This window comes from Sus scrofa, chromosome 9, assembly GCF_054392235.1.
Source record: "Sus scrofa isolate SSC_HxYL_T2T_F1_AM1 chromosome 9, Sscrofa_HxYL_maternal_Yorkshire_Landrace_v2.0, whole genome shotgun sequence".
Classification (NCBI taxonomy): domain Eukaryota; kingdom Metazoa; phylum Chordata; class Mammalia; order Artiodactyla; family Suidae; genus Sus; species Sus scrofa.
This window is the reverse complement of record NC_139391.1, coordinates 69744338-69886190: the sequence shown is the minus strand read 5'-3', so window position 1 is coordinate 69886190 and position 141853 is coordinate 69744338. Positions and strand designations below refer to the sequence as shown.

The window sequence follows — 141853 nt, the reverse complement described above, 5'->3', positions numbered from 1 at the left end:
AGGGGTCGAATTGGAGCTGCAGCTGCCGGCCTACACCACAGCTCACGGCAACGCCGGATCCTCAACCCACTGAACGATGCCAGGGATCAAACCCGCAACTTCATGGTTCCTAGTCGGATTCGTTAACCACTGAGCCAGGACGGGAACTCCCAAGCACCATCTTTTAAATATTTAACAAATAATGAGAAGGAAGGAAGAACAGTTTAAAGATTTACTACAAGAGACTTAGATTCCAGTAATAGCTCTAACAGCTGTAACTCTTAGCAGTCACTTATCCTCCTGGCCATATGTGCCAAATAAAAAGGGCAGACTACATGAGTGCGTTCTAGTTTTAAAATGCTGTATCTTCACAAAACTAGCCCTCTAGAAATTAAAATATCATGCTAAATAAAAGGATCCATCTACTTCCTGTACCTGAAAATCCCTAGGCCAGACCCTCAGGGATCAAAGAGTCGGTGGGGGGTTGCGGCAGGGGCAGGGGGTTGAGTTGGGCTTTTAACAGGCAACTGGGATGAGTCTCAGTCCTTTTAAATTTGTAATTCTAGGATCTTGGTCTTTAAAATGACTATACTCCCAGCCCTGGGCATATACCAAGATCTTCTGCATCAGGAAAGCAGATAGGGATATCTATAAGGAAAAAAACTTGAAGACCTTCCATTTCTATACATACTATCCTAAGATCTGTGTGCTCTTCAAAGCTATCATTTCTCTCTTTCATTACTTTCCTTTCCACAAAAGCCATACTCCCTACTTTCAAAAGAAAGGCTGCCTGGAAGTTCCCTTGTGGCTCAGCGGGTTAAGGAAGGAGCCGGCACTGCCACTGCAGCTGCAGCCCAGGCTACAACTGTGTCCAAGGTTCAATTACTGGCCCAGGAACTCCCATGTGCTACAAGTGTGGATAAAAAAAATAAATAAATAAAAAAAGCTGCTGCTAACACATTTAGAATCTCACTATGAGCCATTGCCTCAGAATAAAAAAAAAAAAAAAAAAAAACTCTCTAGGCATCAAACTGAAGACAAAAAACCCCAGAAGACCTCCAAAACCATGAGCAGAGTCAAGCAAAGAGAGCTTTGGTTAACAACTCTGTATCTTGAGACGGGATTAAGACAGCAGAACAGGACTAGCGCTCACTTCCTCTCATAAAAACAATAGAATTACAACAAATGCTGAACAACCTTCAACCAAATGGACTGGAAACTTTCAAAAAGATATCCTACTGCAGAAGACAAAGAAAAGGCCACATCAAGACAATCTTCAGTCCATAATTTCTGTGTCAAGTTTTCTGCCTTCAACACTATTGCCTGTGGTAGGGTGGTCAAACTAAATAAAGCATCAGAAAATTCATAAAACAAACAAACAAACAAACAAACAAAAAACACTCTGCGCCTCATCTTTCTTAGAAGTGTCATTGAGAAGGTTGTACCAAAGATGTATGTAATACATTTAACTGAATAAAGTCAAATATTTTGACGGAAAACATGGTCTGATTCGGCTGATTAGTTTTATAATGAGAACAGGCTTGGCCAGTTTTTATGACAAGACTTTTCCTATAAATTCTATCAGCTAAAACTGCAGATCCAAAGTTTAAAGCACATCTACAATGTAGTGGATAGTAGAGCCTCTGTAAATACTTAAATTTACTTAAAAAGTTTAGCTGTCAAATAAAACATGTGCAAAAGGAAAACTAATCCAGGGTGAGCGTCATGAAATGGCAGTGCGAGAAAGGGACACAAGAGAACATTCTGAGGTGACAGAGAAGTTCTATTGCTTATTTTAGGTGGCTACTCAGATGTCGACAGTTCATCAGAAGGGAAGACTTTTATTGTCCGCTAATTGTATTTCAACTTTTAAAATGTGAAAAAGGCTATCTATACTTTTTCAAAATTATTTCTGGGGCATGTTAGCAAAAAGGTTTGATACCATTGTTCTAGGCACATAGAGAAGAAATCTCTTCCAGACTTTATAAAAATACTGGTTCCTCTGAACCATGTAGCCTAATTGTAACACAAAGTGATCTGCAATGCTATATAACCTGACTAATCAACTTATGTTGGATTTTGATGCCTTAGAACATTCCCTAACAGAAAAGAAGAGTAAGGAATAAAATGACCTAAAGAAATGATTAACTGTCTAGTAATTAGGAAAAGGAAAGAATGAATGTATTTGTACTGATTTGTACTTCCTCCTAGATCCTTATCTTTCAGAAGAGAATTGAGTGATTAACTTATCTTTTCATGTTAATGGAGTCTCCAAAATGATAACCTAATTTTAAGGAACTTACTCTCAAATTCCAAAAAAGTTTAGAAGGAAAAGTGTCCCAGAATACATGTATTTATATGAATAAATGAAAGTAGGCAATGGGTGACAATGAGCTACTCAATACTGGTACTTTGATGTATAACCTAATCCTGTTAAAATCACTCTGTAATTCACTGATTTAGCTATGCTATAAATACCTTAATAACCAACTGAATCTCTTTCTTGCAAATAGGACATGAAGCCCCAGCCTTCTTTAATCTTCTGGCACAATGAAAACAAGTGACAAGATGGCCTGTCCTCCCATGAATAATGTTCCCATCTCGTGGTCTTTTCTCACAGAGACTACATGGCTTCAAGAGATTCTGGCAATCTTCCATGTTTTCTGTATCTGTTCTCTGTTCAAAAAGGTTATCTGATTGTTCCCCCATGCTTGATATGGTCTCTTGGCTTTCAGAACTGTGAGCCAAATCCAAGAATTCCACTGAGTTGCAGGGACCAAAACACTTGGGCTTTTCTTCTTTTACATATGTATCCTTAGGCCTAACGACTGGAGCTGATATGGTTCTTCTGCAGTCAGGGACATCAATTCCTTCATTTTCTTGCTTTTCAGGTATGGCAGTGATATCAGATGTGGAGAGAGAATGGGTTAACTTAGAGCAATCTGAATACCAATCCTTCCTCAAGGCCCAGCAACGAAAACAGTACCTCTTGCTTGGAGAGTTATATTTCTTGCACTCAGTGCACTGCCACTCATCCTACAAAGACAAGTACAGACAATTAATACTGTGTGAACATAATGCTGAGAAAAAGGGAGCATAGGCCAAATTCTCATCATCTCACACTAAGCCAGTCAGAGTTCAGACATTTCACACCAGTGGTCTAGCCTAGAATTTGAACAAATTCTATAGCTACACATAGGAAAGTCTTGAGAAGCTTTACAATGATAGTGACACAACTGCCACTTCAAGCCAAAACTTGGTGTAGCTATCTCTAAGAAATTTAAATTATTTTAGCTTTCTATCTAGTCTGAGTAGAATTTACATTGTTTGCTTTTCCCCACTGCCTTCTTTTTAGGTCATTTCTCTTTGTACAACTTACTCTTTTACTGAGCAAGAGGCTAAAGAATGAAGAAGAGATACTGTCACTCTTTCCTACTAAGAAATGTTATAAAATTTGTCAAACGAGAATGCTAAAATTAAAATGAGATTTGAAAACTACTGCATTTACTTAATAGGATCAGGATCATAGGGAGCTAACTGTATGCCTAAATCACAGTCTCTGAAAAGTGAATGTTCTTGTCCTTGAATACCAAGTAATTTTTTTTTCCCTGCTTCTCCATATTCAAATCAGGAGATACCAGACCTCAATGAATTTTAAATGCCTTGCTTAATTCAAAGGTAGCTACCTGGAACAAGTCAAGAGTATTTAATGTGGATAATTGCCTGGTTTTGACAGGATCAATGATTTGACACACGCTGACTTGATTACTTTCAGAACGAAGGCCAAGCACTTCAAGTTGAGAAGTCATAATTCAACTGCCTATACCGAGGCAGGGACACAACCATTTGTTAAACTGGGATGTTCTCCAGAGAGCATCAGAACATTCTTGCCAGTTTAAGATCCTCAGATCTCATCTGAAATGCTACATAAATACTCAAAGGAACTCCATAAAGATTTGGAATTCATAATTAATGGTATGTCATAGTTTAATTGGCATCACTTTTCTTTTTTAGTAGTACATAAAAATAATAGGGTTTATTAAATTCCATGGCATCTCTGAATTGATGAAATATAACCTATTTGCTTAAATAGGTTTTCTTGGCCCAAGTAGCCTCAAAAGTCTGATTAAGATGGAAAACACTTATCTCTGTTATTTGTATTGTGGTCAGCAACACTTTATTAGTTACCTATGCACAGACAAATAATTTACAATGAATTACCATAACAGTCAGTAGTGGTGGGGTGGGAGTTGGGGGACAGGATCAACATCGGAGACAACCTAAAATGTTTATACCCCCAAGCAGCAAAATGTAAAATCCCCTCCTTATCCTTCCGCCACCACCCTTCCTCCCACAGGGAATTATCGGAGGGAAGTACTAAAAGGGAAATGGGGAACTAGTGTGAAAAGAAAGGCAAGGTATACATTTGAGCCTAGACTTGAATTGCCAATTGGCAACAAATCCATACCTAACAGCTTAATAAACAATCTTCATTTATTAGCACTCCATTCATATAAACCTATATAGAAATTAAGTCATTTTACATTTGTTTCTATTTAAGAATGCATCAAAAGTATTATTTTTATACTTGACAAAGAATTTTAAATAGCTTGTAGGTCTATCTTTGGGATTAGACAGGTGTTCAGCGGGAAAGTAGAACTGGACTATTTTGAATAACTGTGTATCCAGCATAATGGTGTAATGTCCAGAGATTTCAAAGCAAGGAGAAAGGCATTTAAGTCATCTCTTTTCAAGGTTGGGACAGGATTAGATCAACTCACCCCATTCTCTTCTCAAATCCCAGTAAAAATGTCTAACAAGATATAAAGAAACCAGTATCTCCTAACACCTAAGAAAAGTAGATAGAAATTGGGGGAAAACAGATTCTTCAACAAGTGAACCGCTAGAACATTAACATCTGAAGAGTTAGAGGGTATAAAACAGCTCTTTTACTAGAAATTCATACCTCAGACGTAACTTCTATATCAGTATCATCGTCTATGGACTTAGAGTCCTCAAGGTCATCATTTTTTCCCACTTCAATCACCTGAGAAGGCAAACACATTTCTTAGTAAGGTTTACCTATTTTAGATGAGGTTATTACCTGAGAGCAAAATGATAACAGAGCTTCAAGTTTAAAACTCACATTCTACTCCTATCACTAGCACTTTAAGAAGGAGACAGCTTAGATGTGAGACCAAAAACATGATTCTGTACAAACCTAGTTGGCATTTCAGCAAAATAAATGATTGAAAAGCACCTAGAAGGGTGACCAAATATCTTATGCATTCAGAAGGGAGAGGGTTCCCAAATTTATGACCTTAAATAAAGAATATCAGAGCACAAATCATTAACTGTGGAAATATTTTATCTTGAAAATCTAGGTAGGCATTCACAGGATTAATAAAACAGGATTCCATGAGAAAATGGAAATAAAAAGCACCATATAAAATAAAGAACTCAGATGTGAAGAACAAAATAAAGTACTGTAAAATTTTACTTTTCATACTCAAAAGTAAAGTTTGTTATGTGATCTTCTGGCTGTCCTGTAAAAACATGACATGCCATGGATTAGAAAACAAAAGTCAAGAAATGCAGAAAGTGTCTTCTAAATTTTAAATTTTAGGAGTTCAGGTCGTGGTGCAGTGGAAACGAATCTGAGTGGGAACCATGAGGTTGCAGGTTCGATCCCTGGCCTCGCTCAGTGGGTTAAGGATCCGGCGTTGCCATGAGCTGTGGTGTCCGTTTGCAGATGCAGCTCGGATCTGGCGTTGCTGTGATTCTGGTGTAGGCCGCCGGCAGCAACAGCTCCGATAAGACCCCTAGCCTGGGAACCTCCACATGCCGAGGGTGAGGCCCTAAAAAGATGAAAGGCGAAAAAATTTAAAAAATAAATAAATAAATAAATTTTAAAATTTAAAATTCTAAAAATTAAAACCCAAGTTTTGCAATCTAGTGATTGGAATAAAACCAATTATGATATGAGTTCCCGCTGTGGTGCAGTGGGTTAAGAATCTGAATGAAGCAGTTTGGGCTGCTGCTAATGCAGGTTCAATACCTGAAGGTGCAGTGGGCTAAAGGATTTGGCATTGCCACAGCTATGGCAGAGGTTGCAGCTGCAGCTCAGATTCAGTCCCTGGCCTGGGAACTTCCATATGCTGCAGGTGTAGCCATTTAAAAAAAAAAAAAAAAATTACGACAGAATTATGAACCACTATATAGCAACATTCTCAGAAAAGTTCAAGTATTTCAAGAAAAAAAAAAAGAGTTCCCACTGTGGCTCAGTGGGTTAAGAACATGCCATAGTGTCCGTGAGGATGAGGGTTCAATCCCTGGCCTTGCTCAGTGGGTTAAGGAGCTGGTGTTGCCATAAGCTGCAGCGTAGGTCACAGACGCAGCTCAGATTTGGTATTCATGTGGCTGTAGTTGTGGCATAGGCCAGCAGATGCAGCTCGAATTCGACCCCTAGCCTGGGAACTTTCACATGCTGCAGATGCGGCCGTAAAAAGGAAAAAAAAAAAAGTATTTTAAGCCCCATCTGTCTCTAGAGAAGTTTCCAAATGTCACCTTTGTCTTCATTCTTGCCACTTGCACTCCCTTCTAATGTTAACCCCAAATAACTAGCTCAACAAATCCAAGGTATCTATCTGCCCACCACAAACATACCAGTATCTAGAACAAATCCTTCAGGGACCTAAATTACTACGAAAATCCCTTAAATCAAAAGATGCAATTTATGTCTGGTTTTTGCTCTATGTATTCAATCGCTATTTACTGAGAAGCTTACCCATGTCAGTACTGGATCTATAGCCCAATATCTTTAGAGATTTGAGCATGTGTTTGTATGACTCTTGATGTGCTCACACCATGTGTATTCTAGCTCTGTTTTTCCCCTATGTAAACTCTAAAATATGTAACGGAGTTTTCTGGTGGCTCAGTGGGTTGGGGATCTGGTACTACCACTGCTGTGGCTCAGGTGGCTGATGTGGTGTAGGTTCAATCTCTGGTCCAGGAACTTCTGCATACCACAGGTGTGCCCAACCCCCCAATTTTTTTTTTGTTTTTTGCCTTTTTTTAAGGGGCTGTACCCGAAGCACATGGAGGTTCCCAGGTTAGGGGTCTAATCAGAGCTACAGCTGCCAGCCTACACCACAGCCACAGTAACGCCAGATCCGAGACAAGCCGCATCTGCAACCTACACCACAGCTCACGGCAACGCCCAAGCCTTAACCCACTGAGCAAGGCCAGGGATCAAACCCTCATCCTCATGGATACTAGTTGGATTCGTTAACCACTGAGCCACGATGGGAACTCCCCCCCACAATTTTTTAATAAAATAAAATACGTAGTAAGACCTCGGCGTTCTGGTTCCATTAGGTATAAAACAGGTATGAAAACTATTGAGAAATCTAAGAAATAAGGATTTTTTTTTTTCCTACAGGTTATTGTGGCCATGCAGAACTTTGCCTAAAAGAAAAAAACTCCACAATAAGAGATTGGACAAGCAGGAAAAGGGTACTTTATTGCTTCTAACACAGTAGGAGCTTTACCCATGAAGTCCTGTCCTATTTTTAAGACAGGCTTAGTTAACTTAATGTCAATCTTAAAACTGGATATAGGAAAATATTAAAAAAAATACAAGGGAGGATACATGAGTCATTCGTTGTACAAAGCAGCATAGTGTCAGGTCACCATATCTGAAAAGATTATACTACATGCAAGGAAATATAATCAAGGCCCGAAATTTTTCCACAACATACCTTTTTATCTCTCACCTTCCCTACTTCTTCACTTGTTTGTTCAGTATCAGCAGCTTCAACTTTTATTCCAATACCAAACTGCTCTGATACAGACTCATTCAAAAACCACAAGTCATCTGTGGTGTCTGAAACAATGGCAGTACCAATATCCTAAAAGAAAACACCAACATGAGCTTTTGTAGTCCGAGGCTTATCAGGGATGTTTTACCAACATAAATGAACCCCACACTCACTGTCCTCACACATCTCAAGAGAATGCCTAGTCTCTCTACAGCAGATATCTACTTGGCACCTACTATGTATAAACTAATGGGGGGATAAAAGAGCACCTGGCAAGGAATTTTCTATTTTAACAGTAAATTAGGCCTAACACCTGAGAAAGAGTATTAAAGCACTTAAAAGCACTTAAAGCCTAAAAACTTATAATTGCTCAACTAAAAAGAATCCATTCTCTACATTCCTTTCTACAGGTGGCTCTCTAAGGACCTAGAAACTTTCTATTATTTATGACATAACCTTTCCTTTAATAGCCAGTGATGTTTATTAAAGAAATATGAGAAATATTGATGGAACTCAAACCTTCTGTCTCCTTTCTGAACTCCTTTTTTAAAAAGATTTTATTGAGGTAAAGCTGGTATACAACACTTCTTCCTTTCTTTTTTTTTTTTTTAGGGCCATACTTACATTAAGTTAAGCATGTGTTAAGTTTCCAGGCTAGGAGTTGAATAAGAGCTGAAGCTGCAGGCCTACACCACAGGCACAGCAACGCAGGATCCGAGCTGCGTCTGCAACCTCTACCACAGCTCATGGCAATGCCAGATCCCCAATCCACTGAATGAGGTCAGGGATCAAACTTGTGTCCTCATGGATACTAGTCAGATTCATTTCTGCTAAGCCACTACAGGAACTCCCTAACACTTCTTTCTTAACAACTTTAAATATAACTTTCTGCTTTCACCTGTGGATACTTTAACATATTTTTCCTACAATATTCATGAGAACTTATTATTTTGCCACTATTATATGTCCATTTTTTACTGAACAAATAGCCACTGTCTATTATGTGTCAGATACTGCTCTAGATACTAGGCAATAGAATAGAGTGGGCAGTAATACAAAAGTCCTGGGCTTATATTTCAGTGGGGTCAAACAGGTAACAAGTAAATAAGACATAATAATAGGGGAGTTCCCATTGTGGCGCAGCAGAGACAAACCCGACTAGGAACCATGAGGTTGTGGGTTCGATCCCTGGCCTTGCTCAGTGGGTCAAGGATCCGGGATTGCCATGAGCTGTGGTGTAGGTCACAGACGAGGCTCGGATTCCGAGTTGCTGTGGCTGTGGCGTAGGCCAGTGGCTACAGCTCCGATTAGACCCCTAGCCTGGGAACCTCCATATGCCGCAGGAAGCAGTCCTAGAAAAAAGCAAAAAGACCAAAAAAAAAAAATTAATACTTGGAGTTCCCGTCGCGGCGCAATGGTTAACGAATCCGACTAGGAACCATGAGGTTTTGGGTTCGATCCCTGGCCTTGCTCAGTGGGCTAAGGATCCAGCGTTGCTGTGAGCTGCAGTGTAGGTCGCAGATGCGGCTCAGATCCCGAGTTGCTGTGGCTCTGGCGTAGGCCGGTGGCTACAGCTCCAATTCGACCCCTAGCCTGGGAACCTCCATATGCTGTGGGAGCAGCCCTAGAAAAGGCAAAAAGACAAAAAGACAAAAAAAAAAAAAAGATTTGGGCTGTATGCATAAAGATGGAACTTAAAAGTTGAAGCACTGGAAGTTCCTGTTGTGGCACAGCAGAAACAGATACAAATCCAACTAGTAACTGTGAGGTTTCAAGATTGATCCCTGGCCTTGCTCAGTGGGCTAAGGATCCAGCTGTTGCTGTGAGCTGTGGTGTCGGTCGCAGATGTGGCTCAGATCCTGTGTTGCTACGGCTGTGTCATAGGCCGGCAGCTGTAACTCCGATTCAACCCCTAGCCTGGGAACCTCCATACGCTACAGGTGCGGCCCTAAAAAGCAAAAAAAAAAAAAGTTGTAGCACCAAATGGGAATTCTTAGAGGATATAACATAGGGTCAGGAGTAACCAAGAATGTTACCCTTTCAAAAGAAAAAAAGGTTTCTCTTCAAATGTCAGATTTACCTGATTTGTCTGTAAATCAGTTGAGCCATTACTTCTAGGTGTATAGTTGTTTCTCAAGTTTCCCAAAAACCACCAAGGCAGGCCGGCTACATCCCACTCCTCAAACCCGAGGTCCAGTCTTGATGTCTCATCTTGGGTTAAATTTTCTACCACATCTTCATCTACAAAAGTCAAACAAAAAAGGACGATAAACTCTGCACACAACACTTAAGAATCAAGACTCTATAATATTTACAATCTATTTTTATAAGACAAGGAGTTCCCTGGTGACTCAGCAGGTAAAGATCCAGTGTTATCACTGCTATGGCATGGATTCAATCCCTAGCCCAGAAACTTCTGCATGCCACAGGTATGATCAAAAAAAAAAAAGGAAAAGAAATTTCTCTTCCCAGTAAAATGAATTAAAAATCAAATACCTGTTTCAGTTTTGAGCCCAAATCTCCTTCCTCCCCTGTTTGGCTTCATTAGCAAATAATGACACTAGATATCATTCATTAAGAAATCTAAATTCTGGGGGAGTTCCTGTCATGGCGCAGTGGTTAACGAATCTGACTAGGAACCATAAGGTTGCGGGTTCGATCCCTGGCCTTGCTCAGTGGGTTAAGGATCCAGCATTGCTGTGAGCTGTGGTGTGGGTCGCAGACGTGGCTCGGATCTTGCGTTGCTGTGGCTCTGGTGTAGGCCGGTGACTACAGCTCTGATTAGACCCCTAGCCTGGGAACCTCCATATGTCAGGGGAGTGGCTCAAGAAAAGACAAAAAAAAAAAAAACCAAAAAACTAAGAAATCTAAATTCTGAAAGCATCCAAATAATGGCATTGTTCTAAAAGGATTTCTAAAAAGTTCCAGCTGTGGCTCAGCGGTAACAAATCTGACTAGTATCCATGAGGATGTGGGTTTAATCCCTGGCCTTGCTCAGTGGGTTAAAGATCCAGTGTTGCCATGAACTGTGGTGTGGGTCACAGACATGGCTTAGATTCAGCATTGCTGTGGCTGTGGCGTAGGCCAGCAGCTATAGCTCTGATTTGACCCCTAGCCTGGGAACTTCCATATCCACAGGTTCGGCCCTAAAAAGCAAAAAGCAAAAAAAAAAAAAAAAAAGGATTTCTAAATAGTCATTCAGTGGTAATTTTAAAAATCTCTATTATTATAACGAAAGAATGACTTGCCCTAATAGATGATACCTGACAATGGCTTAATCCAGTGGACTGCACAGTGGAGTCCAACCCTTGACATGGAAGCAAAGTGGTACAGACCATAATGGGTAATCACAAGATTGTCCAGGGAGTCTCACTGGTACCACACACTTTCAGACGTTTCTCAAAGGATTCATGTTCTGATAGGTAACAACCACTATGAAACACTGAACTGTAGGGTATCCAAATAAATATAGACATATGTCCCTTCTGGCTCAATGGGCTCTTCAGAAAATCTAGAAATATTGCAAATCCAAGACATATTAAGGGTACACATGCTCCAAATAAAAGATCTCCTGTTGTACATCTAAAATGATGTTCAAGGGAGTTACTAACCTAAGTTTGTTGCTACCACATGAAATTCTTTTTCTCCTTTCCCATTGTCCAACTGATTTCATTGTGTTTTACTCTTTTTCTACTTGTGACTCTCTTCCACCTCTTCCCAATGCACTAAGCATGCCAATGGCAACCAAAGTTGTTTAAATGTGCTAAACACATGTGTACCTATGGTTGGAAAAAATTTCTGTGATAAACAGATCCCTGTCAAAACAAAATGTTACTCTACGTACTTATAAATTATGTTGTTCCTGTCTGTGAAATGGCACACCTGTGCTCAGGGAAACTTTAACTACCTTTTGCTTATTCATTGCTGAACCTATGATAAACCTAATTCCTGATCTGGTGCCACACTACAGTTATTTTCAACTATTCAAGCTCTATAAGTTCCTGTAAAGGGAATGAAAACAGGCCATTCTTTCCACATAAAAAAATTCTGCCCTTTCTACCTGTACACCTTCCTGAAAACACTAAGCTATTTATTCTCAAAATTTACAGCACAAGCTACATAGACTCTCCTTAACTGGCTGTTTTTATATTTTAAACAGCCTTCTGAGTAGAAAATAAACGAGGACCTGTATTTAAAGAAACAAAATGACACATTTAATACCATACAAGCTCCAAGGTAACTAGGAAGCCTAAAATTCAGTTTATATCCAAAACGCAATCTGAAGAAAACAATGCAGCATGATAAACAGATTAAATTTTAATTTAACATTTAGAACAATTTTAGGAGCATAATTTTCTGGAATGTTGCTAGAGGTCTAACCTGCCAATTTTGCAAGGGTGAGTCAGGTACCTACGCTAGAAACCATCCTGCTATAAAATATCTTCGAGGAATTTACGATTTTATATATCTTTGTAGAAAAAATTTTAAGAACTATTTTATAAAGTAGGGTTTTGGGGAAAACTTCCAAAATGTCAACCAACTTGCTTAACCTGACCATATCATATCTAGTATGAAATGGCAAAGATCTTATAACTACCATCCAAAGGCAAAGGAACTAATAGGCTTCTATTAAATATGAAGAATATTTTACATCTTTGCAAACTTTTAAAATCTACGAAAATTAGACTTTGCCTCAGGCAGACAAATACAAATAAAAATTCTAACCAGATCAACCCACACAAGGGTGCCAAGGTTTAAAAGGCGAAGGCAGGGAGTTCCTGTCGTGAGCTGTGGTGTAGGTCACAGACTCAGCTTGGATCCTGCGTTGCTGTGGCTGTGGCGTAGGCTGGCAGGTACAGCTCCGATTAGACCCCTAGCCTGGGAACCTCCATATGCCACAGGTGCAGTCCTAAAAGGACAAAAAAGACAAAATAAATAAATAAATAAATAAAAAGCCAAGGGCATCTGAGTTGCCAGGTGGCAAACTGATAACATGAGGCTATTTTCTAGTAGCTTGCTAGCTAAAGGAAAGCTCTTGCTCCAACCCAGTCATCGTGTGTTGCTAAAAGAGCACTACCATCTCCTTCAAAGTTAGCAGTGGTGACTAGGGTAAAAAGAAGATTTTCAGAAAAGAATGAAAAGTAAGTATGACATATGCCCCCACTACTTCACATGCAAAGAGACGGCATTATTATTTCTGAGTTTTCTACGTAACAGTTGTAATTACTGCTACTGCTTAATATGGACAGATGCCATTTCTAAAAGTCACCACCAAAAAAGAAAGAAGGAGTTCGCTGGTGGTTCAGCAGGTTTAAGGATCTAGCAGTGTCGCTGCTATAGTGTAGGTTCAATCCCTGGCCCAGGAACTTCTGCGCTGCAGACACAGCCAAGAAAATAAAAAATAAAAAGAGAGGAAGAGAGAGAAAAGTCTACATAGCCTTAATCCAAAACTTACCCTCTCTAGAATTTTTGCATTTATGCTGTGAGGTAGGCAGTGCAGGAATATTGTCTTCTTCGGTTCTTTTCCTGGAATTAGAACTTTCTTCTACGCTTTGCTGAAAAGAAGGGAAAGGCACCTATCAGTGTAATAGCAATGACTGAGACCAGGGGATGTAGCAGTTCCATTCTGGCTCACCAGTTAGTGTGCGACACAATGGGTTACGCACAAGAAAGGAAAACTCTGAAGTTTACAACAGTCATCAAATAAAGCAACACCTGTCCTCAACCTACTGTGGGGAAAAACATTTCCACAAAAGGCTAAAATCTACTGTTAAAAACAGGCTATCAATATAAATCCTCTAGCCTACACAATATTAGGCATAATTCAGAAAACATGAAACCCTCGCCATATACCAAGATGATCATAAAGTTGTCCCAGCTTTGGGAAGCTTTAAGAAATGGTCTGACATGAAGTTAACTACAACAAGCCTGTTAAAAATCTAATTAAGCAATTTCCTCAAACACCTATGTACATACACCATCACACAAACAGGTATATACAAACCCCAAAGAAAATGCAACTGGAAGAACTGAAGATCAGAAGTGCTACATCCCAAAGAAAGATTCAGAGACTGGAACTCTGTTATGGGCAGAACAGAGAAGGTTCACTCTGTCCCTAGTCTGTGAACTCCCAAGAACCTTTCGTATTAAATTCTTACCATATTCAGGGAAAGGTCTTGGGAATCCAAGATCATAGGTACAGAGAAGGGGCCACTCTGTACAACAAAAGAAGTCACCGTGTGGTGATTTTACCTTCAGTTGGTCTTGACTTGGAATATCCATACTGTGATCCTGTGCGAGAGCGAGAGTCTGAGCAGCATCTGGATAGCAAGTAAAACAAAAGGAAAACCTTCCCTGGTAATAACCATTCTTTCCACACCAAAAGGACCTCAGCAAACAACCCTGCAGCCAGGTTTGGTCCCTAAAGATGTACTTCTCCATTTTGACTGGACAAGCCTCTCATCCAAAAGGAAAAACCGAAACTAATAAAAAAGGCATAGACCAAGAGAGGTATGTTCAAAATATATTATCAAAACATCATCTGAAGAAAAGTGAAAAACGTCTAAAAAAAATGTTCTTCCATAGCATACTCTCAAATTTAATACAGAAAGTGATTCTAAGCATGGAAAAATGGAGAGTATTTTATCACTTATTCCTATAGGTGTACTTCCTACTTGGCCTAAATTGTAAACAATAAGAAAAAAAATTTGGCTTTTAATTTAATTTTATTTTCAAGTGTTAAAATTATACAGGATTATGAAATCTAAAAATATGCAATTTTTCCCACTTGCTTTATGACACAATAGCGGCATCCTCATGTAAACTTACACTCCAAGTGTCAATGATGATTTCACAGTTTAAATTTCCACCACCTGAATATAGATTAGTTTTTTTAATCAACAAGTCTTCTTTTTTTCCAGTTCCTATAAACATTGCCTAAGAAGGAAGAGGAAGCAGCTAAAGTTTTTCTCAAGGCCAAAAGGAAGCAAAGAAAAGAATCACCTAAGAGAAATTCTTAGAAAAATGTATTTCAAGGCCTTTAAAATTTTTCAAGCAGAACAGAGGATGAAAACTTATCTACAGGAAAAGAACAAGATGCAGAAAACGTAACAACTTGGACCACTCATTATGTAAGGCTATATGTAACTATATGCACCCACATAGGTCTATCATAGATTGGGTTCATCAGCTACTATCAGGTCCAGAACTAAGACACTATGGAAAACATCATCCTCATCCAATAAAGACTTTGCCAGGGAAAGAATAAAGATCCTACAACTAACTGGTCTGACAATTCAGTGGTTTTACACAAAGCAAACATTTTTAAAATTGTAATAATAGAGAGCATTATTTCTAGAAACATTTTTAAAGATAAATGGAGATACATTTTTTGACCACACTGGTCTTCAGAGATCAACTAACGTACAATGCAGTGAAGCATTTCTTTAATAAAGTAATTTGACTCCTGGCATTTTTAGTTCTAAAGACTTACTACCTTACTTAGGTTAAAACAATTAGAAGCAAAAATAAATTATTAGGGAAAGCTACAATGTATAAGGCATCTTAAAATATAAAATTTGTCATATATATTTCATTTTATTAGAATACATGTGGAAATTTGGAGAAATGATTTATAAAGAACCACCTTCACTTCATTTCTTCAACCATCAAAATAAAAGGTTTATCTCATTTGCCAAGGTATAAAACAGTTGATATGGAAAACATTTTTCTCATTTGTCCCTTCAAATAAAACACATGCAACCCAACTTATGAAGATCAACAGAGAAGGCCAACCATAACCACTAATAAGTTCAGGTCCAGAACGGACAATCAATCAAAATTGCTTTGGGGAAATTTCCTGGCCTGTTTTTGATCACTGCACTATGCTTATGTAAGATGTTACCATTTGCAGAAACTGGATAAAGAGTATATGAAACTCTTTTTAATACCTCTGTAACATTTTTTAACTGATATCATTTCAAAATGGTAAATTAAAGAAGAAAATGCTTTAAAGAGTTAATGTTCAGATTTTTGTTTAATGTGTTAAAAAATTAATTGGGGCAAACTCTGTTACAAGCAAAGGTTAAGGAAACAGCAGTGTGTGGCACAAAAGGAAAGGGCAAGGACTAGATAGTCAGAAACATCTGCTCTACCTCTTATCTCAGACAAATTACTTGTTCTACTAAAAAAAAACCCAAAACTTCAGTTTCTTCATCTCCAGACCTTCCTCATGGAGTTGTGAGGACAGATTGAAATGTTTGTTATAAAAGTGTTCATTTTAATATACGGCATGTTAAATTTTGCTAAGTGCAATAAAGAAAATGAGAGAAAGTGAGAATTTTACCTATTCTAGATATTCAGAGAACAGATCAATCAGAAAGCAAATTATACTGAAAGAAGAGATCACCAAATATAAAATCCTCTGTGTATTTTAAGTCTGTAGTGACTATCCCAGGAAAACCGCACTATTTCACAAGTGACTGAATTTCAATAATGCACCCTCTCATTTGCAAGGCCTTTCCTCTCAAACAGAAATTTATAGTTGGGTGAAGTGGGCAACTGGCTCAATCAAACCAACAGGCTTCAAAATTCAGTAAGTTCAAAATCACATTCCTTTTTTTGTTTTTGGCCAGACCCATGACACACAAGTTCCCAGGCCAGGGACTGAACCCTCTCTATAACAGCAACCCAAGCCACTGCAATGACAATGCCAGATCTTTAACCCACTGTGCCAGAAGGGAACTCCCCAAAAATCACATTTCAATATGAGAGCAAAGTCCCTCTGATGTCATTTTTAAGTGTAAATCTTTATTAGGAATGGATTTGTTTTCAATCTGTTTCAGTAAACTATTGGAAAATAGCCGATCTAAAAGGATTACAAACTTGGGCTTTCTTCAAAGGACAATGTTATCTAAAATCTGATTTGAAACTCACAAAAGCGCTTCATGAAGGAATGGAAAAAGGAAAGGTTCATTATCTGAGTGAGAGGGTTACATTTCAGTTGCATCCAGTTTATTCACATATTTCTAATACGCTATACTTAAGACAGCAGTTTGCTGCACATACCTAATAAATTAAACTCAAAGGGGAGTATTTAAAAGGTATAGAATAAAGCAAAGAATTAGACAAATTGGCATTCAAGTAACACAAAGTTAAAACCTTTAGGTGAAAGGTTCTTGGGGGACCTTTATAACAGATGGATCAGGGACGCCACATAACCCACAGAATCTAAACATCACTGAAAGAGGAACAAGCAGATCTTACATGGCTTTGATGTGATGCAACAGATGTATAAAGCACCACCTATAAACCTTGTCCTCAAAAAATTTAAACTTGAATCTATCCAAGCACTATTTGTTACCCAAAACAGAAGAGATAAAGAAACATGTTAAACAACATCACAAGGATACAATCTGCAAACAAGAATGTGGGAAATTCTACAGGACAAATGATCCATTTCTTCAACAAATAAATGACATAACAAAAGGAAGGTTAAATTTTATAGATTAAAGATACTTCAGACACATCGACCAAATGTACAAGTCAAATGTAAAAGACATCTCTGAAATAACTGGGGTTAACCATATATGAACTAGCTATTGGGCAGTATTATGAAATTACGATTTGTTTTATTATTATTAATTTTGTTGGGTGTAATAATTGGCACTGCAGTTATGTCTGAAGGAAAAAGAGCCCTTATCTAACTGTTAGAGATTTTAAAAGCCTGTGTAGGGCGTTTCCGTTGTAGTTCTAGGAGTTCCTGTTGTGGCTCAGCAGGTTAAGAACCCAACTAATATCCATGAGGAGGTGGGTTCAATCCCAGGCCTCACTTAGTGGGTTAAGGATCCGGCGTTGCCTCAAGCTGCAGTGTAGGCCAAGGATGCAGCTCGGATCCCGAGTTGCTATGGCTGTGGTGTGAGCTGGCAGCTGCAGTTCCAATTCAACCCCTAGCCTGGGAACTTCCAAATGCCACCAGTGCAGCCCTAAAAAGAAAAAATAAAAGCCTGTATAGGTGAAGTAAATATGGTAAAACATTAACAATCACTAAGTCTAAAAGGCGGGCATTACTTATACTAATCTCTATTTTAAGTATATTTGAAAATTCTCACAACAAAAAGTCAAATAACATAGGAACATTCTGTGTGACAGATATCCCTCCTAGTCAGGCAAAATAGCATTCAATTTCCATCTTGATATTCCTTGTTTTCCCATGATTTGCCCTCTTAAACTCAAAACTGTGATAGAGACTGAAGAAATATAATGCGACATACCTGTAGTAGCAGTAGCTAAAGTGACAAGATTCTTTCTTAGCATATCATAGAGAGGGCTGTCAAAGAGATAAAAAAAATTAATAAGCCCACGGTTTTCCATTAAAATGTTAAGTATATTTCTAATATGCTATCTCCAGACTTTGTCTATGATAATAAATATGAGGCAGAATTTCTTCCCCAGAATAGAATTTTTTTTTTTTTTTGGCCACACCTGTGGCACGCAGAAGTTCCTGGACCTGGGATCAAACCCACACCACAGCAGTGACCTGAGCCACAGCAGTAGCAATGTCAGGTCTTTAACTGCTGGGCCACCAAGGAACTCCAGAATAGATTTTTTTTAATATTAAATAATTACCAATATGTTACTACCCAAGCCCTTGTGTTACTGGCTCCCATTAAAAAAAAAAATTTACATTTTCTGATTTCCTTTCCTTCCTTCCTTAAGCTTTACATTTTACTGGGGAGTGGGGGTGGAAGGGAGTCTTAGAAGAAACAGTTCTCAAGAAGCTATAGAGAGAAAGAGAACACTGACTTCTCAATCACTAGCTTTTGACTGTGTAAGTTAATAACCATTTATCCCATGAAGCAGGAGAATGGCATGCAACAGGTCAGAAGAGCTCTACTGTGATTCTTACGAAGCCCATTATCAACCTTGAACTGCCCTGCAGTCCAGATTTCTCTACCACAACTCTTTCACAATATTTTAACTTGGCCACATCAAGCTCCCTCCTACCTAGGCCTTTACACATGATGCTCAATCTGCCAGAAGCTCTCCTTCAATTAGCTCCCTCTAACTGACTCTTTAATTTTATCCTTCAGCTCTCAGCTCTAATATCAATTCCTTGAAAAATCTTTTCTTTATTTCTGAGACCCTAAATCCCACCCCCCAACACAGCTTTATGTACCTCTTCTACGTAACACTTATCACAGTATAATTTTACCCTGTATAATGTGATCTTTTTTTTTTTTTTTTTTTTTTTTGGCTTTTTAGGGCTGCATCCGAGGTATATGGATGTTCCCACGCTAGGGGTTGAAACAGAGCTGTAGCCGCCAGCCTACACCACAGGCATAGCAATGCGGGATCCGAGCCACATCTTCAACCTACACCACAGCTCACGGCCACGCCAGATCCTTAACCCATGGAGCGAGGCCAGGGATCAAACCCACAACCTCATGGTTCCTAGTCAGATTCGTTAACCACTGCGCCACAATGGGAACTCCTGATATATCTACTGTCTCACTACTCTTTAAGCTCCATAAAATCAGAGACTGTGTTGCTCACTACTACGGCCTCATGCCTCACAGTCACCTGACATACGTAGGCCCTTAAATATTTGGTGACTAAAGTATTAAACAACCATAAATAGCCTATGGAAATTAGGTGGTTAGGTATAAGCACCCCAAAAGATAAGCAAACCCCCACTCGTTTTACCTTGGATCTTTCACGGAGAAGCTCTGACGACCCAGTAGTTCTCCCAAAAGATCTCCACCACAATATACCATATGTTGTTCCTGCTGATCGTAAAGCTGCTTCACCATTATATACTGGCCTAGATAGTGCATGACCTTCATAGGAATAAAACATCATGAAGAGATCTACCCAGATGCTGCCCAGATTAATTAAAAAATTAAGGAGATAAGGTAAGTTAGTTAGCTAGAGAAAGAGATAACATATTATAAACATGACTGACAGTGTGTTAGGGGTTCTACAACAGGAAACTTACCCCCAACTGCTAGTTTTATCTACTTATTATCATTCTAAACACTAACAGACCTGTACCTAACAGAATAGAAAGGTACTGGTCTGATAATGAGAAAAAGAGGTGAATTAACCTAGTATCCCCTTAAAAATGTTCTCGCCAATCCAAATAATGGGGTCTGTGCTAATATTAGAAGTAATGAACTTTTTTTTTTTTTTTTTGGCTATGCCCATAGCGTACATTAGTTCCTGGGCCAGGGATCAAACTTGCACCACATCAGTGACCTGAGCCTGAGCCACAGTAATAACACCAGATCCTTAACCACTAGGCCATCAGGGAACTCAAGTAATAAATTTCAAACTCACCTGGATCATAAAAATATTTTCCAAGTCCAGGAGCACATAACTACTATAGGCTCTGGTTGTGTGTTTACTTTAGTCTTTTTGGCAAATGTATTACTATGGTTAATAAGCCATCAGCACTATAAGTGAATAAAACAGAATTTAAGAGTTTCTCAAACAAAATTTAGTCCATCTGACCCTTTCCATAAAGTTCACAAAATGGAAGGGAATGGCAGACAAGTTCATGATTCAAAATTTTTAAATTATCTAATTTGCCTAATGTTTCTTCCAGGTGATAATTTTTTTTAATTGCTCAATTCTTAAGTTCACTTAATGATAGTAAAAATTTTTGTCACAGATCACAAGCAGACCACGGCAGCTATCTAAAGATATCTTTAGGTCCTAACTTCTTAAGACTTATTAGATATTTGCACAAAAATTTTCTGAATACTGTTCCCAGTATATTGGAGCAATGATGCTCTTAGGCTCCTTTCATCCCAAACAACATGTCCCAATAATAAGGGAGCTCTCCTATCCTATAAAATGTCTAGAGAAAAAGAAGATGGGGAAGAACATCTACTATAAGAAAAAGAAGTCTTACGTCTGTCCAGCTTTCAGAAAAAAACAAATCTACTACTTTTAAACACTACTCTAAACCTGTATATACTATTCTCATTATACCACACTGCCTCAATGCACACACTGAGAGCCAATATTTAAAAATAAAAAAATAGGAGTTCTCTCATATCAAAGCAGGTTAAGGATCTGCCATTGTCACTGCAGTGGCACAGACTGCTGCTGTGGTGCAGGTTCCCTGGCCTGGGAACTTCCACATACCACAGGTGTGGACAAAAATAAAAAATAAACGTAAAAAACTAGGAAATTCCTCTTTATGCATCAGGTAGCATCAAGATTCATAATAGAGGGCTTATTGTATAAACCTACTCTGCCCAACTTTTTCTCCATAAAACAATCTCCCTAAAAAATACATAATTAATTTCATCTTAACCCAGGCAAACTCTGCCATGGTATTATTGAAGGAGATAGCATAATATATTATAACAACTTAATTGACATAAAAATCCATTCTCTTTTTTTTGTCTTTTTGTCTTTTCTAGGGCCGCACCAGCAACATATGGAGATTCCCAGCCTAGGGGTGGACTTGGAGCTGTAGCTGCCGGCCTGCGCCAGAGCCACAGCATCGCCAGATCTGAGCTGCATCTGTGACCCACACCACAGCTCATGGCAACGCCAGATCCTTAACCCACTAAGTGAGGCCAGGGATTGAACCCACAACCTCATGGCTCCTATTCAGATTCGTTTCCGCTTTGCCACAACAGGAACTCCATAAAAATCCATACTTTAATTACTGAACAGAAATTTAGATATAAAGTACAAAATGCACATAATTTAAAACAATAAGGAAAAATGAATATTCTAGAAAGTCTAAAATGCCTCCAGATTCATTTCCTTGAGAGGGAGGATGACTTAGAAGCACAACATTGCTAGTAAGTGTTAAGCTTTTAAGAAAAGTAAAAAAAAAAAAAAAAAAAAAAAAAAAGGCTTGATGATTTTGTTTCCTTTTGTTAGATCTATATCCTACTAAATCTGATCAGTTAGAAGAGATTAACATTTTAATACTGAGTCTTTTCCACTTAAAGAATTCAATGTGTTTTTGTGTTTTAAAAAAACTCAAAAATGAAGTTATTTCAATGCACAAGTGTTTAAGTTCACAGTGCTCAGAAGAGTATCTGACACATTTATAATGAAAACTACTGCATTCAATTCTAGCCTGAGAGCATATCCTGTAAATCTTAGACAGTGTCATTTTTTTGATCGTGTACACATTTTGCATTTTAACCCTGAGATCAGAGAACTCATGGTTAATCTTACGTTTAGCTAATATGCTTCGTTCAAAATGAAATTTAAAGGAAATAGAAATTCAGCTTAGCTCAATGGTGTTTAAAACAGAACAAAAGTTGCCTCTCTAGTACCTCAAAAGTAGAAATTCCTTTCTTAGGCCTGATTTCAGAACTATACAATCACAGACTTCTAATTCACAGTTTTTATTAAGACTGAGAATTTTCTTTGATGGCTTACCTCTTTAACAGTGAACATTTCACCTTGTGCACCTGCTGCCTGCAAAATCTTCAAAAGTGGCAGTTTTGGTCGTACCTGATATAAACATAAAATAAACCTGCTATTTACATTTCAATTAGTTGGTTTCTGAAACCTAAGGGAAAGACAAACCTCCCTAAGCTCTTTTTTTAACAAATCTTGGTAGGTACTTGTCATCTAATAATCATAGATGATCAGACTGTTAACTTGTTGACGTCCTAAAAAAATCACATTTTCAAAAGATTGCACATTCATACCCACTAGGATGACTATAATAAAAGGAAAAAAGAAAAGAAAAAAATAACAAATGTTGGTGAGGACATGAAGAAACTGGAACCCTTACGTACTGTTGATGGGAATGTAAAATGCTGCAGCTGCTTTGGAAAACAGTTTGGCAGTTACTCAAAAAGTTAAACATAGAATTACCATACAACCCAGCAGCTCCATTCCTAGGTATACATGCAAAAGCAGGGACTCAAACAAATATGTGCTTTGCTATGAATACCAGTGTTCACAGCAGCATTATTCATAATAGCCACAAGATGGAAACAGCTAAATATCACTGATAGATGAATGGATCAACAAGATGAGGTATGTATACACAAGGAATACTGACTTTGCCATTGCTTGACTCACTGCAGTCTATAGTCATTTTTTTCATTGTATATGATCAAATTTGTCTCTTTCTTCCTCCTAACAGTCTCCTTGATTTTGTCTTTTTTTTTTTTTTTGTCTTTTTGCCATTTCTTGCACAGCTCCCTCAGCATATGGAGGTTCCCAGGCTAGGGGTTGAATCAGAGCTGTAGCCGCCGGCCTACACCAGAGCCACAGCAAAGCTGGATCTGAGCCGTGTCTGCAACCTACCCCACAGCTCACGGCAACGCTGGATCCTTAACCCATTGAGCAAGGCCAGGGATCAAACCTGCAACCTCATGGTTCCTAGTCAGATTTGTTAACCACTGAGCCAACGACGGGAACTCCAATTTTATCTTCTTTAAGGTCTCTCTTATTCTCAAGCCTCCCAAATATTTTCTAAATTTCCTTCACATATTTTTATTTCACCTTTTACATTTAAATCTTTCTCTCTCTGTAATTTGTTTTTGTACAAGGTTTGAGGTCTTCATTTGTTTCCTTCCAGAGATGGTCAATTGAGTCAAATCTCTTTATTATATAAGCCACATTCTTTCCCCTTCAAATCCAAATTCCACCTTTATCATAAATTAAGGTACATAATATTACAATTTGGCATAATGTTGATGATACCACAAAATTATGTTTTTATGTTAGAGTTAAAGATCTGGAATAAGGCATACCAAATTGATAATAGTGTTATCATGGGGGAAGGGACCTTGGGGGAAGAAAGGAGGAAATGGTCAAAGGAATCTCTGCAGATAAATACTTTACAAATACATGATAAAGTCTGATTTTTTTATAAGAAAACACTTGCTATATTTACAATTTAAAATTGATTTTTTAAAGAAAACAAACTAGTTAAATAAAGTGAGAAAGACAGAAGACAAACATATAAGTTGGCCCCAAATTCTCCACTAGTCATGCATACCCTAAAATAGGCTAGTGTTCAAAATGTGCAATTTTGAGCAATCTGTAACCTCCAAATATTTATTCAATCAATGATCATTTTGAATTTACAAGCACTGATACTGTTTACTAGTTTCCCTAATATGACATTTTAAAAAATAATTTTTTCTGCTCTGCATAAAATCCTACAGTCAGTGAAGTCAGCTACATGCTCCAATTTAATTTTTAAGAACTTAAAGTAGGAATGCCTAAAAATAATTTACCTGATTGGTTTGTTCTGGAGAGATCCTGCAAGCACTGTCAGATGTTGAACACTGGGCAGAGGTGGAAAATGATGTCATTTTGTCCATGAATAAATTGTAGTCTGTTGACAACTCTAAAAGGAAAAAAAAAATATATAAATTTCTTCTAAAGTAGAAAATTCTCTCTTTAGAACATATAAAAAAGCAGCCAGCAGAATTAAAAAAAAAAAAAAAACCATATATCAGAGCACCCTACATAAGCACAATATACCAATGCAGAGGTGGCTATTACTCTTCTGATCACTCTCTGGTTCAGATCTGATAAAAACGTGAATAGCTTAATCAAGAGTAAAAATCATCTATACTTCCCTCAAGTGAGGTCTGCAAGAGAAACAGGTTCAGGCATGCTCCCACCTCTACACTGATGATAATGAGTAAACTGTTTCATCTGAAAGTGAAATTTACAATCATTACCTCCCAGGGAGAACAGACAGTTCTCTGGTAATCTCCTCCTCTTGGACAGTGCTCAAGAGCACCCCCTAGGAGACAGACGCAGGGCTGGGGGAATTACCAAGATTAAGTAACATTTAAGATTCCAAGAGCACACCAAGGAAAACCTCTGCAGCATGTTGGAACATGCCTTGGCAAGAGACCACAGGAAAGTGCGAGTCAAAATATTCAGTATCACTTAAAGCAGCTTTTAAAATGTGCCAAACCCCAAAAGAGTATATCAACTAAATACTTATAAAATGGATTTAACCAAGGTGGAAATAACACCATCAAAGGAAAGATATATAGGATGAACTGAAATAAAGAGTAAGGTTTAATTAGTTTTTCACCTTTTACCTTTTGTCCTTTAAAAAAAAAAAAGCTACAGGGACGGAAAATAATAAGTTTTAAATAAACTTGAGTTTACCTTGAGGATTTTTTCTAGTAAAAAGATGATGAAAGTCAGTGAAATTTACGAATAAAAAAATCAACGGTCTAGTTGAGAGCTAGTAAGATTTCTCACTCTTCTGAGAATGCTTATTCACTACAACAAAGCATAAATTCCGCCTTCCTTCTATGAGCTTCCTTTGCTACAAAATGAGAAGTCAAACAGGACACAAGCATAATTTATAATTTGAAAGCAATTAGATTTTAATTGGCCTTTCAAACCTTATTTAAAAAAAAAAAAATCCTCATCTCTCCAAAACTTTGCTAGTCCTATAGTCTTCCCCATCTCTGTAAACAGCAGCTCCATCCTTCCAGCTGCTCAGGTCAATCAATTAAGGCAGGAGATGAATGAGGCTCCAGGATAAACATTTACAACCAGCCACCTATCTGTACTTCAAAAAAGACATAACAGGGAAAAGGCAAATAACTGGTGCTTATCTTCCGTGAACTTGTTAAACAATGGTAATGACAGTATCGGAAGAGGGGCAAAGCCTTGCTTGGGCAAAAGACCAAAGGTCACATACTTCCCATCCTCAGAATCAGGGAGACTCCAACTACACATGTGCAGAGAGACCCCTCTGGGTGGGAAAGGGAGGGGATGCCAGGCCATAGTAAGTCTAGATAACCTTCTTACCATGCCTTGCTCTAGACTCCATCTTAGCCAAAGATGTACACACAGATTGGGGAGGGCCCTGGGTCTGGCCAGGTGTAAAAGATAAAACAACCGACCAGAGGAAAACAAAGACCTGGAAGAACTGCCCCATAGCAGTGGCTTAAACCACCTGTCTGGCACACTCCTCATGCAGGGGGATGCCCACACCCACTCTACTTTGGATGTGTACTACTGCTTTGCTTCTGCCTTAGATTTAAAAAAAAGACCAATTCTCTGTGTTTTTCCACATGTTGTATTGTCTTTCTAACAATAAACTGTGTTCCTGTTTTTAATCTTTGCCTCCTTGAGACATTCTTGCTTTCAACAGGGGGCAAAAAAACAAGACAATTCTGCTTTTACTCTCTAGCTAGTCTAGTGCCTAGGATTTCTGGTTTTCACTTAGTCTGCCCAAGTTCAATTCCTGAGCAAGGAATTAAGCCCTCACTCGAAGCCATCACTCACTGCTGTCTCCCCCAAAATCACAATGACCCTGAAGCTATCCTTGATTCTTTTTTCCTCACACTTCACACTCAGTCTATGAATAAATTATGAAGCTCTATCTTCAAAATAGATCCCAAATCAAACTTCTACTTCAATTATTACTACACTAGCCGAGCTGCCCATCTCAGAACTGCCTTAGCTCTGAAAGGTTTTCCTGCTTCTACCCTCCCGTCTCTGGCTCCTAACCTCCTGTCTTTGTTCAAAATGTCAGTTTATCAGTGAAGTCTTCCAATGACCACATATTTTAAAAACTGCAACTGCCAACCCCCAGTATTTCCTATATTCTTCCCTGCTTTTTTCTTCACTGTCCTTGTTAACCAACATATTTGATACATTTTAATTTTTATCATGTAAAGTCAAATTTAGTTATCAATCTTTTTTTTAGTCAATGATTTTTTCACGGTTTAAGCAATCTTTTATTCTCCAAGGTCTCATTTTCACCTATACTTTCTACTAAGATTTGTGTGTTCGCAGAGTAGGGGTCCTACTAAATTTTTTAAATTTGTCCATGACATTTAAACTCTTAATCCATCTAGAGTTGACTTTTCTTCTTCTTAGGAGATATTATTCTTTTTCCATTTGGATGGTCATTTTTTTCTAGCTTAATTTATTGAACATGCTTTTCTTAATTGAAAGCCACCTTTGCTGTCTATCAACATGCATGGGTATTCTCTATTCTAGTTCATCAGTCAATCTTTCTGCCTATTACAATTTAACACTATCTTAATTCTTATATCTTAAGTCTTGCTACTCAGTAGGGCAAGTCTTCCCTGTTCCTATTTAAAAGCAACCAGCTATTTGTGGCCCCTTAACTCTTCCATATAAAATTTAGCATCATCAGCTTCCATGAAAACCCCAGCTGGGGAGTTCCTGTTGCAGCTCAGCAGTAATGAACCCAACCAATATCCATGAGGATGCGGGTTTGACCCCTGGCCTTCCAGAATGGGTTAAGGATCCAGCATTGCCATGAGCTGTGGTGTAGGTTGCAGACTCAGCTTGGACCTGGCATTGCTGTGGCTGTGGCACAGGTGCTGGCAGCTGTAGCTCTGATTCGACCCCTAGCCTGGGAACTTCCATATGCTGTGGGTGCAGCCCTAAAGAAAAAGAATATATCATGGAAAGAAGAAAAAAAAAAAAAAAATATATATATATATATATTTTAGTCAATGATTTCTTCACAGTTTAAGCATGAAGAAATATATCATGGACGAGTGCTTTTTTTTTTGGTTGGGTTTTTTTGTTTTTTAGGGCTGCACTCAAGGCATATGAAGTTCCCAGGCTAGGGGTGAATGGGAGCTACAGCTGCCAGCCTGCACCACAGCCACAGCAACACCAGATCCAAGCTCTGTCTTCAACCTACACCACAGCTCACGGAAACACCAGATTAACCCACTGAGTGAGGCCAGGTATTGAACTCGCATCCTCATGGATCCTAGTCAGGTTCGTTAACTGCTGAGCCACAAAGGGAACTCCCATGGAAGAGTGATTTAAAAAATGCTTTTGCTGTGCTTATTGAGATGGTCATGACTTTTTTGTCTTTTAATCTACTAATGTGGTGAATTTTGAATTTCATTTATTAATTTTCTAATATTAAATCCTTGCACACCTGAGACAAACCCAACTTGGTTTTGGATGTTAGCCTTTTTTGCACACTGTTGGTTTTTATTTGCTAATATTCTGTTTAGGTTGTACAGTCTCTATTAGTGAATGAAAGAGGTCTGTAATTTTCCATTATCAAGTTTTTTTTGTTTAGTCACTATTTTCCTATTGCCTGAAAAAAAAATTCTATAAAATTAAGATGTTCTGGTCCTTGAAAGATTGGCAGACCTCACCTATAAAAGTTACAAAACCCAGCATTTTCTTTGTGGAAAGATTTTTTAATCGCTGCTTTAGCTTAATAAATACTGGATTATTCAGCTTTTTTCTTCCAACATTTTGTCTAAGTCTTCAAAATTGCTGGCACATAGCTCATAGTGTTCTTTTGATCTCTACTTTGTGTACAGATACATCCTTCTTCCCATTCATATGCTTTTTCTTTTTATTACCTTTCACTTCAAAAAAAAGTATTCTATTGATCCATTTCCTGATTACATAAATCACACAGTTAGCTTATTCCTTTTACAATCTGAATATTTAAGGCTACGAATTCCTTCCCCCTGCCATTCCAGCACTACTTTTTAATTCAGTTCATAGGTTTTGATAGTCTTCATTCTCATTCAGCTGTAGGTATTTTTAACTTTCCATGTTAATTTTAATCTATGAATTATACAGCTATTCCTATGCATATGGAATTTTTCAAATGTACATTTTTCTGATTAACCTTGAATTTTGCAGCACTGTAGGAAGAGATCATCCTCTGTTAAGTCTTTCACCATGGTCTAGCTGATGACAATTCTGTGTTACATGCTTGCAAAACTCTATGTTCATTAGAACATAGGTTAAGCTTGCTGATTTTTCACATTCTTATATTTCTGCTACTTTGTCACTTTGTCCTACAATTAGAGATGTAGTGAAATCTCCCACCATGATGGTGGATTTGTCCATTTATCCCAGTGTAGTTCTACCACTTTCACTTCATCTATTTTAAGGATTTTTAATTCAGAGGCATTTCTGCTTTAAACTGCTACATTTTCTTGGTGAGATCTTAATATATAGTGATTATCACTATGTATTGATTCTTTCCATCCCAATTAAGACATTGTCTTATTTATTTATTTATTTATTTTTTAAGGCTGCACCCACAGGCATCTGGAGGTTTCCAGGCTAGGGATCCAATTGGAGCTACAGCTGCTGGCCTGCACCACAGCCACAGCAATGCCAGATCTGAGCCACATCTGTGACCTACACCACAGCACATGGCAACACCGGATCTTTAACCTACTGAGCGAGGCCAGGGATTGAACCCGCAACCTCTTGGTTCCTAGTCGGATTCATTTTTGCTGAGCCATGACAGGAACTCCAGACATTCTGTCTCAAAGTACATTTCATCTTATATTAGTATGGTCAAGTCCATTTTCTTTTAGTTAGTACTTCCACATATGTATTTTCCCAATCTTTTACTTTCAATTTTTGCATGCCCTTAAACTTTCGGTATGCCCTTGTAAAAAGCATATATCTGGATTGAGTTTTTTAATCCAATTTGTCAATTTTTATCTTTAACTGGTGAATTTAGTCTGCTTATTGTAATTTATATATATATATATATATAAAACACACAATATATATATTTCTACCATCTTAATTTCGCATTCCAGTTTGTCCGACTCGTCCATTTTTTTTTTTTTTTTTTTTAGGGCCACACCCACAGCATATGGAAGTTACCAGGCTAGGGGTCAAATCAGAGCTGCAGCTGCTGGCCTACACCACAGCACAGCAACACCAGATTCAAGCCTCATCCATGACCTACACCACAGCTCACGGCAATGCCAGATCCTTAACCTACTGAGCAGTGGCAGGGATTGAACCTGTGTCCTCAAGGATACTAGTCAGGTTCGTTACCGTGCTGACCCACAACAAGAATTGACACTTTTTTCTAATATGTTATTACCTTTCTTAAAAATTGTATGCGGAGTTCCTGTCGTGGTGCAGTGGTTAATGAATCTGACTAGGAACTGTGGGGTTGTGGGTTCCATCCCTGGCCTTGCTCGGTGGGTTAAGGATCCGGCATTGCCGTGAGCTGTGGTGTAGGTTGCAGACGCGGCTCGGATCCCACATTGCTGTGGCTCTGGTGTAGGCCGGCGGCTACAGCTCAGATTAGACCCCTAGCCTGGGAACCTCCATATGCCGTGGAAGCAGCCCTAGAAAAGGCAAAAAAAAAAAAAAACCAAAAAACGAAACAAAACAAAACAAAAAGAACTTTAACACACAGAGTCCGGCTGTGGTGCTTTGGGTTAAGATCTGGCATTGTCTCTGTGGCAGCACAGGTTTGATTCCCAGCCCAGTGCAGTGGGTTAAGGATGATCCAGCATTGCTGCAGCATATTTGATACCTGGCCCAGAAATTTCCATATGTTACAAGCACAGCCAAAAAAGAAAAAGAAAAAAAAGAACTTTAGCATGGTATCATTTGGATTTTAAATTCTGGAAGAGATATATTCTTCTCTCTCTTGATTTTTCCTTCTCTCTTTTTTTCCCTTAGGCTTTACAACAATAAATGATACCAAGATATCTGATTACCTTTACTTCATTTATCTCTTGTAACATTTTCTGGATTTGAATCTCTCAATACTTCATCTAGAATTGTCTTCAATGTGGGTCTTTAGATGGCAAGGCTTCCAAGACTGCATATGCCTAAAAATATGCATATCATTCCTTTTTTTTTTTTTTGGCTGCGCCCTCCAAAAAAAGTGACAAGGTCAGGTCCTTAACCCACTGCACTACAAGGGAACTCAATCTTGTTCTCCTATGTAAATGAATATGGTTAGGTATAAAATTCTAAGTTTCTCTACACAACACTGAAAATGCTTTGTCTTCCAGCATTTAGTGATGCTGTTCAAAACCGATGTCAATTCAATTTTTGCTCCTGATCTATTCTTTCTGAGGCTCCTATAATTTTCTTTTGCTGTATAATACTCTAAAATTTCACTATAATGTGCCTAGAAATCAGTTTTGCCTGACCTCTCACCTTTAGCATTTTAAGAAACCTTCCAATCTGGGGACTTTCTTTTGCCTCTTTAATTCTAAAAGAGAACTATTTTTCCATTATTTAATACTTTCTCCTCTTCCTTTTTGTTTCTCTAAGATTCCTAATATTCAGATGTGAGTACCTTTAAATTTATTCTCCTTATCTCTTAGCTTTTCATTTATGTATTTTTTTCTTTGTCCTATTCTCCTTTGTTCTGGGGGGGGGACTTCCTCAATCTAGAATTCTCATTCTTCAATTGTATCCATTCTGTTATTTCGCCTGCCTGTGACGTTCTTTATTTCAACCACTGTATTTTTCAAGCATTTTATTTGTGCTTGATTCTCTCAGCCTCTGCTTAGTCTTGTTTCAAGTTGCCAATATGGTTCCTATTCCTTTTAGGATGATTATCAGGCTAACTTTAAACCCTTGATCCACCTATGGTTATTATTTCACTTCCAACGAAGCCTATACATTGTTCTCTTCTTGAACATACCTGTGTTCTTCAATACTATTTTCCCCTAGAGGATAGCAGCTACTCTTAGAGACAAAGTAAAAGAGAGAAGACCAGATTCCAGTCCATATCAGCCACTGTAAGCTGGGGTGAAGTAGGAAATGAGCACTAAAGTGCTCACTTAAGCACCAGAAAAGCACAATCATTATCCACCACATACAATCGCTGCACAGTTCAAGGAGTCACCCTTTGTTCCCCTGGGAGATATAGCATTATAATAGAAATCTTAATAAAAATTAAGAAGGTGGACGTTGAGCCTTCAGGAGCGACATGGCGACTCTCCAGAGGCTGAGTGTCCCCTCTGGTGCCCAAAGAGAAGCTCTATTCCTCCGAACCCCAGTGGTCAGACCTATTCATGTTTCAGCATTTCTCCAGGCCCAACCTATCCCAGGATGGTGTGGAATACAGCACATTCACCTGTCACCCAGCCACCATTCTGGTTCCAAGGCTCCATCTCTCCATTGGACTGGTGAGAGGGTTGTCAGTGTTTTGCTCCTGGGTCTACTTCCAGCTGCTTATCTGAATCCTTGCTCCACATTGAACTACTCCCTGGCTGAAGCCCTGGCTCTCCAGTCACTGGGGCATGGGACAAGTTATTACTACGTTTGAGGGGATGCACTGCAGGAAGCTGCTGAGGCAGCCCTTTCAGCACTATTAGCTTTCACGTTGGCTGTGCTGTTATTTCAACTATCATGATGTGGGCATCTGCTGTGGATGCTCTGAGGTTTTAAACTTAATACCTTGAGGTCTGTACACCTCCTTGCCTTTGCTCTGCAATGCCATTCAACTCACAATAAGAATGAAGTAACAGATTAGGTCTACTAGTGAGACAAATCTCTTCTCCTACTAATCACTTGGTTATTTTTAGAATTTAATCTTTGAGGAAAGATTTGAGAGGAACTGTATCCAAGAAATTCTGGAATTGCATGCTGAAATTGAGTTCTGTATTCTGGGGAGTAAATGGGGTGTCTCTCAGGTTCTCACAGGATTCAGTATAACTAAGTACCATGTAGGCCTTTTGTCTTTTAATGTATCAAACCCTTAAAGGGAATTCAGTTTTATTACTCTCAGTATCCAACCAAACTTCTATATTTGTCCTAGGGTGATGGAGAAAGAGAAAGACTGTTGGTTCATAACTAAAGACTTTGCAGAAAATTAAGCAGTGTTTAGTTTTTGCAAACTTTCCCTCTCTGTTCAGTTGATACCAGTTACTGATGGTTATGTGTCTGTCCTAGGGAAATAAGAAAATTAGAAATGCTGATATTTCACATTACTGATTTCTAAATCCTAGGATGAAGAACCTGGAGAGTTTCTGAATATAGAGAAGTTCCATGTAGGGGAGAGATCCCTTTATAGAAGTTTCAAACTGTTACAGATCTAAAACTGAGACTTAATCCTCACATTTATTTTACTTGTTCCAAAATAAGCCATCCACAGATATAAAATTATAAGTAATAAGTTGTTATTATCCCACTGTGGAGATTTCTACCATTGAAATGTGTTCCTTGAAGATAAAGTTTTTTAAAAACAAAATGCTGTATAATAAAAATGCATTCTACTCTTTAAAAAAAAAAAAAAAGAATTAAGGTAAGGAACAGAGAAGTGAGTGCCTAAAGTCACTCATCACTTGTTTTCTCTCAACTCCTCCTCACAAAAATAGGCGGCTTCTATATAGCTGCCTGATTTATTCTTGGGGAGAAGGAGACTATAGCTGGGTCAGAGCAAATACAGGAAAAGGTAATTCCAGGGTAACGGAGGCAGAGGAGACACTAGAGCAGTACTCCAATAGTTCTTTTCCCCCATGCCTTTATTCTCCTACAACCATGCCTGGCTGACTCCTGAACTAGGCCAACCATTCCCACCCCATCCCACCCTACAGCAAGTCAAAACAGCCCACATAACCTATTTCTTTCTCACAGTATTGTCCTTCCATAGTCCCTCTAGGGAAGATTTGGGAGAAGAGTCAGCAGTCATGTTTCTTCAGCATCTGAGTAGGAACAGGACTGGACCACTTACTTGGAAGCTCTGAAGAATTTAAACCTCAATAAGGGTTTCTTACTTTGCTTTAACACCCAGTAGAAAGTGTTGTGCCATTAAAAAGATACTGATTTAAGGGACATGGAAGTTCAGAGCAGAACAAATTACTTTTGACTGCAAGGCAGAGGAGGAATGAGAGGGACTGGAGATAAGAGTGGGAAGATTTTTAAACGGTAGAATACTGGAAAGAATAGGAGGGAAAACATGATGAGCAAAGGCACTGTTCAAGAATGTATGTGATGGAGTTCCCGTCATGGTGCAGTGGTTAACAATCCAACTAGGAACCATGAGGTTTCGGGTTCGATCCCTGGCCTCGCTCAGTAGGTTAAGGATCTGGCATTGCCATGAGCTGTGGTGTGGGTCACAGACGCAGCTCAGATCCCAAGTTGCTGTGGCCCTGGTGTGGGCTGGTGGCTACAGCTCCAATTCAACCCCTTCGCCTGGGAACCTCCATATGCCGCGGGAACGGCCCTAGAAAAGGCAAAAAGACAAAAAAAAAAAAAAGACATAATCTTAAATATAGAAATCCCTAAAGAATCTACACAGGGGAAAAAAAAAAAAAAGAATGTACGTGAGAAATGAAGTCGGTTGACAGGCTTTGAACCCAAAGCAAGATCTTGTCCCTTTTCAGTCTGGAAGCTCTTTTGAGTGATATTACTCGATCCTTAAAAGAGAAAACTGAGTTTTAAAGAAGTCAAATAACTTGCCCAAGACTAAAGCATATCCTTTTGCAACCAACTGCTCAAACCAGAAACTTACAAGAGTCATCTTGATCTCTCTCTTTCCCCATTATCACATCATCAAATCTTAAGGATTTTGACTCCTAAATCTTTCAAAACCACCCCTTCTCTTCATGACCAATTCCTAAACCCAAAAAATGCTATTTCTTGCCTGTGTCACTGCAGTAGACTCTTAACTATCTCTCTAAAGCCACTTCAATCCAAACTCCACACTACGGCCAGAATGATTAAAAAATAATAAATAATCCTACAGTCCCAGGCCCTGGTCCACTGCTTATTTCTGCTCTAAAGATAAATAGAATCTAGACCCTCAGCACCTTGGCAATCTTTCCAACTTGCACTGGTCTTCCCACTGCACTTCATCCACACTCATCCTTTACTAGTTTCTCAAACACAGTCTTTGCACACATTGTGCCTTCATTTTGAATACTGAGTCCTATATAAGACTGACGCATCCTAAACCTTCCAGTCTCAGGTTAAACATCATCTCAACAATCACTAATAGATGCTAAAACCATTTAAGTGAAAGGTTGGGGGAAGGGAAGACTTTAAAGCACATTGAACAGGCATTTAACACACAAACCAATTTTACCTCTAAAAAGAGGGTCATTCATACATCATGTTGGAATTCCCGTCATGGCTCAGTGGTTAATGAATCTGACTAGGAACCATGAGGTTGCGAGTTTGATCCCCGGCCTTGCTCAGTGGGTTAAGGATCCGGCGTTTCCATGAGCTGTGGTTGTAGACATGGCTCGGATCCCAAGTTGCTGTGGCTGTGGTGTAGGTCAGTGGCTACAGCTTGGATTAGACCCCTAGCCTGGGAACCTCCACATGCCTGCCGCAGGAGTAGCCCCAAGCAAAAAAATACATCATGTATCTCCTGTATGAAGCAAGAGGAAGCACCCAATACCTATGAAGTATTCTTAAAATCCCCCAAAATCCAAATCAAGCTTCTAAATCTAACAACTAGCTGACCGTAGGGGAAAAATGGAGGGTGGAAGAATTAAGTAAACAATCCTAAAGGCAGACAATTAGCTAAACCCAGAATGTAGGAAATTCTTTTTTTTTTTTTTTAATAATTTTTTTTTCCATTATAGCTAATTTACAGTGTTCTGTCAATTTTCTGCTGCACAGCAAGGTGACCCAGTTTGGAATGTAGGAAATTCTACAAGACCTTGGGCGTGCTATTACAGTTGAGGTGGGCAGACTGTTACTAAGACTGAAGAAACATTACCCTAATACAATGCGTGGATTTTGTTCAAGTCCTGATCCAAACAAGCCATCTGTAAAAATGTAATTTTTTTCCTAAACAATCAGGAAATTTTGAATTATATACTAGGTATTGGATACCACTAAGAAGCTGTTGGAGTTCCCACTGTGGCTCAGAGGTAATGAACACAACTAGTACCCAGGAGAATGTGGGTTTGATCCTTGGACTTAACTCAGTGGGTTAAGGATCCAGCGTTGCCGTGAGCTGTGGTGTAGGTCACAGACGAGGCTTGGATCCCACATTGCTGTGGCTGCGGTTGTAGGCCAGCAGCTGTAGCTCTGATTCAACCCCTAACCTGGGAACTCCATTTGCCCCAGGTGTGGCCCTAAAAAGTAAAAAAACAAACAAAAAGAACTGTTGATCAAATGAACCTATCTACAAAACAGAAACAGACTCAAAGACACAGAGAACAGACTGTGGTTGCCGAGGGGAGAGGGAAAGGGGTGGACTGGGAATTTGCGGTTAGCAGATGCAAACCATTACATTTAGAATGGAGGATAAACAAGGTCCTACTACTGTACAGCGGAGGGAACTATATCCAATCTCCCAAGATGGACCATGATGAAAAAAAATATGTGTGTGTGTGTGTGTGTGTGTGTGTGTGTATGGAGTTCCCACTCGTGGCTCAGTGGTTAACGAATCCGACGAGGAACCACAAGGAGGTTGCGGGTTTGATCCCTAGCTTCGCTCAGTGGGTTAAGGATCTGGTGTTGCCGTGAGCCGTGGTGTAGGTCGCAGACACAGCCCGGATCCCGTGTTGCAGTGGCTGTGGCTACAGCTCCAATTAGACCGCTAGCCTGGGAACTTCCATATGCCACGGGTGTGACCCTAGAAAAGACAAAAAGATTAAAAAAATATGTATGTGTGTGTGTGTGTGTGTGTGTATAAAACTGAGTCACTTTGCTGTACAGCAGAAATTGGCACAACATTGTAAATCAACTATAATAAAAAAATTAAAAAACAAAATTAATAAAGCCACACCAAAGGGGGAAAAAAAAAACAGCTGTTAATAATAAAAGGCACCATGGTAACTTTTTATAAGGATCCGGCATTGCTGCAGCTGTGGCACAGATTCCATCCCTGGCCCAGGAACTTCCATATGCCACAGGTGGGGCTTAAAAAATAAAAATAAATAAATACATAAATAAATAAATGTAAAATGACATATCTGTGAAGTGCTTTAAAATAGTTCATTAAAGGAGCTTCCTGCTAGCTCAGCAGGTTTAGGCTCTGACATCGTCACTGCTGTGACTTGGGCCACTGCTGTGGCAGGTTTGATCCCAAAGGCTTTCTTGCAGGTTTTTTCACTTGCTTTTAAAAGGACTCTCCTTTCAGAGTGATGTGCTTATTGAAAGAGAAGTCAATCCCACCACTTCCGTCCAGGGTTTGATCCCTGGCCAAGGAACTTCTACAGGCCACAGGCATGGCCACAAAAATAAATAAAAATAAAGTATTCCATTAAAAAGGTGGGAAAGGGAGTTCCCTGATGGCCTAATGGTTAAAGACCCAAGTTTTGTCACTGCTGTGGCTGGAGTTCTATCCCTGGCCTGGGAAACTCCACATGCCAAGGGCACAGCCAAAAAAAAAAAAAAAAAAAAAAAGTTGGAAAATTTAAAAATAAATAGTAGTGAATTAAAACAATAGGTTTTAATTAACTTTTTGAATGGTACAGGGCAAATACGTAAGAAATCACAAAAATTCCTTGTGTTTATCTACTGTATGTTGAAAAAATTAGAAATCTTAGAAATACTATTCCAGTTACATTAAAAGAATCATTATCACTAGCCTGTACTGCTTTGGTTCTCTGGAGATGGGATTCTTTGAGGCTAATAATAAACCCTAGGGATGAGTACAGCGAGCTGAAAAGAATTTGCCTTTTAAATGAGCAAGAGAAGAAAGGCCTTTTTGCAGCTTTTTTCTGCTTGCTCTTAAAAGGACTCTCCTTCAAGAGGGATGTGCTTATCGAAAGAGAAGTCAATTCCACCACTTCAGTCCACAATTCAGCAGAACAAGGAATATCCCCAAGGCAGGCCAAGATACCCTGGTTTTTCAGGGCATTTGAAGAATGAAGGACTATGGAACTACAGAGCTGACTCAATAGGCACTCCCACTCCTAGAAACTCATTCCCCTCACTGAATATGTGCACATAAGCTTTCCTGATCGTTTCCAACGTACCCTCCATTCCATCTTGGTACTCTTCTCAAGTCTCCATTTCTACCATTCAATACCCACCATGATGAATGATGAACTCAGTGTCTTGAATTTGTCTAGCCCTTTACCACTTATCTCTCAGAGTTTTTCAAACTACAAATTGTATCCCAGTTGGTCTTAACCTCTCCTCTCTTAATGAAACAGAACAGATAAAAAATACAAGTGAATAACAAAGGTTTAAGTTTTGTTAGGTAGAACTGTTTCTGTATTGAAAATAGCCAACATTTAACACACTAAAGCGTCTTTGTGTCAGGCGCCCTTTAAAGCACTTTATATTCAATAACTCAGTTAACCCTAGCAGAGATCCTATAACGTAAGAATATTATTGTCCTCATTTTCAGAAGAGTGAATTGAAGCAGGGAAGATAATTTATCCAAAATCCCAGTCTTAAGAGTCCAAGCACTCTGTCCGCAGAGCCAGAGCTCTTAAGTATTACCCCTCCTATGTGTTCTGGGTCACAATATAAAATTTATTTTTTTGCTAGGAGTCATGGTTAAAAAGTTTGAAAGCCACTGCCTTAGCACCTTCTCCTCTTCTGTGCTCTATTTTCCATTCCTGAAAATTCTTACTCATTCTTCTACTTAGGTCAAAAGTTACTTCCTTGGTCAAGGCTTTTCTGACTCCCAGAGCATCTCTATTAAAACATTCACCACACTATATTTATGTTTTTATGTGTGTTCCCTACTGCACTGAAATCATTAGAGAGTACACTCTTACTGATGACAGAAGAGTGGTTTTTACCCTAAGAATCCAAGACTCTTACACCTCATCTTCAAATCTCTACCTTTGAATTCAACTGTGATTTGAAGACTCATTAAAATAAAAACCTGTCAGAAATCAGCAGGCATAATCATTCTTTTCTAGTCTTTAAAGCCTTAAATACTGCTGTCTGATTCCCTTTCAACTAATTACATAAAAGTAATAAAACTAACTTTCTAAAAAAGAAATTATTCAGATGTTGTTTTAGCTCTTACCAGGTCTGTTACACACCTAAAAAGGCGAAGCGTGTGTGTAGCAAGAGTCTGCAAAACAAAAACTATGCTGGGAGACACCCTAAAAATCCATCAATGGGGAACTGGTTAATGAAATTTTTGTACAACCCTATTAGGCGGGACTATACCAAAAGAAGCATTACATGTATACTTTAGGGACAGCTGTCCCAGATGTTGTTATTTGAAAAACTATAAGATGCAGAGCAATACATACAAAATGAGTCTACTATGGTTTAAAAATGTGAATAAGTGCGGAAAAAGCGAGGATGGACATGATAGCAAGTAGTTAAGGGTAGCTGGCTTGAGGAGGGGACAGGTTAGGGACAAGTTTACTTCAGTACTGTGTGTTTCTTGTTTTTAACAACCGGCAAGTATATTATAGGTTTTTTTTTTTTAATTATACAATAAAACGTTGTGATCCTGACTGTACTGTTACTTCTAAAGTAAATTAACTTTTCATAGCAGGAATGTAGGAGAAGGGAGGGGTCTAAACCTACACTGAGATGTAGTAATACCTGATACCAAAGAGTACCAAGTATCTTTGATACTTTCTCCAGGTGCCAATATCCCCAGGCATGAAGGAGCTTCCCAACTAAAAGATCTTTCCAGTTAAAGAAAAAGAGCAGCAGCACTTTCCCCGGGTGTGGTTTTAAAACGGCGGTTTTCAAACTTGAGGGTGTACAAGAATAAACTGGGAAACGTGCTGAGGAAATACATATTCCCGACCCCATCTCCTGGTCATTCTGCTTGGGGAAGCCTGAGTGCGGGCCTCAAACGAGCATTCTTCAAGCAAGCACTCAGCACAACTGAGACAGATAGTCGGCAGCCTTGAAAACCACTACCTTAAAATCTTGAAGACACCTCAATGTCATTCTCTCCTCCTCCCTCCCACCTTTCCTCCTAGGTGCCTCGGTTGTTTTCAAATTTTGCGTCAATGTATTTCGATTTTAGGTTTGTAACCTGTCGGCCGATCTGCTTCACGTCACTCCACCTCCATTTTTATCCTCCGCGAATCCTCATCATATAACCCTTCCCTATCAGCCCAGCCCTTCTTCCGCCCAGTGGGACCGTCCCCACGCCGCCACCCACGCTCCTAGCTCCTCCCGCCCGTAACCCCCCCACCCCACCCCGGGGCCTGCAGAACTGGCCGCGCCGCGCCCGCTCCCCACTCTCCAGTCCCCTACCTCCCGCCTCCCGGCACCCCGCGGACGAAACCCTAGAGCCACACCTTACGGCTGCTCCATGAGTTGCTCCCCCGCCGAGTCCGAGGTGGGGGAGGGGGCGCCAGTCACAGGCCCTAAGGCCTCGGCAGCATTTTGAAAAGGCAAGTAATGAGGCCGCAACTTCCGGCCTCCCAACCCATCTCGCGTAAGAGCTTCCGGTGAGGCCTCCGGAAACCATAGATGGACCAACTGGAGGGCTAGAGAGCTAGAAGGCTGGGCCACCTCTACCATAGAGTAGATCCCCAGGCGGAGGAAAGAGAGCCTCAGGACCTGGACAGTTAAAGAGTTGTGAGGTTTCAAGAGAGAGCAATTGAGGAAGTTGCAAGCGCTTTTCCTGTTTCCAAACACATAGTGGGAGTTTAAGAGAAATTTTAAAAATTAAAAAAAACTGGGAGCGGAGAAAGCCGGAAGCATAATCAGAGGCCACCTTTTCAGCTCTTCAGAAAAATGCCAGACTTTGTATTCTTCAGTGTTAAGTTATTCACCTTCCCAGAGGTGGCTGCAGGGAGGAAACAGCTCCCCAGTGTTGTCGCTAATCGGGGAAAGATAGGACTAGTATATAAACGAATCACTAGAAGGTACGTGATAAATGTTAAAAGAGAGGTGCAAAGCACAATGAGGTCATCTAACCTAACCTCTCCCAATACGTTCAATAAACCTCTCAGGCAGGCTGTCTCCAACCTCTGCCAGTGCCAAATGGCACCGCCTTCCCCAACCCCCCATATGTCATTTTGTTTATTTTAGGATGATTTCAGATGTTAGAGGAATTTCCGAGCTGAAATATTTTGCCATTTCTGCTGGTTTCAGTTCTGCACTTTGGGGAAGAGTAAGCCTTCACTCTTTCCAATATAAGTACTATTGCGGTTTTCTGCAGACAGCTACCATGTCTCGTCTCAAACCCTCTCTTTGGTTTTTCTGCAGGCTAAAAGTCGCATCATAACTTTGATCTATTCCCTTGCAGTGGCTTCAAGCCCCCTTGCCACCCTTCTGAACAAGCACCTGCTTGTCCTATTTCAAATGTGGCTCCCAGAACCAGATACACAACCAATGCAAAGTAAAGTGGGGCAATTACCTCCCTTAATTTGCACATTGCACCTTACTCTATCTCTGACTTAGGTGGGAGATCCAGAGTTCTGTAAATGAGCTGAAGCATTAATTCCTTTTTTCACAGTTGCTCCCAGAGAGCTTGAAGTCAGCAACCACCCCCCCAAAAATAGTGCTTTTTTAAGTGAACCACTGTCAACTATTTCTCCTCTCTTTTTCTGTAATTAATTTTAATTTTTAAGACGTTCCCAAATAGGAGTTTGTTTTGTATCTTTTGAATGGTATCTGGTTGGTTTAGGTCCCTTCCTACCGCTCTCCAGGACCCGTGGAATTATGATCCTGCCATGCAATTCAGTTTAAGATCAACAAACATTTGTTGAACAGCTACTGTGTGCCAAGCACCCTAGAGGATTCTAATACAAGTGGAATCTGGAATCTGTCTAGAGGAGGAGTCGGACCATGCTGGTAAAGAGAACGTGGCCAGTGAAATAATGCACTGCAGTTAGCCTTGCCTGGTGAGTCAAGAGAGATTACCGTCGTGGCGCAGTGGTTAACGAATCCGACTAGGAACCATGAGGTTGTGGGTTCGATCCCTGCCCTTGCTCAGTGGGTTAAGGATCCAGGCATTGCCATGAGCTGTGGTGTAAGTCGCAGACGCGGCTCGGATCCCGCGTTGCTGTGGCTCTGGCGTAGGCTGGCAGCTACCTCTCCGATTCGACCCCTAGCCTGGGAACCTCCATATGCCATGGGAGCAGCCCAAGAAATGGCAAAAAAGACAAAAAAAAAAAAAAAAAAAAAAGAGAGATTAGCTCTTTCACTTTTGCATTTTGCAAATTATTGATTAACACATCTATCTTATCATTTAAAGCCTTGATAAATATATGTAATAGGGCATGATTTGGAATAGAGCTTTTCCCCTCATGGTTGATTGGGATTCATGATAAATGATTCTTCTTCTAGTGCTGTTCTTAAATCAATGATCCCAACTAATAGAGGTCAATATCTGGCAACAGTTCTCTGGCCTTTCCCAAGGAATTCATAAAACGTCAAGAAATGACATGGTATAGTGAAAATAAACCATAACTATGGTATTTCTTCTACCCGTCAAGTAATTTTGCCAAAAAAGAAAATGAAATGGGCTTAACAAGCTCATAACTCAAGCTCAGTGATCACGACTTCCTTCTCTAAGAACTCTGCTCGCAAACCACTTATTTAATAAAGAAACAGGAAATCTGGGTGTAGTCTAGCTATTCTAGAAACCAGAAAGTTCCACAGGTCTTCAGTTTCCCAATCTATAAAACGTAAAATGGCTGAATCAGATGACTTAAGGCCCATTGCAGCTCTCAAGCAATTAGAAGCCAATGTTACTGGTCTATAGCTTTTCATAAAACTTACATAGAACTACTTCAGACATTCAAAAAAGTGTAATGAAAAATACCCCCTTTTCCCTGGCACTTTTCCTACACTACTTCAGACATTCAAAAAAGTGTAATGAAAAATACCCCCTTTTCCCTGGCACTTTTCCTACACAAAAAGTTTCCTATGGTCCCTTCTCCTATGGCATCTCCCTCCTTTAACTGCAGAGGGAACCATTGTCCTGAGTTTGCTATTTACCCCTGCCATGCATTTCTTTAGACTTTTAGAATTTATGTATGAATGTATTCTTTTTTTTTTTTTTTTTTGTATCTTTGCCTTTTCTAGGGCCACTCCTGCGGCATATGGAGGTTCCCAGGCTAGGGGTATAATCAGAGCTGCAGCCGCCAGCCTATGCCCAAGCCACAGCAACTTGGGATCTGAGCTGCCTCTGCGACCTACACCACAGTTCACGGCAACGCCGGATCCTTAACCCACTGAGCGAGGCCAGGGATTGAACCGACAACCTCATCGTTCCTAGTTGGATTCATTAACCACTGCGCCACGACAGGAACTCCTATGTGTTCTTTTCAAATACTTCACACTTAAAAATTTTTTTTTTTTTTTTTTTTTTTGTCTTTTTGCTATTTCTTTGGGCCGCTCCCGCGGCATATGGAGGTTCCCAGGCTAGGGGTCGAATCGGAGCTGTTGCCACCGGCCTACGCCAGAGCCACAGCAACGCGGGATCCGAGCCATGTCTGCAACCTACACCACAGCTCACGGCAACGCCGGATCGTTAACCCACTGAGCAGGGGCAGGGACCGAACCCGCAACCTCACGGTTCCTAGTCGGATTCGTTAACCACTGCGCCACGACGGGAACTCCCCAAAAAAATTTTTTTTTCTTTGGGAGTTCCCATCATAGTTAAGGATGCTTAAGAATCCAGCGTTGCCATGGTGTAGGTCGCAGATGTGACTCGGATCCCGCAGCATTGTTTTTTTATGGCTGCATCTGCGGCATATGGAAGTTCCCAGACTAGGAGTTGGATAGGAGCTGCAGCTGCCAGCCTGTGCTACAGCCACAGCAACGCGGGATCCCTGAGCTTTGTCTGAGACCTATAACACAGCTCACAGCAATGGGAACGCCCTAAAAAATTTTTTTAATTGTCTGAGACCTATAACACAGCTCACAGCAATGGGAACGCCCTAAAAAATTTTTTTAATTGTCTTCAAGTTTGCTGCTCTGTCTATGTACATAGTTTATGTCCCAATCTCCTTTTCTTATAAGGACATCAGCTATATTGGTTTAAGGCCCACCTATATGACCTCATTTTCCCTTAATAATCACCTCTTTAAAGGCCTCTTAGCAAATAGAGTCACATTCTGAGGTCCTGGGGCTTAGAACTTCAACATATGAATTTTGAGGGAGATACAATTCAGCTCACTACAGTAATGAATGCACCACAATTGCTTGCTCTACAAACAATGCTGCTATTAGCAGCAGCCTTTTTTTGTTTTGGTTTGGTTTTTGGTTTTTGGTTTTTTTGGGCTGTGCCTTCAGCTTGCAGAAGTTCCTAGGCCAGGGATCGAACCTACACCACAGCAGTAACCAGGGCCACAGCAGTGACAATGCCATATCTTTAACCTGCTGACCACAAGGTAACTCCTTAACAGCCTTGTACTTGTCTCCTTGTATACTTTAGGGAGAATTATTGCATCACATGCACACTGTCAACTCTATTATATGATAAAGTGCTTTCCAAAGTGATTGTAGATGTATACACTCACGATAGGAGTGCATAAGAATTGTTGCTTCACAGTTTTGCCAATTTTTTTTTTTTGGTGAGGGGAGGGCGCACCCATGGAATATGGAAGTTCCCAGGCTAGGGGTCATATTGGAGCTGCAGCTGCCAGCCTGCATCACAGCCACAGGAACAGCAACTCGGGATGTAAGCCGTGCCTGTAACCTACACCACAGCTCACAGCAATGCCGGATCCTTAACCCACTGAGCAAGGCCAAGGACCGAACCTGCATCCTTATGGATACTAGATGGGTTCAAAACCTGCTGAACTACAATGGGAACTCCCCAGATTACTTTTTAAAAAAATAGATGTGAGGAGTTCCCGTCGTGGCACAGTGGTTGACGAATCCAACTAGGAACCATGAGGTTGCGGGTTCGATCCCTGGCCTTGCTCAGTGGGTCGAGGATCCAGCGTTGCCCTGAGCTGTGGTGTAGGTTGCAGACAAGGCTCGGATCCCGTGTTGCTGTGTCTCTGGTGTAGGCTGGTGGCTATGGCTCCGATTAGACCCCTAGCCTGGGAATCTCCATGTGCCGTGGGAGCGGCCCTAGAAAAAAAAAAAAAAAGATGAGAAATGGTTTCTTGGGGTGGTTTGATTTATATGTCCATGATTAAGCAAGACTGAGCATTTTTTCATATTTATGGATTATTGTTCATCTATGATTTTCCCATATATTTTGCCCATTTTTCTATTAGTTTGTCATTTTCTTATCGATTTATAGGAGTTCTCTATATAATCTGGGTAGTAATCTTTATTGATTATTAATATTACAAATAATATCTTCAAATCTATAGCTTGTTTTTACTTTTTGAATGTTGTCCTTTGATAAACAGGGTTTTTTTAATGAAGTCAACTTATTAATTATTTCCTTTATGATTTACTTTTGTATTGTTACTATTTAAGGGGTTTCCTTCTTGTCTATGAGTCATAAAGACACTCTTGCATATTTTCTTCTGAAGGTTCTAAAGACTTGTTTTTGGCATTTAAAACTTGTTTAGAATTAATTTCTGTACATAGAGTTCCAATTTTATTTTTTCAATTTGAATAACAAATGTATGGCTCTATTATTGAATCTATAAACTGAGTTTATAGGCTCTTGAATTAATCTTTCCTTCCTATTTAACATAATTGTTGAGGGTTTGGGACGGGGGGCTCTAAGAATGAGTAGGATTTCAAGAGGCAGAGATGGGAGAAGTCCTGTGAAGAAACATAGCATTAATAATGAGGAGAGGGGGAGTTCCTGTCGTGGTTCAGTGGTTAACGAATCCGACTAGGAACCATGAGGTTGCAGGTTCGGTCCCTACCCTTACTCAGTGGGTTAACGATCCAGCGTTGCCGTGAGCTGTGGTGTAGGTTGCAGACGTGGTCGGATCCCGAGTTGCTGTGGCTCTGGTGTAGACCAGTAGCTACAGCTCCGATTAGACCCCTAGCCTGGGAACTCCATATGCCGAGGGAGCAGCCCTAGAAAAGGTAAAAAGATCAAAAAAAAAAAAAAAAAAAAAAAAAAAAAAAAAAGGAGAGGGATGAGGAATTAGAAGACTGTCTGAAAACCAAGAAAAGTCCACTTTGATTGAAGTGTTGATTACTGTGTAGAAGATTGGCGTTGTATTAAATTACACCATTCAGTATAATAGCCACCAGCCTCGTGTGGTTTGAAATGTGGCAAGTCCAAATGGAGATGTGCTGTAAGTGTAAAATGCACACCAAATTTCAAAGACGTAGTAAGAAAAAAAAACATAAAATATATCATTAATAATGTTTTGGGGAGTTCCCGTGTGGCACAGCAGAAACGAATCTGACTAGGAACCATGAGGTTGTGGTTCGATCCCTGGCCTCGCTCAGAGGGTCAAGACCCGGCATTGCCGTGAGCTGCGGTGTAGATTGCAGAGGCAGCTCGGGTCCTGCATTGCTGTGGCTCTGGTGTAGGCCAGCAGCTGTAGCTCCAGTTAGATCCGTAGCCTGGGAACCTCCATAGGCTGCTGGTGTGGCCCTAAAAAAAAGACAAAAAAATTAATGTTTTGTATTGATTACATGTCAAAATAATAGTATTTTGGATATATTGCGTTGAATAAAATATGTTATTACAATTAATTTCACCTGCTCCTTTTTATTTTTTTAATTTAAATCTGTTCTTTTTTTTTTTTTTTTTTTTTTTTTTAAGTTTTAGGAATGCTAGCAAAGTAGGCTAGGGCCAAACTGTGGAGTATTTTGAACGCTACTATAAAAACTTCTATGTGTTATTCTGTAAGTAGCAGGGAAGAATCACAGAGTTTCGAACAAAGAAAAGACAGTCTAGGCATTCCCGTTGTGGTTTAGTGGAATCAAATCCTACTAGTGTCCATGGGGATGTGGGTTTGATCCCTGGCCTCTCTCAGTGGGTTAAAGATCCAGCCTTGCCGTGAGCTGTGGTGTAGGTTGCAGGTGTGGCTTGGATCTGGTGTTGCTGTGGCTGTGGTGTAGGCCAGCAGCTGTATCTCTGATTCGACCCCTAGCCTAGGAACTTCCATGTGCCACAGGGGTGGCCCCTATAAAAGCAAAAAGCAAAAAAAAAAAAAGACAGTCTAATATTCCTCTTATGATGACTCAGCATCCTGCCTGCACACAGCCAGTTTTAGAAACCATTCTACCATTAGCTTTGTGTGATTGATCAGCTCCGGTGATGCGATTCTCAGAAAGAATACTTAATATAGTAGTCCTTGCTATTGTTTTAATGTAACATGAATAGAACCCGTCTAATGTTTGTTCCTTTGAGTGAGAAATTGGAACACTAATGACCAAAATTTTAATAGTTCCCCATTGCTTAGGGGATAAAGTTCTTTTTTGGCCAAATTAACTCAATATTGTCAGCTTTCCAAATCCTCTACTTCTCCCTCCACTCCAGTCAAATATATGCAAAGCCATAAATCGGAGCAGCATTTTTCTTAGGTCTGTCTCCCAAGGCAATAGAAATAAAGGCAAAAATAAACAAATGGGACTTAAGAAAACTTATGTTTTGCACAGCAAAGGAAACCATAAACAAAAAGACAACCTATGGAATGGGAGAAAATCTTTGCAAATGATGCAAGCAACAGGGGCTTAATTTCCAAAGTATACAAACACCTTATACAACTCAATAACCAAACAAAAAACAAACAAACAAAAAACAATCCAAAAATGGTCAGAAGACCTAAATAGACATTTCTTCAAAGAAGACAGACAGATGGCCAATAGGAAGATGAAAAAAATGCTTGACTTCGCTAATAGAGAAGTACAAATCAAACCTATAATGAGATACCACCTCGCACTGGTCAGAATGGCCATCAGTAAAAAGTCTACAAATAATAAATGGAGAGGGTGTGGAAAATAGAGAACTATCCTACCCTGATGGTGGGATGTAAGTTGGTGCAGCCACTATGGAAAACAGTATAGAGATTCCTTAAAAAAAAAAAAAAACCAAACTAAAAATTGAGTTACCTTATGATCCAGCAATCCCACTCCAGGGCATCTATCCAGACAAAACTCTAATTTGAAAAGATGCATCCCAGAGTTCCCTGGTGGCCTAATCGTTAAGGATCTGGCATTGTCACTGGTGTGGTTCAGGTCACTGCTGTGGCACAGGTTTTCCTCCCTAGCCCTCGAACTTCCCCATGCCACAGGCATGGCCAAAAAAAGGGAAAAAACAAACCAACAACAACAAAAAACAAATAAAGGGGGAGAGGAGAGATACATGCATCCCAGTTTTCATAACAGTTTACAATAACCAAGACATGGAAGCAACCTCTATGTCCATAGACCAAGGAACAGATGAAGAAGATGTGGCATAGATATGCACAATGGAATGTTACTCAGCCATAAAAAAGAATGAAATAATGTCATTTGCAGTGATATGTATGGACCTAGGGATTGTCACACTGAGTGAAGTGTGAGTGAAAGAGAAAGACAAATATCATATGATATCATTTATGTATGAAGTCTAACATATGACACAAATGAACTTACAAAACAGAAACAGACTCCCAGACATAAAAAACAACCTTATGGTTACCAAAGAGGAAGGCAGGAAGGAAGGGATAAATTAGGAGTTTGAGATTAGCAGATACAAACTACTACATGTAAAAAAGATAAACAACAAGGTCCTACTGCACAACACAGGACACTATATTCAATATCCTGTAATAAACCTTATGAAAAAGAATATGAAGAAGAATATATATACATATATATGCATAACTAAATCACTTGCTATACATCAGAAACTACCACAAATATTGCAAATCTGCTATACTTCAATTTTAAAAAAATATGGTAAGCCTTATATACAGCATGACTATATGTGCTTAATAATACTGTACTATGTATTTGTATTACTGAGAGAGTAGACATTGAATGTTCTATTGCAGGAAAAAAAATTTTGTAACAATGTGTGGTGGCAGCTGTTAACTAGACTCACTGTGTGAACATTTTGCAATATATTGAGTCATGTTGTGCACCTGAAACTAATGTTATATATCAGTTGTATCTCAATAAAAATTAATTTTTCTTGTTGTTTTTTGTCTTTGTGTCTTCTCTAGGCCCACTCTCGCGGCATATGGAGGGTCCCAAGCTAGGGGTCTAATCAGAGCTGTAGCTGCTAGCCTACACCAGAGCCACAGCAACGTGGGATCCAAGCTGCGTCTGCGACCTACACCACAGCTCAAGGCAACACCGGATCCTTAATCCACTGAGCAAGGCCAGGGATTGAACCCGCAACCTCGTGGTTCCTAGTCAGATGTGTTAACCACTGAGCCACGACAGGAACTCCCAATAAAAATTAATTTTTAAATATATGTTAAGCATTTGTCAAAGGGTGGATAGTGTCAGAGAGTGACAGAGCAGAACCCATAGAGTCTGATCTTGTTACAAATTTGCTGTAAAGTCTTTATGTGACTTCATGAATGCTTATGACATATCAGACACTATTCTAAATGATATACTTAATGTATCTTATTTAATTCTTCCAAACATTTTATTGTCCTGAGACAGAGAAGTAGCTTATTCAAGATCATGCCATATGAGTAAGGTATAAAAAACGGGTACCTAGCTTCAGAACTCAGGCTTTATTTACGTAGAGCATTTATCCTTTCAGGTTTTCAAGGTACATATATGCATTCTTTAAATTTTTTCTTTTTCTTTTTCTTTTTTTTTTTTTTTTTGTCTTTTTGCCATTTATTGGGGTGCTCCTACAGCATATAGATGTTCCCAGGCTAGGGGTTGAATCAGAGCTCTAGCAGCCAGCCTACACCACAGCCACAGCAATCAGGGATCAGAACCGCGTCTGCAACCTACACCACAGCTCACGGCAACGCCAGATCCTTAACCCACTGAGCAAGGCCAGGGGTCAAACCCGCAACCTCATGGTTCCTAGTTGGATTCGTTAACCACTGCGCCATGACGGGAACTCCTAAAATTTTTTATTGAAATATAGTTGATATACAATATCATATTAATTTCAGATGCTCAGTATAACGATTCAGTTTTTTACAGATTATATTCTGTTTAAAGTTATTACAATGTAATTGCTCTAATTTCCTGAGCTATACAATATCCTTGTTGGTTAAGTTTGATTTGAAATGTTTCCAAACTTAACAAATATTACAATTTTTCCCAAATTGTGTTTTATAACATAATCGTTAATGGCTGCACAACATTCCTTATTAGGGCTGTACTATAATATTTATAGCCATTTATGTCATTACAATTTTTTCCCCACAGGGAACTCTACCCAATATTCTGTGATAATCTAGATGGTAAAAGAATCTGAAAATGAATGGATGTGTGTATATGTATAACTGAGTTACTTTGTTGTACAGCAGAAATTATCCCAGCCTTCTAAATCAACTATACTTCAATAAAACTATAAAAAATGAAAAAAATTGCAAATAAAATGCCATGATTTTCTCTCCTGTAATAAGGTCTTTTTTACATGCCTAATTATTTCTTTAGGACAAATTCCTGAAAGTGGAATTGCTGGATCAGAGCAATCACTCCTAAAGCAGTTGAAATTAAATAGATGAAATTAAGGGAAAGCTCTGTCAGCTAAGGAAAACCCTTTAAGGTCCCACTCTAAACCCACCGTGGGTGTTTCTCCCCGCCACCAGGGGGCAGTGCTCAGATTATCGATCGCCGCGGAGTAGACGCACCTCCGATGCCAAGATCAATAAAATGTCTCTCTGCGGGCTTGTTCAGCTTTCTTCTCTGTCTTAATAGGATTTCTGCCTCCAAGATCGTTGCTGGTGACCTACTCCAGGGTTTGCCTCACGTAAAATTACTTGGACTCCTTTAAGAGACCTACCGGAAAATTTCACTATCCCTCTGCAGGGTCCTTTCTCCAACTTTCTCCAACACACAGTCAAACCCAAAAGCTTCAGAACGGCATATCTGCATTCTCTCTTAGAGACTCACTTTTTGCTGTTATTGTCGGATTGGTTTTAGAACTGATACCCACTCTATTATCTATAGTATAATAGGTCTATTATTATACTTCAAAAGGGGAAAACCTCGCTGTTCTCTTAATCCTGGACCGGTTAGAGAGATTACAAATCAAAGAAGTCTACCTGCTAATGACATTGGTATATGTCTCACAATTTGAATTAGCTGGAAAGGCTGGTCAAAGGTGCATGATTTAGGTCTTCTGTTTTTCTTGGTGCATGAATTGAGAGCTTTCTTGGATTTAAAAGAGTTTCACAAAATGCTGGCGGAAGGAATCGATTACACAAAGTTCCTCATTCTTATGTAAGGTACTGTAGCAAAGGCGTTTTTTCGTGGGAGCCCGGATAGCTCAGTCGGTAGAGCATCAGACTTTTAATCTGAGGGTCCAGGGTTCAAGTCCCTGTTCGGGCGCTGTAATTTACGGATCATTTTCGCTTTTCTTTCCCAATTACTAGAAATCTGAAGAAAAAAAAAATCTTTCCCATTGGGAAACCACCATGCAATACCTCCGTACTCGCCAAGAAATTGAGTGATTAATCGAGTGATTTTGCAAGCCACATTTTTTCTCCCCAGCGAATATGTTTATCTCACATATTCTGAAATCAGTGAAAAATGAAAGGATTTGGATTCAAGGTAGAAGAGCCGGGTAGCAATGGCATTTCCTATACTCCGTGTAGCAACGTAAGGAAGGGATGGAAAACAACCAACCGCCCGAACAGGGACTTGAACCCTGGACCCTCAGATTAAAAGTCTGATGCTCTACCGACTGAGCTATCCGGGCACTCTTACAAAATCCTGTCTCTTCTCTTTCTTTAATAATATTTTAATAAATTGTTTCTCAGGCAATTTAAATCTAGATTTTAACTTAAGTATTAAAGGTTTGTTTGTTTTTTTTTCCAACAACGTAGAGAAAACAAACATTCATTTTTCTATATTTCTCTCCACTTAATATATGTGCTCTTCAAATTCTTCTATATTTCGTTTGATAAATTTCCAATATCTATTAAGCTCTCTAAAACTAAGCAGCAGTAAATTACAGAAAAATGGGCAACAAAGATGAACATTAAAAATTCAGGACTCTTCTTACTGCAATTCTTCTGTCTTCCATCTATCACTTCCCTAATAGGGGCTCTTAGTTTTCATTATTCTGCTGAACTAGATTACAGTATTTTTCCCATATTTGTAATGAATAATTATATTTCCATTCACCACATGATGTAGCTGTTAAATAAGCATTTCTTAGCACAAAGGAATTTGATTCCTTGTGATTTATGAATAGAGGAGCTAATTTTAGGAAAACAGAAGTGACTGTGGAAAAGTAGTTCTGAACTTAGATTGAAAAAATGGGAATTTAGACCTTTTAGATTTTGAATTTTTGCCTTTCCCACTCTTCCAGACGAGCTGCAGTTTTCAAATCAAACTCACTCGGTGACTCCTCCTAAAGCAGCACTACTGTATACCACTAGAAGCGACATATAGTATTAAGAATAAAAATCTCTAGAGCAGCCTATTTTTTTCCTAGATTCAATTTCATCGACCCTGACGCATAGGGTGTGGAACACAGAATTATGAAATTTCGAAGCTGATAAGGGAATTCATTTTTGGTTTCTGGGAATTTGAGACGTCTGAACACAATGAACAAAATGGAACAGCCTCGGTTGGAGGAGTTTGTTTCCTACAATTGTCTGATTCTTTTAGAACAAAGACCAACGAACTGTGTGATCCTAAACAAGCCTGGGTTTCCACATCTATAAAATGAGGGAAATTGATTAGGTGACCTGCAAAAGACTGTCTCAATGTAAATTTTTATCACTCTGCTACTTTTCCCACTGTGAATAAGATTAGAAGGAACAGATTCAAAGTACAACAGGGAGAAATAATTTATTTGAACAAACATTTATTGATCATCTATTATGGCTTAGCTTCTGCATTAGCTCTAGGGTTGGTGAAATGTAGGACACGGATCATGCTCACCATCTAGGACAGAAGGCAGACATTAAGCAGTCAATTGCAACAAAGTAATGCATACAGTAATAAGAATTCAAGTACAAGAATTTGCAGGAGATGAGAATGCACAAAAAGGCCAGGGGGTATAAAATGGGGGCAGCAGTCCTTGAGTTTTCAGCAAAGAAAACAGCAGCATCAGAGCCGAGTTTCAACAAGTAACTGTCAGAGGCGTGCAGAGGAAATTGTAATGAGCCAGACAGACATTGATCTATTGAGACATTTTCTTGAGCACTCATGTTAGTTAAATAAGGAAAAAGTTTTTGCTCTGTATGAATAAGATGTGGAAATATATTATACCTAATTTTTTTTTCCAAGGACGGGAAATAGTGTCTGTCCAGCATCTCTAAAAGGGCAGAAATAAAGGGGAAGTTCAGTTTTTTCCTGTCCAGTGGCTGTTATATCATATTCCCTTTCTTCAGGATAAACCAGCCCTTTAAATAGACTGGCATTAACTCATAAATTGCTTATTGACTACGAACTATTTCCGCAGCAGTGAGTTAGGCATAGTGGGAAGAAAAACAGTCTGGAAGGAAGGTGGGGAATGAACATTGTGTTTAGGGGGTGGTGAATAAATTAATCTGGCTGGAATGGAGGGAGGTAGAGAGAGGAAGTGTGGAGATTGAGACAGCTGTAGAGGTTTTATCAGGCTAAGGAGAAGAATTTCACTATACAGGCAATGGCAAAGTTTGAAGGTTGAACTGAAAGTTCAGCTTGTTAAATTGTTAAACACTGTAAAGTCCCACCTAAGATAGCATGAACTGAATCTGCTTTTATCTATGTTACAATGCAAACATGACCAAGCGTGTTATCTTGTACCTTAATGAGCTTCCAGGTCACATTGACTGTAGAACTTACTTCTCCCAGCAGAGGGCGGTCTAAACTCACAGATTCTATATTTGAGGTCCCATCCCCAACCTCTGTAGCTGAATTTCCCCTACTAATTTTTAAAGGAAGGCTTTTTGCCCTCCTACTCATCAGACTCATCTGTCCTTGAAAATCGCTATCAACTCTGTATCAGAGCTGGGAAAGTTGGGTTTATCTTTGCAGTTCTCACATCATGCCCTCTCTGGCCCCACTTGTTACCCAGACCCTGGCATTGGACTCTTCTTCCAGCGAGCACTCTGGGGTAGTAACTATTTTCACAGGGACTAGAGGGCACCAGCTTGCAAGGTGAGATTTTGTCTGCCTCATCCTGAGAGTCCCATTGTGGCACATGGCTGAGTCTCTTAGTACAGGGACAGTTGTGAGTTGAATATAATTGTGCCGAAGAGCCAGAAAGCCTACAATTTCAGGCCGGTAGGAAAAGTTTAATTTGGAGAGGTTCTCCCAGGGGTCCCCAAACCAATGCCAAATGTAGCTGTGTATTCAGAGACCCAGTAGTTCACCATCGCTGTATAGAGTGTTTGGAGCTGAGACCATTACAAGGTATTAGGAAGATGCATAGTACAGAGAAGTTCTGAAAAGTCTGCTTTTGTGGTTTTAGCCTAATAAGTGCAAACTGAGAGCAGCTTGGGTTTCTGGTGGGCTCTCCACCCTCTCTTCCATCACCCTTCTCTCTGAGGATACAGCCAAGCTAGCAGCCCTAGAGTCTTGCAGAGCATCTAGAGCTCAGACAATGGATAGAGACTCCCTGAACAAAGCTACCCTCAAATGTCCTGGGTCATTGCAAAGGTGAAGGGGAGAAGCAGGACTGATTTCAAAGCCAGTAAAATCAGTGGGATTGAGGATGTTGATCTAACCACCCAACAGTCCTAGAGGGCCCTTACCTCATCTCCAACACCCATCTTTCACAGACACGTGAATCTTTGGGAAGAAAGTCCACTGAAAGACTTGAAAATGAAAGTGGCACAAACATTGCCTTTTTCCATTTTAGCTCAAATTTGTTTTACAGATTAGCCCTAGCCCAGGGCAGAGGCCCAGAGAACAGAGCACAGGTGAAAACCCCTCCTCACATTCACTTCTTGCTCTCTGACTCCACCCAGTACTTGTTATTCCCACCAGTACCTTAAACTCTCAAGCTCCATCGTCTAACCCAGTCACTGTCTTCCTGTAAACTAAACCCAGGTCTCCACTCATTCACTCATTTGCCAAGTATTTATTGAGAATTAGCTTTGGATCAGGCAAGGAAGTAGGCCCAGAAAGTCAAAGATAAACCCAACCCTGTCTTTTTTTTTTTTTTTTTTTTTCTTCTGTCTTTTCAGGGCCGCACCGGCAGCATATGGAGGTTCCCAGGCTAGGGGTTGAATCGGAGCTGCAGCTGCCGGCCTACACCACAGCCACAGCAACGCTAGATCTGAGCCATGTCTGCGACCTAAACCACAGCTCATGGCAATGCTAGATCCCCAACCCACTGAGCGAGGCCAGGGATGGAACCTGCGTTCTCATGGATACTAGTCAGATTCATGTCCACTGAGCCACGACAGGAACTCTGAGTTCCTTGTCCTTAAGGAGCTTATAATCTACTTACCCTCCTCCTCTGATGCCTCCCTAATTCAGAAAAACTGTGAACTCTCACCACACTCTGGGATCAGTGCTACCAGCCAGGTAGCTAGCAGGTGTTCCTAGACATCCTTGGGAGGCCCTCAAGGGAAGCTTCCTCAAAAAGTAGTTGCCCAGTGTGTTAGATGGCTTTTGCTGCTGTAACAGATTACCACAGTGGGTTAAATACCCAGTGCTGTCACAGCAGCGGCTCCAGTTCCTGCTGTGGCATGGGTTCAATCCCTGGCCTGGGAACTTCTGAATGCCACCAGCAAGGCCAAAAATAAATAAATAAATAAATAAAATAAATAACACGTTTATTATCTTACAGTTCTGTAGCTCATAAACCCAACATGGTGTCAGCAGGGCTGTATTCCTTTTTGGAGGCTTTAGGGAAGAAACTGTCTCCTTGCCTTTTCCAGGGTCTGGAAGTCACTCACATTCCTTGGCTCAGGACCTCCACCCTCCACCTCTAGAGCCAGGAGTGTTGTGGCCCTCTTATCCCGTCTTCCATCAGCAGCTTTCCCTCTGACTTCTGCTGGGAAGGTTGGTACCCTTTTCAGGACCCATGTGATTAGATTGGGTTCACCTGCATAATCCAGGCTCCTCCCTCTACCGGGAGGTCTCTAACTAAAGCACATCTACACAGTGCTTTTGTTCCTCTAAGATAATGTAATCACCGGCTCCAGGGATGAGGCATGTCCTCTTTGGGAGGCCATTATTCCGTTCACTGTGTTGAAATGCAGAAAAAGGGAAGGGAGCTAGAGGTGGGGCTGGGGAGGGGAGGCCCCTTCCAGGCGGTGAGAAAAGCTTGTAGAAAGGCCCCTATGTGAGAATAGCATGTATTCAAGGAATTGCAGGGAGTTCAGTTAGACCAATGCACACAGTTTGCAATGGAGTGAATGCAGGCGGCAGTTATTGAATGCCTACTACCTGGCAGGAGCTGTTCTGAAGAAACGAAAGTAGGAGTTCCCGTGGTGGCTCAGTGGTTAACGAATCTGACTAGGAACCATGAGGTTGTGGGTTCGGTCCCTGCCCTTGCTCAGTGGGTTAAGGATCCGGAGTTGCTGTGAGCTGTGGTGTAGGTCGCAGACACAGCTCGGATCCCGAGTTGCTGTGGCTCTGGCGCAGGCCGGCGGCTACAGCTCCCATTGGACCCCTAGCCTGGGAACTTCCATATGCCGCAGGAGCAGCCCTAGAAAAAAAAAAAGCAAAGAAAAGAAAAGAATGAACAAGACAAAGTTCCCATCCTCGGAGGCTAGAGTGAAAAGCAAGCTTCCAGACTGTGAGAGAGCTCGTGGACTTTTTAAAAAAGGAGTTTAAACTTTAAGAGCTATTTGGAACCATCCATTCAATCATTTGACAGTTTTTGAATTTTTTTTTTTTTTTTTTTGCTTTTTCTAGGGCCGATCCCACGGCATATAGAGGTTCCCAGGCTAGGGGTTGAATTGGAGCTGTAGCCACTGGCCTACGCCAGAGCCACAGCCAACTCGGGATCCGAGCCGCGTCTGCGACCTACACCACAGCTCATGGCAACGCCGGATCCTTAACCCACTGAGCAAGGCCAGGGATCGAACCCGCAACCTCATGGTTCCTAGTCGGATTCGTTAACCGCTTAGCCATGACGGGAACTCCATGAATTTTACTTTTTTTTAATTTCATTGGAATATAGTTGACTTACAATGTTGTGTTAGTTTCAGGGGTATAGCAAAGTTCATCAGTGATACATATACGTATATCCATTCCTTTTCAGATTCTTTTCCCATATAGTTTATTACAGAATACTGGGTAGATTGCCCTATGCTGTTCAGTAGATCCTGTCATTTGACAATTTTACTGAGCACATGCTATGTGCCAGACATTAATTATTCTGGGCTCTGGAATACAAATGATTAAAAACCAAAGCAAAGAAATCCCTGCCCTCACGGGTGGGAGGTGAGGGGTGGGAGGGTAGGGAAGGGATGGACTGGGAGTTGGGATTAGAGGATGCAAACTATTATAGATACAGGATGGATAAACGACAAGGTCCATCTTGCTTGAGGTCCACCCTCGCATCTTGTAGAGCCCAGGGAGCTATATTCTGTATCCTGTGATAAACTGCAATGGAGAAGAATATGGAAAAAATCATAGATGACTGAATCACTTTGCTGAATACCAGAAACTAACACAACATTGTAAATCAACTATACTTCAGTTTTTAAAAAAGAAAAAATAAACACAAGAGTTCCCATTGCGGTGCAGCAGAAACAAACCTGACTAGTATCCATGAGGATATGGGTTCGATCCCTGGCCTTGCTCAGTGGGTTAAGGATCTGGTGTTGCTGTGAGCTGTGGTGTAGGTTGCAGACGTAGCTCAGATCCTTGCTGTGGCTGTAGCATAGGCTGGCAGCTGCAGCTCCGATTGGACCCCTAGCCTGAGAGCTTCCATATGCTGCAGGTGCGGGCCCTAAAAAGAAAAGGAAAGAAAAAAAAAATCCCTACCCTCTCAGAGATGACACGCTAGTCAATTTTAAGCAAAGGAAGCAGATGTTTTAGAAGGACCACTCTGGCCAGAGAAAAGATTAGCAAGAGCTCAGTCTCTTAGCTCCCACTTCTTCAAGATTCACAGCTTCAAGATTCTTCAGCTCCCGGCTCCTCCTTGGGCTTTTCCTCTTTTGTCAGAAACCCTCTTTCCCTTTTTTCCTTCAACCGTACTTATCCTGCAATCACTCAACCCTGATTTAACATTCTATACCTGGGCTTCCTCAGCTGCAGGATAAAATGATGAAAATATTCATAGCATAGCCACTACATAGCAGAATATCCCATCCCAGCCATATCTACGACTCTGCTGACAGTTCCATTTCCCTACCTTAGAAGCTACCACTCTCATTCCTGTCAGTGCTTCTTTTATTTTTATTATTTATTTATTTATTATTTGTCTTTTTAGGCCTGCACCTGCGTATGTGGAGGGTCCCAGGCTAGAGGTCAAATCAGAGTTGTAGCTGCCAGCCTACGCCACAGCCACAGCAATGCCAGATCCAAGCCACATCTGTGACCTACACCACAGCTCATGGCAACACCGGATGCTTAACCCACTGAGCAAGGCCAGGGATCGAACCCACATCTTCATGGATCCTAGTCCGGGTTTTTTTTTTTTTTTTTTTTTTTTACCACTGAGCAACTCCAACATGCCCTGGTTTCTCTCATAATGAAAATTTTTCTCCCTATAGAAACGCATTAGGAATTCTCTTGTGGTGCAGCAGGTTGTCACTGCTGTGGCTTGGATCGCTGCTGTGGTGTGTGTTCAATCCCTGGCCTGGGAACTTTCCCATATTGAGCGTGCCAAAAAAAAAAAGAAGAAGTATTATAATGCCTTTAATATGACAAGATCCTCAGCCCAGAGACCCAGGCAGTCCTATTTCCTATTGTCTCTCCACTGAAGACTTTTCAGTCCAGCAGCATTGGACCACGGATGGCCCCTGTGCTACTACTCTGTTCTCTCTGGTGTCCAAGCTTAGGTCTGATGACAGGCACACGGTATGCTGCCACAAATATTTGTGTTGTGAACAAGCAACGAATGCATGTTTTTATCCCTTGTGACACTTGAGGATCAGGAATAGCATCATGTATCTGTCATATGTGCAGAGCGTGCTGCCTGCAGCCATCAAAATGGTCCATTATAGTCTTTCCTTTGATCTTCCCAACAGCCCTGAGTGCTAAGTGAAGCTGATAGGACTATGGATGCTCAGAGGGTGAGATGGACAACCCAAGGTCACAGTGCAGTGGGTAGAGAAGAAATACAAACCTCTGCCACATCTCCTTTCATGAGCTTCTCCTCTCATTATCTTACTCAAGGTTGCCTGCTATTAAGGGTCCTTTGCATTTGCCCAAATTTCATCTTATGTGAGAAAAACAAAAGATCCTGAAAGACCCTTCTGAATCATGAATTCGCCTTTTTTTTGGGGGGGGGGCGTCTGTGTCATGCAGGAGTTCCTGGGCCAGGGATTGAACCTGAGCCACAGTAGTGACTCCAGCCACAGCAGTGACAATGCCAGATCCTTAACCACTAGGCTACCAGGGAACTCCAGAACCTACTTTTTATATGACTTTCTCCCCCTACATAGGACTCCCTCCAGTTATTCAAATTCCCTTCCCAGCATACAGTTATCCTTCCTTGAGCTCTGGAGTGTCTTTCAATTCTATTAAGTCCATGAATCTAAAACTCATCTTGGGTTTGTTTAAGCTTCATATTAATTAGAAATTTTAAAAGATTTCTTTTAAAAAGGCCTTTCTGGGAGTTCCCTTTGTGGCACAGCGGAAACAAATCCAACCAGGAACCATGAGGTTTCGGGTTCGATCCCTGGCTCGCTCAGTGGGTTAAGGATCCGGCGGTGTGGTGAGCTGTGGTGTAGTTCCACGACGAGGCTTGGATCTGGTGTTGCTGAGGCTGTGGTGTAGGCTAGAGGCTGTAGCTCTGATACAACCCCTAGCCTGGGGGTCCTTACTATGCAAACCTCCATATGCCACGGGTGCAGCCCTCAAAAGACACACACAAAAAAAGGCCTTTCTGACACCCTTTAAAAAAAAAAACCTCCACTGAAATCCAAACAGACTGGAATAGTAGGATTTCCACAAATAATTCCTTGGGACTAGAGAAGGAGCTGGTTGACAGATCTTCTTCTGGGAATACTGGCTGGAGAATCCTGGGCATCTAAGGGAGGCCAGGAATATTGAGCCCTAGATACCTAAGGGGGATTGCAGAGGAGTGAGAGTGAGAAGCAGGTGCTGATCATAGTCTGGCCAAAAAGAACAAAAAAGACAGAAAGAAAGAAAAGAAAAGAAAGAAAGAAAGGAAGAAAAGAAAGAAGGGGAGGGAGGGATAGAGAGAGAAAGAAGGAAAGAAATGGAGGAAAGAGAGAAGAGAGAAGGAAGGGAGGAAGGAAGAAAGAAAAAGGAGGACCACATGGGGGAGAACAAGATTCAAGGTTTGAGGAAAATGTATTTTGACATCAGAGATCATAGTTACTATGCAAACCAAATGCAAATGAGGAGCTGGCCAACTACTTGTTTCTTTGGGTGGAGCCCTTAGAAAAATTCTTCTAGAGACCACTGCTCAAAAAAAGGTACTTAGAGTCAAAATTGTAAATATAACATACTGTATGAAAGATTTTTGCATGCCATAGTTGGGTTGGAGGACCTGTTACCGTCCCATCCCCCTCAGGTTGTTGATTGCTATTTTCTGGGGCTCAGGTCAGACGACCCACTAGGGCGAATAGAAAAACGAACGAGGCTGAGTGTGCAGTGTGCAAAGCGCTGAGACAGCTTCCCCCTCATTGCCACCTCCATCCTTAAGGTGGGGGCTCTTTGGGGGGCGTCGCTATCTTAATGATGGGGGCAAAGTCTTCGGGCTGATAACTGGACTCAAAACTCCGTCATTTCTAGAATGACTTGGCATTCATTTGACCCAGAGCAAAAGGGTCCCAGCAGGGAAGAATAACGACCATCTGCAAAAACCCTCACGCAAGTGGGAAGTGGAAATCTTGGCTCTAGGGTTGCCGAAGCACAACTTGACGCCACCGCGTTTCTCTTCCCCCGCGCACTGGCAGGGGAGGGAGGGAGGGAGAAAGGGAGGGGAAGGGAGGGGAAGGGAGGGAGGGCGGTCAGGGTTCCAGGACCCGCCCCGCCCTCCCGCTCGCCGCGTTGTGGGCGCTGCGGGCTGGAGCCGCGGCCGGCGGCTGCCTCTCCGGGCCGGGTCTGGCCGAGCCTCGCGTCGCGGTGCAGTGCGCCGGGTCTCCGGGAGATGGCTTCTCCCCTCTCGCCCGCTGCTCCCGCTATTGTCTCACCCGGGGTGGCCTGACTCTGCGGGCTTGCGCACGCTCTCGGCCGGGAGGACTTTTACCCCTGCAAGCGGGTCCTCGCGCCCTCTCCTGCCTCACCGCCGCCCCGAGACCCCGAGGCCGGCGCCCGCCGCGTGCAGCCCGGAGAGGGGAGCGGCCCGGGAGGAGGCGGTGCGGGGCCGGCTCGCGCGGGTGTAGGTGCCGCCCGCAGCCAGCAGCCCACGTCGCCGAGCACACGAGCCGTCGGGTCTTGCAGGAAACCCGCAGTGAGCACAGGTAGGACGCGCACCCAGCCGGGAGCCTCGGCCCAGGGTCTGCAGATTGCCCGCGGAATGGAGCGAGTAGAGGTCAGGGGCTCTCCCTCCAACATGGCAACAGCCGAGGTGCAACAATGGAAGGAGCCGAGGGTTCCCGGCCGCGGGCCGATCCGCGGAAGCGGTGGGAACGGGAGCTCCAGCCCTAGCGCCGAGCAGGTTGCCGACCCCCAACGCCTCCCCGTTCCAGCGGTTTCGGGGTGTCTCGGACCCCGGGCACCCTCCTCCCACCCCTTTCCCTCGAAACACTTCCTGGCTCCCGGCTACAAGGCGCTCTGAGCCAGCCAATGGTTTTAATGTTTGTTTGTTTGTTTAAGATGAGAATTAAAAAGCAAAACCTGCCATGGAGCGAGGGTGGTGGGGGTGGTGCTTTCTCTTGCAGGAGATGAAAAGTCAGCATCTAGCCTGGGGAATATGTATATATTTTAAGCCAGAGGGATGGGAGAATTGGCTTCTCCCTTATAAGGATACTGCAGCAAAAGGCGAAAGCTTGGGAGAAGGAGAGGAGCCCTCAGGCCTGAGTTCCCCGAGGACCTTCAGGAGAGGCGCTGCTCTCCTGGTCTCTACTTGTCTCTCATTTTCAGCTCCCGGGCAGCGGTGGCTTTGATGTTGGGGAGCAATCGAAGGAGCAGGAAGCCCAAGGGAGGCTGCCAAGCCAAGCTGGGCTGGGGTAGGGTGGGAAACCCAGGGCTTGGCAGGCTCCGGGGTTGTGGGAAGAGGTTCCTAAATGTATGAGGTTAGTTAGTACACACACCCTAGCTGGCTGAGGGGTGTGTGCGTGTGTGTTTGTGTGTGTGTGTGTGTGTAAAGAATCTACCATTGCTTGTGCTTCTTCAGACCAACCTTCTTTTCTTCTGTCTCCACCCCCTCGTGGGGTCTTTGTGGTTTCCCTGCCCCAGTCCCACCAGCAAGGCCTGGGATGGAATCTCTATTGTCTCGGCTGCCCTGATGGGTTTTCTCAATTCGGTCAGGGAATTTTGTACCCTGGGCAGGCTGGTCCCAGCATGGCACCAGATTCCTTAGCACACAACTACTCAGGCTCCCAGAAGTGGGCCAACACGCCCCTCCTTCTCTCTCTAAACTACCTGATTGTCTGGGCTGTGGCCAAGCAGATGTAAGTAATTTGCACTGAATTCCAACCCTGTATCAGTCGCTGAATGAAAACTTACTCTATTGCCGCACTAGGCCTTGGAAAGATAGTAGAAGAGAAATGGTCCAGGGGGTAGCAAACCTGATCCCTAGATACTCCTGCCTCCCCAACTCCAGCTGTGGATCTCAGAGCGAAGAGGTTGGAGGCTTCGGAATAGCAGCTCCTGCGGAGCCTGGCGGTCCCATCTGGGGTTGTGTCCATGGAAAAATTAAGTCGAGGCACATTTTATAGCTCCGCCTGGCAGCCAGCGTCTGAGGAGACGGTGGCTCTGAGCCCGAGCCCTGGACTGAAGCTGTGGCTGCTTCTCCTTTGGCCTTTGGGTGAGCCCAAGGCTTGATTTCCATGGCTCGGAATTTACTGCTGAGTGTGCACGGCTGTGTGTGTCTGAGTCTGATCAAACTCTCCACGCTGGCCAGAAGCAAGCCTGTCGATTTCCTTTTCCCTTGTTACATCCATGAGGGAGCCCCAGCGGCTGTACTGGATGAGGAAGGCTCATTTATCTGGGTCCTCAGGCTTTTCCCTGGGGGGGGGGTGCTCCTTTGGGGTTGTCCTTGGGCCTGGAAGGACAGTGGGCTTGGCCATGATGTACTGGTGCTCTAGCAGACACCCCACACCTCGTGGGCCTTTGGTCTCCTCTCTGTGGTTTCCCCACCCCACCTAGGCCTGGCACTTGCAGGTATCTCGTGTATGGACACACCTGCTGGCCAGCGGGAGTAAAGGGGATATCTGTTCCCTTTGGTGGTTTGTAACGCTATAAACTTCATCATGCTACCAGGATGTGAACTTGGACATGATCATGTGAAACAGGAGAGAAAACGGTGGGTGGGTTCAGTGTCCCGAGGCCTGGTTTCCTAGGTGTGTGAGCACGGGCAACTGTGCTGCGTGGGTTATGCAAACTGAGTATGTCAAGACTCAGTTTGCATATCTGTAAAATGGGGAAAAACTACTACCCTTGGCTCATAGGATTGTTTAAGGGTGAAATACAGCGACTACCATGAACTGAGGAAAATCACATTTGCAGAAGCACTCTGAAAACTGCAGAGTAGTATACAAATATAGGTTCTTCACCCTGAGTGTAGTTTCGGTGATAAGGGAGGGAAAGCTGGTGGGGGTTGGGGAGGGGTGGGAGGAAAAGGTTATGAAACAGTGTTCTGGAACCTTTCATTTCTGGCTAAGGCGGGGAGAGTGATGTGACAATGCCAAGGTAACTATTCTTTGGACATTTCTCTTTAAATAGGGTTGGTAGAATGGGAACTGGGAGAGAAGGAAAGTCTGCTTAATGATATTTGTAGGGAGGGGGTTCCCGTTATGGCACAGCCGAAACGAATCTGCCTAGGATCCATGAGGACACAGGTTCGATCCCTGGCCTCGCTCAGTGGGTTAAGGATCTGGCATTGCCGTGAGCTGTGGCGTCGGTCAAAGATGCAGCTCGGATCTGGTGTGGCTGTGGCTGTGGTGTAGGCTGGGGGCTGTAGCACTGATTGGACCTCTAGCCTGCGAACCTCCACATGCCGCAGGTATGGCTCTAAAAAGACCAAAAAAAAAAAAAAAAAAAAGATATCTGAAGGGAACTGGGGGGAGACATACACCCCCAAAGGCTGGCTGCTCTCTATAGACAGGATAGTACTGAGTTGGCGAATAATACAATAGCAGGCACTGATGTCAGCTAGTCAGTGACGGAGGGGAGATTGGAAGCAGCAGTCCCACTCCAGACCCTGGGCTCATTACCCGGGTGCGGCTCTTAGGGAGATCTTGGGTCTTGGGAAAACAGAAAGGGGCAGCAGCTACAGAATTCATTCATACTGGATTCCTTGATTTGAATGCCTGTGAGCTATCACCAGACTGGGACATACCTTAGAAAACAAACTTCTCAAGGACAGGGGGCTCTGGGGGACACATTTCCTCCATGCAGCCCCAGTCCAGCATAGCGCCTCCTTAATTCCCATTTGTTTGGGGGGGGTGTCACAGTACATGTGTGAATTTCTTGGGCTCCTTTTTTACTAGTATAATGCTGCTTTCTCATTCATATCCCTACCTTCAGTGTAAGAAGAAGTCTGATCATCCAATCAAGTAATTTTGCTACCTTCTGGGCAACTGGGTAAGAAATTTGGAACTTGGGGGCCCTGGGAAAATTGAGGGGGGGGAAACCTTTTCATTTGGCCTTTCTTTCTTTCCTTTTTTTTTTTTTTTTTTTTTTTTTGTGTGTGTGTGTGTGTTTTACTTTTTAGGGCCGCACCCATGGCATATGGAAGTTCCCAGGCTAGGGGTCGAATGGGAGCTACAGCTGCCAGCCTACACCACAGCCCCAGCAACACCAGATCCGAGCCACTTCTGCTGCCCACACCACAGCTCGTGGCAACGCTAGATCCTTAACCCACACTGAGCAAGGCCAGGGATTGAACCTGCATCCTCATGGATCCTAGTCGGGTTTGTTAACCACTGAGCCACAAAGAGAACTCCCTTCATTTGGTACTTATCTATCTGCTTTATTTTGTGTTTATTTTATGAAATGAAATTTAGGAGACAATTCCGGCATTTCCTATGATCACAAACAGCGTTAGAATTGGAAAGGACTTTGGACATTATTTCTCTACAAAGAAATGACTCTCCCAAAGTCACATGATCATGAACAATCCTGGAACTTGCCCCACAGATCACCCATGAAAGGATCTGTCCTTTGGCACTTTAGAATGTTCCTATCAGTGGTTTTTCAGGGTCTTCATTGTTGGGAAATTCTCTTCTCTCAGGACTTTGGTGGAATTCACTCCTCAAAACTCTACACTGTTAAGGAGATTAAAGACACCTTTTGAGCTTTGGGGCAGAGGCCTTCAGGGTATGGAGAAGGAAGTCATAAGAAATTCCCAGCAGTCCTGAGGTGGAATAACAGAGTGACAAGGAATCTTAAGCATTTCACTTTTTCATCCTCATGGATACTAGTGTGATTGGTTTCCGCTGTGCCACAATGAGAACTCCTTTCTTTTTTTTTTTTTTTTTTTTTTTTTTGTCTTTTCTGTCTTTTTAGGGCCACACTTGTGGCATATGGAGGTTCCCAGGCTGGAGGTCTAATTGGAGCCTACACCACAGCCACAGCAATGCCAGATCCGAGCCGTCTCTGCGACCTACACCACAGCTCATGGCAACGCCGGATCCTTGACCCACTGAGCAAGGCTAGGGGATTGAACTTGCAACCTCATGGTTCCTAGTCGGATTTGTTAACCACTGAGCCATGATGGGAACTCCCTCTTTCTTCTTTCTTGAACACATTGTTCCACTCCCTTCTGCCTGGACCTTTCTCCTTAGTCACTGTGAGACTACTCTCCTGGGCAGTGGTTTCTTTTCTTCTTGGCTGTCCTTCCTGCCAAGGTTTGTGCCTCCTTCTAAGTCACTGCCCCATGGATCCTGTCTCAGAGGTTGGATGCTATTTTTGTATCCTCCCCACGGTGGAGGTGGGTGCGGCTGTGAGAGCTGTTCCACACTGGTCTGGTTCCCCAGGCCCAGCAGGAATAAGCTTGCATGGAGGCATCCTCTCCAGCCAAGCTTTTCTCCTTCTATCATAGTCTGCTTGGTACCTCTGACAGCAAACCAGAAGGCACAGAATGAGGGAAAAGAGTAGAGAACCAACGAGATTCCATTTTGAGGCAATAGTACAGTTTGCCTTTGTAGGTCGAAGAAATAGATATGAGCCCTTCTCCTCTCAGGTCCAAATTCACCTAGAACCCAGATAAGAATGGAGCCCTGCCAGTCTCACAGGCATCTCTGAGGGCCCCACTTTCCTGAAAGCAGAGTGTCTGTCACATTCCTGACTTGCTATGCAATTAGATCTTCCGAAGGGTCAAAGAAGTTCAAGTCCTAGGAGCACTATTAAAGCCCATTTAATTCTGACCCAAAATGGGGAGATCGCACATTGGATATTATGGAAACCTGGGAGAAGGTAACTATATTTCCCCCCCAAATTTTATAGCCAGGATGTCGGATTTCTCCTCTAGACTGTAAGAAGGCAGAACACTTCTTTGTTTGTTTTGTTTTTTCTTTTTTGTTTTTTGTCTTTTTAGGGCCACACCCGCAGCATATGGAGGTTCCCAGGCTAGGGGTCTAATTGGAGATGTTGTTGCCGGCCTACACCACAGCCACAGCAATGTCAGATCCAAGCCACATCTGCAACCTACACCAGAGCTCACAGGAATGCTGGATCCTTAACCCCCTGAGCAAGGCCAGCGATCGATCCTGAAACCTCATGGTTCCTAGTCAGATTCGTTTCCGCTGCACCACAATGGGAGCTCCGTTGTGTTCTGTTTTTAGTTAAGAGAAAAGATAAATTAGGAATTTGGGATTAATAGATACATCTGCAATATATAAAACAGATAAAGGCAAGGACCTACTATATAACTCAGGGAACTGTATTGTCTCCTATAATAACCTATAATGGAAAAGAATCTGAAAAAGAATATATATATTATTATAGATGTATGTATATATGTACATATGTATTTATAACTGAATCACTTTGCTGTACATTTGAAACATTGTAAATCAACAATGCTTCAGTGAAAAATAAATCAAAATTTAAAAAATGAAAATAGTTTTTAAAAATTTCAAAAAGAGAAAAGATGGATACAGTTTGCTGATGAGAAACTTAGAAAGATAGAGTGATTCCAGAGGGCAGGCACATGCTCTAAAGTGCAGTTTTTGTTTTTTTGTCTTTTTGGGTGTGCACCCTTGGCATATGGAGTTTCCCAGGCTAGGGGTCGAATCGGAGCTGTAGCTACCGGCCTACATTATAGCCACAGCAACACCAGATCCAAACTGCATCTGCAACCTACACCACAGGCTCACGGCAATGCTGGATCCTTAACCCACTGAGCGAGGCCAGGGATTGAACCCATGTCCTCATGGATACTAGCCGGATTTGTTACTGCTGAGCCACGACGGGAACTTCTGAAGTGCAGTTTTTTTTTATTTTATTTTTTTGTCTTTTTGCCATTTCTTGGGCTGTTCCTGCAGCATATGGAGGTTCCCAGGCTAGGGGTCGAATCGCAGCCGTAGCCACCAGCCTATGCCAGAGCCACAGCAACCTGAAGTGCACTTTGACTCTGCTGTTGCAGATGATCTGAACGAGGAGAGCAAAAAGGAGCCACTTGAAAAAGTTCAGGTGCCGAGAAAGGCAAAAGCATGTGATGAAGAAGAGCCACCAGTACTGAGTGTCTGTCTACCCCTAGCTTTGCAAACCTTGTCTTGGTCCCCCCCCGCCGCCCCCGCCGCCCCCACCAGCCTTGGAGGAAGTGGATGATGATGAAATTGTCTCATCCCCTTTTGCAGATGGGAGGACTGAGGTTTAGCTTAGGTTCAGATGCAAACGAAGATTAAGAAACATGCCTGAGATTGCACAGCTGATTAGAAAGAGCCAAAGTTTGAATGCAGGTCAGGCCACCTCCAAAGCCTGTGTTCCTTCTGTGCTGCATCGAAGGGACCCGTGAGGAAAAAAATGCCAATGAGGCCTAAGTTCTGAATGAGATGGGGCTTCCCCAAGAGCCAGGTGGCAGCAGAAAGCATCATTACTAAAACCTTCTGTGGAATAAGATGTGATCACAGAGGGATGTAAGTCTGCCAGGTAATGTTTAAGAAGAGCTCATTAGGGACTTCCCGTCATGCCTCAGCAAAAACTGAATCTGACTAGTTTCGATTCCTGGTCTGATCCCTGGCCTCACTCAGTAGGTTAAGGATCTGGTGTTGCCGTGAGCTGTGGTGTAGGTCGCAGACGCAGCTCAGATCCTGCATTGCTGTGGCTGTGGTATAGGCCGGCAGCTGTAGCTCCAATTTGACCCCTAGCCTGGGAACCTCCATGTGCAGTGGGTTCGGGCCTAAAAAGACAAAAAAAAAAAAAAGCTCATTCGTTCATTCAACAGATGTTTTTTGAGTGGTTGCTAATGACTATGTGCTTTCAGTGTCTCAGACCTATGACTGAGTGTAGAGTACCAACAAGTGCGTAGGCTGTGATGGGAAAATTATGGGATGCTTTGAGAAGGCATAAGTGGGGCATTTAGGGTGGTCAGACTTCCTGGAATAAATGAAATGTTAGCTGAGATCTGAACAATGCATAGGGATTGGGGTGGGATAGGGAATGAAGTGAGTGGCGAAAGAGGTGAAGTGAAAGGAGTTTAATTTGGCCCGAGCCGTTGAAGGAGTTTGCATTTTATCTTTTATCCATCTGTCCATTCACCTGTTATGCGCTGAGTGTACGTTGTGTGTCTGACCTCAGTGCCCGGCAGTGAATTGGACAGACAAAACGAACCACCTAGAACAGCGTCTGGTGCATGGCAAGGGTTCAGGAAATGGTGGTGGTCACAGTGATTTTGTCATCCTTCAATGGCAGGTTTGTGCTAAACCCTGGGGCTACAGACTCGAGTTCATTCGGTGTGCTCTCTGACCTTGTGGTAACCACATTGTACTTCAAAAAATGCAAGTGAATGGATTTCTTTATGGAGTATGGTCATTCTGTAAGCTCCAGAGGAGTCACTTGTCCTATGACTGCCCCAAGAGTTGGTGTAACCTTGGACAGCATTTCATAAAATATAGAGGCTGGAGCCAGAGTTCTTAATATTTGGGGGGCCTCTAAATTCTGAAAATCTAATAAATGCTATGCAGTATCAGTCTGGGAGAACAAATTACTTTTTTGCCTTCCTCATCCAGCTTCAGAATCTCTGATGCTGGAGTTCCCGTCATGGCTCATTGATGAACAAACCTGACTAGCATCCATGAGGATGCGGGTTCCCTCCCTGGCCTCACTCATTGGGTTAAGGATCCAGCGTTGTCATGAGCTGTGGTGTGGATCGCAGATGCGGCTCGTTTCTGGCGTGGCTGTGGCCATGGCTGTGGTGTAGGCAGGCAGCTGCAGCTCCAATTTAATCCCTAGGCTGGGAACCTCCATGTGTCGCCGGTGCGGCCCTAAAAAAAAAGAAGAAAGGAGTTCCCATCGTGGCGCAGTGGTTAATGAATCCGACTAGGAACCATGAGGTTGCGGGTTCGGTCCCTGCCCTTGAGTCAGTGGGTTAACGATCCGGCGTTGCCGTGAGCTGTGGTGTAGGTTGCAGATGCGGCTCGGATCCCGCGTTGCTGTGGCTCTGGCATAGGCCAGTGGCTACAGCTCCGATTCGACCCCTAGCTTGGGAACCTGGGAACCTCCATATGCCGAGGGACGGCCCAAAGAAATAGCAAAAAGACAAAAAAAAAAAAAAAAAAGAAGAAGAAGAAGAAAGAAAAGACTCTTTGATGCTACCACAGGGAAGTGATCACTCTTCTCTGGGTTGGTCAGACCACCCCTGGAACAGTATTTAGCAGCTCTGTCCTGTGTGTAAAACATTGTACTGAGCATCGAGGGGAAGACAAAGATAAATAGAAGGTAATTTTTATTCTTAAGGTTAATGGGCTTATGTCTGTACAAGTGCTTTGTAACTAGAAAGCACCTACATGAATAGGTTATTTTTATTCTAATCACTAGTGGTATAATACAAAACAATATAACCACAGTAGGATGCATTAGAAGTTTTAGAGATGTCTGGAATTCTTTTGTGGTGCAGCTGGTTGAGGACCCAATGTTGTCACTGCAGCAGTTTAGGTCACTGCTGTGGCTCTGGTTTGATCCCAGGTCTGGGAACTTCTGCATGCTTCCAGCATAGCTATAAAAAAATTTGTTTTTTGGAGTTTCCGTCGTGGCGCAGTGGTTAATGAATCCAACTAGGAACCATGAGGTTGCAGGTTCGGTCCCTACCCTTGCTCAGTGGGTTAACGATCCAGCATTGCCGTGAGCTGTGGTGTAGGTTGCAGACGCGGCTCGGATCCTGAGTTGGCTGTGGCTCTGGCGTAGGCCAGTGGCTACAGCTCCGATTCGACCCCTAGCCTGGGAACCTCCATATGCCGCGGGAGCAGCCCAGAGAAATAGCAAAAAGACAAAAAAAAAAAAAAAAAAAATTGTTTTTGGAGATGTCCAAAAGAGAGCAAAGTCACTTTCAGTTATAGGAAGTGAGGCTTTAATATAAGAGCAGGCATTCGGAGAGGGCAAATCAGAGAGTATTCCAGAAGGCCCTAGCATGAGTGAAGGTGTATGGGAAAACCGGGGACCCTGGAGAAGGGTTAATAGCCTTCTGCATTGGGGGGGCGGGGTTGCAGGGGACTGGGCTAGGACTCAGTGTGGGAGGTCTTGAGTATGTGATGAGGAAGGAGAGAGATGGGAAGTTTTTCATGGGAAGAATGTCATGATTGGCACTGAGCTGCAGGATTCCCAGGCAGCGGAGTGCAGATACTTCCAGGGGTGGGTAGGGGAGACAGGGGAGCTCGTTGGGATGCTGTTTTAATAATCAGGTAAGGGAAAGAAATAATTTTTTGGTGCCTAATAATTTCTCTAGGTTATTTCATTTAATCAAAGTAATCAAAAGCTTGGAAAGGAATAGATCAATTTAAGACCAGTTAGAACAGAAAGGCTGGGGGATTTCCTTCCCCAGAAGACTTTGAGAACAGACAAGATGGACTGCTTGTGGTTCAGTCTGGAAGGAGCATTTGAGTGGGATCCCGAGACCTGCTTCTCCCACCCACTACCCTTATGACTTCAGACCAGTCATTTCTCCCCTCAGGTCTTTGAGTCTCTTATCTGCAAAACTCTGGGTCTGGTTTTTAAGATTGGTTTGTTTGTTTGGAAGGTTTGTTTTTATTTTTTTGCTAGTTTATTTAGTTGCTTGTTTTTTTTTTTTCAGTAGCTTGAGACAGTGAAAAAGTGTGTTGGGGTATGTGGGGAGAGCTTGGGGGTATACCAGAATAATCACTAATATAAGTTGGAAAATTTGGTAAGGAGTTCCTGTCGTGGCTCTGTGGAAATGAATCTGACTTGTATCCATGAGGATGCAGGTTTGATCCCTGGCCTTGTTTAGTGGGTGAAGGATCTGGTGTTGCCATGAGCTGTGGTATAGGTTGCAGATGCAGCTTGGATCCTGCATTGCTGTGGCTGTGGTATAGGCCGGCAGCTAACAGCTCCGATTTAACCCCTAGCCTGGGAACTTCCATATGGCTCAGGTGCAGCCCTAAAAAGACCAAAAAAAAAAAAAAAAAAAAAAAAAATTTGTAAAATGTGATGTGCCTGGGTCTCCATAGCAGAATGGGGGAAAAGGCCTCAAACAAGATTCAGTTTGTTTGTTTCTTTCTTTCTTTATTTATTTGGTCTTTTTGTCTTTTTAGGGCTGCATCTGTGACATATGGGAGTTCCCAAATAGGGGTCTAATTGGAGCTGTAGCCGCCGGCCTCCGCCAGAGCCACAGCCACTCGGGATCCGAGCCGCGTCTGTGATCTATACCACAGTTCACGGCAACGCCAGATCCTTAACCCGCTGAGCAAGGCCAGGGATCGAACCCTTGTCCTCATGGATGCTAGTCAGGTTTGCTAACCGCTGAACCATGACGGGAACGCCAAGATTCAGTTTCGCTCTTGTTTATTTTCATTGTATTTTGCTTTTATTATGTGCTTGTTGAAGTATTGATTTATAGTAGTGTAACTCTTGATGATATCTTTTTACTAGTTGTATGACCTTGGGCAAATACTCAATTCCTTTCCTGTTTTCACAAAACAAGAGTAATAATATGCACATTTAAGGACTGTTGCAAGGATTAAATAAGACAATACCTGGCACAAAATGCCAAAGGAGGGGAAAAAGGTCTATTTCCTTCCTTCTATTTCTCTGATGCTCATATTCACATGGCCTCCCTCTGTGGGCGCCACCACGCCCCCCTTTCTTTTAACTGAAAAAATGAGTGACACCCTTCACTTCGGTCATCACAGTGGACAGATCCCTGGAGGTACTTATTCGACAGACTTGGTCATGGTACTTGCATACATTGCACTGGTATTTCAGCAAGGCAGCTCTGGCTTGCCGGCTCCAGTCTACCTGCGCATGGGCTCACATTCTGGCTATACTCAAGTCAGCTGCAAGCATGTCAGCTGATCCCTGCTGAGAATTATGAGAATGGCCTCTGACTGTTGCTACCCCCGTAGACCCTGAATGAGGGTCACGTGGGCAAGGGCCCCATGGAGGTGTGGCTGCTGGGATGTGCGTATGCTGCTCTGAGCCAGGTGGGCAGCTGGTCTACCCCTCTGCTCAGTGTCCCCAGGCTCTGTTATAGGGAGACCTCTGTCTCCCTTGAGCCCTTTTGTGCAAAGTACCTAGAGAAATGGGAGAATTAGCATTAGGGCTTGTACAGAGAAACACCGAAACAGATACCACTCCTTGTCCACTCCCCTACTCCCTAGGTCACTTCCTACTTAGGAAATAAGTCTAGGGAGTTCCCATTGCGGCTCAGTGGGTTAAGAACCCAGCTAGTATCCAAGAGGAGGCAGGTTCAATCCCTGCCCTCGCTCAGTGGGTTAAAGGACCTGGTGTTGCCATGAGCTGTGGTATAGGTCACAGACGAGGCTCGGATCCTGCATTGCTGTGGCTGTGGTGTAGGCTGGCAGCTGCAGCTCCAATTGGACCCCTAGCCTGGGAACTTACATATGCCACAGGTGTGGCCCTAAAAAGAAAAAAAGAAAGAAAGAATATAAATCTTCTAGGACTTCCCCTGTGTCTCACATCGAACCTCTCTCAGTGGTTCTGGTTTGATCCCTGGCCTGGGAACTTCCATACGCTGCAGGGTCAGCCACATGTTTTTTTTTTTTTTTTTTTTTTTTAAATCTTCTTGACCCCCCCATACTCAGGGATGCAAAATAGTTGTTTTAACGTGATCCAAGGCAGATGTGCTGTTCTTGTGGCCCGGGCCCCAGGGCCACCATTTTAATCAGTTGTGTCACAGAGTATCAGAGTGTTGAAGAGACTGAGAATAAAAGAAATAAGAAGAGTTTGAAAGGATTGACCAGTTAAGCTTTCTGAGGATCTTGAATTGGGGTGGGGAGAGGAGAGAACAAACAGGAGAAAAAGTGCCTCCAGTCATACTCGTTGGCTTTTGAGGCCCTAAAAGCCAGGTGGGACAGGAAATGGGAAGGGTTTAAAAAAAATTTTTTTTTTTTTCTTTTTATGGCTGCACCTGTAGCATATGGAATTTCCTGGGCCAGGGGTCGAAGCGGAGCTGCAGCTGAGGTCTTTGCCGTACCTTGTGGCAACACCAGATCCTTTAATCCACTGAGCGAGGCCAGGGATCAAACCTGCATCCTCACAGAGACCCACTGATCCAAAACAGGAACTCTCAGGAAATGGGGAGTTTAGACCAGGCTAGTTGTGCAGATGATCTGAGGGCACTGGAACCTCCCCCTGTGACCAGTATAAGGGACGACTCGGCTGATAAGGGGCTCCTGGCTGGGTTTCCTGTGATCTGGTACTATCAGGACTGCTGCCCCCTGCCCAGGCCCCTAGCCAGGTATCCCATTCCCTGTGGTTGATCATTCTGAACCCCAAGAGGCCGTCTCCTGGAGGATCTCATTTCTCTGTTTCCTTCTAGGCCCTGCATCCTGAGTGGGGTAGCTTCTTTGACCTGGCTAGAATAGAATGCTTGGTCTCCGCCTGGGTTCAGTGTCCTTGGCTGACCCGGAGCAGGATATCCTTCCGGCCTGCCACCGGGAAGAGTGGAGTGGAACCGAGTGGCTGCTGCAAGGCCCTGTAAACAGCAGCCAAGAGGGGTCAGTGACTGACAGGACAAGCTGCCTGGTGGGCAGCCCTTGGGGGGACTTGTTTGCTGGAGAGGGGCAGGAGATTGCTGGGGCTCGGGCACTGGGATCAGGGAGGCCATGGACCAGCAAGGCCTATGCCAGAGATCCACCTCCTTTTTTTTTTTTTTTTTTTTTTTTTTTTGTCTTTTTGTCTATTTGGGCCACACCCATGGCTTATGGAGGTTCCCAGGCTAGGGGTCGAATCAGAGCTGTAGCGGCCCGCCTATGCCACAACTACAGCAACGCCAGATTCGAACCACACAGCTCATGGCAACGCCCGATCCTTAACCCACTGAGCAAGGCCAGGGATCGAACCCACAACCTCAGGGTTCCTAGTCAGATTCGTTTCCACTGTGCCACGAGGGGAACTCCTCCCCTACCTTTTAATGGATCGTGTTCTCCCAGTGCCTCTAGACAGGTCCTTTACCACTTCCTGATTCCCTCAGGTTCTGCACCTTTCTCCTCAGACTCTGCTTTTTAAATGCAAAGGTCGCTGAGCGGGACTAACACTTTGGCCTCTAATGCCCCTGTATAAATTAGTGTTAGATGTTTGGTGGTGTTTTGTTTTTGTGGGTTTTTTTTTTTTTTTTTTCTCCTGGTCTGAAAGAAGGGGGCTACTTGAAAGCTGATGCCCCCTTTCTTTCCCACACTGGTCCATGGGGACGCCAGGGCTTCTCCACTCTGCTCTGACCTAGGAAATAGCTGACAGTGCCTGAGGCCGGCCAGAAGCCAGACGGCCTTTGGGCAACGGTGGTCCCTGGGCCCTTGTGTCTGGAGCCACCTTCCCTGGCATTTCACCCCCTGGTGCTCTCCTGGCTGGCCCGGCCTGTCCCTGCACTGGAATGTGGACAGGGAAGGGCCTGCTTGCGGAGGCCCAGAGCTGCCCCTGGAGCCAAAGGTCTGTTTTCCTTTTTCTTCCGGGTTCAGCTTTCCTCCTGCTTTTCTCAGGCTTCTTTGCCAGTGACACTAAGACTGTCATCTCATCGGGTCTAGGCCAACTTTCTCTCCTGCCCTCAGGGAGCTGATGAGGGTGATTCGGAGGTGTGTGGGGTGAGGGCGAGCCAGTGTGAGAAAAGATGTGGGGGCTCATGTGGGGTGTGGGGTTGTAGGACCCATGTGTGGGGTATGGGGTGCGCATGGAATGTGTGGCGTTCATGGAGGTGTGTGGGGGGATTGGGGTTCTGGGGATTCTGTGGGCCAAGCGTGGAGAGCATGTGTGTGTGTGTGTGTGTGTGTGTGTGTGTGTGTGTGTGTAGGTGGCAGATGTGCAGTTTGTGTGATTACCATGGCTTTGGTTCCTGGGAATGACTCAGTCTATCAGGGACTTTTCTTTTGGTGGAGGTTCCCGGGCCAGGGATTGAATGCGTGCCACAGTTGGGGCCTGTGCCACAGCTGCAGCAACACCAGATCTTTAACCTGCTGCTCCACAAGGGAACTTCTGATCAGGGATTTTCTTGATTTGGGGAGTTAGCAGTAACTGAAGATATTCTTCCTTATCAGGCAACATATCAGGATTGCTCTTTCAGGGACTGTGGTGGCAGAGGGACAGTGGGCAGGGCTGTGGACAGTGATACAGAGCTTCCCTCCCAGGACGGAGGGAAGGAGCTTGCCCTGGGCATGGTGAGGGGGCTGGTTATCTACTCCCCCGAGGTTCCCATGGATGACTGGCTCAGTCTTTTCCTTTGTTTTGTTTTGTTTCGTTTCGTTTCATTTCATTTCATTTCATTTTATTTTATTTGCTTTCTAGGGCCACACTCGTGGCACATGGAGGCTCCCAGGCTAGGGGCTGAATCAGAGCTGCGGCCACCAGCCTACACCACAGCCATGGCAATGTCGGATCCTTAACCCACTGAGCAAAGCCAGGGGTGGAACCCAGATCCTCATGGATCCTAGTCGGGTTCATTACCATTGAGCCTCAAAGGGAACTTTTTCCTTTGTTTATTTGTTTGTTTGTTTTGCCTGTGCCTAAGGCACGTGGAAGCCCCCAGGCCAGTGACTGAAGCCACGCCACAGCAGCGACCCAAGCCACTGCAGTGACAATGCCAGATCCTTAACCCACTGCGTCACAAGAGAAGTCCTGGCTCAGGCTTCCTGCTTAACTTCCTTTTACCCTCCTCCCAGCCAAGCAGGTGGCTGGCAGCTGCTGGCAGCCCACTATCCACACAACCTTTCCTTGCCCACTGGCTCCTCAGCCCAGGCTTACAGGCAGTCGCCTACCCTTCCCACAGGCAGCGTGGAGCCCACCCTCTGTACTTGTAGCATCATTCTGGGGACAAGTTCCCTGGGTCCTCTAGTGTGTCCTTGTGGGGAGGAGTCCAGGGCTAGGGCCACGATTGTTTCTGAGGACCAACACCATGTAGCCTCCCCACGTTGAGCCTGTGGGCCCTTCCCAGTGTTATAATTGAGTATATTAGAGACACTCCCTCAAAATCAGAGCGTTGATCCCCAGCAAAGATGTCTTTCTTGTAGTTCCCGTCATGGCTCAGCACAAACCAATCTGAACCTGTCCATGAAGACACAGGTTCGATCCCTGGCCTCGCTCAGTGGGTTAAGGATCTGGCGGTGCCATGCGCTGTGGTGTAGGTCACAGGCACAGCTTGGATCTGGCGTTGCTGTGGCTCCGGTGTTGCTGTGGCTCTGGTGTAGGTTGGTGGCTACAGCTCTGTTACAACGCCTAGCCTGGGAACCTCCATATGCCGCAGGTTGCGGCCCTAAAAAAAAAGACCAAAAAAAAAAAAGATGTCATTCTTTTGGAGGATAATCTCACTGGCATTGTTCGATGGACCCTGCTTAGTCTGCTGCCTCTGGTGTGACCCTGAGATACATTCCCCATCTCCGTGCCCTGGGGTTGGGCCTTAATTTGAAGCAATGCTCCACGCTGCCTCCTTCCTCCTCGCAGACTCTGATGGAGCAAACTGCCTCTCATCTCTTCCCTCCGGTGAGTCCTCCAGGCAGAGCAGAGCCTTGTTGGTATATCGTGTCTTCCCTTTGGTGCCTCTGCTGGATGGGAACAGCTGTGACCTGCTTTCTGGATTCTGCTTAATGGGCTGGCCTCCTCCAGGGAGGTTTCCCAGCCCACGCAGGAATCCTGGAGAACCGGATTCCAAAGGCCATGAGCTGGGAAGCTGGACTGGAGGTTCAGCCGGAGGTGACAGGCATTGCAGGCGTCCTTGGTCTGCAGCGAGCAAATGGCTCCAGGAAGCGAAGCTGAGGCCTGGGGTGGGGGCGTGTGGTGTGGGAGGTGAGGCCTAGGGAGGGCTACTGTCCCCCCATCCCCCCCTGCCATGTTCTTACATCCTCCTTCCAGAGGGGCTTCTTTTTTTTTTTTTTTTTTTTTTTTGTCTTTTGTCTTTTGTTGTTGTTGTTGTTGTTGTTGCTATTTCTTGGGCCGCTCCCTCAGCATATGGAGGTTCCCAGGCTAGGGGTTGAATCGGAGCTGTAGCCACCGGCCTACACCGGAGCCACAGCAACGCGGGATCCGAGCCGCGTCTGCAACCTACACCACAGCTCACGGCAACACCGGATCGTTAACCCACTGAGTAAGGGCAGGGACCGAACCCGCAACCTCATGGTTCCTAGTCAGATTCGTTAACCACTGTGCCACGACGGGAACTCCCAGAGGGGCTTCTTTTATACTCTACCCGGCCTATAGTCCCTTTAGAGAGGCTGAGGTTTCCTAGATGTTGCTGTTTGGAAGTGCTGGGTGGTTTTTCCCATGTGGGTGGGCTGGTATGACATTTGTTAAGAAGTTTCCTCAGGAGTCCTCCCAACTAGAAGCTAAAATGATTAAGGGAAGGTCATCCTGGGAACTCCTCTCTTCCTCTGCCATCCTATCTTTGGAGGGCTGAGGAAACGAAAGTGTAATTTTTTTGGGGGGGGGCGTCTTTTTAGGCCTACACCCACAGCATGTGAAAGCTCCCAGGCTAGGGGTCGAATCGGAGCTACAGCTGCCAGCCTATGCCACAGCCACAGCAATGCCAGATCTGAGCCACATCTGCAACCTACAGCACAGGTCACAGCAACGCCAGATGCTTAACCCACTGAGCAGGGCCAGGGATCACATCCTCATGGATACTAGTCAGGCTTGTTATTGCTGAGCCTCAATGGGAACTCCCTGAAGCATAATTCCTAATCGTATGCTCCTTGGAGGAATCGGCTGATCTGGACCAAAGGGGCTCGTTCTGGGGGCTGCAGTGGCTGAGGGCATGGGGTGGAGAAAGCAGGAAGTATGGACCAGACAGAGAGGAGGTGTGGTTGCTCTGGCTCCTGGGTTAGAAATCCACACCCTGCCACGACCTTTCTTTCCTTTTTGCCAAACGTTCCATTCAGCTGATTGCCAGCCCTGGTCCCGGGCCCTGCCATCTATCTAAATTGCCAGCTCTAGGAAGGAAAGTTTTGAGAGGAGCCACGAGCTGCCTCACCTCTTCCGTGCCTGACTCTCTTTGTACTCAGATCCTGAATCTACAGGGTGTGTGCTAGGAGGTGTGATCTTGAGGGAGAGAGAGAGAGAGAGAGAGAGAGTGTGTGTGCGTGTGCGTGCATGCATGCAGAACCAGCTGCACAATTGGTTTCTGAGCTAGGACTCTGAATGCAAACCCGTCTGGTGTAACCGTGTCACACAGCCTCCTGGCACCTGCCCCTCTGGTCTCTTAGGACCCCAAGAGCCTTCCATTAACTCTTGATTCCACGTTGGTGGAGAGTTCAGGGGAGATGGAGAGGCTTCACATTGGTGGAGAGTCCAGGGGAGGCCCAGGAAAGAGAGTGATGGAACTTAAGACTGAACCCCACGGGGCTGCTTTCATTTGGCTGAGAGGATGCTAGAGAGCGGCTGTATGAGGGGGAAGAAAATGCAAGCAGTTATTTTCAGTCTCCCCACATTTGGAACTAAGTGAGAGCCACACAGAGGGAACATAAGTTAAATAAGAGAAAAGACTTTGCTGGTGTGTGTGTGTGACTCAGTGACGGGCCTGACATCAAAGAAGCTTGCAGAGCTGTCTAAAACCTATAGGTTTTCAATACGGAAGCAGGATCAGGGGCACCTCTGTGTGAGGCACGGGGCTGACCTACTTGACTTCTAGTTATGCGGGAGGTGTCGGATTCCTGGCACAGGGCATGCTGACTTTCCTGTTGGAACTGGGGCTGTGGGGTAGAAGGGGGGTGGTGGAGCAGGGCAACAGGTGTGGAGTGAGGGGTGGGATGAGGGTCCCTGGCTGCAAAACCAGTGGGATTTGGGGTCTGGGGAGGTGTGGGTGTTGGGAGTGGATAGAGGCAGGGTCCCCTCTGAAGAGGAAACTCTGGAGGCCAAAGTGTACGCCCTAAGGCCTCCAGCCCCTTGACCCATTCTGTCCTGAGAGGAGGTACCGAAGGTCCCTTCCTAGGGCAGTCCTGGAACTAAGTCATCCTCCCTTTGTAAAAACTGCTAAAAGGCTGGGAGCTTAAGAACCTCCATATTTTTCACCACGTTTCTTGATGGTTCTCCTTTTTCCCTGCCCAATGAAGATAGGCCAAGACGTGCAGGGCTCCCCGCTCTGTGCCCTGATGGGGGGATTGAATTACTTGTGACAAATCTATCATCTTTACTAGACCCTAAGCTTCCTGGAATTGTGCCCGCGTCATCTGAATAGATGTGGGTCTAGCATGGTGCCTGGCACCTACCTGGTACTTCATGCCTGAGAGAGTCCATCTCTGTAGCTCAAGATGTGGGGCAATGGCCCAGACCCATGAGTGCCCTCTGCAGAGCAGTTCTGATACAGTGCCCTCCAGGAAGACAACAGGAAGCCCTCTCCACCCACGGCCGGTGTCAGGGCTGGGCCCTGGGGCCCCTCCCTCTCCGGCACAGGGACCGAGCAGAGCCAGCTCCTTGGAGGGAGTGCCCTCTCCTTTCTCTTCACCCTTTGACTCTGAACCATTGTGCGGCTCTGCCCTGACCCCCTTCCCTCCCCCGCCGACATCCAGCCATCTCTCAGCAGCTGTGTGGCCTGGGTTTGGTGCCTGGTGCTGCTTAGACCCTGGCACCGACCTGCTTGGCCATCAGCATACCCTCTTCCTTCACCAGCTGACTGCCTCGTGCTTGCTAGGGTCCTTTCCCTCGCTGCCTCTTGTCTTCCTGGTGGGTCTGAAACCCTGCCCGAGGGGCTTTGAAAATGGTCCGTGTCCGGGGACTCTTCCTACGGAATCAGATCTCCCGAGAGGGGCCAGAATTTGCATGTTGGAAAAGCTTCCCAGATGACCACTGCCAATATTCACATGCGGACCATGTATTAGATGCTGTTATGGCGTCAACGTTAAATTTTGTGGGGGTGCCGATGGCATTGTGGTTTAGGGAGGAGAACGTCCTCCTCATTCTTGAGAGATTCAGCCTGAGATATGTCGAAGTGTTTACATCTCACTTTCAGATGTGAGGAGGAGAAAGGGAAAGCGTGCTCGCGTGTGGGGAAATGTTAACGATTAGCGTGTGCAGGTGGTGAAAGGAAACTGGCTGAAAATGGCCTTTCAGACGGTTTCCATATGTTCTCTGTGAGATGGATCCTAAGAGAGAACACAGCTAAGGCCACCCAGGTGCACACCTCCAGGGGGCACCATTCTCTTAGGTGCAGTAAAGGGTGGCATTCACGTAGAGTATAGTGTGTGGTCCTCCGTGGAGTTGTGTGACACAGCGGTACCCGCCCCAGCCTTCTCTTCATGAATGTGCCATTCACTAGCAAAGACCCAGGCCCTGCTGTTCCCAGCGCCCCCAACTCTTTCCTGGGATCGTATGTGGATATTTGCTTGTTCATAGACTCATTAGTAGGCCCTGAGGACTCAGGGAATAGAGCGGTTTCTAATTTGTCAACCCAGCAGAGGCTGGCGGGGAGGGGACTGAATTGGGGAAGAGGAGGCAAGAGACTTGAGACTCAAAGTAGTCGTAAAATTTTATTATGATTATTATTTTTTGCTTGTTTAGGACTGTAGTTGCAGCATATGGAGGTTCCCAGGCTAGGGGGTCTAATTGGAGCTACAGCTGCTGGCTACAGCCAGAGCCACATGGGATCTGAGCTGCGTCTTCAACCTGCACCACAGCTCATGACAACACTGGATCCTTAACACACTGAGAGAGGGCAGGGATCAAACTCACAACCTCATGGTTCCTAGTCGTATTTTTTTCCGCTGCGCCACAAAGGAAACTCCAGGACCTGCCTTCTTTTTTTTTTTTTTTTTTTTGTCTTTTTTTTAGCTCTTTCTTGGGCCGCTCCCGCGGCATATGGAGGTTCCCAGGCTAGGGGTCCAATCGGAGCTGTAGCCACCGGCCTACACCAGAGCCACAGCAACGCGGGATCCGAGCTGCGTCTGCAACCTACACCACAGCTCACGGCAAAGCCGGATCGTTAACCCACTGAGCAAGGTCAGGGACCGAACCCGCAACCTCATGTTTCCTAGTCGGATTCGTTAACCACTGCGCCACGACAGGAACTCCAGGACCTGCCTTCTTAAAGGAAGCAGCTCCCTCTAGCTCCGGGTGGTTGGGATAGATTGCTCCTGCCTTCCCTCTTGCCCCCTCTGGATCTCCCCTGTTGGCCTGAACCTTCATTCCACCTTAAGGGGTGGCTACCTGGTCCTGGTGGCCTGGTCCTGCAGGGGAGGCTGCTTGTCCTGGCTCCTTAGCATTGATCCCTCAGCATCAGAGTGAGCAGAGCACCAAACCTTTTGGAAGGCACAGCTGCCAGTGTGGCCCTGGGCTTGAGATCTGTCGGTGGGCTGGGCTTCCTTCTCTGCATGGCTGACAGTCTAATGGCATCCTAGCCGGGAGCCATGGGGACAGGGGCGAGAGAGGTAGGTAGTTAGAGAGGGGGCAGCTCAACCTTCCAAGTTTGAATTCTAGTCTGGAAAGAGCCTCAGGAGGTGGGCTGGCTGGATCATCCCCAGGCCTTTCTTCTCTTACCTCTCAGGACTAATATGGAAGTCCTCTGAGAAATTTGACTGAAAGGAATCAATCGATCAGAATCAAAGAATCCCAGGGCTGAAAGTCACGTGGCATGGTGGTCTTGTCTGTCTACCCGTCTGTGTTTATAGATGCCAAACAGTTAGTTGAAACCCAGTCCAACATTTGCAAGATCCCCAAGGAAGGACACCACCTCTATCCTAATCCCCCATCTCCATGTCTAGAAATTCTCACCACCAGGAAGCTTTACCTTTATATCCCAGTTCAAGTACATTTTTCTCAGTGGAAGGAAGTGAGGTGACTTTGAAACTCGAGGAGCTTAGTGGGGAGCTTAATTAAACCCATACATATTTAATTTTGTATAAAATATTTCAAGACAAGGGAGTTCCTGTTGTGGCTCACTGGGTTAGGAGCCTGACGTAGTCTCCTTGAGGATGCAGGTTCGATCCCTGCCTTGCTCTGTGGGTTAAGGATCAGGCGTTGCCGCAAGCTGTGCTGTAGATTACAGATGAGGCTCAGATCCTGTGTTGCTGTGGCTGTGGTGGAGGCCAGCAGCTGCAGCTCCGGTTTGACCCCTAGCCTGGGAACTTCCATATGCTACAGGTATGGCCATAAAAAGAAAAAAATTCAATATGATATTTGAGCTATATGCAGGTTGCTATTGGGACCATGAAGATGGGGCCACTTCAATCTGGGGGTTCAGAGAAGCCTTCCTGAAGAGCTTGAAGCAAAGTCTGAGAAGTTAGAGGCACGCAGGCAAAGAGCATTGGCAGTTGGGAAGGGTGTACGCAGGAGCTGGAAGATACTGCACAAAATCAGAGGTATCAAATACATGGTAATGAATGGTGGGAGATGAGAAGGAGATGGGGCTCAATGATACAGGCCTTGCAAAGGAATCAAGTAGAGAGCCTTTGAAGGAGTTTAAGCAGAGAGTGAGATGATCAGATTTACACTTTAGAAAGAGCCCTCTGGCTGCTCTGGGGAGCAAGCTTTAAAGAGGGAAAGATTAGTAGGAGGAACAACTGTTAGAAGGCTGTTGTGGAGTTCCCGTCGTGGCACAGTGGTTAATGAATCCAACTAGGAACCATGAGGTTGTGGGTTCAGTCCCTGCCCTTGCTCAGTGGGTTAACGATCCGGCATTGCCGTGAGCTGTGGTGTAGGTTGCAGACGCAGCTCGGATCCCGCGTTGCTGTGGCTCTGGCGTAGGCCAGTGGCTACAGCTCCGATTGGACCCCTAGCCTGGGAACCTCCATATGCCACGGGAGCGGCCCAAGAAATAGCAACAACAACAAAAGACAAAAAGACAAAAAGACAAAAAAAAAAAAAAGAAAAGAAAAGAAGGCTGTTGTAATAGCCCAAGTGGGAGAGGATATGGGTTTAATTAGGGCAGCAGGAGTTCCTGTCATGGCACAGTGGAAACAAATCTGACTAGGAACCATGAGGTTGCGGGTTTGATCCCCCACCTTGCTCGGTGGGTTAAGAATCCGGCATTGCCATGAGCTGAGGTATAGGTTGCAGGCGCAGCTTGGATCCTGTGTTGCTGTGGCTGTGGTGTAGGCTGGCAGCTTAGCTCCGATTGGACCCCTAGCCTGGGAACCTCCATATGCCACGAGTACGGCCCTAAAAAGCAATAATAATAATAATATTATTGCAGCAGTTAGGACTCGATTTGGGGAGTATTAAAAGGAAAAGCAGTGTCGTGGGAGCCAGGGGGTATAGGACGTAAGGAAGAGGGGAATGGCTAAGAGCCAAATGCACCAGAAACATCTGGGCAGATAAAAGTGCCTATGGAATTGGGGTGTTGGGGCATTTTAGTGGTGTGTCGGGGGCAGCAGCCAGGTTACAGTGAATTGAAGAGTAAATAAGGGAGGATTGAGAAATGCCTTGTGTCTTCTGCTCTTGTGAAACTTGCCTGGGAAGGGAAGGAGGAATAGGGAGGGCTTGAGCAAGAGGACAAAAAGTCAAGAGGTTGGGGCAGAGGTTTTGTTTTCTCCTTCCTTCCTTCCTTTTTTTTTTTTTTTTTTTTTTTTTTGCTTTTTTTGGGCTGCACCTGCAGCACATGGAGGTTCCCAGGCTAGGGGTCTAATCAGAGCTGTAACCGCCGGCCTACACCACAGCCACAGCAACTCAGGATCCCAGCCGTGTCTGCAACCTACACCACAGCTCACGGCAACGCTGGATCCTTAACCCACTGAGCGAGGCCAGGGATTGAACCTGCAACCTCATGGTTCCTAGTCGGATTTGTTTCTGCTGTCCAGTGACGGGAACTCCTCTTTTTCTTTTTAAGGCTGGAAGAAGATTGAATGTTTATGTGCTGAAGAGAGAGAGCCTGTTAAGGAGAAGAGGTGAAGGTGCAAGCGGGGGAAGGGATGTTGGAGGCGTCCTGGAGGAGAGCCAGCCAGCGGGAGGGCAGGACCTCAGCAGGAGGCAGGGACCTGCTTCCCCTGAGACCAGAAGGAAGAAAGGGAGCCTGCATGCAAGTGTGGATAAGCTCTTGGGGAAGAGAGGCAGGAAGTTGAGAGAGATTATTTCCAGTGGCTTCGATTTTTCTCTTCACAATGGTGCCTTACTACGCTGCTTGTCCACCTCAGGGCTGAAAATACAGTCATTCTCTGGATTAAAAGGCTTAAGCTCAGTTCCACTGTGAGCCTTTATCTCATGTTATCCATCTAAAGCATTAGGCCCTCCTTTTCCTGCACCCAGTTTCCCATCTCCCGACAATCAAGCTCTAGGTCTCTCCATCCAATCATCCAACTCCTTTGAATTTCTTTTTTTTTTTTTTTTTTTGTCTTTTTTGTTGTTGTTGTTGTTTTGTTGTTGTTGTTGTTGCTATTTCTTGGGCCGCTCCCGCGGCATATGGAGGTTCCCAGGCTAGGGGTTGAATCGGAGCTGTAGCCACCGGCCCATGCCAGAGCCACAGCAACGCGGGATCCGAGCCGAGTCTGCAACCTACACCACAGCTCACGGCAACTCCGGATCGTTAACCCACTGAGCAAGGGCAGGGACCGAACCCGCAACCTCATGGTTCCTAGTCGGATTCGTTAACCACTGCGCCAGGACGGGAACTCCCTCCTTTGAATTTCAAATAGCAAGACCCCCACCCCCACCGCTGTCCTCTGTGGATAAAAAGTCGTCTCTAAGGAGCAGTTGAAAAGTGGAGAAATTCAACAGGCAGAGAAATTAGCAGAGAGTCATTTTGTATGCCCTGAAGCTGGGCTTGGGCTATTCCATTTTGCAGAAAATGCACTGAGCCAGCCTGTGCTTGAGGGATCCACCAGCATCCTGGGAGGGCCTCAGGTTAAGGGATAGTCTTATCCTAACTCGTTTGGAGTCTGATGGAACTTCCCACCCATGAATCTATCTCAACTTTTTCCCTGTTGATGTTTTCAATTTAAATTTTTAAATTATTTGCTTTTTAAGGCCACACCTGAGGCATATGGAAGGTTTCAGGCTAGGGTCTAATCGGAGCTGCAGCTACCAGCCTACACCACAGCCACGGCAACGCCAGATCTGAGCCGCCTCTGTGATCTACACCACAGCTCACTGCAAAGCCGGATCCTTAAACCCCTGAGGCCAGGGATCAAACCTGCATCCTCACGGATACTAGTCGGGTTCTTGATCTGCTGAGTTACATGGGAACTCTGATGTTTTCAATTTTTAATCATAAGGGAGGACATGCTTCCTATTTTTTACCTGTTGACTAAAGCAGTACAATAAAATGAATTTTTGATAATTTTATGAAATCCTGACCTTCTCAGCTGCCGGTGCGAAGAGTCAGAAGTGACTTCTTCACCCTCACTTGCCCCAACCTAATCTGAAACACACACACACAGGCCCATGGTTCTCAGCTTTGGCTATAGACTAGGATCTCCTGGAGAGTTTTTAAAAAATACCACTGCCCTACCGCAGACCAGTTAAATCAGAATCTTTTGAGAGTCCCTGGGTGTCAGTACTTCTAAAAAGTTCCCCCAGTGTTTTGAATGTGCTGCCAAGTTTGAGAACCACTGGGCCAGGCTAACCTCATCACTGCAACCATGCCTTCAGTGCGTTTTCATGCCATGGCTTCTAAAGAGAAAGGATACCAGCACTGGACAAAGGAAGGGGGCTGCTGGTGGCCAGAGGCAGCTGGCCTGGGGGACCTGGCTTCCTGAGGGCTGAGGGAAATCCACATTTTGGCACACCTGTACTTACTCGGTCAGGCACCTGGGTCTCACCTGTTGGCAAGCTTGGTTTTATGGCTCACATTGGTGTATTTTGGGAGGATCTTAGTTCAGTCTGAGTAATTGTAAGGTCTGTTTCATAGGGCTTTATCATACTTTCCATTTATAGCTTTATTGAGGTATAATTGACAGGCAATAAATTGTACATATTTAAAGTGTACACCTTGATAAGTTTTGACATATGTTTATACCTGTGAAACTATTACCACGATCAAGATAGGGAACATTTTCTTCAACCCCTAAAGTTGCGTTATGCTCTTTGGGAACCCTCTTTCCATCCCTTCCCAGACAGCCACTGATCTCCTGTCGCTGTTGATTAGTTTTCCTTTTCCAGAATGTTATATTATATAATCCTACATATTCATACTCTTTTGTCTGACTTCTTTGGCTCGGTGTAGTTAAGATTCATCCATGTTATTCCATGTATTAATAATTCATTCCCGAGTTCCCGTCGTGGCTCAGTGGTAATGAACCCAACCAGTATGCATGAGGATGCCGGTTTAGGTTCGATCCCTGGCCTCGCTCAGTGGGTTACGGATCCAGCATTGCCATGAGCTGTGGTGTAGGTCACAGACGAGGCTCGGATCCTGCGTTGCTATGGCTGTGGTGTGGGCTGGCAGCTGCAGCTCCAATTGGACCCCCAGCCTGGGCACTTCCATATGCTGCGGATGTGACCCTAAAAAGAGACACACACATACACACAATTAATTCCTTTTTGTTGTGAGGTAGTATTCAGTGTGTGGACCTCTGACATTTTTTTAATCCTTTCACCTGCTGGTGGACATTCGCGTTGTTTCCAGTTTTTCAGTGTTACAAATAAGGCTGCTATGAATATTTCAAGCCATGGGTGGCCATATGCTTTCATTTTTCTTGAGTACATAACTAGGACTGGGATAGCTTGAGTCGTATGGTAGGTGGATGTTTACCTTTTCACAAAGCCGTTTGTTTCCCAAACTGGTCATACGATTGAACATTCCCCACCAGCAGTGTGTGCGAGCTCTCCTCTTTAAATTGACTGAAGAGCCCTCATCTCCGTGTTTTCCTCTTAGCTGATACAAGGTACCTCCTTCTTTCCTCAGGGTACCTGTGAGCAAGATGAGGATGGGAATTAAGGCCCAGAGATGGCAATATGTATGCATAAATGGAAGGGTGGATAGATGTAATAGATAAATAACATTATCTTATTATATCTTTTTTTTCTCCATCTTTCTCTCTGTTGTGGGCACTCAAAAAACAGGCAGTGGCCCAGACTGTTACCTAGTCAGATTGTTAATAGATCTCTCTCTCTCTCTCTTTTTTTTTTTTTTCGGCCATGCCTATGGCATATGGAAGTTGCAGGGCCAGGGATGGAACCCACGCCACAACAACAGCACTGGATCCCTAACCCACTGCACCACAAGAGAACTCCAACGCATCTTTTTATTGTGATGGATGATTGATAGTTTTACCCTTCCCTTGCAGGTGCCCGGACACCATGCCACAACCTTGCAGACCTGACATTGCCAGGAAGTAGAAGACTTCCTTGTCTCCTCTGTCCCCCATCCTCACCATGTCTTCGACTCAGGGCAATGGGGAGCACTGGAAGTCCCTGGAGTCGGTGGGTATCAGCCGCAAAGAGCTGGCCATGGCCGAAGCCCTGCAGATGGAGTATGATGCTCTGTCCCGGCTTCGACACGACAAGGAGGAAAGCAGAGCCAAGCAGAACACAGACCCCTCTCTCATCAGCTGGGACGAGCCTGTCCTCGATTTCTACAGCAAGCCAGCGGGAAGGCGGAAGGACCTCAAGCTCTTACGCGGTCTTTCTGGCTCTGATCCTACCCTCAATTACAACTCACTCTCCCCACAGGAAGGGCAGCCCAACCACTCTACCTCCCAGGGCTCCCAGCCTGGCCCGGATCCCTGGCCCAAAGGCTCCCTGGCAGGAGACTATCTCTACATTTTTGATGGTTCAGAAGGGGAACTCTCTTTGTCTCCAGGACCGGGGGACATAGATGACTTTTCCAAGAAACTGTCCCCACCTCCTCTGCCTCCCCGGGTCTCTATCTGGGACACTCCGCCCCTGCCTCCTAGAAAAGGATCCCCGTCATCCTCCAAGATCTCCCAGCCCAATGACATCAACACTTTTTCTTCGGTTGAACAACCTCCAGGCAAATCGCTGGGACATAGGATCCTAGAAGAGGAAGAGGAGACGGGAAGTGGGGGTCCGGGGCGCCTGCTGGGATCTGTAGACTACGACGGTATCAATGATGCCATCACGCGGCTCAACCTGAAGTCAACCTATGATGCAGAGATGCTGCGGGACACCACCAGGGGCTGGAAGGAGGGCCGAGGGCCCCTGGACTTTGGCAAAGACACTCCTGGAAAACCCGTGGCCCGGAGCAAGACCATGCCGCCTCAGGTGCCCCCTCGTACCTACGCCTCCCGCTATGCCAACCGGAAAAACCCGACGCCTGGCAAGAACCGGCGGATTTCTGCCACTCCGGTGAGGACCTTGTTGTGTTTTTCTCTGTCTCCTTTTCCCTGTGTTATTCTTCTTCTTTGCTGTCCAAATCCAAGTCTGCTCCACCTTCACCCCCCTCCTGTCCTCCTTGCCCTCTGCTTCTGACATTGGGGGAGGGGAAGAGGGACACTGGCTGAGATGCAAGACCTTTTCAGGGCTGAGTGTTGTGTATCTGAGCCAGCCAGCCTCTGGGGGGCGGGGGGGTGAGGGCAGGGGTTTTGGAATCCCCGTTGCTAGTGTATGCCACTTCCTGGTGTAAGGCCGGAGCTGGGGTGAGGGAATGCATTGTGACTCCGTGGCTGAATGGCCTTGTGCATGGGGGTGAGTGGCTTCCGCTTTCAGACTTTCTGCTCCTGCTCTGCCAAAAGTGCCGCATGGCCGTGATGCTCAGTCCTGATGCTCTGAGTCCCAGACCCTGGTTCAGACCCCTCGGCAACCTGCCTGATGATCCACGACACCCAGCCCTGTTCTCTCTCTTCGTAAAGCGCCGTTGTTCTCCCTCATTCTCTCTGCCTTTCTCCCTCTCTCTCTGCCTCCCCGCTCCCCTCTCTCACTGCCTCTCTCTTTGGTGCTGTCTTTCTATGTCTCTCCCCCACTGTCTCTTTCTTCCCCACCCTCTGTGTGCACACGTGTGTGTGTGTATGTGTGTGTGTCTCTCTCTCATTGTTTTGTTTTTCTTTTCTGAATGTCTTCTCTGTTCTTTTTTCTTTTCTTTTCTTTTCTTTTTTTCCTACTGTACAGCATGGTGACCCTCTCTCTCATTGTAATAAAATCTTCATTTCATAAAATTTACTATGTTAACCGATTCTGAGTATACAGTTTGCTGGCATTAAGTACCTTCACATTGCTGTGTAACCATCACTCTCATCCATCTCTTTTCACAGTGAAAATATTTAGGAACAAAGTGTTCGGTATCATAATTTTGCGTTTATCAGGACCTTGTATGACTTAGCAAAGTATCTGCATAGAAGAAGCAGGGCATGGGTTCCAGGGCAGCTTGGATCATTTTCTGGTTTAAAAAGTGTCAGCAGCCTCTCCATGGGCGGGACCTGAGGCCTGCTTTGTGTTTCGCTCTTGGACCCAGACACGCTGGCCCCAGAGGTGTTGAGCAGCACCCCGTGGCTGATGAGTTCTGTCCTGACAGCCTTCCACCTCATTCCATCCCCGTTTCCTCCTTACCATTGTCTAAGGGCCACTGGGACTTTCCCACCCGGTATCCCAGCAGTTGGGATGCTTTATGACTCTGGAACAGCTACGTGGTCCTTCCTTCCTGTGCTTCTGCTAAGAGAGTCCCCCAGAGCAGAGGCAGCTCCAGGGGTGAGCCACAGCTCTAGAGCGCAGGGCTTTTTAAAGGCCTGGCTCTGAGAGGTGGGGCTGCTCCCGCTATTTATAGGGACAGGGAGATTCCTGTTCTGCGCAGCTGGGCCTGCTTGCCACCAAGTCAGGCCACCCTGGTAGGTGGTTGCCTCTGTCGCTTCCTCTCCTGCTTCCCCCCTACTCCCTCACCCTTTCCCCATCCCCTGTGTGTTATCAGCGGTCTGGGAGGGAGCCTGGTCCAGAGTCTCCTTGAAAAAGCTAGGGCAAAGCCAAAAGCCCTGGTTGGTTCTTAGGGGGAAATGCGGCCTTGGTCTTCCCCGCCCCGGCTTGGTGCAGCGGCTCATCCCACCCCCACCGGGCGGGGGGACCCCTCGGGCCCTCGGCCTATACCACCGCCCCGCCTTCGCCGGGCTTCCAGCCGGAGGGACCCTCCTTATCCCAGGCCCACAGAGCCAGCTCTGGAAATGGTTGGCTCCAAATGCCAGCCTGGTACCCCTGCTGCCAGCCTCTGCCCCGCAGACTTCCCCAGCCAGCATCGGGCGATGCCACCAGGCCCTGCCAGCAGGGCAAACGTAAGTGGCTTTTGTTTTCTTCTGGAGCCAGTGAGTGGCACTGAAAGGGCATGAAAAGGGCCCTCAGTTGCCACTCTGTTCTCTACCCCGCTTGCCTTCCCCTCCTCTCTCTGTCTCTCTGTCTCTGTCTGTCTCTGTCGCTCCCTCTATCGCTCTCCCTTTTGTGGGTTAGTTGCTGACAGTGGGGCTATTGTTTTGACTGGGACACAGGCATGAACTTGGCAGAGCCAGGGCCTCCCATGCCAACTGCCCCTCCCCTCTCCACACCCCATCCACGCTCACCCAGAGGAGTAAGGCCAATGAGAGGGGGTCCCTCAGAGGCAACAATCCGGATATTCAAATCAGGGGCTCCGGGGCTGCCATCTGCCCCAGGGGGCGGGGAGGGCAGGAGAGCAGCCAGCGGGAGGCTGGGAGGTGAGGCGGTGCGTGTGTGCAGACCGGAGCTTTGGCTCCCCGGAAGCGGCTGCCTTTACCGGATGCACACCGGCACCCCATCCGTGCTGTCGCTTCATTCCCTTGGGGTGGCCTCGCCTGGCAGCTCTGGGCAGGCCTGTCAGGCCGAAACCTGCTACGCATCAGCTCCCCCTCCACTTCCTCCTCCCCCGGGGCTGTGTCGCAGGCCTGGTTCCAGAACACCTCATGGGTGACTGAAAGCAGCTCGGTGGTGGGAGACCGTTGGCGCTCTTGTCTTGTCTGAGAGAATCCCCACCAGCACGCACATGTACTGGACAGGAGGTGGGGCCCAGGCAGGCTCCCTGACATTCCCGTTCTTCGGGACCAGAAGACTTGATAGCCAGGAGGAGCTTAGCCTTCCACCAGGTTCCTGCCTGCTCGGAAAGCTGCTTTGACACTTTTAGCCTCAAATACTCAAATAGCATCGACCGGGAGGGCACATGTGTCTGAGTCATCACCTCTATCTACGGACGCTCTCTGCCTTGGGTCCCTGGGGTTTGCTGTGGATGTTGAAGTTTTGCCCAGGGCCCAGCTTCCCTGGGGGACTGTTTGAGCAACCCACTTGTTCTGGCCTCAGGGGGTAGGATGGGGAAAAATAGCTGTCTGCGTAGCTCCCCGCCACTCCTCTGGGGACATCCCCCAGAACGCCGGCCCCACACCCGGCACCGCCTGACCTGCAGGATTGAGCTTATGAGACTCTGGCGCCTTGGGAAGGAGGTCCGGCCACACTCATGTCCACCCCTCCCAGGTTTCCACAGTCAGCCAAGGCTTCAAGTCCTCTTTTTCCACTTGGCTCTTGGTCTACTAGGACAGCAGATAAATATAGCCCTGGGTTTCCCATAGTTTCTTATGCCTCTTTCACTAGAAAGTCTCTACACCTAGAGTTTAAGAGTTGAGATCTTGAGGGGAGTTCCCTTCATGGCTCAGCAGTTAACAAACCTGACTAGGATCCATAGGATGCCGGTTCGATCCCTGGCCTCGCTTAGTGGGTTAAGGATCTGGTGTTGCTGTGGCTGTGGTGTAGGCCTGCAGCAGGAGCTCTGATTAGACCCCTAGCCTGGAAACCTCCATATTCTGTGGGTGTGGCCCTAAAAGCAAAAAAAAAAAAGAGTTGAATGAGGGGAAAGGCACTGAGTCAGCTGCTCTTCTCTTAAAGGTGGGCTCCCGGCCCCACGCCGTCGCCAACGGCCATGAGTTGTTTGAGGTCTCAGAGGAGAGAGATGAGGAAGTTGCTGCTTTTTGCCACATGCTGGATATGTAAGAGTTAAAGAATGGGGGGCTGGGGAGGGTTGTGGGGGCTGGGGAGGAGAGTCACCCCTTCCAGAACTTTTTAGGGAGGAAGAAGAGCCATGTTTAATAAGTCTCAATTTATAACTGTGGGATGCTTCCTGCAACAGGGATTTGCAGGCTTTTTGGACTCAGAAGTGTCACATTTTGGACAAAATTCCTGAAACCTCGATCTAGCAGTTGCATTATTCCAGTCGCTTCAGGCTCAGTTGCCCTTAGGAGCAAATGCACCCCAGATGGAGATAAGAGTGTAATCTTATCTGGAGCGAAAAGAGAAAGGAAATGGATTCAGAAAAATTTTCCATTGAATTTGTTGTGAAAAGCTGTGTCCTTTTAGAACTATCTCTAATGTTCAGCTCGACTTGGGAAACATTTTGCAACTGTAACAAATGTTTTCCCAGAGCTACTGCCCCTCTGCCCCTTCCTGGCCTCCAGACCTGGAGGGCTGCCGGCTGAGTGTGGACAGAGGGGTCCTTGGACCTTGGGATGAGAGGGTCCCAGCAGGCTCTTGTCCACCACTCTCTTCTGAAGGCACAGCGAGGGTCCTCCTCTCTCTCTTCCTGCACAGCCTCCGATCTGGCTCCGACATCCAGGATTACTCCCTCACCGGGTTTGTCTGGAGCGCTGTCACCCCGAGCCCGGAGCACCTTGGGGATGAGGTTAATCTGAAGGTGACCGTGCTGTGTGACAGCCTTCGGGAGCCTCTTACTTTTACCTGCAACTGTAAGTGGAGTGGGGGGAGCGGTGGAAGCCTCCTTTGTTGGGGTGGGTGGGAGCAGGGATGACTGTGTTTGATTCCGGACCCTGAACTGTGTTTGCCTATGTTATCTGGCTGGTGATGGCGTGGAGCACACTTAGCCAGGAGCGGGGGATCAGGCCGAGCCCCGCTTGTCCCCGGAAACCCCTCTCACTTGCTCTCCCTGCCTCACCCCTGACAGGTTCCTCTACTGTAGACTTGCTCATCTACCAGACCCTGTGCTACACCCACGATGAGCTGAGGGATGTCAACGTGGGTGACTTCGTGCTGAAGCCCTGTGGGCTGGAGGAGTTCCTGCAGAAGTGAGTGAACAGCTGGCAGGAAGTGGCACCTGCCTTTGGGGTTGTGGGATTGGGAGGGGGCTTCATTGGGCTGGCGCTGGGCTCGTGGCCTGGGGCTGGCAGCTCCCCCCACCTCCACCCCCCTCCCTGCACCTCACAGTCAGGACGCCTGCTTTCTGGGCATACTCTCAGCCACGTCGCACTTTCCCCAGGAGCTCTGTCTTCCAGCGGGGTTGGCCAGCTTCCTGGGCCAAATTTGCTGTGGAAAGAGCTTGGAGCTGGGATTAGGCAAAGACGAGGTCACAGCTGCTAGCAGACTTCGGCATGTGGAGGGATGTGTGTATGGGGGCAGGGGAGACTGTGTGGGGTTGCGTCTCCCGCCCTAGATTATATGTGGTGTCTTTACGGCCACAGGCAGGAGGAGGACTGGGCAAAAGCCCTTGGGAAAAGATCAAAGTCGCTCCCTCCTCCCTGGTCCCCTGCCGACCAGCCTTTCCCCTGCTGGCACGTGCAATGGGTTGTCCCCTTCACCAAAGGCTTGCCTCCAGTTTCTCTCCATCCAGTGCCTCCCTGGAAAGTCTGATGTGGGCCAGCAGTGGCATTGGCAGTCCTCCTTCCTCTGCCCTGGGACTCCGGAGTGCTGGGGCGGAGGGGCGGGGATCCTACCCCTCAGGTGGTACAGCTGTGTGGCAGGCTGTAGGGCGGCAGATAAGGACATACTGAGACCTGCTCTCCTCCCCGAGCTTCCAGTTGCCTGCTATCTACTAGCTCTGGCCACTGGGGAGAGGGGAAGGGAGAGGCCAGTCTCTCAGGTCTTAGGAGTGCCAGTGGTGGCCACCCCTCGCTCTTTCTTTTAACACACGGGTCTAGAGGCAAGGATGCTGGATCAATGGCTAGAGCTGTTCATGGCTGGTTTCCTTAACCTTAGGGATATTGTGGGCCCTTTCTGGCCTCTGCCCTCAGCTGAAAACCTGAGAGAAAGGAAAGGGGCAGGGCCCTATGTGACACAACTCCAGGGAGCACGGTTCAAATATGTACCTGTGTTCTCGCTTTCCCCTAGAGGCATAGGAGAGGCCCCAGACTCAGGGGCTCCTGGCATAGGGCGCCCCAGGCAGCCTGCCACCTTTGTCAGGGCGCAAGGGGCACAGTGGGTCACATCCTCACAGCTGGTTTGGGTTGCGGCTTGCCACTTTCTCGTTGTGAAACCTTGACCCTGGGTTATGTTACTTCTGTCAAATTTAGCACGACTTAAATATGAGAATGATCGGTGAGCAATCAATAAATATTTGCAGGGAAGACCATTCCAAAGAGAGGACCTGGATGAGATGGCTGCTGGTCATTTCCCTGGCAGCCGCCCTAGTCCTTGAGCCCCCAAGTCCAGAGGGAGGAGCTGTCAGGTTCTGACCTTCTGCCAAGACCCTGGAGGAGCATTCCAAGCGCAATGGAACAGGATTGTTGGCCCTAGGGTCGTGGCTCTCCCATGGGTGCCCACAGAGGAAGGGCAAGTCCCCAGGGAACCTGTGTCCATCGCTCTTGATCCAGGAGGCCCCTCCTCCGCCAAGGCTTCTCTCTTTCCTCCCATCCAGACCCCTGAGCACAGGATAGCAGCCTTGGATGGGGTTGGAAAGGACCCTCTAGGGGTTCTAGAAAGCTGCTAGCTCTCAAAGAGGCCTTGTGTTTTCTACCCCTGCCTAGAAGAGGGACTGATGCTGAGGGGGTGGCGGGGTGGGTGGGTGGGGGGTGGCAGGTCCAGGATGCAGGCTGCTCTCAGATAAGAACCTTGAGATAGTCCCAGGGGAGGGTTGGGTTTCCTGCCACCTCCCCCACCCCCGCCACACTCTTCCTTCCTCCCAGGGTACTCCCACCAGACCTGCCCCACCGCCCAGCCTCACCCACCCCCAGGTTTTGGCTGCTGCTCCGTCTCAGCAGGTTGAAGCCTCGATGAGAGACTTGTGACCCCTCTGGATGTGGAAAACCCACTTAAGTCCTAGCTGGACCCGGACTGACCTTGGGCCTGGGCACCTCTGTTGGCTGTTGCACATAGCCTTTCTCCCCACCCCTGTTTCTGGCCTGGATTCCCAGGTCTGCTGAGGAAGGAAGTCCCTTTCCGGCTTCTGTTACCCAGCTGCTGGGACTTGGCCCTGGCCTGCTGTGCTGGCCTGCAGGTGGGACTCAATCTGCCCCTTGTCCTGGGTTTCCTTTCTAAGATGTGATTTGGGATGTGATTTGGAGGGAGGAAGGGGCTGGATCACTCAGGGACTCCATAGGCCTCCTCTGAAATTTGAGATGAGCAGCAGGAGGGGGATGTCTCACGTGCTGTTCCTTGAGCAGTGCGAATGGCATGGAGGCGTCCATAGAGGTTTTTACTTTTTTATTTTTACTTTTTTGTCTTTTTAGGGTCGTGCCCATGGCATATGGAGGTTCCCGGGCTAGGGGCCAATCAGAGCTGCAGCTGCCTGCCTACACCACAGTCACAGCCATGAAGTATCCTAGCCATGTCTGCGGCCTACAGCTCACGGCAACGCCAGATCCTTAACCCACTGAGCGAGGCCAGGGATTGAACCTGCGTCCTCATGGATGCTAGTTAGATTTGTTTCCGCTGAGCCATGATGGGAATTTTTATTTTTAATTCATGATCCGGCAGGACCCACAGAGGGAGATGAGAAGCAGAATTTGAGGGACTTAGGGGTAACAGGCCTGGAATCTTGGTAGGTTTGCTTGGCTGGCCTCGGCACGCCAGTTGGTAATGGTAGGGACAGTGAGACTTAGGACCACAGCATGGGCAGAGTGTCGTCCACTGAGCTCCACGCCCGAACCTGAGCACAGGCTGGCTTCCAACCTGTCCTATGTACCAAGGCCAAGAGGATGGCATTTAAACACGGTCCCTGAGAAGTCTCTCTGTTCCTCACTCCCTCCAGAAGTTCCCAGCCCTGGAGAGAACTAGTGATAACAGTCCAGGTGGTAAATACCTAGGAAAATCAATGTTTGTGCAGATCAAGGATTAAAAGCATCAGGTGGCTTTTTTAAAGGCAGACCTCTGTTTCTTTCTTTCTTTTTTTTGTCTTTTTGTCTTTTTAGGGCCATACCCATGGCATATGGAGGTTCCCAGGCTAGGGGTCTAATGGGAGCTGTAACCGCTGGCCTAAGTCACAGACACAGCAACGGGGGTTCTGAGCCGCATCTTCGACCTACACCACAGCTCATGGCAACGCCGAATCTTTAACCCATTGACCGAGGCTAGGGATCGAACCCGCAACCTCATGGTTCCTAGTCGGATTCGTTTCCGCTGCGCCAAGTCGGAAACTATTTCTTTCTTTTTTTTTTTTTTTTTTTTTTAAAGGCTACACCTTCTGCATGTGGAGGTTTCTAGGATAGAGTCTAATCGGAGCTGTAGCCTCTGGCCTTACCCCACAGCCACAGCAATGCCAGAACTGAGCCATGCCTGCAACCTGCATCACAGCTCATGGCAATGCCGGATCCTTAACCCACCGATTGAGGCCAGGGATTGAACCTGCGCCCTCATGGATTCTTGTCAGATTTGTTTCTGCTGAGCCATAATAGGAACTCCCAGCCCTCTGTTTCTTTGCCTGAGCTCTGGCCTGTCATCTCCCAGGAACCAGGGTAGAGGGTACAGCATAGGTATGCGACTCCTTCACCTCCCCCTTCCTCCTGTCTCTCATTCCCCAAAGCATTTCCCTTAAATGTCCCCCCACGTCCCCAGGATGCTAATGGCCTTGTCCCCCTGTCCCACCAGCAAGCACGCCCTGGGCAGCCATGAGTATATTCAGTACTGTCGAAAGTTCGACATCGACATTCGGCTACAGCTGATGGAGCAGAAAGCTGTGCGCAGTGACCTGGCCCGGACGGTTTGTGTGTTTGTGTGTGTGTATGTGTGTGTGTCTTGGGGTCAGGGGGGAGGTTGATGGCTGCAAGGGGTATAGAGGTAGTGGGCAGTGGGTGGTATGGAACACCTTGGGCGGGTGTGGGGCACTGGGCTAGGAAAGAGACACTGCCCCTCTCTGAATAGGGCACTTCTCATGCAGGTAAACGATGACCAGAGCCCTTCCACCTTGAACTACCTCGTGCATCTGCAAGAGAGGCCAGTCAAGCAGACTATCAGCAGGTGAGAGTGGGTACCATCTTAGATGTGGCCCACGCAGGAACCATGAAGGGGCCCCAGCAGATACCCTTGCTTGCCTTTCTGCCGGGGCCAGGGGTTCATGCAGGTGTTGGGGTTGGGGCCTGAGTCTTAGAGGAGAAGATCCCCACTCCAGGATATGTTACCTCTCTTCCCTCTGGTACTTTGCCACATTCTCCAGGTAAGAAGTGGCCAAATAGGAAGGACTCGCTGGCCTTCAGTCTTCATGGGCCCTGTAAAAAGACCGGGAACCCCTTTAAACTAGAATCTGATTCCTGAGCTGTGGAGAGAGAGGGAGAGAATGAGTCTTCCTGTGCACTGAGTCAGTCCTGACCTCTCCTATGACCTTTCCTCGTCCCCACCTCCCCAGGCAGGCCCTGAGTCTTCTGTTTGACACTTACCACAATGAGGTGGATGCCTTCCTGTTGGCTGATGTGAGTACAAATCCTGGGGTTGGCCCAGCTGCCCAAAGTAACCCCCCCCGCCCCTTCTCTAGTCCTCCTGGGATCAACCAGCACTAAAGGGTTCTGGAGTAGATGTTGAGAATCTGTTAGCAGAGCACCTTTTTTCCTTCTAGGATATGGCAAACCTAGCCTGCCAGCTGTTGGGCAGCTGGCAAGTGCGTATAGAAGGATTCTGCTTGTCTGTAGAAATAGGTCAGGAACTGTGCTCTGACCCTGTCTCTGGAGTGGGGCATCTCCAAAGCTAAGGGACATAGTGTTGTCACCCCAGCTGCTGTGCTTGCATGTGCACTGGAGTGTACATCCTGTGAGCAAGGCCCTGCGACGTCTGATCTGAGAGGTTCTGATGTGCTGGTGTGGTGCGTGGAAAACCATCAGGAGGTGGAGGGTCACAAGGGTAGGGAAGGGCCAGGCCTCTCCTCACTTGCATTCACGTGGAGTTTTAAGCCTCAAAATCATGCGAATAAACATTTGCCCCCCGTGTCGTGAAGCTGAAGAAAACCAGACAGTGATCTTTGAAAACCATCCCTATCTCATGGATCCTGTTAAGTAGTGGTCGTCCTTTTGGGGGAGTTGAGCTTTGTATCTTGCTCAGCCCTCCACTGACTGCCAGAATCTCTTCTCTAGTAGCCTCTGCTGAATAGTGACTATGATGAGAGGGGAGTTTTCTTTCTTCCTTCTTTCCTTCCCTCCTTCCTCCCTCTGTTTTTTTTTCTTTCTTTTCCTTCCTTCCTTCCTTCCTTCCTTCCTTCCTTCCTTCCTTCCTTCTATTTCTTTGTTCCCCTGCCTGTGGCATATGGAAGTTCCAGGGCCAGGGTTCAAATCCACACCACAGCAGCGACCTGAGCCACCGCAATGACAGCCCTGGATCCTTAACCACAGGAGAACTCTGAGAGAGGAGTTTTTTCAGCACCTTTTTTGTACTAGTCTGGCTCTTCGTCAGGGGCTGCAGTAGGTAGGGAAGCATAAGAAGAACTGTTTTAGCCTTCAGGGAGCTTGGTTTCCTGCCAGGAAATAGAATAGTAACATAAAGCTGTTAGAACACAGAAGAGGTTTGGAGTTCCCGTCGTGGTGCAGTGGTTAACGAATCCGACTAGGAACCATGAGGTTGTGGGTTGGATCCCTGGCCTTGCTCAGCGGGTTAAGGATCCGGCATAGCCGTGAGCTGTGGTGTAGGTTGCAGACGCAGCTTTGATCCTGTGTTGCTGTGGCTGTGGCGTAGGCCAGTAGCAACAGCTCCGATTCAACCCCTAGCCTGGGAACCTCCTCCATGTGCTGTGGGAGTGGCTCAAGAAAAGGCAAAAAGACAAAAAAAAAAAAAAAAAAAAAAAAAAAGACAGAAGAGATTTGTGGAGAGTTAATCAGGGGCGCTTCGAGAGTGATAGAGAGGGGGCCTGGCCCAAGAAGGCTTTGGGACGTTGGAGGTTGGAGTTCAGCTGCTCTGTGATTTGCATTTATGGAGGTAATCAGGGCAGGACAGGTGAGGAGACTTCAAATGAGAAAATTGCAGGAGCCAAAGTGCAGAGGTGTGGCCTTGGCCATGGCACTGATATGAGACCTGTCTGGACATTCAAGATGGTAATAGGGGAAAGAAGGCTATGTGGGAGTTCCTGTGGTGACTCAGTGGTTAACGAACCCGACTAGGATCCATGAAGTTGTGGCTTCGATCCCTGGCTTTTGATTAGCGGGTTAAGGATCCGGCATTGCTGTGAGCTGTGGTGTAGGTCGCAGACGCAGGTCAGATCCCCCGTTGCTGTGACTGTAAATGTAGCTGTGATTCAACCCCTAGCCTGGGAACCTCCATATGCTGCAGTGCGGCCCTAAAAAGACAACAACAACAACAAAAAAAAAAAAAAAGAAGAAGAAGAAGAAAGAAAGAAGGCTGGGTAGGCAAGTGGGGCCTCAGTGTGGTCTCTTTGGTCTTGCTCTTCCCTACGGCTCGATTTTATTAGAACTGCCTGTCTCTGGGGGAGACCTTGCATGCATTTGTTTAGTATAAGTAGACTGTAGCAGACAGAGAGAGGCCAGAAGTAGAGGACACTCGGGGAGGATGTGGGACCATGGGTATGGCTCCTTTCATTCAGTAGGAGAGGTGGCTCCCTCATGCCAGATGTTTGAAAATAAAGCATGCTTTGCTGTATTGTAGAGAATTGACAGAACACTGTAAACCAGCTATCATGGCAAAAAGGAAAATCATTTAAAAAGAAAAAAAAGGAGTTTCCGTCGTGGCTCAGTGGTTAACGAATCCGACTAGGAACCATGAGGTTGCGGGTTTGATCCCTGGCCTTGCTCAATGGGTTAAGGATCTGGCATTGCCGTGAGCTGTGGTGTAGGTTGCAGAGGTGGCTCGGATCCCAAGTTGCTGTGGCTCTGGCGTAGGCCAGCAGCCACAGCTCTGATCCCACCCCTAGCCTGGGAACCTCCGTATGCCATAGGAGCAGCTCAAGAAATGGCAAAAAGACCAAAAAATAAAGAGAGAAAGAGAGAAAGAAAGGAAGGAAGGAAGGAGGAAAGGAAGGAAGAAAGAAAAAAATGGATTCCACTGGTTACTCCTGAGGGTTGTGAGCCCCTGATTCTCCCAACCCCTTCCTTCAACACTGCGGGTGCTGGAGGCTGAGAGCACTAGCCTGCCAGCCTCACGGTGCTGCCTCCCACAGGGGGACTTCCCACTGAAGGCCGACAGGGTGGTCCAGTCCGTCAAGGCCATCTGCAATGCCCTTGCCGCTGTGGAAACCCCTGAGATCACCAACGCTCTCAACCAGCTGCCCCCCTGCCCTTCCCGAATGCAGCCTAAAATTCAGAAGGTAACGGGGCCCAGGCACCGGCTTGGGGAAGGAGGAGAGGACTCTTCCCGGAAACTGGGTGACTAGGTATCCACTTACTCAGAGGCACTGCTCTCCACCTCCTTCTTTTTTGTTTGAACATTTAGCCACAAGAATTCTTGGGGAATGGATGCTGGTGGGTCACCTCTTCCTGAGGATGAGGGTGGGCTAGGGTCTGCCTTCCCTCTGCCTTCCCTTCCCCACGTCCCATCCCAGGGGACTGACTGACTGCCAGGAGCCCAGGCCAGCAAAAGCTTTAGTTCTAATCACTGAGGTGCTGCCTGGCAGGTTGCATCTCCATCAAGGTGTGAGACCAAAATCTCTCCCAGGCCAGGGACCAAGGGCACCATGGTGGGGGCTGTGTGCTGGGCAGGCAGGGCCAGCTATCCCTCTGGGCGCTGTGATCTGTAATGAAGTGGCCTAAGAGCCAGAGCATCTCATTTGGGTGGACACAAATAATTTTATCCCTGAGCTGACTCACTGTCTATCACACGAATCTGGTGCAAAGTATTACTCTATCCTCCCTGGGGAACCTCTGCTCCTCAAATTTCTGTCCAGTTTGGTGCAGATGAGCGCAGCTGTGAAAAGCCCTCCTTCCAGCTGTGATGGAAAAGGCATGGCCCTGAAGCTCCGTCCCTCTTCTTTTTCCCCAATAGGATCCCACCGTCTTGGCTGTGAGGGAAAACCGAGGTAAGGGTGCTGCTGTCTTCATCCAGGAGGGGCAGCTGAAAACTGTAGTCTCTGCCCAGATTCCTTTTTCTCCCTGGTCCCCTGATTTATGGTTCCAGGTCTGCCTCTGTAAGTGTGTGTGTGTGTTTTCCTATATGAGGCGTGGATACAGCTGGAGAGCACATTTCTTTCCACAAAATGTTTTCTCATTATTTGTACTCGTTATTCCTGTGGTGTCCCTGGGAGACGGTGATGAGGTGGTGTAAGCATGAGGGTGGGCGTGGTGAGGCAGAGTCAGTCCTGGGTGCCAGATGGGAAAACTCTCACTTGGGTAGGTTGTGACTATTCACACATAACCCCTGTGTTTCCAACTTAGCAACTTGGGGAGAGGATGATAAAGAAAGGTTTCAAAAAAAAAAAAAATGGAGTTCCCGTTGTGGTGCAGCAGATACGAATCCGACTAGGAACCATGAGGTTGTAGGTTCTATCCCTGGCCTGGCTCAGTGGGTTAAGGATCCGGTGTTGCCGTGAGCTGTGGTGTAGGTCACAGATGCAGGTCAGAGATGCAGGTCGGATCTGGCGTGGCTGTGGCTGTGGCCGGCATCTACTGCTCCGATTAGACCCCTAGCCTGGAAACTTCCATGTGCTGTGGGTATGGCCCTAAAAAAGACAAAAGACAAAGAAAAAAAAAAAAAAAAAAAAGAAAGAAATTTTTGCTAGGATTCCCTGTTAATTCTTTGAAGCAAAATGTTAGACCTATAAAGATCATATCTCTGGGAATTTTGGTCAGTGATTTCCAGTCTTTTGGATTTCATAGACCAAAAAGTATTATTTGGGGGACCAGCATAGTAGACTTGTCAGCTTTTGTTTTGCTAAGCAGTAACATTTTATTCTTATTTTTTTGTCTTTTTTTTTTTTTTTTTTTTTTTTTTTTTAGGGTTGCACCTGTGTCATATGGAGGTTCCCAGGCTAGGGGTCGAATTGGAGCTGCAGCTGCTAGCCTACACCACAGTCACAGCAATGCCAGATCCTAGCCGCATCAGCAGCCTACACCATAGCTCATGGCAATGCCAGAACCATAACCCACTGAGTGAGGCCAGGGATTGAACCTGCGTCCTCATAGGTGCTAGTCAGATTCCTTTCCGCTAAGCCACTGAGGAACTCCAGCAGTAATGTTTTAAAGTAGCTGATAATTATTATTCCCACTAGCTCCCAAAGGAAGGGACATTCAGACTAAATAAGTAGCAATATATAAAGAGAAGGACAGTGTTTAATATTGGCTATCTATCATTTTGTGAGAAGCTTCTGCTTTTTCCTCATCTCATCCCAGATGGGCAAATGGCATTTGGGGACTACTGCCCTAGGGTATCCATCCTAGGCAGTGCCATGGCAACAGGATGGGGCTCATTGAAGCCTCACGACTTCTCCTTCTGTCCACTTCCTTTCACAGAGAAGGTTGTGGAAGCCCTGACAGCAGCCATCTTGGACCTGGTGGAGCTGTACTGCAACACATTCAATGCAGACTTCCAGACAGCAGTGCACGGGAGCCGCAAGCATGACCTGGTCCAGGAGGCCTGCCATTTCTCTGGGCCCCTGGCCTTTACCGTCTATGCCACCCACCGCATCCCCATCATCTGGGCTACCAGGTGAGCCCTGGGCTGAATGGGAGCCCTAGAGGGAGCGAACTGAGTTTGTCTTCAAATGGCTTCTTCTGTCTGCATGGGACCCCACTGTCTTCAGTTTAGGCTCTGTGGCATCGTGGTGCACTATGGTTGAGAGGGAGACAGACCTGGGCTGGGCTATCCCAGAGGAGTGAGAAGAGGCTGCAGTGGTCAGGTCTTGCTGGCTGCGTAGGCATCCCTGCCCCCTCCCATCCAAGGCCAGCTGATGGAGATGCTGCTGCGACAGATGGCCACTTCCCAGATTTGAGTGCATGCCCCAGGGCCAATGACTGCACTTCCCTGCAGACGCACAATGGGAGGGGGTGGGGAGCTGGGAGATGACCCTTTGTCTCGAGTTCCCTCGGCCTGCAAGGGTGGGTGGAGGAGGACGTTCACTTGGTAATCCTCAGCTCCTCTCAGGGTCCCCCAGCATCCCAGGCCTGGGGGAGTAGGCCTTTGGCTCCACACTCCCCCCCCCCCTTCCTTCTCTTTGTTCCTCACTTAATGTATTCCTCTGGGCGATTGGCGGAGAACAAAGGAGGCAGCCTGGGAAACCAGGGCCTTCTCTGACCTCTTCTGTCAGGCACCTGTCACCAGCCACAGGGACCCCCATGTGTTGGCATTCATGTCGACATATGTTGTTTTCCATCTCCCACCCTTCTCACCTGCGCATGCGCCTGCAGGCAGACACACACACCGAGCCACTCCATGGGCTGGAGCTGGATGAGGAGTGGAGGCTGCGTGGCTGATTCCCAATGAAGAAGCGAGAAAAACCAAGGGCTCAGCACAGACCCCTAAACTGGGCGAAGGGATCCAGATTCAGTTGTTTTTCCCAGAGCACGCAAATCCAGTTTAGCCGTCTAGTCCTTTGACCCCATCCTCCAGTCTCACCCATCAAGAGGAGTTTTACCAGAGGAAATGAAGTTTGATGTAGTTTGGGTGACTGAGGTGGGGTTTGGGAGCTGAGTGTCCTGACCCACGCCTTTTCTCTTGCAGCTATGAAGATTTCTACCTCTCCTGCTCCCTCAGCCATGGCGGCAAGGAGCTGTGCCGCCCCCTGCAGACCCGAAGGGCTCACTTCTCCAAGTACCTCTTCCACCTCATCATCTGGGACCAGCAGTAAGCCCTCCCCTGGGCTCCAGTGCCCACTGCAGACCCTCGCAACCTTCGGAATGCCCAGATTCCAACTAGGAGCCCACACCTGGATTAAACCAGGCTCTGTCACCAGCCCTAACCCAACAAGCCATTCAGCCACCTGTCTCCACTTCCTTAACTCTTAAATGGGGATGAGTATAATTTTTACCTCTCAATTCCTTATGCATCTCCAACAAGAAGTATCCATAGGAGTTCCTGTCGTGGCGCAGTGGTTAACAAATCTGACTAGGAACCATGAGGTTTTGGGTTTGATCCCTGGCCTTGCTCAGTGGGTTAAGGATCTGGTGTTGCTGTGAGCTGTGGTGTAGGTTGCAGACGAGGCTTGGATCCCCGTGTTGCTGTGGCTCTGGCGTAGGCCTGCGGCTACAGCTCCGATTAGACCCCTAGCCTGGGAGTCTCCATATGCCTTGAGAGTGGCCCTAGAAAAGGCAAAAAAAAAAAAAGAAGAAGAAGTATCCATAAAGGCTTTTTGTAAACCATGAAGGGCCATATGAATGTTGTTTTAATAATAATTGATTGTTTTGGTCATGTCTCTCTTAAATGGTTTAACTGGTCTGAGAGGCTTGTATTTTCCCTTCTTCCTGAAGTTCCCATAGAAGATGGAGAGGGGACTGTGTTTTCTCCATTATAGATAAGGGAAGGCTGCCCAGAGGGAAGAATAATGGGTTTGGAGTCATGGGAATATGGCTTTTTCTAGCTCTGTCTCTAGTCCTAGATTCTCTGTGGTCTCTTCAGGCCTTAGTTTCTCAAACTCTGAAGTGGGGACATTTGTTTAACTCAGAGGCAGTTGTGGTACTGAAATGAGATGGACAGGTTATACATAGAAATATGAAACCTCAAGTACAGGGTCATATTAACCACCGTTTACTAACAGCAATCTGCTGATGGGAAGGTAGGCATTAGCTAAGCAAAGCAGGAAGGAGATGGAGGTGAGAGTGCCTTGGTGGTGACATGGCAGGAGTTCGTGTAACCCGTGCCTTTTCTGTGCTGTTCTCCATCCAGACAGTCAGAAAGCACCTTGTTGGCTCCCTGACACTTCACTTTGCCAGACTGACTTATCCCTGAGTCTTTCTGTAGAGAGCGGAACTGCAACGTTAATATTTGGAGCGCAGGTTAAAAAGCCAAGGATGCTGCAACAGGTGGACGGAGAGTCTGTGAAAATCCAGGGAGGGGTGGGCCATTTTACAGGTGCATAGTGGGGAAAGGCACACTTTTTCTCCTGCCTTCACACTTTTGTGATTCCTAGAGCAATAAAGGTGTAAACAAAAGTCCTGTTTTGGCTCAGCAGGTTAAGAACCCACTAGTATCCATGAGGATGCAGGTTTGATCCCTGGCCTCGCTCAGTGGGTTAAGGAGCTGACGTTGCCACAAACTGTGATGTAGGTCCCAGATGTGGCTGTGGTGTAGGCCAGCAGCTGTGGCTTCGATTTGACCTCTCAGAACTTCCATATGCTGTGGGTACACTGGTACAAACAAACAAAACAAAACAATAACCACAAAAAAAACCCCGCCGGGTCAGGAGAGACACCTCCATGGCAGAGGGTGGCTCCTGAGTTTCACCATCCCCTTGGGCTTCAATTACTACTAGTGCCAAGGGAGGGGTGCTTTACAGTGCTCTGGCCCAGGCAGACCCCACAGTGAGTCTTAGCCCCTTTCCCATGGAGTATCAGAGGTTTGGAAGCAGCCCGGTGTGTCCTCCCGCAGGCTGCCTGCACTGTGGGTCTCACTGGGCTCTCTCTCTGCATCCCTGCTTCTAACCCCATAGGGCTGGTCCCTTACCTGGAGCCTTGCAAAGGGTGTCATCTCAGTGCTGTCCATCCAGATGCCCCATGGGACACCTCTTAGCACCTTCGTGATCCAGACTGAGGCATGCTGGAGAAGGCGCTGCAGTGTAGGGTTCAAAGCACAGGCTTTGGGCGCAGTCATCCTCTCCTCCCTGTAGGCGCAACCTTGGGCAGCTCATTCAACCCAAAATGGGCTTGGTAATAGGGCCTCCCTACAAGGTTGTTTGGGTGCCGCTGGGAGGTTGCAAGTACTTGGTACGATACCTAGGACAAGAGAAATGCTTTCATCTTTATCATTTTCTTAGCTGGGGGAGCCCTCTCAGTTCTGGTTTCTCTCTTCCAAGTGACTGACACAGTGACTGACGTGTGGCAATATTTATGCAGGAAAGTACTATGTGTATAGCCTGGTGCTAAGGTGGTAACCACACTGTCACGTAGCAGAAAGCACACGGTAGATACACACAGCACACAAGTGAAGCTCTGTTCCTCTCCTTGAGGAAACTGAGGCACAGAGGTGTGAGTAATTCTCCAAGGTTGTGAGAGGCAGAACCAGGACTGGGACTGGTGCATCCCAGGAAGCCTGCCTGGAGGAGGGGGCTTCTGTGATGTGCTGTTGAGGAAGGGGCTAGAGGAGGGAGGAGGGGACTTTCTTGGGCAGGGAGGAGGTTCAGGGCCACAGCTCACCTACTGGCTATCCTGACTGACCCCAGGTGAAGGTGCAAGCGGGAGGTTTTAGATATACTTGAGGGCTGAGGAGAAGGGGCCCCTGGCTGCTTCTAGGTGTTACGTTTTCAGTTAGAAAGTTTCTTCCCTCTCTGGAGTTCCCGTCGTGGCACAGTGTTTAATGAATCCGACTAGGAACCATGAGGTTTCAGGTTCGATCCTTGGCCTTGCTCAGTGGGTTAAGGATCCAGCATTGCCGTGAGCTGTGGTGTAGGTCGCAGATGTGGCTCTGATCCCTCGTTGCTATGGCTCTGGCATAGGCCAGCGGCTACAGCTCCGATTCAACCCCTAGCCTGGGAACCTCCATATGCCGCAGGAGCGGCCCTAGGAAAGGCAAAAAGACAAAAAAAAAAGAGAAAGTTTCCTTGCTCTCATTTTCCTCTGGATATGGAGCTGCAAGCCTCTTCTTGAGTGAAAAGAAAGGGACCAGGACCAGCTCCCTCTCCTCTTTGCTCCAGGGTCAGCTGATTCTCTCCCCACTGCAGCGCTGTGCGGATCAGCTAACTCTCAAAATAGGCCCCTCAGCTTCGCTCTGCCACCCTGGCCAAGCCCTGGCCTGGCATGTCGGCTGGCTGCTGAGGGGTCCTAATTATAGCTGAGGGCCCCCAGCGAAGGGGCAGCTGGGACAGAGCAGGGCTCTGCCAGTCTCTGGCGGGAGGGAGGGAGCGTCCCACTCAGGTGGAGGTTCCCTAGGGGAGTGAGGGGCAGCGGTGGGGGAAGGCTGCTTGACCATGAGACTGCTAACCTTGGCCATGGCCACCCGGCCTCTCTGGCCTCTGGCCTAGAAGCTGCCGGGCCCTGGGCTGGCCAGAGGGTGTGACAGTATGGACTTTGGCCCAGGCACAGCTTCCCCGAAAGGTAATGTGTGTCCTCCCTCTTCCCACAGCTCTGCTCCCCTCTCCACCTCACCCCACCCCAGTTCCTTATTGTGAACTCAGAGGGAGTGGCCCGGGTGTGATTCAGGCCTGGGAGCCTGGGAGCAGCCATCTGGGCCTGGTACTGGTGAGGGCCTCTGCCGCTCGGTTCTTTGGGCCCTGCCAGTTTGCTCTCTCACCAGCTGGGGACGTGGAGGAGTCCCTTCTCTTTATCCCTTTGGCTTTGAAAATGTTTGGGGCTGAGAACAAACCATCTTGTGCCCTGAGTGTGGGATTCCCTAGAAGGGAATGCGGGGTTCCCTAGAAGGGAATGCGTGGTGAGGACAGACAGGTGGGAGGGTGTGGGGGAGGGGAGCCACAGGCAGAGCTCCTGCTGCTGCTTCCTGACTGTTCTGAACAGCAGAAGGGTGGGGAGGGATCCGGGTTGTTTCACGGAAAAGGATTGTCAAAAGCAACTGCTTCTTGGTGACCCTCTGCAGAAATCCGAAAACGAGGGAAGGAGTCTGTCTGACAGTAGGGGACCTGTAGTCACCTCAGCTCTGAGGTGGCTCTGACTGAGTTCTCTCTGGTCACTGGGGGTGGCCTCAAAAATCTCGGGATGGGAGTTCCTGTTGTGGCTCAGTGGTTAACAAATCCGACGAGGAACCATGAGGTTGCGGGTTTGATCCCTGGCCTTGCTCAGTGGGTTAAGGATCTGGTGTGGCCATGAGCTGTGGTGTAGGTTGCAGATGTGGCTCGGATCCCGCTCAGATCCTGCGTTGCTGTGGCTCTGGTGTAGGCTGTCAGCTACAGCTTCCATTCGACCCCTAGCCTGGGAACCTCCATTTGCCGTGGGAGCTGCCCTAAAAAAGGCAAAAAGACCCAAAAAAAAAAAAAACAAAAAAAAAACCTCAGGGTGTTTGCTTTGCTGTGCTGAGACCCACCCTGCAAAGACACTGGACCATGTTCGTGGGGGCATCCTGTGGAGGGTTTGCCCGCAGTTTGGGATCTGTCCTGGTCCTGCAGGAAGGCCCCCCGCCAGGGAGCACCTCGGGAGTTCTTAGCTTCAGCTTGACTTCCTGGGTCACCTGCCCCTGGAAGCCACAGAGGTGGCACTTCCTGATGTGGTTTCCTGTCCTCCCTAGGATCTGCTTCCCCGTGCAGGTGAACCGGCTGCCTCGGGAGACCCTGCTGTCTGCCACTCTCTATGCTCTGCCCATCCCCCCGCCCGGGAGCTCCTCAGAGGCCAATAAGCAGCGGCGGGTGCCCGAAGTCCTGGGCTGGGTCACTGCCCCGCTCTTCAACTTCAGGCAGTATGTGAGCCCAGGGCAGCACTTTGGCCTTGAGAGGGAGGAGGGGATGGAGAGAGGGGGCCTGGCTGCTGCTGGACTGGCTGGTGCCGCTCTCAAGGGTTAGCCCAGGAGGGCTTACCAGCCGAGGCTCCCAGCCCTGGTGGAGGGGACCAAGGCACAGGACTGGTGGCCAGGACAACTGATGTAACCAAGAGCTACTGGACAGGACTGGTGGCGCAGGATTGGTGGAAAGGGGCGTGGAAATGCAATACTCGGGTCATGTCATCTGGTCTTGTCCTTGGAAGGACCTTAGAGGTCATCCAGCCCAGCTCTCTACATCATAAAAGGCATCTCTGCCGCCAGACCCTGCAGCCCTAGCTTAGCAAGAAAGGCTTCCTGGAAGGGGTGGGCTTTTATAGGATGTGGCAGCAGGAAAGGTCCATAGTGCAGGGTGGGGAGAAAGAGAGGGGAATTGGGCAGTGGCTTCAAGCAGAAAGGGCAGAATTTTGGATGGGGGGAGCAGGATAGTTGCTGGGTTTGTTGGCTCATCCCAACTTCCATCCTCCTTAGAGTCCTCACCTGTGGCCGGAAGCTCCTGGGCTTATGGCCAGCAACGCAGGAAAACCCCAGTGGCCGATGGAGTGCACCTAATTTCCACCAGCCAGACAGTGTCATCCTGCAGGTGAGGTCCCCGCCTCTCCCACTTATCAGGACCACTCCAGAGTCCCCTCCAAGTTTCCGCCTTGAGGGCTGGGCAGAGGCAGTAGGAGAAAGTGTGGAACTTGGGCGTGGGGTGATGTGACTTCAGCAGCTGGTGAGAGCCAGAGTGGGTGGGGGTGTTGGGTGGAATTTATGTCCCATCTCCTGGAAGTAAACTGATTTCAAGAAGTCCGCGGGCAGGGTCTGAGACCCTTGCCATCCAGGGCTCAGCTCCTCAGAGTCCCTTGTATGAACCCTCATGACACTAATCTGAGCTGTCCCCTCTTGGGGCCCGTGAGGGAGCCTTCCCTACAGCCACTCAGTGTTCTCTGGGGAGAGGAGGCTGAGTTGGTCAGGTCCAAGGTATAGTTATAGTTTCTGGCTCCCCTTTCTTGTGGTCATGAGCTGATATTCCATATGGAAAATGGAATATTAATGTGGATATAGAGTGATACAGAATGAAAATTCTAAGAGGCAGGAGGAGTTCCCATTTTGGCTCAGTGCTTTAAGAACCCAACTAGTATCTATGAGGATGCGGGTTTGATCTCAGGCCTTGCTCAGTGGGTTAAGGATCTGGTGTTACATGAGCTGTGGTGTAGGTTGCAGACGTGGCTTGAATCCTACATCAATGAGGCTGTGGCGTAGATTAGCAGCCATAGCTCTGACTCAAACCCTAGGCTGGGAACTTCCATATGCTGTAGGTGCAGCCCTAAAAAAAATAAAATTATAAGAGGCAGGTATTTTTATCTGTCTTACTTACTGCTTTCTGCCCAGGGCTCAGAACAGTGCTTGGTGTATGTTAGGGTTCAGTAAATATTTCTTAAATGAAAGAACATGGAACTCCCTTTGAGGACTGAATCACTGAGCTCTGAGTGAGGTTTAGGAGGCTGAACATAGCAGCATAGAGCAAGGGGATCCAGCTTGGAAGGCTTGAGTTGGCAGGGCCCTTGCCATGCATGTGGTCCCACCTCCCATCAGGCAGTAGTGCCCTCAGCATAGAGGCCCCAGTGGCTCAGCCTAATGACACTTCTCTTCCAAGTTCTGGCCTGGGGCCAGACCTCTCATCTAGATGCCTCCTCTCCTTTTCACTTGGCCATTTTTCTCTTTTAAAAAAATTTTTTTTTTCTGTCTTTTTTTTTTTTTTTTTTTTTTTTTTTTTTTTTTTAGGGCTGCACCCACGGCATATGAAGGTTCCCAGGCTAGGGGTCTAATTGGAGCTACAGCTGCCAGCCTACACCACAGCCACAGCTATGTGGGATCCGAGCCATGTCTGCTACCTACACCACGGCTCATGGGAACGCCAGATCCTTAACCCACTGAGCGAGGCCAGGGATCGAACCCACAACCTCATGGTTCCCAGTCGGATTCATTAACCACTGAGCCAGGACGGGAACTCCACAATTTTTTTTATTATAGTTGATTTACAATGTTCTTTCAATTTCTGCTGTATGGCAACATGACTGAGTCATACATATATATACATTCTTTGTTTTTGTTGATTTTTTTTTTTTTTTTTTTTTTTTTTTTTTGGTCTTTTCAAAGCCGCACCTGCAACATGGAGGTTCCCAGGCTAGGAGTCTAATTGGAGCTGTAGCCGCTGGCCTATGCTAGAGCCACAGCAATGTGGGATCTGAGCTGTGTCTGTGACCTACACCACAGCTCATGGCAACACCGGATCTTTAACTCATTGAGCAAGGCCGGGATCGAACCTGCAACCTCATGGTTCTTAGTTGGATTCGTTAACCACTGAGCCACGAAGGGAACTCCCCCATATATACATTCTTTTTCTTACACTGTACTGCATCATGTTCCATCACAAGTGCTTAGATATAGTTCCCTGTGCTATACAACAGAATCCCATTGCTTATCGACTTGGCCATTTTTCTTTCTTTCCTTTTTCCTTTCTCATTTTTTTGCTAGAAGGTACAACTGGAAGGGACTTTAGTGATCACCAAGTCCAACAGGGTTATTTTACAGACAAAGAACCTGAGGGTTAAGGAGCCAGGGAGGAAGGCGGGAACGCTGGCAGGGGAGAGGGAAGTTGGGGCCCAGGCAAGTGGCAGCCACACCTGCCTGCCTGTTCTCCTCGCCTCTCTGATGTCTCTGATGCCATCTCCCAGATTGACTTCCCCACCTCGGCCTTCGACATCAAGTTCACCAGCCCCGCTGGAGACAAGTTCAGCCCCCGCTATGAGTTTGGCAGCCTCCGGGAGGAAGACCAACGCGTGCTTAAAAACATCATGCAAAAGGAGTCCCTGTACTGGTAAGGCCCAGGGCATCCCCCGTGTGTGGCTCAGGGCCCCACTAAGTGTCTCGGGTTCTAGCAGACCTCTCTTCCCTCCCAGCAGGTTCCCGTCTTCCTGCTTTGGGAGTCACAGTGGGATGTATGGCCACCTAGGCAGGAAGTGAAGAGAGGGCTCTGCAGCCCCCAGGCCCTTTTCATGAGCTGACTGTAGGCAAAATGGAGAGCTCAGGGTCAGGATGTTAGATCTGGGAAGGCCCACCATCCCCACAATGAGGATTCAGCCCAGACTTGACTTGCCAAGAGGACCAGAGCTTTCCCCACCCCATAGATAAGCTGTCTCTGATTTGCTGTCCGCTGGGACCACTGGATGCTGTACTTTCCACCCTGCCCCCACCTCCTGCCCCTTCTGCACTCACAGCCTTTGCCTTTCTCTGGCCCTGTCACTTTCCAAAAAGGATCAGGTGTCGAGGCAAGCTGGCAGCTGTCAGGGGTAAGCAGAATCCAAGCTGATCTTATTCGTGGGGCTGCTTCTCTCACCAGGATTGGAGAAGCTGGTGGAGCTGGTGGGGTATGGGCTTGTCCCCTGCCTGCTCTCTCTTGTATCTCTCTGGTCCCTGCATGGCCCTGGGCATGCGATGTTTGGGAGGAAATGAGGGCAGTGGGGCTCATCTCTGTCCCGTGTGTCCTGAGTATACTCAAAGCAGCCTGAATAGCTGAGTGACTGCGGATATCCCTGCCCCCACTCCTCTGCTGACCCCTTGCTTCATTAGCCCCTCAGCTCCCTTCTCCCATTAGACACCTGATCTCAGGCGAAGCCCAATTAGCTGCGGGTCCTATAAAACCTCCAGCTGGCTCCAGGAAGCCCCAGGAGGCCTCCCAGCTGCCCAGACCCTGATGTGGCGACCACTGCCCTCTGGTGGCTCTCCTTGGGAGTGGTGCCCTAAGGGCCTCCTCAGGAAGGGTAGCAAATTTGGTGCCCTTGGCCTCTGCATTCTGCCTTGGTCTGAGATGTCCCTGAGTCAGGATCAAAGATGAGATCTGGACCCTGGCTCCCAAAGTTTGTCTCACACATTGCAATCACTTAAAAATACCAATGCTGCCAAAAATAAATAAATAGGTAAATACATACATAAATAACCCACCCTCCAGGAGTTCCCACCATGATTCAGTGGTTAACAAATCCGACTAGGAACCATGAGGTTGCAGGTGTGATCCCTAGCCTCACTCAGTGGGTTAAGGATCCTGCATTGCTGTGGCTGTGGCATAGGCCGGTGGCTACAGCTCCAATTGGACCCCTAGCCTGGGAACCTTCATATGCCGCAGGTGCGGCCCTAGAAAAGACAAAAAAACCCAGCATAAATAACCCCCCCCAAATAAATAAATTTTTTAAAGTGGGTGTTCCCTAGCAGCCTAGCGGATTAAGGACCTGGTGTTGCTGCTGCTGTGGCTTGGGTCACTGCTGTGGTGCGGGTTCGACCCCCGGCCTGGGAACTTCTGCATGGCTCGGGTATGGTTAAGAAATAAAAATAAATCAATAGATAAAATACTGATGCCTAAGTTCCCCAGATGTTCTTAATTTGGGTGTAGCTTGGACAAGAGGGTGTTTGCAAAGCTCCTCAAGTGATTGTAATATGCAGCAAATTTTGGAAACTACTGGGTTGGAGTGTGTAGCATTCTCTTGGAGAATAAGTACCCTACCCTCTTGGCTGACTTCTCTCTCTCACCTCCCCTTATCCCTCTCACCTCCAGGCTCACTGATGCTGACAAAAAGCGCCTGTGGGAGAAGCGGTATTATTGTCACTCAGAGGTGAGCTCACTCCCCCTGGTGCTCGCTAGCGCCCCCAGCTGGGAGTGGGCTTGCCTGCCGGATATCTATGTTCTCCTGAAGCAGTGGACTCACATGAACCACCAGGATGCCCTGGGGCTCCTGCATGCCACGTGAGTTGTAACACCCACCTTTCCTTACCACGTGTCCTTCCCAAAGCCAGGGCCTGACCCTGCCCCTGGCTGACCTGAACCAGCCCTGGGGAGAATGGTCAAGCGGGCATGGATGTTCAGGGCTTTTCCCCCTTTCTCTTTCTCTTATGCTGTTCCCACCCCCCCATGTTATATTATGAACACTTTTCAAACATCCAACAAAACTGAAAATTAAATAGTGAACATCCATGTTTCCACCACCTAGATTCTAAGCATTAGCATTCGTTATATTGGCTTGATTGTGTAGGTACCCTCCATCATTACATCATCTTTTTTTACACATTTTGAGGTAAATTGATGCATAAGTCCTTCCTAGATACTTTAGTGTGTGTGTCGTTAAATAGAGTTCAATGTTTATTTACATTTTTTTCTTTTGAGGTCAAATTTACACATAAGCGAATGCACAAGTGGGTTTGACATGTGCATATGCCTGTGTAACCCAAACCTTATCACTTAGTTCTATTTTTACAGTCCTCTCTTTCCTCTTTCCTCTGGGGACACAGGCTCCCAGTCTCAGAGCTCCCCCCCCAGATGGTACCCAATGTTCTTTGCTTATTTTCTATCACTCTTAATAATTAAAATTTACCTGATCCATGTGTCTTGCCCTCAGGACTTTTTGGGGGCAACAGTTTTGCTAACCTCTGCTAAACTAATCCTGCCAGGGTATACTGGCAATTCAGAATTGTAATTCTGTGATTCTCTGTTATTTGCTTGGCAAGCTTTTCATTAAAAGATGGTACACGATAATGCTTTGGCCTTCCCAAGGGCTCTTTTTTAGGGCCGCACCTGCGGCATATGGAGGTTCTCAGGCTAGGGGTTGAATTGGAGTTATAGCTTCCAGCCTATGCTGCAGCCATAGCAACGCAGGATCTGAGCCACATCTGTGACCTATACCACAGCTCACTGCAATGCTGGATCCTTAACCAATGAGCGAGGCCAGGGATCGAACTTGCGTCCTCATGGATGCTAGTCGGGTTCAGTAACTGCTGAGCCATCATGGGAATTCCCCCAAGGGCTCTTTGATGATAGGAATTTCTGGCACAGTGGGAGTCAAGGAAGAGATCTTTGGGGGTGGGCTTGAGGACTTTGCCCCATTTTCTTTAACTCATACAGGGAATGAGAGTGACTTCCATGGCCCATGGCTGCCTCTGACCATGGGCCAGGGCCATTCTCAAGGGTTTCAATCCAGAAAGGGTGTTTAGGATTTAGCTCTTGTGGTAGCTTTGGCAGATTCTGGGAGCCACTGCCTTTTCTCCATCGGTGCCTCGGAAGCCCAGGTGCGCAGCTGTTTGCTCACTCCTGTGCCTCAGACCCTCCGGCTGGATTGTCTGAGGGCTGGGCTTGTTCTGCAGCTTTCCAGACCAGGAAGTGCGTCGTATGGCTGTCCAGTGGATCGGTTCCCTCTCCGATGCTGAGCTGCTCGACTACCTGCCCCAGCTCGTGCAGGTGGGTTGACTGGCTTTCCCTCCAGTTCTGATGGTCTCACCCCCAAGACAGACTGCCTTCTGCAGGGATGGTGTAGATGACTGGCCATCAACAAAGCCTCTGGTCCCCTGTCTCCCTCTCAGGCCTTAAAGTACGAGTGCTACCTGGACAGCCCCTTGGTGCGCTTCCTCCTGAAACGAGCTGTCTCGGACTTGAGAGTGACTCACTACTTCTTCTGGTAAAACTACGTGCAGAAAGGAGGGAGGTAGACACGTGTCTTTCCCTCGGGAGCATTTTACTGCAAAGCTTGCAAAGGTGGAGAGCTGAGCCGTCTGGGTCCAGTATGTTACTGATTTGCACATGGCCTTGGGCCAGCACCTTTTCATCAGGGGGTCCCAGCCCACCCCCGTATAGCCCCCTGGGGATCATCCCTGGCCCCCGCCCCTTCCCCCATGCACGGTGGAAACAGAAAGGGGAAACCCGATGCACCATTTGAGCACCATTTAAAGACAGTGTGGGCAGGCTGGGGTGTGATGCACATCTCTGCATGTTTGGCAGCCAGAGTCTGTTTTCCTTTCCAAGGTCGGGGCTGGTTTTCCAAGGAGTTGGAGCTGGGTCTGACTGCTCCCCGCCCTGCTTGCCTATCTTCCCTTGGGTATCCTGATACCCCCGTCCCTTTGCCTCTTAGGTTGCTGAAAGATGGCCTCAAGGACTCTCAGTTCAGCATGCGTTACCAGTATCTGCTGGCGGCCTTGTTGTGCTGCTGTGGCAAGGGGCTAAGAGAGGAGTTCAACCGCCAGTGCTGGCTTGTCAATACCCTGGCCAAGCTGGCCCAGCAGGTCCGGGAGGCTGCCCCGTCTGCAAGGCAGGTGAGTGGGGTGAGGCTGCCTCTGCCAGTGTCCAGTTCTGGGCTTCTGCAGCCAGTCATTAATTTGAGCAAGCAGAAGTTCCCGGGCCAGGGATCAAACTGGTGCCACAGCTGTCACCAGAGCCCCAGTGATCAATGCTGGACCCTTAACCTGCTGAGAGGCCAGAAACTCCCCTTAAAGCATCCTGACCAGCAGGACGGCACTTGATCATCTCTGGTGAGGGACTAGAGAGAGGTCACTCTAATCTATAGGATCTGGATACAGCCTGTGGATGTGTTTTGTTGACCTTGCTAAGTATTACTTTTTTTTTTAGGGCTGCACCTGCAGCACATGAAAGTTCCCAGGCTAGGGGTTCATTTGAGCTGCAGCCACCAGCCTACACCACAGCCACAGCACCTCGGGATCCGAGCTGCATCTCAACCTATGCCACAGCTTGCAGCAACACCTGATCATTAGCCCACTGAGCAAGGCCAAAGATCGAACCTGCGTCCTCATGGATACTAGTCAGGTTTGTAACCCACTGAGCCACGATGGGAACTCCCAAGTGTTACATTTTTTTATTTAACCATTTGGCTTCAAGGCTAAACACAGTTGTGTGAATTGTTCACTGCACAAGAGCACCCAGCCCGAGGGGACAAGTGAAGCCTGAAATCTAGTCATACTCTGTTCCCTGTGCTGTGAGCCATGGCTTAGGGCTGCTGCCACCCAGAGGAGACACTTTATCTGTTTGTACAAGGGGCCTGTATTAGGCAGCGGTGATCCTGATTGCTAACATTAAAAATTGGTGGATTGTGGAATTCCCGTTGTGGCTCAGCGGTAACGAATCCAATGAGGAACCATGAGGTTTCGGGTTCGATCCCTGGCCTCGCTCAGTGGGTTAAGGATCTGGCGTTGCCATGAACTGTGGTGTAGTTTGCAGACGCAGCTCGGATCTGGCGTTGCTGTGGCTCTGGTGTAGGCCGGCAGCTGTAGCTCCAATTCGACCCCTAGCCTGGGAACCTCCACATGCTGCGGGTGTGGCCCTAAAAAAGCAAAAAAAGAAAAAAAAAGAAAATTGGTCGATTGTAAAGTCTGGATTATTGGCTTATTTGGCAACAGCCCGAGCAGCCTCTCCTTGACCCGCAGCCGCCCTCCAGGTTCACCCTGGCCTGCTTTAAGCTGTTCTGGTATCCACCCAGCCTCTGTAGGTGTTTGGGCTGCTGCCAGGCACTGTCTAGGCTGGGGTGTGCGTGGGGTGGTTTTCCTCCTTCACAGTCTCCAGGAGGTTGTCCAGACCTCTCAGTGTTTGTTTCCATACCAACCACTACTGGGCTCCCGCCCCCAGGAGAGGCCTCGCTCTGAGTGAGCTTATGGGCCCCTCGCCTCACCTCACCCCTGCTCTCTTCCCTCCACCACCAGGGGATCCTCCGCACCGGCCTGGAGGAGGTGAGCCAGTTCTTTACCCTCAATGGCTCCTGCCGCCTGCCGCTCAGCCCCAGTCTGCTGGTTAAGGGCATCGTGCCCAGGGTGAGTGTCTGGTGGGTTTGGGGTGCTCTCGGCATGGGGAGGGCTCCGTGGCAGCAAGGTCCTCCCTGACCTGGTTATTGAGAGAGATGAGGAAGAAAGCCACGTGTGAGGCCTCTTTCCAACCCCAGCTGGCTGGCCTTCCCCCTGACAGCTGTGCAGGGTGGAGGCACTGGGTTGGGGGCTGTGTAAGTATCTCCATGCATGAGGCTGGGTGAGGTTGAAGTCCAGGCTAGTGATGCTGTTATCTGCCATGTATCAGCGCTCTCTCTGTGACTGGAAGTGTTTTAAGTGTTTTCCTTTGGTTATCAGATTCCATCCTCACAACTCTTGTTTTGTTTTGTTTTTTGTTTGTTTGTTTTTTTGTCTTTTTGCCATTTCTTGGGCCGCTTCCTCGGCATATGGAGGTTCCCAGGCTAGGGGTCCCATCGGAGCTGCAGCTGCCAGCCTACACCACAGCCACAGCAACGAGGGATCCGAGCCACATCTGCAACCTACACCACAGCTTACGGCAATGCCGGATCCTTAACCCACTGAGCAAGGCCAGGGATCGAACCCGCCACCTCATGGTTCCTAGTTGGATTTGTTAACCACTGAGCCACGACGGGAACTCCAATCCTCACAAGTCTTATCAAGTCCATACTTTCGAGAGCCCTGTTTTACAGAGCAGTCAGCTGAGTTATAGATGGGACGCGTGTCTTGCCTGAGGCCACACAGTTAGGAAGTTGTGTGTGGAATGCACTGAAGGGCTGGGAGGTCAGGTGCTGGAGCCGAAATCCTAACAAACTGAACCAGGCTCATGCAGGAGGGAGGGAAGGAAGGAGTGCGGGTTCCTCAAAAACCTGGAAGCAAACAATGAACAGCAGCCGGTGAGAGGTGGAGGGGCCGTTTGCCTCCTGGGCCCCGGGCCCCTCTGCCCCTTGTCATTGCCTTTCTACTGTGGCAGGACTGTTCCTACTTCAACTCCAACGCAGTCCCACTCAAGCTCTCCTTCCAAAATGTGGATCCGCTGGGTGAGAACATCCGGGTCATCTTTAAGGTAAGGATACTTCTCTCACGGAGTTCCCGTCGTGGCTCAGTGGTTAACGAGCCTGACAAGCATTCATGAGGACGCAGGTTCGATCCCCTAGCTCCTCTCAGTGGGTTAAGGATCTAGCTTTGCCGTGAGCTGTGGGGTGGGTTGCAGATGTGGCTGGGATCCCGAGTTGCCGTGGCTGTGGTGTAGGCCAGCAGCTACAGCTTTGATTCAACCCCTAGTCTGAGAACCTCCATATGCCGCAAGTATGGCCCTAAAAAGAAAAAAAAAAAAAGGATACTTCTCTCTAGCCTGGTAGGATGTGGGTGAAAGAGCGAAGGAGAGGAGGGGATCCACCTGCTAGTCTGTGCTGCCATTTGCGTGTATGGAAGATGATCAGGTGAAAAAGGAAATAGATTAATTTTTTGTGGCCCCAGAGGGCTAGGGACAGAGTGTTGGGATATGTATGTACGGTGGCAACTGACGGCTCAATATACAGCAGTGCTTTCTAGAAGATAGAGCCAGCAATGGAATGGATAAAGTGCTGACCTGCTTGTCCCTGGGTATTCAAGCAGAAGCTCAGTGGCAGGCATGCTGAGGAAGAAATACACGTATCAGGGGCAGGTTGGACCTGGATGAACCATAAGGTCCCTCTAACTGTTACATGCACAATTCTGAGGAGTGAATGATGAATGCCAGAGCATATAATGGAGTGGGGGAAATGAAAGGCATGCACGTAACTTAGTCACATATATTTGTTGTGGGTAAGTTCCAAATCCAAGATGTAAACATTCAAATCTTTAAAAGGCTTCAGGGAGTTCCCTGATGGCTCAGGGGTTTAAGTTCTCTGGCGTTGTCACTAACTGTGGCTCGGGTGGCTGCTGTGGCATGGGTTCCATCCATGGCCCGAGAACTTCTGCATGCTGTGGGTGCAGCCAAAAAGTGAAAAATAGAAAGGCCCTGCGGGTCAGGAGGGCTGCATGAAGAAGAGGAATGTGACTTCAGTTCGGATGGGGATGTGGGCTTGAGGGGATGGGCAAAATGTGGAAGCTGGCCCATCTCTGGTGCTTGACCTGGTGTGAACCCAGTGAGCGGCCCCTGTCCCTGGAGTTTGGGCCAGGTTGCTTCTTGGGAGATCTGGGAGCTGGGGGAGGCGGAGGAGCTGGTTCTGGTCACGTCTTCCTCTCTGCAGTGTGGGGACGACCTCCGCCAGGACATGCTGACCCTACAGATGATTCGCATCATGAGCAAGATCTGGGTCCAGGAGGGGCTGGACATGCGCATGGTCATCTTCCGCTGCTTCTCCACGGGCCGTGGGAGAGGTCAGTCGGCGGTGGGTGGGGCCATGAATGGGCAGCCGGTGTGGGGGCATCCTTGCCCACTGCCCTTCTGCCCTTCCCCAATGTGAACTGTGTGCTTTTCCGGAAAAATGAGAAGGGCAAGGTGGTCCTATTAGAAGCTGTGGAATGGCATTAAAAAAGAAAGCAGGGGAGTTCCCATCGTGGCTCATTGGAAACGAATCTGACTAGCATCCATGAGGACACAGGTTCAATCCCTGGCCTCGTGCCATGGGTTAAGGATCTGGTGTTGCCGTGAGCTGTGGTGTAGGTCATAGACGTGGCTCGGATCCCGAGTGTCTGTGGCTATGGTGTAGGCCGGTGGCTACAGCTCCGATTTGACCCCTAGCCTGGGAACCTCCATATGCTGTGGGTGTGGCCCTAAAAAAAAAAAGAAAGAAAGAAAGAAAGCAGGGGAGAAAGACTGCTATAAAATAAAGTCAGCTAGGAGACATAACAACCAAGCACCCTGGATAAACTTTGTATCCTGGAGTCTAACAAATCAACCATAGAAAAGATTTTTTTTTTGGAGACAATTGGCGGAAATTTGCATGTAGACAGGGTTAGATCAGATCAGATTAGATTAGAGAATGATTGTTAAATTTTTGGATGTGATAATGGCGTGATGGTTATGTCCTTGTTAGTTATACTTGAAATACTTGTGAGTGAAATGACATGTACCAGATTTACTTAAAAATACTCCAGCGGGGGTTGGGGGGAGGAGAGGAGGGAGAAGCATTCGGGGGTGGGGGTAGTGAAATAGATAAAACAAGATTAACAGAGTGCTGATAAGTTCTGAAACTGGGTGATGGATCTGTGTGAGTTCATGATACCATTCTTTATCCTTACATGTATTTGAAAATCCCGCGGTAAAAGTTAAAGCACAGAAGGACCATGGCTATGAACTGGGGAGACCAGAGAGTCGCAGTGGGGTGTATGAAACCAAGGCACTGATTTTCTTTCCCTTATTATTAGACTTTGTCCAGATGCCCCAGAGCTTACCTTACAGGCATGCGTCCAGCAAAGCTCTTGGGGTCCCCTCCTACCAGACCCCTTCTCTCTGCTCTGGAGAGTGACCCCGATTCGTCCCCTCTCACAGGGATGGTGGAGATGATCCCCAACTCTGAGACCCTGCGCAAGATCCAGGTGGAGCATGGGGTGACCGGCTCCTTCAAGGACCGGCCCCTCGCCGACTGGCTGCAGAAACACAACCCTGGGGAGGACGAGTATGAGAAGGTAGGATTGAAGGGTGGGGGCGAAGCTGGGGTGGGATGTGCCCGACCCTGCTGCACGGCCGTGTTCCCACAAGGCCTGCACGTGCACAGAGAAGAGAAGACAGCTCAGCTGTGTTGGGAGGAAACAAACACTCTTTTTTGGTCAACTGGTGCTGCCAAATGTCTAGGGATGGGTCAAAGGACTGTTGTAACCTGACTGAGAACATCCCTTGGTATCCAGCTGGGAAGCCTTTGCTGAGTTCCTCTGGCAGATTGAGTTTGGGGAAGGGGACCAACTTTCGGAGAACCCGCCTGTCACCCTTTTGGTCATGGATCCTGTTCAGGTCTTCCTATGCCCTTGGGGGGCGGGGGTCCAGTGGTGCTTTGCAGAACAAGAGTTGAAAGAGACTTCTGTTGTTGTTTTTGCTTTTTATGGCCACACCTGTGGCATATGGATGTTCCCAGGCTAGGAGTTGCATTGGAGCTGCAGCTGCTGGCCACGGCCACAGCCACAGCAATGTGGGATCCGAGCTGTGTCTGTCACATACACCACAGCTCAGGGCAAAACTGGATCCTTAACCCACTGCCCGAGGCCAGGGATCGAACCTTCATCCTCACGTGTATTAGTCGGGTTCATTACCACCGAGCCATAATGGGAACTCCAGGAAGAGACTTAGAGATCATTTTATCCACCGTCTCTTTTCACAGGTATGAGTGAAGATTCACTCAGTTGCTTGTAGTTATGGAGCTGGTTTGTGGCCAGCTTGTAAGCAGAAGCCAGGATCGAGGATAGATATGAGACAGAGATGATGGGAAACATAGCTGACCTTCCTCAGTGGGGCTTTACTGGGAGGTAGGACCTGGGTTCTGTGACTGGTCCATGCTTCATGGCTTTTATCTCTGGGTTAATAAGTCCAGAGGACAGAGTAAGTCCCAATAACCAACCGCATAAGAGAAGGGCCATTAACCAGATTGCTGATTTATGTAATTTAATTTCCAAGAGGATCCATTTACTAACCTATATTGATCAAAGCCTTTAATCCCTGAAGGAGAACCTATGTGGGCAGCCAAGTTGTAATCAGAATGTGGTTTAGTGAACATGTAATTAGATGATCTTCTGTGGCCTTAAAAATGTTTGCATTCCCCAGGGTTTTAATTCCTGGCCCGCTGTGCTCTTTGTACTCTTCATGTGCCAGCTCATCCTCTCTTCCGACGTTACCACACACGTGCTGATGACTTCCCAAGGCTTTGCCTCTTCCCTCCCTCAAGCTGCATCCTTGCTTGACACTCTGGGTCTCTCCGCTTGTGTCTCACCTATACCTCAAGCTCAGTATAGGCAGAGCCGAGCTTTCTGTCTCTCCTTGTCCTCTTGAAAAAAAGAAGCCTCTTGGAGTTCCCGTCACGGCTCAGTGGAAATGAATCCAGCTAGGAACCGTGAGATTGCAGGTTTGATCCCTGCCCTCAGTGGGTTAAGGATCTGGCGTTGCTGTGAGCTGTGGTGTAGGTCGCAGACGAGGCTCAGATCCCCCATTGCTATGGCTGTGCAGCTGTAGCTCCAATTCAACCCCTAGCCTGGGACCCTCCATGTGCTAGGGGAGTGGCCCTAAAAAAAGCCTCTTGCTTTTTGTGCGTTTCCTATCAGTGAATGCTATGACTCTTTCTGTGTGGTCACCCAAACAGAGCCATAAGTCTTTTTTTTTTTTTTTTGGCTACACCCACAGAACATGGAAGTTCCCAGGCCAGGGATCGAACCCATGCTACAGCAGAGACCCAAGCCACTGCAGTAACCTTGCTGGATCCTTAATCCGATGTGTAGCAAAAGAACCCCAGTGAGTCTTCTTGATGTTTCCTTATGCCTCACCTCTGCTATATGAAGCCCTGTTAGTTCTCTTCCCCAGATGGCTCTTAAATCTGTCCTCTTCTTACCATTTCTTTCAGCCATTTGCTATCTGTCCTCTGAACCACTGGAATTCCTCTCTTCCTTCCATAACCGTCCTCTGCTTGATTTCTGAATCTTTTAAAATGAAGTGCAAACCACTCATATCACTCCGTTGCTCTCAGCATCCCGGGCAAAGTCTTTTATATCCAGCCCCACCTAGCCCTGCAGTCTCTTCCGCTGCATCTCCCCATCGTATGAGAATTTCTAGCTTAGGGAGCTACTTGCATCTCCTCGATACCTTTTTTTTTTTTTTTTTTTTTTTTTTTTATTTTTGGCTGCACCCTTGGCATGTGGAAATTCCAGGCCCAGGGCTCTAACCTACACCACAGCAGTCACCAGAGCCATAGCAGTGACAATGCAGGATCCTCAACCTGCTGAGCCACCAAGAATCTTCTCAATACTTTTTCTTCTGTCTTTTTAAGGCCGCACCTGCAGCATATGGAGGTTCCCAGGCTCGAGGTCAAATCAGAGCTATAGCTGCCAGCCTACACCACAGCCACAGCGATGCAGGATCTGAGCTGCATCTGCAACCTATATACCACAGCTCACAGCAGTGCCTAATCCTTAACCCACTGAGGCTAGGGATCGAACCTGCAACCTCATGATTCCTAGTTGGATTCATTAACTGCTGAGCCACGAAGGGAACTCCTCCTCAATACTTTTAGCTGATGCTGTTCCCTTTACCTAGAAGGCCCTTTTTTCCCTTCCACATCCCTCAAAACCCACCCCCTTTATGTTGTGAATTTTAAGGTTCTTTCCCCTTGGGAAGGAGTGATATTGATTGTCTCCTCCTCAACCCCATATGCTATTTAAACTAACATGTATTTTTCAGGTGTTAGTTAGCCACCATGCAGAGGCACTGTGCTTGGTGCTGGAATTGTGAGTACTCCTTGTCAGTGTAATGAAGAGTCCTAGTAAATGTTATAGAAGTATGTATAACAAAAGCATACACACAGAGAAATGAATGCTGCATCTCCGTGTTTAGTATCGATCTTTCAAAGATAGCTCTCAGCTCTTCTAGCCTTTCTGTTAGAATGATGCTGGTGGTTTCTCATGGTGACTTCCAGGAGGAAAGAACTAGAGCTCTTTGTCTCTTGGCCACTGACTCAGCAAAGAGAGTACCCTCATCCTGCTAGCGAAAGCAGTTAAATCAAGAGAGCTCCCTTTACATGGTAAGACCTCCTGACAGCAAGCAGCTAACATCCTGCATAACTTCGGTGATTTAGTCATTTACGCTATAACAGAGTAGAGGCACACAGCTGCTTTGCAAGTCAAAACAGGATGCAGGCGTTCCGGTGGTGGCACAGCAGTAATAAACCCGACTAGTATCTATGAGGACTCTGGTTCAATCCCTGGCTTCTCTCAGTGGGTTAAGGATCGGGCATTGCTGTGAGCTGCGGTGTAGGTCACAGACATGGCTCAGATCCCGTGTTGCTGTGGCTGTGGTGTAGGGTGGCTGCTGCAGCTCCAATTCAACCCCTAGCCTGGGAACTTTCATATGCCACAGGTATGGCCCTAAAAATACAAAAAGAAAAAAAAGGATGCATTTCAGTTAGAAAGACTATTTGTGACAAGAAGACAGGTTAAGGGAGATGATCAAGACTGGGAGTTGATAGGCTGGACTCGTTACTGAGTGATTTCTTTTCAACCATGTATTTCCCTATCATAGAAATTGTCTTTTTCTTCCAGAAGGTACCCTCTGTGATTTCTTTACAAACACTTTATCCTTAACTTCCTAGGGATAAGTCATTTGGTTTAATGAATTTAACAAGTAGCTGGGGGGCTTCTATGTGTGGCTAGTTTTTTGGTTTTTTGTTTTTTGTTTGTTTTTGGTCTTTTGGGGCCACAGCTGTGGCATACGCAGGTTCCCAGGCTAGGGGTCCAATTGGAATGGTAGTCGCCAGCCTATGCCAGAGCCACAGCAATGTGGGATCCGAGCTGCATCTTCGACCTACACCAGGGCTTCATGGCAATGCCGGATCCTCAACTCACTGAGCGAGGACAGGGATCAAACCCACATCCTCATGGATGCTAGTGGGGTTTGCTAACTGCTAAGCCACGATGGAAACACCTGTGTGTGGCTAGTTTTGAAGTAAACCAGTGGAGCAGCCAAGAAGCTGCTGGGAGCTAAGATTCCTAGTCCCTGGGAACGTGAGAAGATGAAGCCCTGAGTGGTGGTGGCTGGACTTAGTTGGGGAGGAGTCAGTGTGGGCTGGGAAGGTCTGGGAAGGGTGTGGGACTCAAGGAAGGTCCCCAAAGGCTGGGTGGAAATTTGCAGAGGGAGGCAGGAAGGGCATGATTCTGTGTCTGGGAAGATTTCTCTCATTCTCAGCCTTCTGCCTCTCTACTTGGCTGTGACAACTGTTGCCCTCTGCTGACAGGGCTTTCTTGAGTTCTTCAGAATTCTAGAAACCTAAGAGAGAGGACGTAGGGGATGCAAGATGTCCATACTAATTCCATACATTTGTACTGAAAAGAGATAAGGAGGCAGACATTTACCAGATAAAACCAGGTGGATCCGACCCCTTAACTCCCTCCCCTCCTGCTTTAAACTCAGAAATATCTCTTAACACATTTTACCAACTAGAGATGTCTGATTTTCGAATGTAAAACACCCTCTGGAAGTGTTAAGCTGCCTCAGCTCTTCCTTGGAGTGAAGTGACTTTAATTAGATGGGCATTTAACTGTTACCAAGAACACTGGAAATGGGCGTTGTATCCGGGGCAGGAAGAAGGACCAAAGAATTCTGAGGGGGCGGGGGCAGAAAGGGACCCTTAAGTTGGCTGCCTTTGTACTGTGCTTGAGTTAAGATGACTGGGGGGGAGTTCCCATTGTGGCTCAGTGGTTAATGAATCTGACTAGGAACCATGAGGTTGCAGGTTCGATCCCTGGCCTTGCTCAGTGGGTTAAGGATCCGGCATTGCCGTGAGCTGTGGTGTAGGTTGCAGACGAGGCTCGAGTTTGGCGTTGCTGTGGCTGTGGCGTAGGCTGGCAGCTGTAGCTCTGATTCGACCCCTAGCCTGGGAACCTCCACATGCCGCAGGAGTGGCCCTAGAAAAGGCAAAAAGACCCAAAAAAAAAAAAAGAGAGAGAGAGAGAGAGAGATGACTGGTGGGGGAAGTTGTAAATATCAGGCTTCCTTGATTCTGTGCTGGTCAAGTCTAGGCTCTCAGATCAGGCTCCTGTCTTCTCGGTCTCCCAACGAGAGAGGAAGGAGCAGAAGGAGGTGAATGAGTAGTTCCCGATGTGGAGCAGCAGAAATGAACCCAACTGTACATAATATACGTGAGGACCTGGGTTTGATCTCTGGCCTCGCTCAGTGGTTAAAGAGCTGGCAGTGCCCTGAGCCTCAGTGTAGGTTGCAGACACAGCTTGGATCTGGCGTGGCTGTGGCTGTGGCTGTGGCCGTGGCCAGCTATGGCTGTGGCCGGCAGCTGCAGCTCCGATTCCACTCCCAGCCTGGGGACTTCCATAGGCTGCTGGTGTGGCCCGAAAAAGAAAAAAAAAAAAGGAAAAGGGGAGTGAATGGCAGATAATGCGGTGGAGACATACATATAAGCCTTCCATCTCCTTATACCCCATAAGATACAAGAGAAGTTTCTGTGTGCATCAGTGTGTGTGTGTTAGCATGCGATGAAGGCTGAGCAGGCAGAGGTGGCGGGCTGTTGGACATGTGAGAGAGAGGAGAGGGCTGGCTGAATTCAGTCTGGCTGTGACCCCTGGGGTCCCCCCACACCAGCCTTAAGTCCTCTCCTTCCCTCTGCCTTCCTTCCTCCCAGGCTGTAGAGAACTTCATCTATTCCTGCGCTGGCTGCTGTGTGGCCACCTACGTCCTGGGCATCTGTGACCGACACAATGACAACATCATGCTGAAGACGACTGGCCACATGTTCCACATCGATTTTGGCCGCTTCCTGGGCCATGCCCAGATGTTCGGCAACATCAAGAGGTAAGTGGTCTCCTCGAGCCAGGATGTGCCTGTCGGGCAGGGAGGCCAGCAGAAGTAGTTCAGGGCTGGAACGCGAGCCCACGGCGGAAGGGCCGGCACTGCAGGATGTGGTCCTTGGGCTGAGTAGCTTTGGAAAAGGGAAGATTGAGAAAGAAAGAGGTCAAGTCCTTATAGAAGAAGGCAGAGGACCAGCCATCCCCCGTGCCTGCTGAGGACTGAGCAGAGGGAAATGAGCCCAGACCGCAGCAGAAGGGAATTACAAGTCAATAGCCAGGAAGAATATCATTGACTCCCAGGCAAGGGACCAATGAAAGACGTGTCTGGGGACTTTAAAGATTAAAGCAGGAAAAGAAAAATGTTAGAGAAGCTCCATGTATCTCGATTCATACAGGTGTCGAGGGATGAGGGGACCCATCCCCTGATGCAACCCCCAAGGTGGGCTTCCTCTTTCATGTTGACCTTGTACCTGTATGTTCCCCTTGGCCCAGGGACCGTGCCCCCTTTGTCTTCACCTCGGACATGGCGTATGTCATCAACGGGGGTGACAAGCCTTCCAGCCGCTTCCATGATTTTGTTGACCTTTGCTGCCAAGCCTACAACCTCATTCGCAAGCACACCCACCTCTTCCTCAACCTCCTGGGCCTGGTGAGGAGCTCCATCATCCCTCTCTGAACCCCCCTTATCACCTGGCATCCCCTCTTTAAGACTCCCCTGTCTAGCTTCAAAGGATGTCTAGAGATCTACTTCTCTGAGCCTTAGATAAAGGCAGGGCCCAGACTACCTGGGGACAAGGGTGTCTACGCAGGTATCTGACTTCCTGCTTTCACCACACCCCCCAACTCCTGCAGCCTGCCAGCTGCTGCCTGCAACATCTGTCTACCACCCTCTAGAAGGGTTAGGGAGCCTAGCTATAGAAACTCTTGCCTTATGGTGGGAAAGAAGCAGGACTTCACGGTTGTTACAGGCGCCCTCTCTTCTTCTTTGTGCTTCTTCTAGATGTTGTCCTGTGGGATCCCTGAGCTCTCAGACCTGGAAGACCTCAAGTACGTGTATGATGCCCTGAGGCCTCAGGACACAGAGGCCAATGCCACCACCTATTTCACCAGGTAAAACTCTCCATACACAGCAGAGCTGCCTTCTCTGTGATTCATTTGCAGGCTCCCCGATTAGAAGGAACAGGCCTAGGGAAGTGGAAAGGCTTAGTTCTGGTGGCAGAGCTTAGAGTTGACACCATGGGTCCGTTGTTTCAACTTTGTCTCTAACTTGGGTAAATCCTCTTGTGTCTCTCCGACTCAGTCTCCCGTCTGCACTTGGCTGCTAACCTTTGTGTAGGGGTATTGCAGCCCCTAACTTGCATTCTTACCAGGTCTCAGTCAAAGATTTTGTCTATGGGACAAGGTGTCATATAGACTTTGTAGTCGTTCTTGGCTCTCTGGCTCAGAATCTTCCCCCTTGTCAGAACATGGAATTCTGTGGTTCCATTTTCCCATTTTTGACGTTTTTAGGCACACTGCGTGTGAAAGCTTGGAAGTATCTGTGTGCTAATATCTACAGCTTTGTTCCTGTAGATGGTTCTCCATTTTATTATGCACCCTTTCTGGAACTTAGCGAGCTAAATTTTCTCTGTTGAGTCTAAAGCAGAAACTGTGTGTGTGTGTGTGTGTGTGTGTGTGTGTGTGTGTGTGTGTGTGTGTGTGTGTGTGTGTGTGTGTGTGTCTCTTTTGTCTTTTTAGGGCCGCACCAGTGGCATACGGAGGTGCCCAGGCTGGAGGTCAAATAGACCTACAGCCACCAGACTATGCCAGAGCCACAGCAATGCCAGATCTGAGCCCCATCTGTGACCTACACCACAGCTCACAGCAACGCTGGATCCTTAACCCACTGCGTGAGGCCAGGAATAGAACCCGCATGTTCATGGATGCTAGTCACCTTCATTAACCACTGAGCCATGATGAGAACTCCAAAACTTTCCATTTGAACTAGAACCTCTGGATTGAGCTTTGCTTGGTGAGGTTCCATTGTACTGAACCTTGAAATTCAGTTTGAAAACATTATTTCGACATTTACATGATGACCCCACGGTAGCACCTCTAATTCCTTCCTACCTTGGTTTAATTGGCTTGGCTCAGGCAGGCAGTGAGAGGAGATAAGACCCCCAGGCTTCATAGGAATAAACTGTGTGCAGTCATGTGCTCTATGAGGATATTAGACAGGGAAAATGATCTGAGCTGAGCTGAGTGTTAGTCTCGGGTGTCTGCGGGTATTTCTTTCTTTCTTTCTTTTTTTTTTTTTTTTTTTTTTTTTTTTTGCTTTTTGAGCCGCACTTGCAGCATATGGAAGTTCCCAGGCTAGGGATCAAATTGGAGCTACAGCTGCCAGCCTATAGCACAGGCATGGCAACACGGGATCCAAACTGTCTGCAGCCTACACCTTGGCTCACACAACGCTGGATCCTTATCCCACTGAGCAAGGCCAGGGATCGAACCCGAATCCTCATGGATACTAGTCAGACTTGTTTCCTCTGTACCACAACGGGAACTCCTTCCACTGGTATTTCTTGAGACAGCTCTGTCCTGGCAATGGGACCTTGGGTCCCTGGTTACAACCTTTTCTTCCCATCCTCCTGCAGGTTGATTGAGTCTAGCCTTGGCAGTGTAGCCACAAAGCTCAATTTTTTCATTCATAACCTGGCTCAGATGAAGTTCACAGGCTCAGACGACCGGCTGACCCTTTCCTTTGCTCCCCGAACACACACTCTCAAGAGTTCTGGCCGCATCAATGATGTTTTTCTCTGCCGCCACGAGAAGATCTTCCACCCCAACAAGGGCTACGTAAGTGTTTCTCCAATCTGACCGTCTCTCGTGCCCCACTGCCCCCGGCTTATTAGGGTTCTCTTTCTTCCCTTCCACACTGTGGGCGCTGGAGTTGAGCAAGCATCCTGTGCTGGGACCAGTCACAGACCACTTCCCTCTCCCCTGTGCAAGGGGCCTGCCTAGAATTGGAGCTGAGTTGGGTGGCTGCTCCCTGAGTCAAGGGTCTCATGAAATGTGCAGGAAATCCTTGCTTTCATTTTCCTGCATACAGATTGTATCTTTATCTCCATTGGAGACATTTTTATCCTCTTCCTTCTGGAAAGCATATCTCTCCCAACACACACACACACACTCTTCCCGTCCCTTACCTACCCCCTTCATTGGGTGCAGAGGGTTTGGCAGGGAGTATTCTCTAAGATTTGGACTTTGCAGATTTACATAGTGAAGGTGATGCGGGAGAATGCTCATGAGGCCACTTACATCCAGCGGACGTTTGAGGAGTTCCAGGAATTACACAATAAACTGCGGCTGCTCTTCCCTTCTTCTCTCTTGCCCAGGTAGGGTAGCTGTTCCCTTTATTCTCTGCATTGAGGGATCCTAGTGCAGGGAAGGAGAGCGGATGGGGGCTGTGCAGGACTGCAGGAGTGAGAAAATTTTATTTATTTATTTATTTATAAAATTTTAAAATTATAGTTGATTTACAGCGTTCTGTCAGTTTCTGCTGTACAGCAGTGACCTGGTCATACACATATCTACATTGCTTTTCTTATATTGTCTTCCATCATGATCTATCCCAAGTGATTGGATATAGCTCCCTGTGCTGCACAGCAGGATGAGAAACTACCGTTTTGGAGTAAAGATCTACTTCCCAGGTGTTCTTGGCCTGGTGATGAGTTTGATGACAAGTGCTCCCCCTGCTGGCCATGCTCCCTTGGGGCTCTCAAGAGTTCTTCCTCCAGCCTTGAAAAAATAACCTTGGGAGGAGTTCCTGTCGTGGCGCAGTGGTTAAGGAATCCGACTAGGAACCATGATGTTGTGGGTTCGACCCCTGGCTTTGCTCAGTGGGTTAAGGATCCCATGTTGATCCCTGGCTTTGTTCAGTGGGTTAAGGATCCCACGTTGCTGTGGCTCTGGCATAGGCCGGTGGCTAGAGCTCCGATTCGACCCCTAGCCTGGGAACCTCCATATGCCACGGAAGTGGCCCAAGAAATGGTGAAAAGACAAAATAAAATAAAATAAAATAACCTTGGGGCCCACCTGCCAGGAGAGCAAACTGAGTTTAAAGGCAGGGGTTTGATTGAATCTGAATATGTTTTGAAGTTTCTAATCTAAAGAGTGAAAACATTTTTCAAATGGATAAACAAAATATGTATTCCCAAAATGGAATAGTATTGTTATAAAAAGAAGGAAGGAAATTCTGAGACAGGCTCCAATGTGGTTTGAGGACATATGCTAAGTGAAATAAGGCAGTCCTCGCAGGTTCAATCCCTGGCTCAGTGGGTTAAGGATCTGCTGTTGCCATGAGCTGTGGTGTAGGTTGCAGACGCAGCTTGGATCCCACATTGCCGTGGCTGTGGTGTATGCCAGCGGCCACAGCTCTGATTGGACCGCTAGTCTGGGTACCTCCATGTGCCGTAGGTGTGGCCCTAAAAACCAAAAAAAAAAGAAAAAGAAAGAAAAAGAAATAAGCCAGTCCACAAAAGGACAACTACTGTATGACTGCACTTAATATGAAGTAGTCAAATTCAAAGAAAACAGAAAGTAGAATGGTGGCCGCCAAGGAGAGGAAGCCAATAGGGAGTTGTTGAATGGGTATAGAGTTTGAGTTTTGCAAAATGAAAAGCGTTTTGGAGGTGGATAGTGGTAATGACTGCACAGCAGTGTAAGTGTACTCAATTTTGAACTGTACATTTTAAAATGGCTAAGAGGAGTTCTCCCAGGAGTTCCCGTTGTGGCGCAGTGGAAATGAATCCGACTTGGAACCATGAGGTTGAGGGTTCGATCCCTGGCCTTGCTCTGTGGGTTAAGAATCCAGTGTTGCTGTGAACTGTGGTGTAGGTCGAAGATGCGGCTGGGATCTGGCGTTGCTGTGGCTGTGGTGTAGGTCGGCAGCTACAGCTCTGATTGGATCCCTAGCCTGGGAACCTCCATATGCCTTGAGTGCGGCCCTAAAAAGACAAAAAACCAAAAAACAAAAAACCCAGGAGTTCTCCTGGGGCACAGCAGGTTAAGGATCTGGTGTTGTCACTGCAGCAGCTTGGGTCGCTGCTGTGGCATGGGTTTGATCACTGGTCCAGGAACTTCTGCATGCTGCAGGTGAGGTCAAAACAAAACAATTTTAAAAACTAGTATATTTTATTTTAAAAAAATTTATGTTATATGTATTTGACATCAATTTTATTTTATTTTTTTCCCCCTTCTTAGGGCTGCACTTGCAACATATGGAAGTTCCCAGGCTAGGGGTCGAATTGGAGCTATAGCTGGCAGCCTACGCCACAGCCACAGCGGTGCAGGATCTGAGCCGCATCTGGAACCTACACTCCAGCTCACGGCAACAGCCAGATCCTTAACCCACTGAGTGAGGGCAGGAATCGAACCCGAATCCTTATGGATCCTAGTCGGATTCATTTCTGCTGCTCCACAATGGGAACGCCCTCACATCAATTTTTAAAACGGTTCTTCAAATGAATTTTTACCTTGATGGGGAAAACTGGGGGCTCCAGAGCTCCTGAGGCGCTTCTGGGAGCCACAGGACTCTGGCAAACAGTTTGGTTTTCTTGTCTGGTGGCGATGGAAATCTCAGGTGTGAGTGAGATGCTGCTTGTGTATCCTTGGCACAGACCCGGGAAGCTGGGGGAGGCATGCGTCGGGGGAAAGGTCCCTGAGAAGGGAGGCAGGGGAGAAATGCGGTCAGGTGACTGAAAATGCAGGTGAAATGTGACTAAAGCCTGTTGCCTCTTCCCTTTCTAACCTCATCTTTCCCTTCCTCCCTCCCCACTGCCCACCTGCCTCCCAGCTTCCCTAGTCGCTTCGTGATTGGCCGCTCGAGGGGAGAGGCGGTGGCGGAGCGGCGGAAGGAGGAGTTAAACGGCTACATCTGGCACCTGATCCACGCAGCCCCGGAGGTGGCCGAGGTGGGTGGCTGCCTCTGCTCTTGGCTGTTCCTGGTGCTGGTGTGAGGGCCGGGGGATGAGGACCTAAGCGGGCTGCATTCAGGCAGGGAGGGGTCTTGCCTTTTCTGGGTTTGTCTGATTGCGGAGGAGGAGGTGGGTGATGGTAGCTCCAGCTCCATGGAGCTGTCTATGCCCAGAAATGCAGTGAATCACAACATGCAGCCAGGCACCTGGAGAGACACGTGCGTGTCAGGTGCCACCCCAGAGTGCTTGGAGTGAGCCAGAGCCTGAGGAGGAAAGCGGTTCGTGAGGAAAGGAAGGTTTTGAGCATGTTGAGAGTGTATCCACCTAATTTTTTTTTTTTTTTAACAAATGGTATAATTTGGTGTTATAATGTGCATAAAAACATATGGCCACCAAGAGCCCCATCACCCTAACAAATCCTCTAACCCCACGTCCATGTTTCCTTCCTAGTTGTCCATATATATACGCGACTTTTACAGTTTTATAGGGGTCATCATAGGTTAAATATAATGCTGTCTATATTCAGAGTTCCCATTGTGGCTCAGCGGAAACGAACCCGACCAATATCCATGAGGATGTGGGTTTGATCCCTGGCCCTGCTCAGTGCGTGGCTCAGATCTGGGTGTTACTGTAGCTGTGGTGTAGGCTGGCAACTGCAGCTCTGACTTGACCCCTAGCCTGAGAACTTCCATGTGCTGCAGCTGCAGGCCCTAAAAAAAATATATATGTATATACGTTCTATTTTTTCCACGTAAGTGTTTATAGAAAGTATGACTTTAAATATCTGTACCAAATTAGTACACCAACTAACTTGCAATACCATAATTGCTTGAACCATTCACTTCTTGAAAGATGTTGAGATTATGCCTTATTTTTTTCCCCACAATTAATGGTAGAGTGGGTATTTTCATCTTTATTTTTTTTTTCCCTTAATTGCTTAGGAAGCATTCTCAAAAGTAGGATACATGGCGTTTGTCCAAGGGTGGCTCAGGCATTTCTCTGTGCTTGAGGAGTATGTGGGTTTCCATAGGGGAGGAAGTGGTAGAAAAGAGCAGACTGGAAGTCCCCTTGTGGTGCAGTGGATTAAGGATGTGGCATTGTTGCAGCTGTGGCGCAGGTCCCAACTGCGACATGGGTTCAATCCCTGGCCCAGGAACTTCCACATGTCATGGGTGCACCAAAAAAAAAAAAAAAAAAAAAAGAACAGAGTACTTTTAACCTAATGTTAACCTAATGTGACCTATTTTTATTTGATTTTTTTTCTTTTAAAACTTTTATCATGCAAACTTTTAAATATACAGAAAAACAGAGAAAGAGTATAATGAGTGTCTATATATCCATTACCTAAACAGTTAATATTTTGCCATATTTATGTTTTCTTATGAAATATTTTAAAGTAAATCACAGACATCATGACATCATCTATATATGTCTAAATACTTACTATGCATCTAAATACAAGAACATAATTTTACATAACTACAGTGTCATTATTATCATAGTCATATTCAGAATTTTCTTTGTCACCATGCCCCAAATTCCTTTTTTTTTTTTTTTTTTTTTAATGGCCACACCATGGCATATGGAAGTTCCCAGGCTAGGGGTCGAATCAGAGCTGCAGCTTCAGGTCTATGCCACAGGATCAGAGCAGCAGCCTCTGCAGCCTACACTGCAACTTACAGCAACGCTGGATCTTTAGCTCACTGAGCCAGGCCTGGGATAGAACCTGCATCCTCACAGACACTATGTTTGGTTCTTAACCTGCTGAGCCACAACAGGAACTTGCCCCCTACCAAATTCTTTTAACAGTTTGTTTGAGCCATGATCCAAATAAAAACTGCTGTTACATTTGGTTGTCACATTTCCTGAGTCTCTTTTAATGTGCAACAGTCTCTTTCCTTTTTTCATTGGGCCATTGTCTGACTGAGGAATGACCCTGTTTTCTGACCCTGTTCTCCATTCCAGTGTGATTTGGTGTACACCTTCTTCCACCCCCTGCCCCGGGACGAGAAAGCTGCGGGCACCAGCCTGGCACCCAAGTCCTCAGGTACAGTGCCTTCTCTATGACATTTTGCCAACTTCTCTGAACCATTCACAAAAGTAATTCTTCCTGCCCCTACCTCTTCCTAATTCTCTTCCCTTAGTTCATCTCTGTTTTTTTTTGCTCACTGGCTAGAGTATCTGGTTTCCCACTTAGACTGTGGGCTCCGTAGCTCCTTGTGTAGGTTCCCCAGGGACTGGATATTCATTCGGTGTGTACACACTCAAATTGAATAGACCCATCCCAACAGCTTGTCTTTTTTTTTTTTGGCCGCACATGGCATGTGGAAGTTCTGGGCCAGGGAATCAAACCTGCATCACAGCAATGACCCAAGCGGCTGCAGTGACAACACCAGATCTTTAACCTGCTGTGTCACAAGGAAACTCCCCAACCCAACTCTTAAGTCGTGATGGCAGATGCCGCTTGGCAGATTCCCAGTGGGGTATCAGGAGCCTGAAAGGGGGATACTGATGGGGGGTGGGTGGGGGTCAGAGGAAAAGAGAAGCTTGTACTTGGCACCAGATGGGGACAGGGCTGGCCTCATGACTTTTCTTACTTTCCTTTGTCCCTGCAGATGGCACGTGGGCCCGGCCGGTTGGGAAGGTTGGGGGAGAGGTGAAGCTGTCCATCTCCTACAAAAACAATAAACTCTTCATCATGGTGATGCATATTCGGGGCTTGGTAAGTACATACACAGTTCTCATTTGGATCTTTTTCTTTCATCTGATACTTTTCTGACTGGTGAGACCTTTTCTGTCCCCCTGTCACGCGAGTAACCACAAAGGTTGCTGAATGCTAACCCAGGGGACTTGCTTCCTTGCTCAGCCTCCGGTATGACCAAGCCGTGCTAGACACAGCTTCTTACTACCTGTGATCTTTGGCATTTACCCTTAGCCTCGTTAATTTTTTTTTTTTTTTTTTTTTTGTCTTTTTAGGGCCGCACCTGCAGCATATGGAGGTTCCTAGGCTAGGGGCTGGGCGTCGAATTGGAGCTGTAGCTGCTGGCCAACACCACAGCTACAGCAACACCAGATCCAAGCCCCATCTGCGACCTATATCACAGCTCATGGCAACGCTGGATCCTTAACCCACTGAGGGAGGCAGGTTCAATCTGCATCCTTGTGGATACTAGTCAGATTCATTTCCACTGAGCCATGACGGGAACTCCCTTAGCCTCATTGAGATGAAGAAGAAAGTGTTAATGTTTATCTCAGAGTTGTTTCCGGGTTAAATGAGATGATGCATGCAGAACACTTAACTTAGTGCCTGGTATTATTATTATGGTGGTTATTATAAGGGAGAGGCCCCAGGGCCATTTTTCCTGGTTATTGAGGTAAGGCAGCCATATGACATTTTTGCACAACCAGAGCAGTGTATAATTATTACTTTTTTTTTTTTTTTTTTTTTTTTTTTGTCTTTTGTCCTTTTTAGGGCTGCACCCGCAGCATACAGAGGTTTCCAGGCTAGGGGTCCAATCGGAGCTGTAGCCGCCGGCCTTCACCACAGCCACAGCAATGCAGGATCCAAGCTGCATCTGTGACCTACTCCACAGCTCTCGGCAATGCCAGATCCTTAACCCACTGAGCGAGGCCAGGGATCGAACCCACAACCTCATGGTTCCTAGTTGGGTTTGTTAACTGCTGAGCCACAAAGGGAACTCCTAGTTACTAAACTTTTGGTATGAGTCTAAGAACATTGTGAGTGGAACGAGAAAGGGGAACTCTTACTGAATACCGGCAATGTACTTGGCTTTTTTTTTTTTAAGGAAAAAAAGATAGCTTTATTGCTTTGCCAGGTAAAGGAGGCCACAGCAGGCTAATGCCTTAAAGACTGTGCCCCTGTGTCCTGGACTTTTGTAGCTTGGGGCATCGGTATGAGGCAGGAGGTACATGAGCTTGGAATCAGAGAAATTGAGGTTTCACTCTTAAAACATTAGTCATTCATTTCATTCAACAAATGTTCATCAGCTGCCTCCCTTGTGCTGGGCACTGATACATTTGTTCTGGACCCAAGAGTAAACAAAATAAAATCCCTGCCCTCAGGGAGCTTACATTCTAGTGGGAGGAGGCAGACCGACAAAGAGAGGAGTAAAATATATGGCAAGTCAGATAGTGGCAAGTGCTCTGGTGAGAAATAGAGCCGAGAAGGAATCCTGGGGTGGAATGAGCATGGCAGCAGTTTTCCAGAGCGTTCAGGGAAACCCGCATTGCTGAGGAGTTATTTGAGCAAATGGAGGGAGACGAGGGAGGGAGCCGAGCACACACATGGGAGAGAGGATTGTTCCAGGCAGAGGGAGCAGTTAAATCCTAAAGCCCTAGTGAGGAGCCTACCCAAGGCATCTCAGGAGGAGGCCAGTGTGACTGAAGTGCGGTTGGAAATAGTGGATGGTGATGTTGGAGAGGGCACTGTGGACCAGAGCTTGGGTCCTGCTATCAGGACTACAGCTTTTTCCCCCGAGGGAGATGGGAGCCATTGGAAGGTTTTGAGCAGAGGAATGACAAGATCAGACTTAAATTTTAAAAGGATTGGGCTGGATGAATCACTAATTGGCTGACCTTGAACAAGTGACTTAATCTCTGACTCATTTCTTTACCTCTTAGGGGTTACTTGAATCAGAGGACAAAACAGACAAAGACATTGGGCAAAGATATCTGGGGACATGATGGTTCATTCAGAGCAGACCAAGTTATGGCATGCCTGAGCCTTGGTTTCCAAAGTAGAGACTGGGGAGTTCCCGTCGTGGTGCAGTGGAAATGAATCTGATTGGTATCCATGGGGCTTCGGGTTCGATCCCTGGCCTCGGTTAAGGATCCGGCATGGCTATGAGCTGTGGTGTAGGTCAGACACAGCTTGGATCCCTCTTTGCTGTGCCTGTGGCATCGGCTGGCAGCTGTAGCTCCGATTGAGCCTGGGGAACTTTCATTTGCCTCAGGAGTGGCCCTAAAAATCAACCAAACAAACAAAAAACAAAGTAGAGACTGGATATCATAGGTGATCTGATTGATGTTTCAGCAGGACATCTAACGTTATCAGGGTAGGGGTTTCTACCAGAATGGAGTGGGCTGGCAAACATAAATTCTTGTGCATTGCAAGAAGGTGGGTGTGAGAGAAGAGTCGATCAGGGAGTGATCATAGGAATTGTGATAGAGACAGAGGAATCTTCATCTGTTTTTGGTTTTCATTCCTTTCATAGCAACTGCTCCAGGATGGGAATGACCCCGACCCCTATGTCAAGATTTACCTCCTTCCTGACCCTCAGAAAACCACTAAGAAGAAAACCAAAGTGGCCCGGAAAACCTGCAACCCCACCTACAATGAGATGGTGTGCGGGGAAGGGGCTGGGGTGGGGCTGGGGTTGGGGTCAGCAAACTGTGCTTGTTTTTGTTGTATTGGGACATGGCCGTACCTCTTCCTTTAAGTCTTGTCTGTGGCTGCTTTCTCATTGCAGCAGCAGGGTTGAGTGATCATGACATGGACCAGACTCTGTGGCCTATAAGGACTAAAATATTTCCTATTTGACTCTTAATGTAAAAGAATTTGGGGAGTTCCCGTTGTGGCTCAGTGGGTTAAGAACCGACACAGTGTCTGTGAGGATGCGGGTTTGATCCCTGGCCTCACACCGTGGGTTAAGGATCTGGTGTGGCCACAAACTGAGGCATAGATCGTAGGTGTGGCTCGGATCCTGCATTGGCATGGCTGTGGTGTAGGCTGGCAGCTGCAGCTCTGATTTGACCCCTAGCCTGGGTACATCCATATGCCACAAGTGTGGCCATAAAAGAAGGGGGTGGGTAGAATTTGCAGACATTTGGGGATTCTTTTTTTATTATTTATTTTTTTGTCTTTTTGCCATTTCTTGGACCGCTCCCGCAGCATATGGAGGTTCCCAGGCTAGGGGTCTAATCAGAGCCTACGCCAGAGCCACAGCAACGTGGGATCTGAGCTGGGTCTGCAACCTACACCACAGCTCACGGCAACGCGGGATCCTTAACCCACTGAGCAAGGGCAGGGATTGAACCCGAAACCTCATGGTTCCTACTTGGATTTGTTAACCTCTGCGCCATGACAGGAACTCCAGACATTTGGGGATTCTTAACTCACTAAGCGAGGCTAAGGATCGAACCCGCACCTTCCTGGATACTAGTCAGATTCATTTCTGCTGAGCCATTATGGGGACTCCAAAAGCAGGGTTCTTGAAAGCTTCTCTCAGGTTCCTTTTTTTTTTTGGCTTTTTAGGACTGCACCCATGGTATATGGAATTCCACAGATAGGGGCGTGGCCTGGGCCCTGACCTTTGGGGAGGAGGAGCCTGCTGGTCTTTGGCTGATAAGGAGCCATGGTCCCAATGACGAGGCTTCATTTGCTTGATCTCCAGTATAAAAGCAGAATTCTTTTTTTGTTGTTTAAGGGCCACACCCGTGGCATATGGAAATTCCCAGGACCTGGGAGCTGCAGCTGCTAGCCTACACCACAGCCATGGCCATGCCAGATCCAAGCCATGTCTGTGACACAGTTCATGGCAATGCCGGATTCTTAACCCACTGAGTGAGGCCAGGGATCCAACCTGCAACGTCATGGTTCCTAGGCAGCTTGGTTTCCGCTGCGCCACGATGGGAACTCCTTCCCCCAGGTTCTGCCTGCCTTCTCTCTTTCCCTTGAAGTCTGTCTGGTTGGGGAGGGAAAGTAGTCTTAGCCTCACCCATTCAAACCACCACACCCTCCATGTTCCCTCTGGCCTCTTCCGTTGCCTCTCTCACCACTTCCCTCTCTTCCCAATTTTGTGTTTGCAGCTGGTATATGATGGGATCCCCAAGGGAGACCTGCAGCAGCGGGAGCTACAGCTGAGTGTGCTGAGTGAGCAAGGATTCTGGGAGAACGTTCTCCTCGGGGAGGTGCACATCCGCCTGCGAGAGCTGGACCTGGCCCAGGAGAAGACCGGCTGGTTTGCACTGGGATCTCGAAGTCATGAGACTTTATGAGCCCCGCAGAGCCGCAGCCCAGGACCCTAGGCTCGTGGTGGAGCCGGGCAAGAGGACTCGCCCTGCTTGACTCTTCCTTTCTCAATGAAGGGGCAGGGCCCTCGTCGGGTCTCCCCGCTGTCCCGGTTGGATCGGGCCTCCGTGGTAGGAGGCAGGGAGGATAAAGATGCTCTCTGCCGTCCCTTCCTCTGCAGGCTGCCTTTTGGGTTGGTTGTGATGAGCAGCCCCTTGGAGGCTGTGAGGTTGCAGCAAAGGTTTAAGTTTACCTTGTGTCAAGGGAGCAATACCTGGTTTGAGGTGTGTGTGTGGGGAGGGGGGGCTGTAGAAGTAGCATTGTGCAGGGCGGGCGGGTGGATATCTTTATTTTTATTTTTAAAAAATGAAAAAGTAACGTTGTCCTAACTGGACAGGAAGCCTTGTGAGAAGGGACTCCCTTATGCCTCAGAAGGCAAAAGAGGAAGATTATTTGGACGTTTTGTATAGATTAAGGTTCTTATTGGACTTTCCCTAGGTTTTGGCTTGTTTTTTGTGTTTGTGTTTCTGTCTATAAGAATTATTTGGGGAGGGGCCCAGTGGAGCCTCAGTTAGAGCCCTCCCTCCCTGAGGCAGGTTGGGAGGGACTGGGAGGGCTGCGTGTGCTGAACTGAGGCCGGCACTGCTGGGCTTTTCTGATTTTGCCTCCAAAGGAGAGCGATGTGATACCTACGTGTGTCAGGAAGGGCCTTCCGCATGGGCTTCTGCAGAGGGCCAGTGTTCAGGAGCCCAGGCTCTTTCTGGGGGAGTTTTCCCTCTCGTCCTCCCCTCCTTTCTAGGGCTCGTCCTGAATACTGTCTTCTACCCTCCATTCTCAGGGCCCTTCTGGGGGCCCTCTGGCCCCTGTGAATACGCTGGGGTGCTCCCCGCATAGGTCTCTCCCTTCACTTTTTCTCTGGTGGGAAAACATGCTGCCTCTGCCCTTTGGTTGGGTTTCACCCCAGGGCATCTTGGCCCTGGGAAGGGACCTCTCAGCTGCAGGTGCCAGGGTGGTCACCTGTTGGGCGGTTTTTGGAAAGCTTTCCTCCTCCCCTGCCACTCCTTTCTTTTTGCTGCTTTTCTCCCAAACTCCATTTCTGTCACATTTTTTATAAGAATTTCTCTCATTCTATGGGGCCATAAACCTATTTCGTCTGGAGCCAAAGGGATGCCCTAACTGAACAAAAGAGGTGCAAGGGCGGGGGATCCCATCAAAACTATTGTTTGTTTTCCAGTGGTTTTCTTTGCTTGTGAGCAAGCTGGATTGAGCTGAGCTGGAAGGGAGAGAATGGGTCTCTGGTCTCTTCTTTCCCTACCGGATGGATTTGGAATTCACTCGTGCGCTTTACTCCAAATGGCGGTCTTCCCTGAAAAAAGAGGGAGAGGCTTTGCCATTAACTTTTTTGGATCGGTTGGCTGTGCCTGGGGAATGGAGTTAAATGGGGATACTCTGGGGACTGTCCCTCCCCAGCTCCAAGGATGGGAAACTCCCCCTTTTGCTGACTCATTCCGTAACTGGAGAAAGAAGCTCCACTCATTGAAGCCACAGGGCAGCAAGGAAGTTTATACTTTTACTTTTAAATTAAAAATGCCAAGGACGAAGCTGGCTGTTGTGGGCAGGGACTCGGGGAGTGGGGAACAGGAGTGGAACTTCTCCAGATGAATGGACCAGAGATGCGTTACTGGCTTTTTGCCGGTAACTCATTTTACTTTGACCCTCTCTGCCCCTGATTTAAAGAGGTCTGTACTGTACCCACTTCCCAGACGTCCTTGTATCTCCTACTTTCTCTGGAATTGTATTTTCTAATAAATGACATTTAGAAAAACAAAAGTATCCTTTTAAGATTTGTTGATGCTGAAAACGTTTACATGGGATTTCCTGTTGTGGCGCAGTGGAAACAAATCTGACTAGTATCCATGAGGATGTGGGTTTGATCCCTGGCCTCGCTCAGTGGGTTAGGGATCTAGCATTGCTGTGAGCTTGGATCCTGTGCTGCTGTGGCTGTGGCGTAGGCTGGCAGCTATAGCTCCGATTTGACCCCT

General features: G+C 46.4%; 2 protein-coding genes, 2 non-coding genes and 1 pseudogene across 27 annotated transcripts in view; 3 read left to right on the top strand and 2 right to left on the bottom strand.

The window, feature by feature from the left end:
* The window catches only part of MDM4 (MDM4 regulator of p53), a 44218-nt gene extending 4398 nt beyond the window's left edge, over positions 1-39820 (bottom strand). Inside the window, exons 1-11 of one of the 6 annotated variants that reach the window (XM_013989569.3) lie at positions 39713-39820; positions 24032-24144; positions 22212-22286; positions 19503-19636; positions 18071-18126; positions 14052-14119; positions 13255-13354; positions 9880-10040; positions 7740-7889; positions 4946-5026; positions 2458-3015 (exon numbers count right to left, since the gene is read on the bottom strand). In XM_013989569.3, the coding sequence (XP_013845023.2) occupies positions 2458-3015; positions 4946-5026; positions 7740-7889; positions 9880-10040; positions 13255-13354; positions 14052-14119; positions 18071-18126; positions 19503-19636; positions 22212-22286; positions 24032-24118 (1470 nt within the window). In that variant the 5' untranslated portion in view covers positions 24119-24144; positions 39713-39820. Of the gene's footprint in view, positions 3016-4945; positions 5027-7739; positions 7890-9879; positions 10041-13254; positions 13355-14051; positions 14120-18070; positions 18127-19502; positions 19637-22211; positions 22287-24031; positions 24145-39326; positions 39510-39712 lie in introns of those variants that run through there. The other 5 variants (XM_084976836.1, XM_084976839.1, XM_021063227.2 and 2 more) reach the window with 5 other exon arrangements.
* LOC146399963 (succinate dehydrogenase [ubiquinone] cytochrome b small subunit, mitochondrial pseudogene) lies at positions 31504-39704 on the top strand (annotated as a pseudogene).
* A 10869-nt stretch (positions 39821-50689) lies between the features above and the next one.
* Positions 50690-50762, top strand: TRNAK-UUU (transfer RNA lysine (anticodon UUU)). Its single transcript has one exon. It is a non-coding gene; the product is annotated as a tRNA-Lys (tRNA).
* Positions 50763-51059: 297 nt separating this feature from the next.
* TRNAK-UUU (transfer RNA lysine (anticodon UUU)) lies at positions 51060-51132 on the bottom strand. Its single transcript has one exon. It is a non-coding gene; the product is annotated as a tRNA-Lys (tRNA).
* An 8939-nt stretch (positions 51133-60071) lies between these two features.
* On the top strand, positions 60072-141641 carry PIK3C2B (phosphatidylinositol-4-phosphate 3-kinase catalytic subunit type 2 beta). 19 transcript variants are annotated; one of them, XM_084976688.1, is made up of 34 exons: positions 60545-60931; positions 87395-88414; positions 90076-90322; positions 91932-92032; positions 92631-92785; positions 93001-93121; positions 96855-96966; positions 97144-97223; positions 97609-97672; positions 100357-100503; positions 101178-101211; positions 102641-102836; positions 103848-103970; positions 108513-108680; positions 109230-109341; positions 111479-111621; positions 113353-113541; positions 114933-115026; positions 115149-115243; positions 115694-115874; positions 117273-117380; positions 118324-118416; positions 119585-119714; positions 120829-120965; positions 126662-126831; positions 127320-127476; positions 127828-127937; positions 129461-129662; positions 130077-130201; positions 132661-132778; positions 134747-134828; positions 135397-135503; positions 138016-138144; positions 139610-141641. In XM_084976688.1, exons 2-34 carry the CDS (start codon positions 87483-87485, stop codon positions 139796-139798), a joined length of 5151 nt encoding a protein of 1716 aa, XP_084832814.1. In that variant the 5' UTR covers positions 60545-60931; positions 87395-87482; the 3' UTR covers positions 139799-141641. The 19 variants fall into 19 exon arrangements, 14 of the variants coding, with proteins under 14 accessions (XP_084832806.1, XP_084832814.1, XP_013845020.3 ...); XM_013989566.3 differs by lacking the exon at positions 90076-90322 and adding an exon at positions 64161-64217 and having other exon boundaries at positions 87395-88415; XM_084976680.1 differs by lacking the exons at positions 60545-60931; positions 90076-90322 and adding an exon at positions 60072-60171 and having other exon boundaries at positions 87395-88415.
* Positions 141642-141853: the final 212 nt, after the last annotated feature.

Coding starts and splice junctions, on each gene's coding strand:
- PIK3C2B (XM_084976688.1), top strand. CDS start 87,483: ATGTCTTCGACTCAGGGCAATGGGGAGCACTGGAAGTCCCTGGAGTCG. Junction 115,027..115,148: donor ACCTGCCCCAGCTCGTGCAG/GTGGGTTGACTG, acceptor TCTCCCTCTCAG/GCCTTAAAGTACGAGTGCTA. Junction 126,832..127,319: donor ATGTTCGGCAACATCAAGAG/GTAAGTGGTCTC, acceptor CCCTTGGCCCAG/GGACCGTGCCCCCTTTGTCT.